At 34.9% G+C, this 144,179-nt stretch overlaps 1 protein-coding gene across 11 annotated transcripts; it reads left to right on the forward strand.

Moving 5' to 3' along the window:
- The first annotated feature begins 21,941 nt into the window (after positions 1-21,941).
- LOC110657490 (translation factor GUF1 homolog, chloroplastic) lies at positions 21,942-82,706 on the forward strand. 11 transcript variants are annotated; one of them, XR_009140788.1, is made up of 23 exons: positions 21,944-22,378; positions 22,497-22,680; positions 26,060-26,146; positions 27,877-27,933; positions 28,148-28,213; positions 28,725-28,787; positions 29,150-29,194; positions 29,292-29,392; positions 30,632-30,758; positions 30,955-31,026; positions 32,783-32,937; positions 33,026-33,083; positions 48,756-48,836; positions 48,919-49,005; positions 50,748-50,819; positions 50,919-51,053; positions 51,576-51,649; positions 57,543-57,630; positions 69,507-69,584; positions 69,795-69,870; positions 70,545-70,585; positions 80,540-80,680; positions 82,416-82,592. XR_009140788.1 is itself a non-coding variant. In XM_058129254.1 (23 exons), exons 1-21 carry the CDS (start codon positions 22,062-22,064, stop codon positions 70,396-70,398), a joined length of 2,055 nt encoding a protein of 684 aa, XP_057985237.1. In that variant the 5' UTR covers positions 21,944-22,061; the 3' UTR covers position 70,399; positions 70,545-70,585; positions 82,416-82,592. The 11 variants fall into 11 exon arrangements, 8 of the variants coding, with proteins under 8 accessions (XP_057985237.1, XP_057985238.1, XP_057985235.1 ...); XM_058129254.1 differs by lacking the exon at positions 80,540-80,680 and adding an exon at positions 70,367-70,399; XM_058129255.1 differs by lacking the exons at positions 80,540-80,680; positions 82,416-82,592 and adding exons at positions 70,367-70,399; positions 81,941-82,361.
- Positions 82,707-144,179: the final 61,473 nt, after the last annotated feature.

A 144,179-nucleotide genomic window follows, 5' to 3' on the forward strand; every position in this document is an offset into this window, starting at 1 on the left:
TGAGTTTGAGGGCAGTTGGGACACACACTTGCCTTTGATTGAGTTTGCTTATAACAACATCTACCAATCAAGCATTGGGATGCCTCCATATGAAGTTTTGTACGGTAGAAAATGTAGAACCCCATTGTATTGGGATGACGCAGGTGAAAGAAGGATGATTGGGCCAGAAATTATTCAGCAAACTGAAGAGAAAATCAGATTAATTAGAGATCGATTTAAGACTGCATTAGACCGTCAGAAGTCCTATATTGATCTGAAGAGAAGGGATATTGAATATGCAGTGAGTGACAAAGTATTCCTCAAGGTTTCTCCTTGGAAGAGAATTATGAGATTCGGCAGAAAGGAAAAACTGAGTCCTCGTTTCATTGGGCCATATGAGGTTCTGGAGAGAGTGGGTCCCTTGGCATATCATTTGGCACAACCTCTAGAGTTGGAGAAGATACATAACGTCTTCCATGTGTCTATGTTGAGGAGGTACAGAGACTCATCTTATGTACTACCAGTAGAAGAGATTGAGGTGAATCCAGACCTCACATATGAGGAAGAACCCATAGAGATTCTGGCTTATGAGGTGAAGCAGCTACGGAACAAGCAAATACCATTAGTGAAAGTGCTGTGGAACCATCATTCGGGCCAGGAGGCTACTTGGAAATGAGAGAAAGACATGAGGAGATAGCACCCACAGCTGTTCAGAGACTGATACCAGGTAAAATTTCGAGACGAAATTTATTTTAAGGGGGGAAGAATTGTAACACTCCTATTTACATAGCCTGGTACATTTTACTTGTGACACCCCTTACCCGTGTACAGTATACCCGAGTAAGTAATGCCACACGGTGTACCGGCACACTCTAATTTTCCTTAATTAATTTATATCATGCTTTTGAATATAACTTGTAAAATATAACTCATTTAAGTTATTTATTAAAATCATAATTTATTTGAGGTTCCGTAAATTTTAAAGAAAATCCGGCAGAGTACCGGCTAAAAAATGGAGAAAACAGTTCTTCGGAACCTGTTAAAAACACTTCCAATGAACAAATTCATTCATTCTCAACTCCAATATCATCACAAAGCTCAATATCAAGATCTCAACAATTTTTTTTTTTAATTTCAGGTCTCAACAACCTTTTCATTTCTCAAACATCCATTTCTCAGGGTTCTCATATATAAACAATAATTAAATACTCAAATTATTTCCATACATAACCATAAATCTTTATTATTTACATGAACCTCAAAATACATTACATAAATCCCAAATACATATGAGAAAACAAATATTTAATTACAAAATGACAAAATGACATCTAATGTCCTACCAATGCACTGCAGGTGATGAGATGACACGGACACTGTGCAGAACTGCAGGATGGACTCACCCAGTCTGCGGTCTACTGGGCTCATGATCTGTATCTCCAGTACCTACGCGTGGCAAAAGCAACGCGCTAAGCAATAATGCTTAGTGGTGCAATAATATAATAAAAGAAAATAGCAAGAAATTAAATGTGTAGTGAATGTATATGTTTCATTTACTTGGTATTTGTATATTATTTACTTTGTCCACTTTTATTCATTTGGTTGCCCCAAGTAACCTACACTAGACGACTGGGCTGGATAACGGGTAAACCGCACCTGGGTATCTAGTACCTCGGGCCGTCACACCATCGGTCACATATGCATCTCCTCAGGCAATGTGTAACGCCTACCAAGTCAGAATAATCTCGTGCACAAGGCCAAATCTCAATGCAAAGTCAGAATGGCTAAAAGCCATGAAATCACAGAATGGCATATTGCCATATGCAGTACTGCTAATTGAACCCTATTGGCATGCCAAACTATCCAAACCAATCATGTTAGGTATACTAGGGCATTTGAAACTTTTAAATTCTCCAATTTGTGCATTTCAAGTTTTGGTGTCACTATTCACCTCTTTGGTCAACAAAAATGTTGACTTTTGGATAGAAAATATGTACATTGACTTTGGCACTCCCAACATACCACATTTTACATTTAAAACCTGTTAGAATTGGTCACCATTACCATTTCTAACTTAAAACCAAGAGGGCAGAAATTTTCAGTTTTTGAGACCCAACTTCACTGTTCCATTGGACACTGTTGCAGTGAGAATTTGAAGAAATGGCAAACATGAAAGTTGTTCCTTATTTTGTCTAATTGAATTTCCTTTTTTGAATCACTCCATTTGGAGTTTTGTAGCTCTAGATATGGTTCAAAAACCACAGCTGGCCGGATTTGCATTCTGCAGAAATTACCATATCTACAGTAACATGAACAGTGACTGCCACTGCCATTTGGGTTAGGTTCTGGCCATATTTGGGGTAGGTTCCTTCATAAAAGTTGTTTGTCTATGTCTTAACTTGTTGCTGTAAAAATTTCAGGTCAATTGAGCAAATCTACAGTGAGTTATGGCCAAATGAACAGTTACTGTTCATTTGGTCAATTCTGCAGGGGCTGTTGCAGAGTGTCCGGATTGGGGACAAGTTTTGGTCCTCTTACTTTGGTCTTTTGGGCATGGTTTCTTCAGCAAAAATGTGCCATTATAAGCCTAGTTTCATGTCCAATTGGCCAAACACCAATTGGACCAACACAGCCAAAGTTATGGCAGTGCAAGTGGACTGAATTTTCAGTCCTTCATTGCCCTAGGGCAGCTGCAACTTCACTTTGCAATCCTATTTTTCAGTCCATTTGATGGTCAACTTACCTAAAATGGTCACTAATTGACCATTAAAATGTGCTCTAACAATTTCCTAAGCCAAGTCAATTTTTCACCCTCAAAACCCTAGTTTCCATTCCAATTTACCCATGCACCTTGGTTAAGCACACTAAATCATTATCTATGTAGATATATAGCTTAAACATAATCTCCAATTCATTCTAAGTCCATTAAAATCATCAAGACACTCCATTATTGTTCCCTCATTAGGGCTGCCGAAATTCAAGGCATGCATAAACATAAATTTCATTTATTTAAGTTACAAATTCTTGCTCACTTTAAGGCTTTAACATGGAATAAAGGAGATTTAAGTATATATATGCACTAACCTTGAATAGGGCAGATTTTTCCCCACTTAAAACTTCACTTTCCTTCACTTTCTAGGCTGCCAAACACTTCCCCAAGAGGTGTGATTAAGTTTTAATGAAGGGGTTTAGGGTTTAGTGGTGGAAACAAAGGAGAAAGGGAGCTTGGGAAGTGAGGTTTAATGGAGGTTGAGAGAGAGAGAGATTTCGGCTGAAATTGGAGAAGAAGAAGGCAGCTGCAATTTAATTATTTTAGTCTTCATTTTGTCTCTTTTAAGTATTTAAGAAAGTTTATTAGCTTGTGATTGGTTGGTGAGTTTTAAATGACATCACATGATGTCATAAATAAGCTTTTCTTTGATTTTTCTTTTCTTTTCATCACTACTAAATTTCAATTTAATTTCTAGTAATGTTTATTCATATTTTATGTCATATTAATTATTTACTCAACTGGAAAAGTCGGCCAAAAATCACCTCTGAAGGCGAAATGACTAAAATGCCCTCCGTTTGGCTTAACGGGTCAAAATTGTCTGTACCGATTGTAAAATTTTTCTAAATATTTTCTTGGCATTCTAATGGCATAGGAACCTCAATAACCCTTCTCTGGAGTCCCAAAAATAATTTTTTAATTTTTCCCCCGGGTCTAGGGCTCCTCGTTGCGAGAACCGCAACTTCCCTCTGAGTTACCCCTCGCTAGGGCACTGGCTCGTTTAACTTGGTTGTATTTTATTTCTAAAATTTTTACTAAATTTTTTCTTACTAATTTTTAAGTTAATTATGGTTCCTGACTTTAGTTTAAATATTTTTCCGGACGTTCTAGCTGTCCGGACTGACACCGGTCACCGGAACAGTAGAATGTACGGAGTTGTTACCGGGAGGGTGTTACAACTCTTCCCCTCTAATTTAAATTTCGTCCTCGAAATTTACCTGATGCAAACAGTTGAGGGAACTGTTGCCTCACCGTCTCTTCACTTTCCCAAGTTGCCTCCTCGGTGTTGTGGTGCCTCCAAAGCACTTTCACCAGTGGAATCTGCTTGTTCCTCAACTCTTTTACTTCCCGAGCCAGGATCCGTAGAGGTTCTTCTTCATATGTCAAATCCGGTTGTATTTCAATTTCTTCTCTGGAGATGACATGTGAAGGGTCTGAGCGGTATCTTCTAAGCATGGATACGTGAAACACATTGTGGATCTTGTCCAGCTCTGGTGGTAAAGCTAGCCTGTAGGCTACTGGTCCCACACGTTTAATGACTTCATATGGGCCAATAAACCTAGGGCTCAACTTACCTTTTCTTTCAAACCTCAATACCTTCTTCCACGGTGACACCTTGAGGAAAACTTTGTCGCCAACCACATATTCTATTTCTTTTCTCTTCAGGTCAGCATAAGATTTACATGCATGCGAGGCAACCTTCAAGTTGGCTTTGATTAGTTTCACTTTCTCCTCAGTCTGTTTCACCAGGTAAGGCCCTACCAGTTTGTCTTCGCCCAATTCAGTCCAGCACACTGGAGTTCTACATTTTCTCCCATATAATGCTTCATACGGGGCCATTTGGATGCTAGCTTGATAGCTGTTGTTGTATGCAAATTCTGCCAGTGGGAGGTATCTATCCCAACTTCCCTCAAACTCAATGACACAACTCCTCAGCATATCCTCAAGGACCTGACATATATTTCACGTTATTATTATCATTTTAATTCAATATTTGTATCAATTTCATTGGTTTCAATTGTTTACCTGGATTACTCTTTCTTATTGCCCTTCCGTCTGAGGATGGAAAGCTGTGCTAAAGTAGAGTTGTGTACCCAAGGATTCATGCAACTTCTTCCAGAATCTCGATGTAAACCTTGGGTCTCGATCAGATATGATGGAAAGTGGAATTCCATGCATTCTAACTATCTCACTGATATACAATTCTGCTAACTTCTCCAGTGAGTAGTCAGTCCTAACTGGCAGAAAGTGTGCTGACTTTGTCAATCTATCAACTATCACCCATGCTGCATCATGTTTCTTCCGGGTGAGAGGTAGACCACTTACAAAATCCATGGTGACCCGATCCCACTTCCATTCAGGTATGCGTATAGGCTGTAGCAAACCCGATGGAACTTGATGTTCTGCCTTGACTTGCTGACATGTCAAGCATTTAGTCACATAGTCAGCTATGTCCTTCTTCATACCAGGCCACCAATACTGGAGCTTCAGATCATGATACATCTTTGTACTTCCTGGGTGCATATCATATATACTGGTGTGTGCCTCTTTTAAAATACTGGCTTTCAATTCCCCATTATCTGGTACACACAGTCTTCCTTTGTAGTGCAGACACCCATCTGCTTTCACCTCATAGTCAGCTGCTTTTCCCTCTGGGAGTTTGCTCATAATAGCCAGTAACTTTTCATCTACTTTTTGCCCATCTAAAATCTGCTGTAGCAGGTTTGGCCTCACTTGCAACTCAGCTAAAATAGCTCCATCTCAAATCAAAGATAGACGGGCATTCAATGATCTCAAAGCTGTGATGGATTTTCTGCTCAAAGCATCAGCAACTACATTTGCCTTCCCAGGATGGTAGTCAATTACACAGTCATAATCCTTCAGGAACTCAATCCATCGCCTCTGTCTAAGGTTGAGCTCCTTCTGGGTTGGCAAATATTTCAGGCTTTTGTGGTCTGTGTAAATGTAGCACTTTTCACCATACAAGTAGTGCCTCCATATCTTCAGTGCGAAGATAATTGCTGCAAGTTCTAGATCATGGGTAGGGTAGTTCTGTTCATGTGGTCTTAGCTGTCTGGAAGCATAAGCGACCACCTTTCCCTCTTGCATCAATACACACCCTAACCCATTATGAGAGGCATCACTGTAGACCACGAAGTCCTTTCCTGACACTGGCTGTGTTAACACTGGTGCCTCTGTCAACATAGCCTTCAACTTCTCAAAACTGGTCTGACACTTGTCATTCCAGTCAAATCTGACATTCTTGTGTAACAACTTGGTCATTGGAGCAGCTATTAGGGAAAATCCCTTCACAAATCTTCTGTAATACCCAGCTAGCCCCAAGAAGCTTCTGACCTCAGTTGTATTCCTGGGAGGCTTCCATTCTATCACTGCTTCTATTTTCTTGGGATCCACCCTAATCCCATCAGCTGACACTATGTGTCCAAGGAATGCAATCTCATTCAACCAAAAGTCACACTTGGACAACTTAGCATACAGCTTCTTTTCTCTCAGGGTTTGCAGAACAATCCTCAAATGCTCATCATGTTCTTCCCTGGTCTTGGAATACACCAAAATATCATCAATAAAGACCACTACGAACCGATCTAGGTATGGATGGAAGATACAGTTCATAAGGTCCATGAATGCTGCTAGTGCATTTGCTAGGCCAAAGGGCATCACCATAAACTCATAATACCCATATCGGGTGCTGAATGCAGTTTTTGGCACATCTGCATCCTTCACCCTCAATCGATGATATCCCGATGCGAGATCAATCTTGGAAAACACTCCTGCTCCCTTCAACTGATCAAACAGATCATCAATTCTAGGCAACGAATATTTGTTCTTCACAGTCACTTTATTCAACTGCCGGTAATCGATGCATAGTCTCAAAGTCCCATCCTTCTTTTTCACAAACAAAGACCGAGCTCCCCATGGTGACACACTGGGGCGTATGAACCCCTTATCAAGCAACTCTTGCAACTGAGTTTTCAACTCCCCCAATTCAGTGGGTGCCATCCTATAAGGAGCAATGGAAATGGGTGTTGTACCCGACAGTGTCTCAATAGCAAATTCAACTTCCCTTTCTGGTGGCAAACCAGGCAACTCTTCAGGAAATACCTCTGGGAAGTCTTTCACTGTGGGTATGTCACTCAGGTTTGGCTTAGCCTGCCTAGTATCCACCACATGTGCTAGGTAGGCTTCACAGCCTTTTCTCATCATTCTTCTTGCAACTGTGGCTGAGATGACATTGGACAAGAAATCTGTCCTTACCCCCACAACTGTGATCTCATTACCCTCTGAAGTTTTTAGAGAAATTCTCTTCAATTTGCAATCAACTATTGCCTGTGACAACCAGTCAATTCCCAAAATCACGTCAAACTCATGCAAAGGCAACTCAATCAGGTCTGCCAAGAATTCATACCCCTGAATCCTCAACGGGCAACCCTTGTATACTTTGTTCACTACCACACTGTGGCCCAATGGATTAGTGACCAGAATGTCTTGGTCACTCTCCCCTACCAATATCCCCCTTTCTACGGGTAGGTTGATGCAAATGTAGGAATGAGTGGATCCTGGATCCACCAATGCATGCACAGGTGTAGTGTAGAGGGAGAACGCACTCGATGACGCGTGCGGGCATCTTGCTCCTCCCGAGCTCTCAAGGCATAATTTACGGCAGTGGTGCATTATCCGGCCTCTCTGGCGGCTCGATGCAGCCTCTCGAGATGGTCCCACGGCTGATTTATCGGACCTTCTACCCCTTAGTGGTGCAGAGCAGTGCATGCGCTTGTGTTGGAGCAAATTGTAGTAGTTCTCTGCGTGAGGCTTCTTCAATTGATGCTCTGTTGACCCACACCTCAAGCAAGCACCAGTTACTCTCCAACATTCCCCCTTGTGCCATTTCAGGCAATGCGGACATGCAGAAGATGTTGGGGCTGGTCCCCTGAACCCCATCCCTGGAGAGCTGCCCACTGATGGTGTGGTCTGACCTCTCCTAGGGGTGAACTGTGGCCTGGGCCCTTGAGACTGACCCTGACCATGTGGCTGACCTGAACTCTGTGCAGGTGGACCTCTGAACTTCTTCCCAGGTGCAGGAGATGAGCTAGACTGACCCGGGCCCCTCTTCTGCTGTCTTTCCCTTCTAGTCTGCTCACTGATTCTTACTTTTTCCACCTTTATTGCAGCTTCCACTAACTTGGTAAATTCTGTGATTCCCAAGGCAGTGAGCTGGATCTTGATGTTGTCATTTAGTCCCTCTTCAAATCTCTTGCACCTTTCAACTTCATTAGGGACTATCTCCCTTCCATAACGGCTTAATCGAACAAACTCCTTCTCATATTCGGCCACTGACAGCTGTCTCTACCTCAGGTTAATAAACTCTCTTCTTCTCTCTTCCAGATATACAGTACCCACATATTTCTTCTTAAATTCTGAAAGAAAGAAGTCCCAAGTTACAGCTTCTATCTACACTTCACTAGACACGGTGTCCCACCACTCATATGCATCATCTTGCAGTAAAGAGATGGCAGCTTCCAGGTTTTGCTCTGGAGTGCAGTGGAGTTGTTTTAGTACTCTGCCTGTTTTGTTCAACCAATTCTCGGCTGCAACAGAATCATCTTCTCTCTTGCCATAGAAATCCACCGCCCCAAACTTTCTTAGCCTTTCCTGGTGTGATTTCTGCTGTGGAGCTGGTGGTGGTGGTGGTGCTGGCATTACCCTAGCCATTTGTCTGAAGAAATCGACCATTTGTTGAAACATGGCCTGTGGAGGCGAAAGGTGCTCGCTTGAGTCTGGCGAGCAGTTCTCCCATACCCCGCCTCACCAAGCTACAGGTGGAGCATGACTCTCCACTTCCTCCTCAACGGCTCTCTGAGATGAAGGATCCATATCCTATTCAAAATAAGAAAGATAAACAGATCTGCGTTAGTGTCACCTCGACTCTTACAAATGCAATGCATGGTATGGACTCAATCTAGGCCCAGAAACGCCTAAACCGTGCTCTGATACCACTAAATGTGACACCCCTTACTCGGGTATACTGTACACGGGTAAGGGGTGTCACATTACTGTTCCTGTGACCAGTGTCAGTTCGGACAATTAAGAGAATTAGAACCACATCTAAAACACCTAGATAAGCCTTGAATACAAATAATTAGTAATTGTCAAATAGTTAAGTATAAATAAGAAAAACAGAACATAAAAATTTAAATGAGCCGGGAGTCACAACGATGGGTGACCTTCTCAGGAATGACTGCGAGGTCAGCCTAAACTCAAATTTCGAAAGGTAAAATGTGACATTGTGGTCCTTAGGACTATTGCAAACACAGTGGAAAAGAGAAAATCACGAAAAAGAATTGTTAAGCAGGTCAAATAATTAGGTCGGGGATCCGGAAGAAATATCAAATAACTTGCAAACCGAATTGAACCAGCGAGGGGCAATTTGGTCACTTCACCCCTAGAGCTGACACCAGACCTAACTGTCTAATAAAATTGGAGAAATGAAAATTTTGGAATCGAGAATTAAATTAAAGAACTATTGAAAAATTAATGAAAATGAAAAAAAAAGTTTTATTGCATCACTTTGATGACATCACAAATGATGTCAAAATAAAAATTTATTTTCCCCAATAATTGACCAAGTCAAAAAGCCATTTAAATACATAAAAACAAAAAGAAAAAAAGAAAAAAAATTTCATTTCTTCCTTCCCCATTTCAGCCGGCTCATCTCTCTCCTCTCTCTCTCTCTCATGTTTCCTCCATTGAAGCTAAAATTTAAAACTTCATAAGCCCTAGAAATCCCCCGAAAATTTCACTAAATTATGATTAAACTTGGGCAACTAGAAGAGGAGATTGAAGAAGCAAGAAAGAAGAAAAAAGGAAGAAAATTAGTGATTTGAAAATCAAACAAAGGTTAGTATGTAAATTTGGATTTTTTTGTTAAATTTCTATGTTCTTAGTTAAGTTAAATTAGATTTTAACTTAAATCCAAACAAAAATAATTATTGAGGAACCAAACATGAAATTCATCCAGCTAGGGTTAGGGTTTGATATGAATGAGTTTGATGGTTTTGAATAGTTATTTGAGATGAATAAGGTGTATAAAACATGAATACACACTTTAGATTGCAATAGATTGAATTTTATGTGTAGCTAGGGTTTTGAACTTGTGAAAAATTAAAGAAAAATTTGAGAATTAGCCAAATGATATTATTGATCTTATTTGAGTTGAGAAATGGTCAATTGTGACCATTTGTGATGTGTATGATTTGTTGCAAACAAGTCCCAATTTGGATTGGTGAGGGTCAATCTGCAGGTAGTTTGACCTAGGTCCCTTTCAGGGACCAAAACTGAAAATTTACCAACCTAATTGGTGTGAGACCAATTGAAAATGAAACTAGACACAAAATGGAACATTTTTCATTTAGGAATCATGCCGAGAAAGTGACTATAACTTAGTGAACAGTTAAGCCAAATCCGGAATTAGGCAAACTGACCTGTGCACAAATGACCAAATGAACAGTAATTACGTAAATGACCATAACTTTGTCTAGGAAGGTCCAAATGACCTGAATTTTTACCATTAGAAAGATGAGACATAACCCTACAACTTTTATGAAGAAAAAAAACCCAAATTTTGACCATAACTTGTTTGAAAATCCACCTGCAGTCAATCACAAAAATTGCTAAAATCCAGAATTTGCCCAGAATTCTGGATAACACCAAATCAGACCAGCCATGTTTAAATAGCTATAACTTAGGCTAAAAAACTCTAAATGGAGTGATTCAAAAAGGGAAATAAAGTTAAGACAATAAAGAACAACTTCTATGAAGGAAACTTAGCCAAATTATCACAGCAACATAACCAATGGAACAGTGCAAAACTGAACACTAAGATTGAAATTTTGAAATTTGTGCCTTGGGGACTTGATGTTTGAGAAAACAATCAAAACCAACAAATTAGATAATTAAAATGTGATATGTGGGTGAAATTAGAATTCCCATACCTATTAAGCATTAGAAAGTCAACAAATTGACTTGAATAGTATCGTGAATAGTAACCCTGAAATACAAATTTTAAAGAACATCAAGTTAAGCTAGATATAAATAGATTTGAATTTATTTTTGGACTTATGATAAATTATAATTCTGAAACATAGTGAAATTATGTGTTTCATTTGAAAAGAATACCGGAAAAGAACCCGAAGCATCGAGTCAAGGCCAAGAGGCGACTCATATAAGGTTTGTGCACAACAAAGAATTTCTGTTAAATTTCTTCTGCAAATTGTTTTGAATGAATTGAGATATTAAATTGTGACTCAATTGTATTGAAATGTTTATTATGCTTTTGACTTAAATTATTGAAAGTTTACTTGTATGTGTTTGAAATGGCAATAAATGTTTAGTAAATTACTAAGACAATTTTGAAACCATAATGTCATGATCATATATTTGAATGCCTCACTAGCATAACTAGTGGGGGAAATTAATTTTGAATTTTGATTCTTTCTCTGGCTGAAGTGTTGAGGTGTGTGCCAGTAGAAGAAGAAATTTGAATGGATATCCATATATTTGAGCTAGCTAGCCTTGTGATTACTCATAAGCCTTCGACTATTGAGATGAATATATTTCGAATGGCATGATATAACTAAGTGTTTTTATGAAATTATTTTGAAACTTCCTAAATGAAATTGTTTGGACTAAAAGTTTATAAATCATGTTTTGCATTTGTCTTTCATTTTTAGTACTGTATTTAAATAAATGTGATCTGAATTATGCATAAATGTTATTTTAGTATGTTGTGCACCACTGAGTCATAGTACTCAGCGATGGCTCTTATTACTGTCGCAGATATAAAGACTAGAAGAGCAGCAGAGTGAGCTGCTGAGGATCTTGGAGCTACCTCCCTGAAGTTTTGTCGGGTATAATTTTATACCCTGATTGTAATATTTATTTTGATGTATGTAAATGTATGTGCATGTATAAACTGGTCATGAGTAGTTGTATAAAGTTTGTAATAATATTATTTTGGATTTGGATTTGCTAATGTAAAATGGTTGATAAATGTATACTTTAATGAAAATGAATGGAAATATTGAGTACTATTTTGATGATAATTGAGTTGTGAATTATTGATTTGAATTTTGGAGTTTGAGAAATGATGTTGAGTTGTGTTGAAGTAGTAGTGAGTTTAATGAAAAAGAATTATTGAAAGTGTTTTTACAGGTTTTTGAAGAACTGTTTTTTTAAAATACAGACGACACTCTGTCGAAATTTTTTTAAAATTTGCGTAAAAATAAAATGGACAAAAATTTGAACTAGTTTTTAAACTTCTATTAAATATAAGAAAATGCTCACCACTTCTAAAAAGTAAGAAAATGGTTTAAAAATTCCTTGTAGGGTACTTAATGAGTTATCAGTATGTGAAGTTTGGTAGTTCATTAGGTATTCTAGAGGATCATATTATACCTTACAGAGGGGTAAAGTGTGATAGATTCTTTCCATAAACACAAGTAAACTTCTATATGAAAATCCTCATGCAGGTCAATTCAATGAACTTTTTGCTACAAGCACCTACACATTGATTCTATATATCTTATATATCTCAGTTTATTGAGAATTATTGCATTCTTTCATAAGAAAAGAACGCAACATGTACTGGTCTCAATAGTTAGATTAATGTCAATCCTGATATAACATTAACCAGGATCATTTTGGAATTATGATACTATAATCAGTCTGAATCTCACAATTATAAGCATATTATAATTTCCTTTGTGATGAATATAAGTCCCGTGAACTTTATTTTTACTTGAGGTTCGTTAATATTTATTAAAATTAACATGAACATCAAAAATTGAAAAAGAAAAGCCTTTATTAATAATAAAAATTTATTTACATGTAATTAAGTGATTACACTTACACTTAACACATTGGCTACAGTGCACATACATTAACAACACTCTCATGTAATAGATGTAATTACATTTCGATATTTGATTAGGTTAACAATTCATTAAAAACTTGAAATATGTCTAATGGATGTAATGACTACTTATTTATATGGCTCAATTGATAAAGATATTTATGTGAGAATTTTTGAATGATTCATGTTGCCTAAAATACATCCCTAAAAGATTTAGATTATCTAAAACACAAAATACAAATTCTTAAGAAATTTATTTAGTCAAATAGAGTTGGTAATTTGGAAGCATATACAAGTTTGGAGGGTTGGTCTTCATTGGCTAGAAATTGGGGTTAGAGTCTAGGCCTGCAAGGAATGGTTGATCAATAGTAGGGTCAGCCAAAGATTCTCCCCCTCTTCCTTCTTCACTTCTTCCCTTTCTCATTTCTTCATCCTTTTTTATTTGTCTCTCCTCTCGAACTAATCGATGCAATTCTCTCCTTTCCCATATAGTCCAAAATAAATTATTTCAATTTAAATTAAATCTCAAAAAAATTATGGGCCACAAGTAAGATATTTAAAATTCTCAAAATGATTAAAATGCAACTAGGACATAAATACTTAAATTAAACAAAAAAATAAGAATACCATAATTAAATCATAAAAATTACATAAAATTTAAATTATTACAAATTACAAGATTTGATAAAAAAAACTCATTTGAAATTTTATATAATTAATTTATGAAATTAGCTATATTCAAAACAAATTATATCAATTTGACAAATTTTGCAAATAAATTTAAAATTAATAAGTTCAAATTTGACTTTTAATTTTGACTTAATTAAAACTAATTATAATGACCCAACTAGGGGCCGTTACTGGCGTTAGGGAACGGGTTAGCTTAAGGTTATCAAAACCTGTAACAAGTCTAAAACCTGTTAAAAATAGCACTTTATTCCATATTGACATATAATTCAAGCAACTCAGTCACTACTATATGTTAGCATTCGTTCTCTATCATAAAGCATTTCATTTAAAAGTGGCTCTAAATTTGAGCCTTCTCATAACATTCATGAATGCTAGAGTGTAGTCCACATATATAATTCATAAAAGAGTGTATAGAGTTCAAGGGAAACATAAAGATTACTTAACATTACATTTTACATGGGTTATTTCAAAATAAAGCCAAGCACAACAAACTAAATCTTCAATTATATATGTCCACCAAGCTAAATTCAAAAACACATAACTTGGTTTGCTAAAGATCTATAGTTTGTGATAAGTTGTATTTTAATATATAAATTTTTGTGTTTTCACTAGTTTATTTTACTTATTTTTTGTTGATTTTATTTGGTTTTTAATTAGTTTTTGTTATTTGTTTTATTTTTACCTTTTAGTGTTTGTCTTTTAGTTATTTTAGGACTTTTACTTTTTAGGATGCATTTTTAGTAGAAAAGACTTCTATTTGGGCTAGAAAGAGATTGCAAATTTGTTGGATTTGGAAGCACATTTTTTAGGATCAAAACATGTCTAGGAGTTCGACCACAAGCAAGGTCGTGGCGTAGACACAGGCATGGTCATGTGCAATGAGCTGTATAAATTTTAATTGCTGATCTAATTGGCTTTTTATTTCCTCTTTGGAGGAGAGTATCCTAAGGCCAAAAGAAGTCTAGATAGGGCAGAGATTACATTATTTAAGGAGAAAAGAAAAGGAAAATGAGAAAGAACTTTGAAGAAGGGGAGTCTAAGGAGAGGTCCTTAGCCACACAATTGAGAGCAAGAGGGAGAAGATTTCTGCAGATTGAAGCTTGAAGATGCACTTACAACTAGAGTTTGATCTTTATTCTTTAAGCTTTCATGATGTGTTTTCTTCTTTTCTCAAGTTCTACCATTTCTAGGATGAAGTAGACCCTTTTGTTAGGGAATGATGGATCCTAAATCAGTGTTATGATTTCTTTTTAATTCAACGCATTAATTTTATTTTCATGAGATCATGCAATACTTTGTGTTTATTTAATTGATTGATTGTTTTAGTGAGGTTCGAACAAAGAAATTGGAATTAATTTCTCTTTTGAATGCATAATTGATTTCTATAAAGAATATTACATATCACACTAGGACTAGGCTGCCTGAAGAAGGATCTTAGAAATAGTGTGTGGTTTGTTTAATTCCTAACCAAAGAAGACGAATTGATTGTAAGGGATTTATGTTCTCCATGCATCTAGATTCTTGCTACCCGAATATGGACCCTTAATTTAGATGAATATTCTACCTGAAAAGGACAATTGGCCATATTGAATCTTACCATTTCATGATATAAAACTTGTATTGGATTGATTGTCATACATAGGTGAAGGAGAATTTTGACCCTAACACTTTTATCATAAAAAGTTTATTTAATTAATTTAATTATTTACTTTTACTTTTATTGTTAGTTTTCATTTTAGTTAATTCAAAATTATCAATTTCTCAAATATCATTTGGTTATTATTATCTTGATTGCAAATAACGATTTTGATCCTCGTGGGACAATACTCTTTCTCATCACTTTATTACTTGAACGACTACTGCACTTGCTTGTGTTAACTAGAACGCATCAGTTTGCTAACAACTTTACTGCTGTCTTTAGTATCATTGATCTTCACCTAGGGTTAGAGGAAAAGGGGTAATAAGCTTTGAAAAGCTTAGTGAGAAAATTAACAGTTGCAATATTTATATTTTGTTAAATTTATACACATGAAATGTAATAAGGCATATGAGTTTTCAATACACAAACAATTCACATAATATAGACTTATTACTATTGATTTCCCAAAACTAAGTATCTAGTTCATAAAGATACTCCTCAAGACATGCTCTTAACACATATCATATTCCAATATGCCTAGCTCATAAAGATGCTTCTCAGGACTTCCTCTTTCATAAACGGTATGCTAAGGGCTTATTAGGCCTCACATGGACTTACCAACCTCAATCATGCATGATCATATCTTATACATAAGCATCATGGGAAAATCTATGGGTCATTCAATGTCTATCAATGCATTAACGAGAATTTATGCCTCAATGGAACATCTTTGTGCTATATATACATACACCCTGATAAAATGTGAAATGATGCATGCAGATGCTCATAAATTGAACTTGGAGATAATTAAATTCATAGTTATTTATTAATGTCATCACCTCTTTTAACCTATCACACACCAAACATGTACTATAGCTTCCTTCCTAACTGCGGTTCTTCGAGTCCCTCAAGTCCAATTCTATAAAAGATGGAACCTAGTGAGCTATCTAGATCTCTATAACTCTAGACCTACATCTTACTATCAATTCTAGGTCAATTAGGAGTAAGGAAATAGGTTTTAGAGCCTTGAAAACAAAAGAGAAAAGTTGCTAGTAGAAGCAATTTTTACAGCACCTTCACCGTAGGTAGTCCGTACGTTCTACTATTTCGATGACTAACGTCTGTTTGGACAGTTAGAATGTCTGAAACTACACTTAAACTAAGGTGAGGAGACATAAATTGATGAAATAAAGACTAAGAAAAATTAAGAAAAAATAAAAGAAATAAAATGTAACTAGGTTAAAAGAGTCGGAACCATGGCAATGGGAGACCGTACCGGGAAGTCACTGTGTAGACAGTTGACGATCCCACTTGCGAGGAACCCTATGACATAATTTCTAGAATGTAATTAAAGGTTTACTGAGGTATAAATGATATTGAAAATGTCAAAAAAATTTTAGTTAATTGGTACAGGTAAAAATAAAAATAAAAAAAGATAATATAAAATTAAAGAAACCGTCGAATCAGGGATTTAGTCGGTATTATTGAAAAAGTTTGACTATAACCCAAAGAGGGACATTTTGGTTATTTGATACCTAGAGTTGACTTTTGACCTAAATTTCCATTAAAATGAGTGACATTAAAATTTTGAAAGTCCCATGAAAACATGAAACTATATGTAATGTAATTAAAGGAACACAAAGGGAATTATTAGAAATTTAAAACTTTAATTATTAAAATTAATAATTTAATTTTTAGTGGTGTATAAATAGGTATAAAATGACAAACCTAACACCACTCAATATCATTTTCCTCACTTCACCTCTCTTGGCCGAACCCTATTCCCATTTTCCTCCATGAATTTCCTTTTCCAAGCTTCAAATCTCTCCCATTCTCACCATAATCCTCACAAGTTTCTTCACTAAATTAGTCACCACACCTTGGGAAGTTTATAGACAGCCAAGAAAAGAAGAAATTTTGAAATTTTTACAAGGTTGAGAAGCTGCCATTAAAGGTTAGTGCAAGTTTTCTTATCCTTTCTTTGTTAAGTCTTGAATTGAGGTTGAAATGAGTGAGTATAACATGAAATTGAAAGTAAATGGTAAGAAATTTTAGAACCCTCATTTCGGCAGCTTCGAAAATATGGGAGTTTAATATTTTTCATGCATGTAAATAGTGTTTAGTGATGTTAATGGATGTGTAAATGAAGTGATATGTGTGAAAAATTGATTGCATGTGTATATTATAATTGACAAATTGGAGTTAGGGTTTTGACCTAAATATTGGAAACTTTGTGTAATTGTTGGAATTTGATTGTGTTGAGATGAATTGATGATGTTAGAAGTTCCATGAATGTCAATTTGTAGTTTGGGAGTTGGAGGAAATGAAAATTGGAAGTGTACTTTTCCATGCAGGTTGAGACTTTGAAAATCCATTGTATATTTTGAGCCATAACTGAAATTGTGTTACTTCAATTGGTATGAGGCTAATTGAAGATGAAACTAGACTTAAAATGCTTCATTTTTCATGAAGAGATCATGCTCAAATTCTGCCCAGAAATTGACCAAATTGTTGTCCCAATCCAGATGACCAAATGATGAACCCAGAAAAATGACCAAATGAACAGTACACATTCATTTGGCCATAACTTCCTCTAGACATGTCCAAATGACCTGAATTTTATACCATTGGAAAGCATAAATATAGGACTACAACTTTCATGAAGACCACATAACCCAAAAATGCCTTAATCCAAAATTAGGTTACAAAACTGTCTAGAACCATATTGTCCGAAAATTGCTAGAAATAGGCTTACCTGACCAGTTTTGGCAAAGAGGCCATAACTTGGTTTACAAAAATCAAAATGCAATGAAATCAATGGCAAAATTTCCATAAAAAATCAATTTACAATATTGGTGTTTTGATCAAACCCAAAAAGTAAGGGAACTAGGTTAATTGGTTAGGTCAAGTTAGTATGCAAATTCTGGAAATTACCTAAGTGACTACTTGACCCTAGAATGGTCTTTTAGTCATATCTCTCATTAGGAAACTTCAATTGGGATGAGCCATACTGTTCAGAAAACCTAAGAAATGGGGCTCCAACCTTGTTTTAGACACTTTCCTCAAATTGTGAATGTAAGAATCCTAAAAGTTGAGTCAAAGCCATTGACCTGAATTGGGATCCTGTTAGCACAGGATACTTGAGTCCAGGCCAATGATTAGGCTATAAGTAATTCTACAAGACTTGAAAAATTGCAATCCAAAATTTTGAGTGACCATAAGACATAGGACAACAAACTCTATGGAGAATACTAAGCCTAAAAGTGATTGCAACATGTCCAATTAAATTGGTAAAGTGTAACTCCAAAATCTGCCTAGTTAAAGAGCCAGAGTTAGGAAATGAACCAGTTATGGTTAATTAACCATAACTTGAGTTCTAGAAATCCAAATAACATGATTCAAAAAGGGAAAACAAGGTAAGACATAGAGGAATAACTTCCATAAAGGAAGTATGGCCGAACAGTGGCCACAAAGTGATCAAATTGATAGGTAAATTTAAGACATTAAAACTGAACCTAAAGAAAGGTTCACAAGACAAACTATTTTATGGTAGTGTTTTAATCCTAATATGTTGCTAAATACTGAATTACATGAAATAAGTATATGGGACCCACTTTTTCACTATAAAGTGACATGAAAATTTCTAATAAGAAATTAATAATGCTTAATTGCCCAAAGTAAACCTAGGCTTATGTATATAGTTTGGATCGATTGGTATATCAATTAGGGATTACATATAGCAGTACTACCTACATGAATAATCATTGATCGACAAAATATGTCTGATATGATTATTCTATAGGTTATATGCCTGCCCGTTGGCCAATGAGACTAATTTATTACTGGCTTTGAAAGCCTGCCCGCTGGCCTTGTGCCTGACATGACAGTTGTATACAGGATAGATATATGGTTGTCTAACCAGTATACTCCCGTGTATCCAGCCTTTATAGTCTGTTATAGGTTACTTGGGCACTTATAGTCTGTTATAGGTTACTTGGGCACTGATATGATTTTAAAGAGACTGAAAATGAAATAAATGCACAGATAAGATCATGATAAATAAATTGATCCTAAAGTCAAATAAATCTGTAAAAACTTAGAAATTTTGAAATAGACTAGAATTATTATTTTTAATTATTCAGTTATTTTTCTTTAAAGTTATGCACAACTAAGCAATTTGCTTAGCGCATTGGTTTTCCATCGCGTAAGTACTGGAGATCAGATATAGCTACAGCAGCAGCCACAGTAGTAGTGCCCTAATAGAGATTTGATCAGATCTGACAGTGTCTGCTAGTCACCTCAGCAGAGTAGTTTTGGTAGGGTCCATGTATATTTAGTTTTGCATTTTATTTATTGCATATAAGTAAATGATGTAAATCTTTTTGAGAATTGTAAATATATTTTGGATTATAAATAAAGTTGTGAACTTTTGTGTATAAACTTCCATATGAATGAATGAATGAAAAATATATTTTCCTGAAATTGTATAAGCAGAAATAATATGATATGACATGATGTATATATAAATATGAGATAGACATGAAATTATTTTTAACAGGTGAATAGTGAAACTCGCCAGATGCTAATAAAATTGAGGAGGCTCTGCCCGGTTTTCAACAGAAATAATTTGTGATAAAAAAAGTTTTAACACACATGTTTTCTATGAAGTTTGAAATTAACAATGGATAGGACAGGATAAGATAGGGTGCTTTGATACCGAATATGACACGCTTTACTCGGCTACACTGTAGATAGGTAAGGAGCGTCACAACTTTGGCTGCCAAAGTCCAAAGCTAGAAGTGCCCTTGAGAAATAGAAGCAACTTCGACAACTGAAATTGAAGGTCCCATTTTCAGTTACTGAACCTGAAAATTTCGAGATTCTCACTTCGAACTTGTAGCGCTGAACTAGCTCCAACCAACCAAACTTAACCCCGTATAGATGGAAAAACATAACCGAAACAAACAAGCACAATTATACATGAACTAATAACCTTAAGAAGATTGAAATTATGACATGCATCTATCAAACCCTAATTTTGCTCAAAAACATGAAAGTTAAATTCATTTCCTCCAAAATCTTGAATTTTTAAACCTTTATCATGCAACAAGAGTTGGTGCATTCTATTCCCTTTTCCAATGCACTAGGAACTTAAGAAACTAAAAGGAACCAACATGCACTTCCCAATTAACAAAATCTATTTAAAATTGAAATATTTTTCACTTTAATCGAAACCAATTCTACTCAATCTCTTTGAGAAGTTAGAACCTTGCATTTTTCTTTGCTCAATCATATTATATCCAACTATCAAGGGAAAATTCATTTCAAAACTATACATGGAAGAGAAAATGCTAACCTCTTCGACGCTTTGACTCTTACACCCTAATAGTATGAACTTCCCCTTAGTATAGCTTTAACTCTCACTTAAACTTTAACACAAAAGTCATTTAAACTTGTTAAGATTTAACTCAAAAAGAGAAAGCATGGAAGAGAGCTGAAATTTGGAGTGTCAATTATACCTAAATGGAGAAAAATCGAGACTTTCTCTCAATTTTGTCTATTTTGATACTTTATATATCCGTGGTGTAAGAGGGCTTTCGACGGCCAAAAGTTGTTATGTTCGCTTTTCCATTTTTAACTCCAAAAATTCAAGTCCCAACCTACTAAGCCCTCTATAATAACACTGATAACATGCTCAAAACTTTTACCATTATTTCTACCATCTTCGAAATCTTAAATTTCACCGAAATTTCAATGTTTCTAATAATTTGCGACATTGAAAATTTGTTGGATGTTACTCTAATTGAATTGTAGATAATTTTATATTTAATAATTAAAATAAAAAATATGAAAATTTATAAACAAGTGAAATAATTTAAAATTTATTTTATCAAAAAAAAAAAAAAATTCATGTTTAAAAAGATGCCTTAGGCCTCATTAATTTGTAGAAAGACTATAATAAATTTTTAAAATTTTTGTAAGAAAGCTAAAAAAGTAGTTTCATCAAAATTTAACTAAATTTAAAAAATAATTTTAATTTTTTTCCTTTTTAACAAAAATTCTGCATTATATATGAAAAATAATGATTTTTCTATAAGTAAGATTATAATATAACTTTCTCATAATTAAAATTAAATAATTGCTTAAAAAAATTAAACATATTATAACTTTTCACAGTAATAAAAAATTAATCATATTATTATAAAAATTAACAATACATTAAAATGTTTTAAAAATAAAATAAGTTTTAAAAATATTTTATAATAATTTAATTTTTAAGTATGAAAAATATAAATAATTATTAATTCCTAATTAGAAAACTGTTTTATGGACAATTTTTTTGTAGTTTCTTTTTTTTTAAAAAAAAAAATTAAAAAAAAGTAAAACAAAAATTCACACCCGAAACAAGGGAAGAGCAGTTTTCGGTTTTAACCGAAAAATTAAATTGAACCGAGTCGATTTGGTTTAATCGGTTCGATTTTAAAACTCAACAGGTTTAGTTTGATTTATAATTTTTGATAATTTCATTAATCGAATCGGTTCGGTTATTTTCATAAAAAATAAAAAAAAATCAAACCGAATTGAAATTATTAATATATATATAAAGGAAATCAAAGAAAACTGAACCGAACCCTATGATTTAGGTTTAATTAGTTTAAAACCGAACCAAACTCAATTGGAAATCAAATGCTCAATTTATACATTTAGGTTTGATCGATTTAAAATCAAACCGAATCGATATTTATTGGTTTGATTCGATTTAATTTTTTTTATTAATCGATTTGATTCGATTTTTGAATTTTTTAATTTTAATTTTTGATTTTATCAATTCGGTTCGATTCGAAATCGAACCGATCATTTTCACACTTCTGCCCGAAGCATGGCCCATTTGAATAAAAGGAGAAAAAGAGAAAAAAAAAAAACACACCCTGGGTTTGATTTTGTGGCCCAAAAATAGTTGCCTGAAGAACAAACCCACAACCGGAAATTTAAACGCAAGGCTGAGGGTCAGGCTGAACCCAAAACTACCATTAACGTTGCCAGTAGTCCACCAGATGGCTACGGACCTCTCTTCTCCTACGCTCCTCTTATCCAGAAACAACACTTCAGCTCCACGATTTCACCAAACAAGAAACTCTCTCTCTCTCTATAGAACAACTTATCCTCTCTCCAATTCCAGAACTGCCATCCCCAGGCTTCGCCTCCTCTGCCGGACTTCCGGAACTCATTCCACAAGTGTTTCCGACGTCGAATTCGCCGCGGAAGTTGGCCAGCATCGTCTTTCCAAGGAAATCTCTCCCTCTTCCTCTCCCTCTCTCTCTCTTAGTAGATTTCAATCGCTATTATGTTTGTTTCCTCTTCCACAGTTTCTGTATGAACCGACGTTCTTCTTCTTCTTCTTCTTCTTCTTCTTCTTCTTCTTCTTCTTTTTTATGATATTTGATATGGGTGAGTAATATTTGAGAGTGAGAGGTTTTGTCGTGTTGTAGTGTGCAGGTTCCTGTAGCCAATATCAGAAATTTCTGCATCATAGCACATATTGATCATGGGAAATCAACCTTGGCCGATAAATTGCTTCAAATGACTGGGACTGTGCAGCAGCGAGAAATGAAGGATCAGTTTCTTGATAGCATGGATTTGGAAAGAGAAAGAGGCATCACTATCAAATTACAGGTTTGGTAAATTTTCCCCATTTCTTGATTTCTGTTCTCGTCCTGACTGTTTTAGTTGATTGTTCTTGTTCTATCTGTGAAGATACTTCTATACTGACTTGTTTGTGAAGGTTTGTTTAATGGAGCCAATCTGAGTTAGACTAAGTTTGGCTTGTATGTTCAAGTTTTTGAAACGGGCTCAAGCCTTAATTGTTTATTACTCGAACACACACACATTTTTATCATAAAAATATGTACTTTTTAACTAATTTAATAATAAAAAAGCATATTAAAAAGAAAAAAATATATTATTTGCACTATATGCGATATAAGAAAAATAGAAAAAAAAATTATAGAAAGAAAATGAAATTTAAAAAAAATTAATTTAACTCCACTTTATCAGGGTTTAAGGGGAAATAGGAGGGAAGAGGAGAGGAGGAGAGAAAACAAGAGAAGAAGGAGAAGAGAACGATGAGAAAAACCCTAAAAAAATAAAAAATAAAAAATAAAATAATAAAAAAGTTACTTTTTAAGAGGTGTGCCTTTTGTCGCTTGGCGCCTCCGTGCCTTGGAGAGAAAGGCGCTCGCCTCTTGGAACTGGATCGCTCCTTGCCTTGTCCGGTGCCTTTTGGTGCCTTTAGTAACAGACTTGAACAGTGAAATGCCAAGCCTTAGCTTGGCTTGGCTTGTTTGCCGGTCCTAGTTATATTTATTTGTCTTGGTCAACTACTAATTGTTTTGTGCTGTCCTGTTTTTGGGTTTTGTTAAAACTTTTTGGAACCCATTTGTCATGTTTTAGTTTCTATTAGGAATGAAACCACTTAGTTTTATTTCTGTTAAGCTTCATTGTTTTCCTAAACTTTTATTGGAATTGAGAATATGACTCCCGCATCTATTTTGATTGAAATGTGGTATTAGCTTAAAACGATGCTAGGCAAGCACTCTTCATTTACTAGCTTGAGCTTTTGGGTTCATTGTTACAAGCTGTAAATTAAATGAAGAGTATAAGCTGCTCTTATTGTGTTAACCATTTATATTATTACTCATAACTAAAATCTATATATTTGTACTAGGGGTGTGCAATCGGTCAAAATTGAAGTATGAGGAAAACCGAAATGAATTGAATTTTGGTTCAGTTTGGTTTTTTGTTTTTACCATTTTCTCTCATGTTACACTACAACATTTGGGTTACATTTTCAATGGCAATATGCTATGCCAAAGAAAAATAGATTAACAACATACATTACAATAAACAATTTCAAAATGCTCCACAACACCCCCTCCCAAAAAAAAAAAAAAAACAAAGAAGGGGGGAGGGGTAGGAAATCCAATAGGCAAAGACGCAAAGTCAAGAGAGGAAAAATCTCAAAATCTCAACACCGTACAAATACAATCAATAACATACAATGCAATCCGCATGCAACTAAATCTAAAAATTTCAAGACCCATATGCAACCAAACTAAAGAAGAAGTAGCTCAAATAGAGGCTTGGACATCTCTTTGACATGCAACGAAACCAACAACTAAAACCCATCGTCTGAAATGCGGATCCATGCTCTTTGACATCAAAGTCTCTCCTTGACTCATGAGAAGCAAGAAGACCCATGATTGAGAGGCGAGAAAACCCATGACTCATGAGGTTTTGATATGTACTTGAGTTATGAATGCAATCTTGGGCTTTGAGAGTTCGATCTGTGAGCATAGTTATTGCAGGTGTGCCTTAGGCTCAAGACTCACTAGGCTCCAACCTTAGTGCCTTTATAGGAGATAGGCGGGTGACATTTACTAGGTGATGTGTCCCACATCGGTGGAGTTAGGTAAGTTTATATCACTTGATATCAGAGCCTCTCTTTGTATGGGTAGGTGGGCCATGTACAAAGGTTCCTGACGTTCTTCGGGAGAGGTTGGGGTGAACAAGTCATGACCCTGGTTGCTTAACGAGGATGTTCAATCTAAAGGGGTTGGTAATGATGCATCCCATATTGATTCTGCAGGGAGGTCCTGAGTGTTATATATATGGGTTTGCAAACCTTTCCTTGTGAGCTAGCTTTTGAGATGGAGTTAGGCAAGTTCATATCACTAGGCCTTTGCCTTATGTGCCTAGCTTGTGTTTTGTTCTAGGCGTAAGGCTCTAGAAAGATATTGACATAGCAGGAAGTTTTGGAAATCAGTATCACTTGTAATGACTAGTCACTAGAATCCCATCAGAAATCCCATCAGAACACTGCACCTAAGATTGTGAACCTCCCATATTTCCATTTTCAACACTACCACTTTCTTATTATCTTTTGGAAAAAAAAAAAATTGCATGAATACCTATTTCATGATCTATGCCAAAAGAAAAAGGAAAAACATCATTCACTAACTTGAGAACTAAATAATATTCTTTTAGTTCTTAAATATGAGGAAAATGATGAAGATATTGATTTTAAAGATGAGTATCAAGAGGATGGAGGTATAGAAGAAGATGAAGAAAATTATGATGCTACTCTTGATGAAGACTGTAGAGTAGTTTATTTTATAATTGCTAGACTTTAGTTTTGAGATATTAAAATACTATTCAAGTTTTAATATATTAGTACTTAAATGCTTGTTAGTTATTATTATTTTTAGTTTTATGTTATTTGAAGTTTGATAGAATATTCAAATTTATTTGACTTTTATGAATTTTTTTGCACTTCACCAAACTCAGGCACGTGCTTTTGCCCTGTGCCTTGTGCATAGGCTCTAAGACCCCTTGGCGCCTTAGTGCGCTTTGCGCATTTAATAACTATGTCTATGAGGCTTGAGAAATGATTGAAAATGAAAAAGCAGAAACGAGGAATAGGTGAAGAAGATGAATGGATGGGAAGATGACTAAATGAGGGGAAATCATATTATGTGGGTATGAGGAAGAAGTGAAGAAACTAATAAGATGTTAGATGAGAGAGCAAAAACGAAGAAAGCATTTTTAATCAATAATGAAAGAGTTGAGGAGAGAAAAAGAGTTTTTTTATAGGAGAAAATAAAAACGATGAAGCATTGGATAACAACTAGTATGGTTCAGTTAGTTTGTTTTTTTCACTGAATTAACTGAACAAATCTGAACCCCCCCCCCCTCCCCCGGCCCTTCCCCTTTTTAAATTAACCAAAACCAAACTGATCAACTGAAAAACTGAATTAAATCATTGTGGTTTTTCAGTTAAAACCGAATTCTGCTTACCCTTAGTTTGTACTTGTCTCTAAAGACCAGTGCCAAATTTTTGTTCATGACACAAACTTGAGAGAGGCAGGTCACATGAATATCTGTGCTATATGGTCAAAGAATCTTATCAACTATTGAATATGATGGCTTTTGGTGGTTCTTCTATTTGCTTTATTTTTGGTAATGTGACTAATTGTTTGTTGGATAAATGTGACAGGCAGCTAGGATGCGTTATGTTTATGAAAATGAACCATATTGCCTGAATTTGATTGATACTCCTGGGCATGTAGACTTCTCATATGAGGTATGTGAATATGATAGGAGTTGTGCTTTTCCTTCAGTATTGCGAATCATATGCTTTATATTTATGTATGCATAAATTTTTTTTTTTTTTTTGGTTGGTAATATACTAAACCAGGATCTGGCTGAACACAACCCTATCTTTTACCCTCTAAATCATAGCTTAAGGGTACTACTATAATTCTGAGTGAAATAACTCATTTTAAAGTTAGGAATTAGGGCCAATGGCCTTTAATAGTTAACTAGACTTATTAACCTGCATTAGTAAAAGTCATTAGTGTTGATGAGAAAAACATTATGGGTTGCAATTTGATTTACATTATCTTTTGTTCAAATCACTATTTTACTCCTTTGTGTGTGTGTGTGTGTGTGTGTGTGAAATAGGAACACAGTCTTTTAAAAATTAACTTCTCTGGTTGGCAAATGCATTGAATATTAACCAAACCTGTTGAATCCTCGAGCAGATTCTATATTACCCCAAAGACCTTGTGATGTAGAACCACAAAGAAAATGTCAAAGTGAACGAAACAAAATTCTCAAATTCTATTAATTCTTCAATTGTCAATAATATTAAGCTCTACCAAAAATTCTTAAGTTAAATTGGTATTTATAGACTAATTTTAATCCCACTACTACAAGGATTAGAAATTTCAAAATAGGAAAACACTAAACCTGCCCTAACTAGGAAAATACTAAACCTAATAGAACTCTTTAATTATTCCTAATAATGATAGGATTCCTAAACTTCCTATTAATGCTCAAAAATCTGAATTAAAGATTTTAATTTCACAATTGAAAATTTAAATCAAAATAATTCCTAAATCTGAATTTCCTTGACTGCATCACCTTGGTTTCTAATTATAAAATAAAGATAAGACTTTTGAGCTTGAGAAACTTCTAGCCCAATGGGCTTATTGAACTCACTAGGACTTTGTGGTGTTATTAACTAGACAAAGGAAGGATTATTAATAGAATAAAAGATGGATAAAGTTTCAGAGTATTAAGACAGGTAGGCTCCTTCGAAGTATACAAGTGCACAACAGGATAAAATACAAGGGCATTTTGAGGATAAAATAATTTTCTCTTTCCTTGGACTGGGGCATCTAGCTATTGACTTTGACTCACGAAAATCACAGAAAATTAGACGGAAGGACTAATTGCCTTTTAAACGTTTAGGGACCAACTAATAAATTTTGACATAATTAGGAGCGTTATAGTAATTTACCCCTTTAGAAATAGTTGTCTAGTATTATGCTAGTGGAAGTGAGGATGGAGGGAAATCATAATGATGAGAAATAACAAAATAATGAACACAACACGTATATGCAAAATTTAACCAAGTATGTGGTATATGTTACAAGAGAAATGATCAAATTGTGATGGCAAAAAGTAGGCAGAGGCATGCTAAGCTCAAAAATACTACCTTCAAGGTCGTAAATAGTTGATTAGATGTATTGCTAACAAGATAGTCATCTAACATGCATTTGCATATGTACATGTAGCATACTGTAATGTAGAAAGAAATGTGAGGAACTAGGAAAATTAGATAGCATTTGAAGTTTGAGAGAAATTTTTCATTAAAAATGGAAAAAAGTTAGGTAGTAACAAGGAAATCATAGGGACAGATGGTAGATATTAGGTTAGGCTATATATGTCAATTATCCAAAGGTTAAACATTACAAGTTTTTATGTTATGACTTCGGGTTAACTGTTTGGCTTGCCAATTATCTACAGGTTTCTCGTTCTCTTGCAGCTTGTGAGGGTGCTCTCCTAGTTGTTGATGCTTCCCAGGTGAAATCTAATTTCAATGTTTAATGTGTCAAATTATTTTACATATGATAAATTGTACAGTTTGTGTACTTGTCATTTTACTATTATTATTTTTGACTAAATTTCTGTATATATAAATTCAAAACTTGAATACAACCTTATTTTCTTTGATGATTTATTTATTAAGACATTTATGTATTGCTGTTATCACTGGGAGATTTTTATTTTGTTATAGGGAGTGGAAGCACAAACGCTGGCTAATGTTTATTTGGCCTTGGAAAATAACCTTGAAATCATCCCTGTAAGTGATTTATATTCTTGTCTTGTGTGAGTGTGTATGTATGAGGAGAAAAGTTATAATCATTTGTTCACTACCCATTTGGAGTTGTTTTTTTTTTTTTTTTTTTTTTTTTTTTTTTTTAGCACTTGTTATCTGGCCTAATGGTGTTAAGTTAGGCTGGGGTGTAAAAAAATGGCGCCATTTGGCAAACCAGTGAAATATTATACGTGTGATGCTCACATGGCATCCATGTGGCAGATGCATGGCAACAATATGACCAAGGGAATGGGATGGGTGCTGTTCTTGCCTACTTGAGAAAACTCAAGAGAGGTAAATTCAAATGGTTACATAAATGAAAAGTTTAGGTATGGCTGACCGTATTGAAGTAGATGTCAAATTTAGGGTTTATTTGTGAAGTTGATTATTGTAACGCAATCACAAACTGAAAGTAATCTGAAGATGTATGAGCTTTTCAATCATAGTGCTATATGAATACAAATCCACTGAGACCGAACTTTCTCATCCGTTTCAGGTTTTAAACAAAATAGATCTTCCAGGTGCTGAGCCAGATCGTGTTATCCATGAGATTGAAGAGGTTGGTGCACAAAATGGACGAACTTCATTTGTTTAATTGGTGTGTAATCCATATTGGTTCCTGTACTTTGGAAGCTATTCTGAATTATTTAGGTCTTGATATCTTTTGCCACTGTATTTATTATGTTTGTTAAGAAACATACACACATGTACACGTACTGGCTGATAAAACAAAGCAGCCAGGTTTATTGAAAAATCTGAATTTTTGTTTGATATTTGATTTTATGTTACTTCATGATAAAGCTTACTATGCTTGTCTCAACCTATGTTTGACCGAGTAATTGTCCCTTTTAGGCTCCAAATAGGATGATACTAATAATAATGTTTAATAACTCACAGAAAGTGATGCATCTTTCTATGCAGGTTATTGGTTTAGACTGTAGCAATGCAATACGCTGCTCTGCAAAGGTTGGTTCTATGATATTCCAATTTACATTTTACTTCTGTACACAATGTGAACTGTTAATTGTTACTAATCTTATCTGGTATTGCCATTTTTCTACAGGAGGGAATAGGTATAACTGACATTCTGAATGCAATTGTCAAACGGATACCGTCACCCTGTGATACTGCTAAACTGCCATTGAGGGCTTTAATATTTGATAGGTATACGTCTTCCTTGGTTATTTTTTATACTTATCATTGTTGATGATGTCAACATGTGATGATACCATCAATCATCTGGGTCTGAATAGTATGAATTCGTGATCCCTTTGGCATCTACATTTCCTCTTAGGCTCAAATGTTAGTATTTACTTACGTATCATGTTTGTTGGTTTAATTATCATTTATCATCTATTTAATGCATAATAGGAAGATGATATTCCTGATACATTTTAGGAATTATATTTACTGTAAAATTAGGAAATTTAAGAGTTTTATTCTTTAGGAATTTTATTCTTACTAGATCTTTTACTTAGGAATTTTATTATTTCCTAGTTTCTTTTGGTTTAATTTAATATTCCTAATTAGGATTGAATTAGGGTTCTAAAATTCTAATGTGATTGGGATTACTAATTCTATAAATAAGAAGTAGGGTTTCTATTGTTATTAGATAAGCTTTATTATGACAATTTTTATGAGATCAATGATATCTTGAGAATTAGTTCTCTCCTCAAGGATTGGTCTTTGATTTCTACTAATTTTTATTCTTCTTTGTTTGTTCTACATCACTATTGCTTCTGAATATGGATATTCCAAGAACTAGATTACTACCCTAGTCGAAGCAAATCAACTCAAAAAACAAAGGAACTAGTTTACTGTTTATAAGTCAGCCTCAACCTTAATTTGGTAGTACAAATTTCTCAATTTGTAACTAATTAATTTTATGGAGCAAGATTATGGAATGTTTTATAACTAATAATACTTATAGGTTAGCCTTATATTATAAATTTTGATAGTCATATCTCTTGAAATGTTTTGGTTGCCCTGGGAAAGTTGGCTTCTTTGATGATTTCTGGGCATTTGTGATATGGATTATTGCTCTATATGATAGTTCTTTCCTAAGCTTCAGATTATATAATTTTTTTTTTTAATGAAAATAGAGATGAACTTTTTAGGTGTTTAAATATTATTTGATTGTCGTAAACTGTTTGATCTGCAATACTTACTAGAATGACAGACAATGTTGATTGTAGTTGTGGTAAATGAAAAAGCAAAAGATCATTAGCCTTGTTGTCATGGATCCCTTAAGTTCAATTGTATAGCTTCAGAGTAAAACTTTTATTGACTTCACTTTTCTTATTAACCAAATGCACACTTTTTAAAGTGCAGTTCTCTTTTGGCCAATTCTTTTCATTTCACTTTTGTGACTGCAATTTTTTGAGATGTGAACTTTTCCCTCAGGCTTTATTGCATTTTTGAATATTCTTGCAGTTACTATGATCCATATCGTGGTGTTATTGTATATTTCCGGGTCATAGATGGGAGTATAAAGAGAGGTGACAGAATCTATTTCATGGCCAGCAAGAAGGTAAAGCCCCATAATCATTTACCAATCAATTCTTTTAACCCATATGTGTAGTTTATTCCCCTTTACTGCTTGATTCAACTGAAAACCCTCTACTGCTTGATTCAACTGAAAATGCATTCAAATACCAACTTATATGTACATCAAATCCTCTTTTTCTCCCTTTTATTTTAATGGTAATTTCATTGTCATATCACAGGATTACTTTGCTGATGAAATTGGAGTTTTATCTCCCAATCAGTTGCAAGTGGAAGAATTGTATTCGGGTGAAGTAAGGCACCACCTCCTTAATTTTTTCCTATGGCATCTTTTTCTGTCCTTTTTTCCCCTGTTCTTTCTTTTTTCTTTTATTTGGGTTGTGTGGAGAAATGTTTCTTCCTCTCTCTCATACATGCTCAAGATTGTACCCACCCACATGCTTGGGTGTCTTTGCACTATGCAGTAATAAATTATTATGGCAACAAAAGGCTAGATTAGAGAATTTATTTCATCAACGAGATCAGGTGTGAAAGCAACAAAAGGCTGTGAAAGTAACAAAAAAAACTCATGGCAGAAGCCTTTTTTCAATAGTTAATGGCCTAAAAAACTTAGAGACTTTATTTTAACCCAGATCAGGTCACCAACCACGTAATCAGCAACTGCATCTTTTTTTGTCTTCCATGATGCTAAAGAAAATGGTAAAAACAATCTGCTAAACTACATTTCCGCATGCATCTTTTCTATGAAGCTATTATCACTCACTTTATGAAATTATGATAACCCAATTGTCGAAAAGTCAAATCCTTAAAAACCTGTCAAGGCAGATAAAAGCCTGAAATCCTACTAAAGAAGTTATAACCTTTATATTTTAGGGGAAAAAGGTTAACTGTACTCGTTAATTTGATTTAAAGTGAGATAAAAAAGCAGAGTAGAAATTAACAAGTGCACTTGAAGAATCCTGCCTATAATGGCGTTGCCTGTAGGCTGTAGCATGTCTATTTTATTCATGCTTCTTTAGGTGCTTCCATTTCTATGTACAATGGGAGTGGTTCATTTCCAACTGCTGGGTTGGAGCATATCATAATGGAAGAACTGCATTGAACAAATTTGGGTATTTGTATTTAGTAAGTTTTGGTCATGTTGTTTTTGAAATATTTGCTGTGTCAATTCTTATATTATTTTCTCAATGATGTGTGCAGATTTGAACTCTAAACCCCCGAGTTTCCAACTCCTCTGCCTTTCCTTTTTCTTTTTTGGACAATGATCACCTGCTAATTGTTGCTTGTCATGAATTGCTTATATTTGTTGTGGCCTTATTTTAATTAGTTCTTTTCCTGATAGCTATTCTTTTTCTCCCCCTTTTTATCTCCTGCCCCTTTGTTTTATGGCTGAACTAAGAGCACAAAAGCTGAAATAACTGAAAGCAAAATTTTTGTTAGGTCAATTGTAATTATATATATATAGTTCAGCTATTAAGTATGGTTATAATGGTTATACATAGCTTTTTATTTATTTAAGCCAAATTTTATGTAATTGTGGTCATACTCCTGTAACTGGAGAATTTCAAGAAGTAACTTGGCATGGTGCTTCAGACGCCTCAAACAAAAGAAATTTAGTGGTTATTTCAAGAAGTATGTTACTTTTACTGAAAGACGCTATCTAAAGTGAATCCCTTTAGTAGCTTGCTTGATGTTAGGAGCTTGATGAAATAAAAATCTCTTTCAAACCAGCTTTTTTTTCTCTCTTCAATCATTGTCTCCCATTATTAGGAAAATTCAACAAATTCCAGAGTATTGTGAGCTCTCATTTTCTGACTGGGATATAGTGTTGGAGCTCATTCTCTATGACCAGTCTTTATTATGCTTTTGCAGGACCACCCCTTCCAATAGGTAACTGCAAGATGAATCAATTACGGGCCCCTCCCCACTTGCATTTTTTTTTTCTCTGTGTAACTTAAAGTTCATGTGACTTAATACTTAATAATGTAACCTTTTGCATTAAACTCTAATCTTAATTTTCCCCCTTTCTTACCTTGTATTTCTGTCCAGGTTGGCTACCTTTCTGCTTCCATAAGGTCAGTAGCAGATGCCAGGGTGGGTGGTACTGTCACTCACTACAATAGAAGGGCAGAAAATTCACTACCTGGATACAAGGAAGCTACTCCAATGGTGTTCTGTGGCTTGTTTCCTGTTGATGCTGACCAGTACTGAGATATTTCTTGTTCTTTTGGTGTTTTAAACTATAGCTGGTAATTTTGTGCATGCTGACATTGTCCTCTATCTTACTGATAGGTTTCCTGAGTTACGTGATGCATTGGAAAAGCTACAACTCAATGATGCTGCATTAAAGGTATATTGGGTTGTAGTTGTATATAATGCAGTTCCAGCTTCTTCTATAAGCCATTTTTATTAGTACTCCATTTGGGATTTAATTCTTGGTCAATGTCTTATTGGGATATGTAGCGGCCAAAAATTTTGAGAATTTCAGAAGGTTGGCAGAGAGTTTTTGTCTCTCTTGGTTGACGCATCACTCTGATCTAGGCTTCTCGTCCAGTGTTCCTCTTTGTGATTTATTTATTTAAGCTTCTTGTGTGAATTGCTGCTAAGATCGAAAAGCTTGCAGTAGGCAAATGAAAAATCCTATGATTGAATTCCAGGTTGGTGCTTGGGTTAAAATCATGGAACTTACATAAAAGCCATGATTAGTAATCCATATACAATCAGATTGTGGTCATGATTTAGCTAGGAATTTTTTTTCTCACCACCTCTAGTAGAAACCACTTGATAATCAACAATTTCTTCTCTTTGTTCCTTTAGGCATCTTGTTGACGGAAGTCAACTAATAATGTCATCATAGAAAAGTCTTCATCACAAACAAAATACAAGATAAGATCTTCTACATTGAAGACCTTACTTATTTGCTCTCATGGGGTAGATCAAGGAAATAAAGATTGGAGTTGCGGCTCCTTGAATGGAAAGTGCTTCTAAGTCATTTATTAGTTGGTGTTAAAGCTTACTACATGCCCATAGCTACATACTTTGAAAAAGCTATTTATAAGCTAGATAATTTTTACTGGTAGACTCGCAATTACAAAGGATCATGTAGTTTGGCTAGCATCAATATAGTTGAAGCCACTAAAGATGTTGGCTGTAAAAGCATCGTGGATTGTTACAATCATTGGCCACATTGGTTATGTAGGGATGTTGATGCGATAAATAAAATCTTGAGCTCTCATTTTTGCAAAACAAGTTCCTGTAAGGCCCTTATTAGTTGACATTTGTACTATAACATAAAGTTCTTGTAAGCACCCTTAAGTTAATCTTTCAGGTTTATGCGTGCTGCAAATGTGTACCTTAAGATCAACATATGTGCTTAGACTATTATTGCTACTGTTCTGGTGGTATTTTGTTGTAAAACGTTAGGTTATCATACTAATATACTTTAATCCAACCAAAAACTAAATATACTTTTAGAGAATAAAGCCTTCTGTAGCGAAATAAAATAAAGTTTTCTAATGTACAATCACTTACTAATTTCATACTATTAAAAGAAGAATAATACTCATTGTGAAGAGGCCCTTTTTCTCCAAGATGAGCTTAGATCATGGCTACAATTCATGCTATGCCTATGGAAGGAGTATAAACTGTCTTACTTACCCTTTCCTATGAAGATTTCAATGTCAAATGAGCAGTAGGCTTAAAGAAAGCAACAATACAACAGAAATTACACGTTCTAGCCCCATATCTTCTTTTATCCCTTAGTAATTCCTCATTGTCACTAGCCATTTCTTTCTGTTCATTGGCAATTTTCTGTTGGACTACAACAACATTTTGTCGCTTAGGATTGTAAACATGTCAACAATTCTTATTAGTATGTCCTATCTCCTCACAATTATATAACTTAGAGCTTTTAAACATCATAGGTTGGGATGGTTAGGTTGGTGTAACAGTTGGTTGAAACTTGAAAGGCCATTTCTCATTGAGTCCATATATTTGTTCGTTTTCTTAGCTTCCCTTGCATATGTTATGGCTTGATCTACAGAAGAAAACTCCTTATCCTTTAAATCTATTCAGTTTCCATGCTTAATCCCACCAAGATACTTTGTGATGTATTGTTGAAGTACCTCCTCAAAAGTCAAATTATACCAAGCAATTGTATATCAACGTCCTTGCCATGCTGAATAAGGCACACAACTTGGAGTACAATTCCCTTTCATAACGAACGAGAATAAACTTTTCCTCCAAGTGTCCTAGCATGCCTAATCAATAATAGGCAATTGTCATTGAACATAGCATTGCTGTGCAAGACTATGCCATCATGTGTAGGCATATCCCTTCAAACAAGTAATTACCATTGCCGTGTTCACTTTATGTCTTTCTCTTAGTTCCTTATGCTATAAGGTTCAAAGATACTCTCCATTTGATTAGCATAATGTGTAAATAAATGTGTAAATATTCCTATATTGGTTAGCATAATTTTTGGGATTTTATTCTTTACCTATTTAGGTTTTGGAGTTGTATAAGTAAATGTGTATTATTAATGAATAAAATTCAGGATTTTTAGTTCAAAATTAACATGATATCAAAGACTCGATTCATTTGGGTTTTGGTAGTGTTCACTGGTTTTGTTCATTGATATTGTTCTTGGGTATTGTTCACGTGTACATAAAGCTTCAGTTCCTATAGTTGGGTCTTTTTGTGTTGGCAACATTCTGTCATACAAATTCCTAGTGTTTAGCGTAACATCCCTCACCCGACTACAGTGTAGCCCAGTTAGGCATGTCACACTCGGTGCCGGAGCACCCTATCTTATCTTACTTTATTCCTTTAATCATTTTCAAGTTATTATCTTTTAATATCAATTATTTTTTGACGGAGAAACTAACGGAGTTTCCCCTATTTTATTATCGTTTGACTTGTTATACTATTCACCTGTTTGAAAATTGCAATAATATTTTAAAATAAAAATCTCATCCATACTAATCATAATCATCTGATCAGTTCAAATATTCTCTATATAATTCAATTTCACATTCATTTCCATACTTTATCATTCATGCTCAATTCACAATCAAAATTCTCATATTTCCATTAATTTACATAATTTACAAAATAATTACATAATCTCATAATTTACATGATGTATAAATTGATTACATATGAAATAGCCAAACTAATGTGAGCCCTATCTATATGCATTGCTGAAGAGGTGACAAACTTATACACTTTTGACACTTCTACAGATCAGAACTTCAAAATCTCTGTTTAATATTCGCTAGGCTTTACCTTCAAATCCATCGCGCTAGGAAACAAGTCCATTGCGCTAAGCATTGCTGTTTAGAGGTGCAATAATATAACAAGAAAATAATATATACAAAATACAGATAGAAATAAAACCTAATTTGCGTAATCAAGAATTATTTTCATTTTATATGGAATTTCTAATAATTAATTATCTTTTGTTATATTATATTGTTCTTTGGAATCGCTTGTTTCCTAAATTTACTGTAGTGATATACAAAATATGAAATATATTAGTATATTACATTTCTATTCATGTTATTTTAGAAGATGCAGTTGTAATTATTTATTTAAATGATATCTATTTTGCTAATCTTTTTATCCTTTCACTTGACATTTCCTAGGTGTTTGGATCATTTCATAGTAAATAAAATTTTTAAAACTAATTCTAGTTTCTTTCTTATTCATTCATTTAATTCACATTATTTTTAACAAATTTGACTGCCCAAATAACCTATGACAGGCTGACTAAACTGGATAACGGGTCATTGGCATTGGACAGCGCGGTGTCTCGGGCAGTTGTACCATGGGACGCAAAACGTCAACCACGTATGCAGTCAGAATGGCTAAAAAGCCATGATAACACATAATCGGGCACAAAAGCCATGAGTACAGGCGTAAAGCCATTAGTACTGCTAAAACAATACGCTATTGGCATGCCAATCTATTCAATCTGACATACGTGTCTAGGCAATACATGGGCACATAAGTACCATTAAATATTAATATATCTTCTTATTTCATTATTTCATTATAAATTTCAATTATAATTTATAATGTTTTAATTTTGTTCTTAGCAAAAGTATAAATTTCTAAATCACAATTCTGTATAGTTTATACATTCATCATAATTCATACATTCCTTACATTATTCATTTTGGATCTCAATTCACAATAATGGTGTTCATGGATCATTTAACCTTCATCATAATTCATATATTTATTCATTATATCCTTACATCATTCATTTTGGATCTCAATTCACAACAATGGTGTTCATGTACCATTGTACTCAAAATACTTTTTCTTGTCCTTTCTCATTTATACATTCAAAAATCTACTTATATAATTACAAATTTTATATTTCAAGCTGAATTACTAATATAAGCCCTAACTACCTATTCACATCAATTAGGTGACTTACTTTTAATGTTTCAAGTAATTTATGAATATTTTATGGATTTCAAATTTATGGCCTTAATTTTCCTTTATCAATTTTAACTAAGATGCATAGTCCTCATTTGTCATACAATTCTAAACATTTAAGCTTAGAATTGTTTCTGGATCTTCATCTTAATTTGCTAACCATTTTGATTATTATTCACCTTACTAGTCAACAAAATTGTTGACTTTTTCATGCGTAATGGATATGTTAATTCTAATTACACCAAGATCCCACATTTTGAGTTTTACATTTGTTAGTATTAATTTTCAATTGCAATTTAAAGTCCCCTAGATGCATTTCTAAATTTTCAGTTTTGATTACCTAAGTTTACTGTTTCATTGGACAATTCTACAGTGGAAACGGGGCTAACTTTTCTTTATCAAAGTTGTTCCTTATTGTGTCTTCTTTAATTTCCTTTTTGAATCACTCCAATTGGAGTTTTGTAGCTCAAGTTATGGCTTAAATACCATAATTGGCCGGATAGGGTAGTACCCAGAATTTTTGGGCAGAATCCATTCTGGCAATTTTGGTATCCTGAGTTTGGTGGGCAATTTCATTAAGTTCTAATTAAAATTTGGAGTTGTGTCCTTCATGAAAGTTGTCCTAAATTGTCTAAGCTTTCTATTGATATAAATTTCAGGTTAATTAGACATTTCTATAGTGAGTTATAACCAAATGAATGAACACTGTTCATTTGGTCATTTTGCCCAGGCAGAATGTGTTTTACTCGGATTTGGTCAATTTTTATGGCATCCTATGTTTGGTTTCTGGACAGGGTTCTTTCATCAAAGTTGTGCCATTATGTGTCTAGTTTCATGTTCAATTGGCCTTGCACCAATTGAACTTACACAACTCAAAGTTATACCTGTCCAAACATGCTGGACTTACATCCAGACCTGTAGGGTACTCAAGGCAGCACACCAAACCTCACATCCAAAGCTACAATTCACTTCAATTCCTCATTATATTTAGCCAAATGGTCACTAATTGACCATTAAAACTCCACTTAACATTAAAATACAATAACCCTCAATTCATCACAAACCCTAATTAATCAAAGTCTCAGTCTTATGCAACTCCTAAAATCCCCAACTCCAATTCTTATATACACATCAATTGACGTCAATACACAAATTTAATTGTAAGTAAATCATCAAAATCCTCACACTCTATTGGCTGCCAAAATTTGAAGGGGTCCTATCATGCATATTTTTCTTCTTTTTTCACAATTTGTAGTTAATTTTTTTGTATCCTAACATAAAAACAAGAAAAGAGAGAGAGAGATAGCACTAACCTTGAGTGAGCAGAATTTTCTCTTGGTTAATCTTCAATTTTCCTTCACTTTCTTCCCACTTTCCTTGAGTTTAATAGCTGGCTATGGAGGTTTATCAAGGCTGCCAACAATTTTGGTAAAGGAAGATAGGTGCTTGGAAGCTTGGTGATGGTGCTTTAATAGTGAAAAGAAGGAAAAATAAAGGAAATGGAGAGGAGGTGTTAGGACGGTAGATTTTTGCTGGAGAAGAAGATGGTTTATTCTTCTTTTGTTTTAGCCCCTTTTATTTGTTTTATGTGTATTTGTTGAATGGTGATTGGTGGATAAATTGTAAATGACATCATGTGATGTAAAAATTCAAATTTTCATCCATTTTCTTTTCTTTTCTTTTCTACTCATTTTCAATTCAATTTTTAGCAATATTTATTCATATTTTATGTCATAATAATTATTTAATTAATTGGACAAGTCGGCCAAAAATCATCTCTGAAGGCGAAATGACTAAAATGCCATCCGTTTGGCTTATCGAGCCAAAATCGTCTGTAACGATCGAAAAATTTTTCTAAGCCTTTTCTTGGCATTCTAATGTCATCGAAACCTTAATGACTCTTTCCTGGAATCCCAAAATTATTTTATGAATATTTCATTGGGTATAGGGCTTTTAGCTGCGAGGACCGCAACTTCCCACTGGGTTACCTATCGCTGGGGCACCGGCTCATTTAACTTGGTTGGATTTTATTTCTAAAATTTTTCCTAAATTTTTCTTATTATTATTTGAGTTATTTATGACTCCTCACTCTAGTCTAAATATTTTTTTAAGGACATTCTAGCGGTCCGGACCGACACCGGTCATCGGAACAGTATAATGTACGAAATTGCTACAGTGAGGGTGTTACATTTAGATCACCTGAATTTGGAAAGTTTATTGTTATGATTGTTGAGACTAAAATTAGGGTATTCTATGGCTATTCTGGTAATTGTTTTGTTAAGTATATTTTCGTAGGTTATTATGCTTCTATGTTAGGGCCATGTGATCCTCGCCTATTTGTTTTTGGTTTCTACTTTTGGACTTGACTCATTCAATACTCCTTGAAGTTTTTATATTTGGGTCCTATGAGCTATTAGATAAAAGATTAACCTATTGTTTCATCTTTTACTTACCGGTGTCGCCTTTGAAGAGGGAAGTGCAGCCTTATGAGTTACGTTGTGTTGGTGTTTCCTTGCCGGCGTCACCTTTGGAGAGGAAGTGCAACCCTGTGAGTTGTTTTGTGTTGGTGCCTTTATGCAGGTGTTTCTAAATCTGCCTAGTGAGTTGCTGGTTTTGCTTTTTGTGCAATTTGTGAGTTGTTATGAGAGAGATGTCGGCTTCAATAAGAATCTCATTAAGGAATATTGGAATTGATGAAATTCAATATTGAACTTAAGGGGAAGTGTTATAGAGTAGGAAGTAAATATGTGTTTATATTCTCATACTATGAAGCATGGAAACGGGGTGGACTGAAATTTGCCCTTTTTGGAGACGTTTTCGACATGGATACGGCGGGACACGTGTTGGGGCCATGTCCTCCGGAAATAGAGAAAGATGGACACGCGTTTTCTCTTATGAAACACGTTTCTTGAAAAAAAAAAAAAAAACTTAGGACAAGAAGAGGCATTGTTCGGAAATAGAGAAAGATGGACATGTGCTTCCTCTTATGAAACATGTTTCTTGGAAAAAAGAAAAAACACAGGACCAAAGTTGCAGATGGAGGAGGAGGAGGAGGTGCATATGTGAAGCTTTGAGGGAATTGTGATTTTTTTTTTCTTCTTTATATTTAAGTGGAGTTAGGTGGTAGTAAAGTCATGATTGCTTTGGGGGAATTGTGACTGGTTTTTTTTCCTTCTTTATATTTAAGTGGGGTTAGAACTTCCCCTAAGTAGTTTGTGTTTAGTCGGTCTCAAGCCCGGATAAAAGAGGAGGGTTGCGGTAGGTGATAACCAGCGTAAAAATTTCGTCACACCTCATGAGATGGATTCAAATGATATAAATGTTGAGGCATCCTCTACTTACGATGCGCTACATCGGAGGCCGGGTGTAGTGAGAAATATGCAAGGGTTTATGGCGTTCACCGAAAGCAATGAGCCATGCCGGCGCTCGGGTGTGGTGTTAAATGAGCAAGGGTTTCCACATCATGGACGGATGTGGGTAAAGAAGTTAGTCCATATGATAGATAATAGAATAGATAGTGGAACAGAACACAAGATAGACATAGAGAACAATAGAAGATATCATAGAAGGAGATCAATTAGGAAGGAACAGGATAGGAGGAGAATTAGGGTTGATACTTGGAAATGTGGATTACTTACAGGAAAATTAATGGAGCTTATGAATACTTTGGAAAGGAGAAGAGTGCATTTTGCCTGCATTTAGGAGACTAAATGGGTAGGAGAGAAAAGTAAGGAAGTAGGTAACTCAGGGTACAAACTGTGGTTTATCAGGAAGGAGAGGAACAAGAACGGAGTGGGCATAATCATAGACGATGCTGTAATAGCTGTGAAAAGAGTAGGAGATAAAATAATACTAGTAAAGCTAGTACTAAAAGGAGAAACAATAAATATAGTCAGTGCTTATGCCCTACAAATAGGACTAGATAGTGAGAGTAAACAAAGGTTTTGGGAAGATATGGATGACCTAATGCAAAGCATACCGAATGATTTTCATCGGTGGAGATTTGAATGGACATGTAGGAAGTGAAAGGCAAGGTTATGAGAATGTTCATAGAGGTTTTGGTTTTGGCAGTCGAAATGAAGAGGGAAAAAGTATTCTGGATTTTCTATGGCATACGACTTAATGTTAGCAAATACATACTTTGTAAAAAGAGAGTCACATTTAGTGACTTTTAAAAGTGGGCAACATAGAAGCTAAATTGACTTCCTTTTAACGAGGAAGATAAATAGAGCTCTATGGAAGGATTGCAAGGTCATTCCAGGAAAGACTTTAATAAGTCAATATTGGTTATTGGTCTTGGATGTCAAGTTTAGGAATAATCCAAGTAAGATTAGAAGAAATAGTGGAGCTCAAACAAAGTGGTAGGAGTTCAAAGGAGTAAAGCAAGTGAAGTTTAAAAATGAGCTTCTCGAGTTTGAAGCATAGAAGCTGGATGTGGAGGCAAATGAGAAGTGGATACAGATGACATCAAAGATTAGAGAAGTATCTAGAAAAGTACTTGGAGAGTTTAGAGGACATGGATCACACTCAAAAGAGAGATGGTGGTGGAATGAGGATGTACAAAAGACAGTGAAGAGAAAGAGGGAATGGTATAAGAAATTACCTAAGTATGATAATAATGAGGCATATGAACGGTACAAGATAACAAAGAAAGAGGCAAAAAATGCAGTTAGTCAAGCAAGAGCGTAGACCTTTGAAAAGTTATATGAGAAACTTGGAACTAAAGAAGGGGAGAAAATTATTTATAGATTAGCAAGAAGGAGAGAAAAGAAATGTTAAGATCTCAATTAAGTTAGGTGCATTAAGGATAAAGAAGGAAAAGTATTGGTGAAAGATGAGGACATTAAAGAAAGATGGAGAAATTATTTTGATGATCTCTTTAACAATAATTAAAGTTGTAATAGCGTGAATATAAACTACAGAGTAATAGAAAAAAATGTGAATTATACTAGAAGGATTAGATCTTTAGAAGTAAAGGAAGTACTTAAGAGAATGAAAGTGGGTAAAGCCTGTGGACCCGATGGAATACCAATTGAAGTGTGGAAGTGTTTGGGAGATATGGGAGTGGTATGGTTAACTAAATTGTTTAATAAGATTCTAAACTAGAAGAAAATGCCTGATGAATGGAGGAGTATTTTAGTACCTATTTTTAAAAATAAGGGAGACATACAGAGTTGCTCAAATTATAGAGGAATTAAACTTATGAGTCATACTATGAAGTTGTGGGAGAGAGTTGTGGAGCATCGACTACGTCATGACACTTTTATATCTCCCAATCAATTTGGTTTTATGCCTGGTCGTTCAACTATGAAAGCGATCTTTCTCTTTAGAAGCTTGATGGAGAAATATAGAGATGTGAAGAAAGATCTACACATAGTTTTTATCAATTTGGAGTTAGAACAAAAGAGGGTATCGATTAGGTACATACAAGTGTTAGAAGATATATATGAAGGAGCAACTACTATTGTGTGCACAGCGGGAGAGGACGCAAGAGATTTTCCTATCTCAATTGGATTACACCAAAGTTCAACTGTAAGCCCTTACCTTTTTACATTAGTTTTAGATGAATTGACGAAGCATATACAAGAGAGTATCCCTTGGTGCATGATGTTTGTAGATGATATAGTTCTAATAGATGAGACGCGAGAATGAGTCAATAGAAAGCTAGAGCTTTGGAGAAGTACTCTAGAATCAAAGGGTTTTAAGTTAAGTAAAACGAAAACAGAATACATGCATTGCAAGTTTAGTGAAGGCCGAACTGGTGATAGGGAAAGAGTTAGTTTGGATGGAGTGGTATTACCCCAAAGTAATCACTTTAAATATCTCGGCTCAATCCTTCAAGTAGATGGGGGATGTAAGAAGGATGTTAGTGATAAGATTAAAGCCGAATGGTTGAAGTGGAGAAGTGCCACGGGAGTTTTATGTGATCGCAAGATTCTCAATAAGTTGAAATGAAAATTTTACCGTACAGCCATATGATCGGCCATGTTATATCGTAGTGAGTGTTGGTCAGTGAATGAGTCGTATGTGTCTAAGATAAGAGTTGCGGAGATGAGAATGTTAAGGTGGATGAGTGGTCATACTAGACTAGATAAAATCCGTAATGAAAGTATTAGAGAAAAGGTAGTAGTGGTGCCAATTGATGATAAGTTGAGAGAAGGGAGATTGAGGTGGTTTGGTCATGTGAAGCGTAGACATACGGAGGCTCCAGTTAGACAAGTAGAGCACATTAGGTTAGAGGATAGAAAGAAAAGAAGTGGTAGACGTAAACTGATTTGGAGGAGAGTAGTATAACATGACCTAGAAACATTACTCATTTGTGAGAATTTAACCCAAAATCATTTAGAATGGAGAAAGAAAATTCATATAGCTGACCTCAAATTATTGGGATAAAGGCTTAGTTGAGTTGAGTTGAGTTTATTTAAGTGGGGTTAGGTGGCAGTAAAGTTATGTTTTTTTATTAATTTTTTTTGTTTCTTTTGTTATAATGGTACATGTGGCTATGAAATGTTTTAAAAAATAAATAAATATTTTTAATTAATTTATTAATAGAAAGATGAGAGCTTTTTAAAAGATAAATATTATTAATTTTAATTATATTTTTAATTATGTAAAATTGTATTATTTTATTAAATATTAAATAATATTTATATAAATATATTTTATATTTATAAATATACTCCTATATTTTTTTATATTTATGCGTTTTCCCACGTTTTCGTTTCCTATATTTTTGAAAATGCCGTTTCCCTGTGTTTACGTTTCTGTTTCCATGCTACATAGTTCCTATATTGGTTAGCATAATTTTTGGAATTTTATTCTTTTCCTATTTAGGGATTTGAGTTGTATTTATATGTGTGTGTAGTATGAATGAATAAAATTATGAATTTCTAGTTCAAAATTAATAGTTATCTAGCCCTAGTTGAGGTAATATTAACTCTAAAGATTCCTTAAAACTGCTAATTTCATAATGAAACTGTTTTCGAAACTATCAAGCTATTGATCAACTTTCTTTTGCCAGTTAGATAATTTAACAACTTCTTCTTGATGTTCAAAAATTGTTCTTCACCTAGTTGCCAACAATTCTATTCAAAACTAGTGTAGTCCTTCTTTTTTCCTCTTAATGCTAACAATAACAACATGCATCTATTGCTTCCCTATTTTTTATGGCCTTTCTTTTTTTATTCCCAAAAATATCATGTTTTTTAGTGGCAACAAATATCTTCTGAGATGCCAATTTATTTGAGAAATTAAGCTCAAGAATTTCAAACTTTGAGCTTATGAGTATTACCAAGTACTAACAGCAAATGAAAGCTTTCTGGCAAGATTCAAGGCACATGCAGGGTTTTAACCATTGGACAATATTAGTGGAACAGCATGACATAGTTGAAACAGCTGTTATCCATAATTTGGAAATGGATGTTTCACTTTCAAAAAGAAGAATTTGCAGGCAGGCCCTATATCTCTCTCATTTTGGCCCACCAACAGCGCTGATTCCTCAAAGGAGGGGAAGGCAAAGTACAAAAGAGGAGGATGGGGAGTGTGCCAAGAATATTGGATAGGGGGGAGTGCAGTGTGTTATGTAGTAGAATCCCTAACAGCAGGGTCTTATTTAACAGAAACAATAGAAATAAAGCGGAGAAAGAAATAGAGTTTTAAGGAGGAGAGAATAGAGAGAATGAGAGAATCTTCTTCAATTATAATAGCTGTTATTTATATAGCTACTAGCCCTTCCTATAATTGTTCCTACCAAATACAACTTACTTAACAACTGGCAGAAAAAGAAATAAAATTTCTAGAAAGAAAATTTCTTTCTAGAAAAGAAAAGAAAATTTCTAGAAAGTGAGAAGGAGAAGAAGAAGAAGAATAGGAAGATGAGCAGAAAAAGAAATCTTAATTTCAAGAAGAAAGAAAGAATAAGAAGAACAGGGTTTTGCCTAAAGAAGAAAAAAAAAAAAAACAGAGCTTTGATACAGAGACGAAAAGAAGAAGTAGAGGGAAGATATCTTGGGAAAGAAGAGAGAAAAAAGAAAGATTAGAGAGATTGAGAGAAGAGAAAAGAATCTGTTAGAGGCAGTTATCAGAAGTGTAGCTGGGATTTTGGTGGGAAACAGGGTATGAAGAGCTGAAGAGCTCTCTGTATAGGCATTCTAGAACTTTATCAATAAGAAATCTATTCCTTTCTCTAAATCTCTTCTTCCTCTATTCTTTGTCCTTCTCTATCTACTTCCTTGGCTTCTTCCTTGTTCTTTCTTCTCTTTTTTCTTGTGATAATTGAATAGTTAGGGTTCCTAACCTAATATCAGAAAGTTGTTATGGAAGTTGTATTTGGGGAGAACAGTTATAGGAAGGGTTGGTAGCTGTATAAATAAGAGCTATTGTAATTGAAGAAAATCATTGTGAAAAATATTTTGAATCTATTAAATTGCTCTCTCATTCTGTACAACCCCTTGTTCTCATCATTAGTCATAACTCGGTGCTATCTAGCTTTCTGAAGTAGAGAAGGAAAAAAAAAATTACTGAATATAAAATATATTTTTTTTCTCTACTTTTCTTTTTAATTTTAATTTCTTTAATGGGCCCTAATGTCTAAACTTGTTATTTATTTATTTATTTATTTTTATCAGAGCCTAATGCGCTGTGGATTTTTGTTAACTTGTTTTCTAGTAGTTGCGTATACTCTTATGTATTTAAAGGTTATAATTTTTAAACTATTCAAAATTTTTTCTTTTTTTTTTTTAATTTTCTTTTTCATTTGGACCATCTGTTACATTCTTAAATGCTTTTATGTAAGAACTCAGTATTATATCCCTTTAATATAATAATAAAAAATATAAAAATTTTGGAAACTGACTTTTGTATTAAGTTATTTCTATGACCATTTTTTACTTTAAATTATTCCATATGCAATATTATAATGATATTTTTGTTTAATTTTTCATTTGATGAAGATGCAAGTCATTTTGCTAATTTTGGAAAACAATTCATGATATCGATTCTGTCCTATTCAATCTGTTCTAGTCTGATGCTGAAACTGTTTGAGATTATATTATCTAAAACCATAGTTGCATGGCTAACTGCTAATGGAGATGTGAAGATTAGTTGTGGGTCTCTAGTTATGGTGGTGGTTTGGTGATGTTTTGATGACTTTCTAATGGGGTGGTGAAATTTCTAGCGTATCACTGATGTATATGATGGTTGATGTTTTCTCAGACATTTCTCTCCCATATATCCAGCTTCTCCACATTTAGCAAATTACATCCTAGCCTTAGCAAAGTCTATCATAAGAGAAAGTTTAAAAACCATCAAAATTGTTATAGGACAGTGTTGTCACCAGGCGCTCGGGCACTTGCCTAGGTGCCCGGGCGAGGAGAAATCTAGGCACCTCCCTTGGGAAGCCTCCAGGCAAGGCGACTTCAACTAGGCGTTGCTTAGGTGCCTAGGCAAGGCCTAGGCGAGGTGAGGAAAGACGAGAAAAGGCGATAAATTTAAAAAAAGAAAAGTTGAGAGAGAACATGGCCACCTTCTCCTCTTTCTTTTTTTTTTTGTTAAACATTTCCATTATTATTCTTCATTCTTCTCTTCTATCCCTCAAATTCTGAAATTCTCTTTTTGCTGTCTTTTTCTTAAACTAGTTTATTATTTGAAATTCTGCATGTATTTTATATTTTTTTTTTGTCAAAAATTCTATTACGTTTTTGTTATTCCATCCAAGTATGTTTATTGTTTCTTTTCTTATTTTTATTACTCCTTATTGGAAGTATCGTGGAGTTCTTTGGATTTTATTGTTCTTATACTCAGTCAGTGGAAATAAAAGAATCTTTTCATTCTTCTCCTTCATTGATCTATAATTTAAATTCCTAACTCCATCAAATACACTGCCAATCCCAAATTTTTTTACCCGTCTTGAATATTATTTTTTAAGGAAACATTCAATACATTCAATGAATATTATTTTTTTAAAATTCTGTTACATTACACGTTACAATCTGTTTTGAGTACTCTATTACAATAATCTAGTCTATGCTAGTATTTACAAGTTACCATTTTAATCTATTTTAGTGTTCTTAATTCTTATGATGGAATTTATTTTTTATTTTTTATTTTTTTTATTTGGTTAGGATAAGAACAAATGGCTAAAAAATCTATAGCATCATCACACACAAACAATAAAAAGGATCCAGCATGACAACATAGATGAATGCTTTTGATCTTGAATCTTAAAACATATAACATATTATGAAATATGAATATGAAATTTGGCAATTTATTGATTGTGTAATATATTAGAGTTTTTTACAGTGTATATTTAATTATTTATTATTTTAGAATGAATTAGTGCCTCACTTCACTTGGGCAAGTGCCTAGTGCCTGGAGCGATGGAGGACCTTTTTGCCTTAAAGGCGTCTAGCGCTTTTGACAACACTGTTATAGGAGTCGACCTTGCAAGGGAGTATACTGTATAGAACAGTTTTCCTAGTTCTATGAGGATTCCTAATTAGTATAGGTTTCCTAGTGAAGTATACTCCTGTATATAAATACCTATGTACTCTTAATTGAAATCAATGAGAAAAACACCTTTCTCTTCAAAATCAATCAAATGGTTCTAAGAGGCATGATTTGATGATGTGATTTTCGCTACTGATCTTTTCAAATACTAGTTAGGTCAAATTTGAAATCACTTCTAAGGCTTTGGGAAGGAGGTGGAATTTGTGTCAAATTGGATTATCTTCTTTTGTCATTTAATAATGTGAGCTGGGACGTGTTGGTTTTGCAACTTGGTATTTATTTGGTTATGTCTAAGACAGTATTTGATTTGCTTCTGTTTCAAAAAGCATTCATGGAAAGTAGTGCACTTTTTTTGCATGGAGGATATTGCCACTAGCAAATGATCTCCAGTTTGTAGGTGAGAGTTCATGAATAGGTTTTGTGTCATTAGCTTTCTCCCTCATGCAAAAGTCCACTAGCCTTGAATGTGGACAAAAATAGGCCTAATTCTACCTTTCATCGAACTTTAGTTGATAATATGGGGTGCTCATGATTGAAGCTTTGGACAATTTGTTGAAGGGTCTTTGTTATCGTATCAAAGAATCACTCGATTTAAAAGTTCTAGCTTATAGCTAAAGGTCCAAGAATAATTTTTGTATTTCTATCAGCCTCCATGCATGATTTGGATTAAATGAGGTGAGAGGAATTTACAACTTATGAAGGAGAGAACCTTGAGAGGTCAACATGGGTTTGAAGTAGCTTATTGTTATATATTCTTTCAAGTTTGGCTCTAAGCATAACATTGTGGAAGGAAAGGATCCATGTAATGGAACCACCAATCACTATTTGAGAATTAAGTTTGATTGAAGGATGCCTAAGAGGATTTTTTTTTTTTTCCTTCTTATCCTTTTCCCATTCATTACTGATCTCTTGTTTGCTTCCACTCATTAGAGTCATACCAACATTTTTGGATTTTTTATGAACAAAATAATTATTAGTTAATCAAAAGATAAAATAAGTGTAGTTGATTTTGGTAAATTACTGAATAGAGGAATTGCTTGTGTTTTTTTATGTGTCAACTTTGCAGTTTGAGCCTGAAACTTCAAGTGCCATGGGTTTTGGATTTAGATGCGGTTTCCTTGGTCTACTTCACATGGAAATTGTTCAGGTTTCTTTTATTTCTGATTTCTTGGCATCTGGTGAATTTATGGAAAACTAAAATTGGCCCTGAAAGATTTTTACTCTTGCAGGAAAGGCTTGAGAGAGAATACAATCTGAGCTTAATAACGACTGCTCCAAGTGTTGTGTACAGAGTGAACTGTGTAAATGGCGATACTGTAATTTCCTTTTTATCCTTGACTCTATGCATTACTTGATTGTTTCAAGAATAAATTATGGATTTGCTGCTCAATACTTGATTCTTTGGTGTCTATACATGGTGTAAACATATACTGATAAAGAAAAAAATCTTCTCCATTCTTTCTCATATTTTCATTTCTAATTGAGTTTATGCAGCATCAGTATGAATGGCAAATAACACTTATAACAGTAAAATGTGCTGTCATTTTTATATTACAAGTAATGGTAACGATTATAATGATGGCAATAATAATTGTAGTGATAGTACTAGTAATAAATTGTTATTTTACTGCTGCATTCTCATTGTTCTTGATTATGATTTCTCATGGTCATAATTATTAGTATTTTTGTTATGGCCCATTAGAGTTATTTCTGCCTTCCAATCTAATTTTGTGCTTGTCTGCCACTAAGGAAGGCAATCTGTGAAATTTTTTAATTTGCTTTATTCTTTTTATTGGTCAATCTGACTGACGCTGTTTCCTTAAGCATCAAAAGTAAACAGCACAAGTTTTTGGCATTCCTTTATAAATTAGTTACAAGCTTGTGGTTGTGACTAAGAGGTACTTGTCAGAAGATATGCTGAATTGTTTGACTGTCTGCATGTAAGGACATAGATTCTATCCTTTTTTGGTAACTTGTTTAATAAAAGGCTCCATTAATCACTTGGGTCTACGATTCTGATTGATTAGCTTTACCTTGATCTTCGACTTTTTTTATTTTTTATTTTTTTAGCAAGTTAACAAAACAGTCTGTACATATTAGTGAGTCAATATATTTAATTATATATATGTATAGATAAAAGTTTTTTTAAACCCGTGTATTGGTCAGTAATTTGACATCAGGACTATCCTCTTCTGTAATTAGCTGAAAATATATTCTGTCAACAGCATTCTGTGAAATATTCAATATGTCTATTCATGATGTGGTTTCTATCATGGAAGGTCATTATAGATTTTATCTACGTCTAATTAGTAGATTTATATACTCCTAATTAGTGTAGGATTTATATTCCTATTTAATGTAAGATTTATATTCCTATTTAATGTGGGATTTATATTCCTAATTAAATAGAATAATTATAGGAGATGTGTGTGTGTGTATAACCTGAGAAAAAGATGTAGCCCTTTAAGTTATTTCCTTCTCTTCCCTTTCCTCCCTTTCTTTCATTTTCTTCTTATTCTGAAATCTTAACATAGTACCAGAGCCTAATTTTGAGATTTTTGGAAAAATTTTCCCCATTCCATGTGAATCAGGCTTCCTTTTTCAGTTTCTTTTTTTTTTTTTCGTGTGTTTTCTGGAAACTACTGCCATCTTTAAGTCACTATTAGGGGTGACTTCCTATGCTCACCGCCCATCCCAAAGGCTCCCGAGTCGCCGGCCAGCCTTACTCTATGTGCCGGTCACTGGAGCTTCAGCGCGAGGCTCATGTGCCTGTTTTAAGTTTTTGCCTCCGATCCATGCGCTCGCATGTGGAGGCGTGTCCAGCGTTGCCTGCTGTTCCATTCTTAAACAATAAAAACTCTAATTTCCTAATTTTACAATGAACATAACTCCTAAATTCTATCTTCCCATACTGCACTATTTTGCTTTTAATTCTTTGATCCTGTTTCTGCAATTTTCAGTGGTTGCTATAAAATATAAATATTGTTGTTTTGGCCTCCCAGTTATCCATGTTATCTCTTATGTTAATTTTTGGCTTGCAACATGAATTTTCTTGAAGGTTGAGTGCTCAAATCCATCTTTACTTCCTGAACCTGGAAAAAGGTTGTCAATTGAGGAGCCGTTTGTGAAGGTAGTTTTAATATCTTACCTGAATGAGATATTCTCTGGCATGTGAATCCCTTCTCTAGAATGTGAAATTCACATTGTTTTTATTTTGTACTGGTAACAGATTGAAATGCTTACACCAAAAGATTATATTGGTCCACTTATGGAGCTGGCTCAAGATAGAAGAGGCGATTTTAAAGAGATGAAATTTATAACTGAGAATAGGGCATCGATCACATATGAATTACCCCTTGCTGAGGTAAATCTTTGCCTTGCTGCAGTTGACTTTCTGTCAAACCCCTTAAAATTGTCTAAGTTTGGTAATGGCTCTTGTACCTTTGTTGGCATTTTTGGAGAGTTAACAGAATTTGGGCTCTAATCTTACTATTGAAGTCTCTAAAATTGAAAAGGGACACGACAAATGAAGTTTTTAAAGAAAACTTTTCTTTTGTTTTTCACTAGTTCTTCTCTTGTCAAATTACAATGAAATAGGTCTCCTTATACAGGAAAAAAGATAGATCTGGATACAATGTTGCTAAACACAAATATTTTACACATTACAAGAAAGCTCTTTGATTTTTTAAACAATCAATACTTCTAGGATAGTGTGTTTTAGAAAACAAAGTCATTTTTAAGACTATAAGTCTTACCTTTTCCAAAGCAAACTCTCAATATTCCAACAAAAATGCCTGTCACTAGATTCGGCTTTCTTTTAGCTTTCTTTTAGCACCTCTTTACAATTTTTTCTTTTCACTTGGTTTTCTTCTTATTGATTTCTCAGATGGTGGGTGATTTCTTTGACCAGTTGAAGTCCAGGAGTAAAGGATATGCTAGCATGGAGTACACTTTTGTTGGGTACGTACACATATGATTGCTAAAGAAATTATACATGATCTAATCTTTTGCTTCATTGGAATTCTTTTCTTGTTTTGGCAATTATAGTTATCGCAGATAAAGCATAGGACTTATTGTGAAAATATTTTCTCATATTTCTCAAAGAAGGATTACAACATATTTATACAATTGTGATCTTAACTAAGAAGAAAAGTAATCCTATAATTAAGAAAATACTTATCTGCAATGCTATAAGTTAGGGATACAAATAAAAATACAAAGTTGACATTCCATAACACTCCCCCTCAAGTTGGAGAATAGATGTTAATCATACTCAACTTGCTACAAATGTAATCAACTTGAGCTCCATTTAGAGCTTTTGTAAAAATATCTCCTAATTGCTCTCCTGTTTTGACATGCCATGTTGAGACGACCTTCTGTTGAATCTTCTCTTGAATAAAGTGATAGTCAATCTCGATATGTTTAGTTCGCTCATGATACATAGGATTAGAAGCAATATGGAGAGCTGCTTGATTATCACACCATAATTTTGCAGGTAATGGAACCTTAAGACCAACCTCATCCAATAACTGAAGCATCCACATAACTTCACATACTGATTGTGCTATAGCCCGATATTCTGATTCTGCACTTGAACGAGAAACTACACTCTACTTCTTACTCCACGACACCAAGTTTCCTTCAACAAAAACACAATACCCTGTTGTTGATCTCCTGTCAATCTTTGATCCTTCCCAATCTGCATCTGAAAAGCACTCAACATTTAAATGCCCATTAGTGCTATACAAAAGACCAAGACCCGGAGCACCTTTCAAATAGCACAATATCTGTTCCAAAGCTTCCCAATGAGTAATAGTAGGGGAAGACATAAACTGACTCACAACACGAGCAGAGTAAGCAATATCTGGACGAGTCACTGTTAGATAATTCAGCTTTTCAACCAATCTGCTATACCTTTCAAGATCATCAAATAGCTCACCATCTCCTGCTGTAAGTTACTAAGATGAACGTTAGGAGTCATTGGTGCATCACATGGTTTAGCTCCTAAATTTCCAGTCTCTGCCAATAAATCAATGACATACTTCCTTTGAGATAAGAAAATGCATTTCTTACATCTTGAAACTTCAATGCCCAAAAAATATCTTAACAAACCCAAGTTTTTTGTTTGAAATTGAGTTTGAAGAAATGACTTAAGTGATGAAATGCCAGCAGAGTCATTTCCAGTAATGACAATGTCATTAACATATACCACAAGTAAGATTAGACCACTTTCAGAACGCTTAAAAAATACAAAATGATCAGAATTGCCCTTTTGTATACCAAACTGCTGTACAACCTCACTAAATCTTTCAAACTAAGCTCGGGGACTTTGTTTCAAACCATAAAGAGATATGCGAAGCTTGCAAACTTTGCCCGACTCCCTCTGAGCAACAAACCCAGGTGGTTGCTCCATATATACCTCTTCTTGAAGATTACTATGAGGAAAAGCATTCTTGATATCCAACTAGTGCTAGAGCCAATCATATATAGCTGCTAAAGAAATGAACAAGCGAGTAGAAGCAAGTTTAGCTACAGGTGAAAAAGTATCAGAGTAATCAACTCTATAGGTCTGAGCATATCCTTTTGCTATAAGATGAGCTTTTAACTGAGCCACAGATCCATCGGGATTCATTTTTATTGTGAACACCCATTTACAACTTGCATCCTTCTTACCAGTGGGCAGAGATACCGAGTCCCATGTGCCATTAGTCTCTAGAACCTCTATTTTCTCTCTCATAGCATCACACTAGTCAGGGTGGGATAATGCGTCACTAACAGTTTTAGGAATATGGATAGAGTCTAAAGAAGTAACAAAACACCAAGAACAAGAAGACAACTAATTATAAGAAACAAAGGATAAAATAGGATAAGTACATGTGTGTTTACCTTTACGAAGAGTAATTGGTAAATCAAGGTCAGAATCAAGACTAGAAGCAGGAATTGGATCTCCCAACAGCCGATAGAGAGTTTGAGTCTGAGTCTTGGATCTCTTCCATTCTCCTAGGAAAGGTCCTGGAATGAACATGATGAATTGGTGGTTTAGGCTGAACTAGTACTGAGGCTGAAGGATCAGATGATGGGAGAGGACTAGACATGGTATATATTAAGAGATCATCCTCCTCCCCCTGGCTGTCATACACAGATGATTAAGGAAAAAATGGGGTAAACTTAAGAAAAGTAACATCAGTAGATACAAGATATTTATTGAGAGTAGGAGAAAAACACTGATACCCCTTTTAAAGACGAGAGTACTCAAGAAAGACACACTTGAGAGACTTGAGATCCAATTTGGTAACATGCGGACGAATATTACGAACAAAATAAGTGCACCCAAAGATACAAGGTTCAATGGAAAACAGAGACTTAGAGGGAAACAACACATTATAAGGAATGTCACCGTGTTAATAAGAAAACAAGCCGTGGAGACTGCATCAGTCTAAAAATGTTTAGGTACCTTCATTTGGAAAAAAAAGTGCTCTAGCTACCTCTAGAAGGTGACGATTCTTTCTTTCGACAACTCTATTTTGAGGAGTATCAACACAAGAGGAATATTTGTCTACACCCTTTACTCATTTCTTATCTTCTCAGGGTGGTACTCACCAAACTTCATATGCTTATACCCCTCAACAAAATGGAGTTGCCGAACGAAAGAATCGTCATCTAGTTGAGACTGCCTACACTTTACTTATTCACCATAATGTTCCTCTTTGTTTTTTGGGAGATGCTCTTATTACTGCTTGTTACTTAATAAATTGAATGCCTTCTTCTTTTTTGCAAAATCAGAGTCCGCATTCCATTTTGTTTCCCAACCAAGATGCCCATCAGTTGTCCCTGCGTGTATTTGGTTGTATTTGTTTTGTTCATGATTACACTCCTGCAAAGACAAATTTCAGCCTAAATCAATAAAGTGTGTCTTCTTGAGATATTCTAGACTTCAAAAGGTAACAAATGCTACAATCCACTTACAAATAAATACTTTGTGTCAGCTGATGTAACCTTCTTTGAAACATCTTCCTATTTTTCCTCCAACACTGCATCCAAGGTTTTTATTCCCACCGCCTTACTAGTTCCTACTATTCCTCCACCACCAATCAGTCCACCACCTCTACACGTCTACTAACGTCGTCCTCATCCTCCCACTAACACCATTGATGCTCCTTTGCTTGATACAGGTACAACACTAGCTCCTGGTGACTCTCGCCTTCCTTCCATGTTCACCTCTTTCGGTCTCGCCTTCAACAGACGATGCTACTCCTCCCTTTGCCATCCGAAAATGTATTCGTTCGTTTCGAAATCTTCATTCTATTTATAATTTTGTGAGTTATCATCGTTTGTCTCCTTCCTACTATGCTTTTGTCACCACTTTGTCTAATTTATCTGTACCTAAGACTGTTAGAGAAGTTTTGGAATATCCAGGATGGTGTAATGTAATGGTTGAAGGGATGACTGCTCTCCATAACAATGGCACTTGGGATTTGGTGCCACTACCAAAGGGCAAATCTATTTTTGGCTGTCGATGGTTGGTGGGGCCTGATGGCCAGATTGATAGACTTAAAGCTCGTCTTGTTGCAAAGGGCTATACTCAAATCTTTGGCCTCGATTACAGTGATACCTTCTCTCCTGTGGCTAAGATTGCCTCGGTTTGCCTTCTTATTTCCTTAGCTGTCATCCATTACTGGCCACTTCATCAACTGGATATCAAAAATGCCTTTTTACATGGCAAGCTAGCTGAGAAAGTTTATATGGAGCAACCACCAAGGTTTGTTGCTCAGGGGGAGTCTGGTTTGGTGTGTCGCCTACAACGTTCTTTATATGGCTTGAAACAATCTCCGAGAGCATGGTTTGGACGGTTCAGTACTGTAGTCCAACAATTTGGAATGTCTCAGAGTGAAGTTGACCATTCAGTATTTTTCCACCGTAATGGCCATGATAAGTGCATTTATCTCGTTGTTTATGTTGATGACATTGTTATTACAGGAAATGATCATGTTGGGATCTCAAAACTCAAACAACACTTGTCCAGTCATTTTCAGACTAGGGATCTTGGGAAGTTAAAGTATTTCGTGGGGATTGAAGTGGCACAATCCAAAACAGGTATCGCCATTTCTCAAAGGAAGTATGCTTTGGATATACTGACAGAGAAGGGCATGTTAGACTGTAGACACGTAGATACTCCTATGGATCCAAATGTCAAACTTGTTTCTGGACAGGGGGAGCCATTGGAGGATCCTGGTAGATACCGGAGATTGGTTGGAAAACTCATTTATCTTACAATCACACGCCCAGACATCTCATTTGTTATAAGCGTGGTTAGTCAGTTCCTTTAAGTACCATGTAGTAGTCATTGGGATGCAGTTATTCAGATACTCAGATATATTAAAGGAGCTCCATGACAAGGCCTATTATATGAAGACAGGGGTCATTTACTGATTATTGGTTACTCAGATGTAGATTGGGCAGGTTCTCCTTCAGACAGACGGTCTACTTCTGGATATTGCATTATGATTACAGGTAATTTGATTTCTTGGAAAAGTAAGAAGCAAGATGTGGTTGCTAGGACAAGTGCAGAAGTAGAATATCGAGCTATGGCTTTGCTAACTTGTGAACTTATATGGTTGAAACAACTTCTCTAAAAGTTGAAGTATGGGGAACTTAAACAAATGCAGCTAATCTGTGACAATCAAATTGCACTTCACATTGTCTCTAATCCAGTGTTTCATGAGAGAACGAAACATATAGAGGTGAATTGTCATTTCATCAAACAAAAGATTGAATCTGGGTGTATTGCTACTAGCTTTGCTAGCTCAAATGACCAACTAGCAGATATCCTGACCAAATCTCTCAGAGTCTCTCGCATTGAATATATTTGTAACAAGCTTGGAGCATATAATTTGTATGTTCCAGCTTGAGGGGGAGTGTTAAGATATGTACTATAAATAGCTAGGATATGTGTATCTATAGTGATTGTGTGAATATATTTAGGTGCTAGAATCGTGGCTATAATTACGTATTTAATTAGGATTGTATTTTCTATTTAGTTGTTCTGTACAGATTATAAATTGATACCATTGGCTTGAGGGAATAATCAAGCTCTTCAATAATTCTTAATATTCTTTTTCTGTTCTATTTTCTCACAAAGGTAAGAAAAGAGAAGTCATAGTTTGTTTGATCGAATTTTCTGAAATTAGTAAATGAAATCACACTATCTTCTCGATGTAGCTCATACATCTTCATAATGTAGTCATATTCTCTAAATAAATAATAGACTTGCTAATAGATTGCTTAACTAAAGATATTGATTTCTAACAAATGTATCATACTACTTTTAGGTATATTGACTTTGATTGAACATGTCACAACTCAACAACTTCTTTTAAGTATTGCTAATCATACTAATTAGTTCCAAATAATAGGGTGTCTTTTAACTCCTTTACTACACATAAGTATAGTTCGTATAACTAATTTGATAAATACGGCCATGTTTATAGCTTTAAGGTGGTCCACTCAAGGCTTACAAAATAAATTCAATGGGCAGCAGCTCCAGTTTTAAAACTCTTCTCATTTTTAAGAGAAGGGGATATGGTTTGCAAGTCAAGGTTTGAGTCCATCACAATAATGGTTTTATTTTTTTTGGGTACATTGGAAGAGAAATTATGCTACTGTTTTTGTTGTTGTTGTGGTCATGGCTATTGTTAATGTTGGTTGTGCAACAAATGAATTTCATAGCTTAAACATTCTTGAATATTCGAGTTTTATTTATTTTTTACATGAAGAAACAATTTAATCTTTGTATCGTGTTTCCGCCACATAAAAAAGTACCATAGTAAAGATATATTTCCATGTTGACTGGCAGGTACAAGGAAAGTGATTTAATAAAACTTGACATTCAAATAAATGGTGATCCAGTTGAACCGCTAGCAACTATTGTGCACAAGGATAAGGTAAACCAAGTCATCTAACTTGATTGTGTACAAATGTGTATGTTGGGTATGTGGATACATGTTTATCAAAAATTCATTAGTGCATTATGGGAGTTTTCAGACAAGATGAGTCTGACATGAGTTCTCTCTTTCTCTCTCTCTATTTTAAAAAAAGGTTTGTAGAACCTTTAACAAGCCAAAGTCTTTGTCTGCAATTAGGTTTGGAGAAAATGGATGAAATACCATTATAATTGCTTCTAGAAATAACAATATCATCCACATAGACTAAGAGATCATCTTTCTTCTCTTGGCTCTCAAACGGACATCTCGTGTAAAACAAGTACTACCAAATATGTGTTTCAACAGGGGACAAGGATTTATATGGAAACAAAATAGTATAAAGAGTATCATCATGAAGAATAGAAGAAGACATGCAATTAATTAAAAAACAGGTCGTAGAGATTACATCGGCCCAAAACTCTTTGGCTACCTTCATTGAAAAAGAAGTGCCCGAGCAACTTCAATAAGATGTTTTTTTTCTTTTTGTTTTTTTCTTTTCTTTTAGCAACACCATTTTAAGATAGTGCATCAACACATGAGGACTGATAAAGGATACCTTTTGTCATATAATAATGAAAACTCTTTCAAATATACTATTTGGCATCATCACTTTGCAATGTAGGTATGGAGACATTGAACCGAGTTTTGATTTTAGTACCAAAGGCACTATTGAAATAGGTATTTGGGAGAGAAAATTCTCTATATTTTAGTAAATTAATCTTTGTACACTCCTCCTATTTATATACAAGAGATCTAAATACAAAAAGGAGTCCTAGAAATACTAGGAAACTAGTAGAGAAGAAAATAAATACAAGAAGGAAGGGAATAAATAAATCCTATAATACAGGGATTTCATATAATAGGCGGGATTCTAACACTCCTCCTCAAGTTGGCTTATGTATATTACACATGCCCAACTAGCAAACTAGGGTATGGAACACCTTGCTACTTAAAACTTTTAGTAAACACGTCGGCCACTTGTTCCTTTGAAGTCACATGAGTGACACTTAAAGTCCCATCCACGATTTTTTTCCTTTATAAAGTGTTGATCAATCTCTATATGTTTGGTCCGATCATGTTGAACTGGATTATAAACTATACTAATAGCAACTTTGTTGTTACAAAACAAGGACAAACTGTTCATTTCTAAGTCATATACATTGTCCATCAATTTTCGTAACCACAATAACTCATAAATACCCTGTACTATAGCTCTGTATTCTGCCTCTGCATTGGATCTTGCTATTACATTCTGCTTCTTACTTCTCCAAGTGACTAAATTGCCACCAACAACGGTATAATAACTTGATGTTGATCTCCTAATATCAAGAGATCCACCCCAATCTGCATCTGTAAAGGCTTTTGTCTGGAGATGACCATGCTCTAAAAAAAAGAAGTCATTTTCTAAGTGTAGATTTTAAATACCTCAAGATACGGAATACAGCTTCTAAGTGAGGTTCTTGAGAATCATGCATATACTGGCTCACCAAGCTTACAACATAAGTTATGTCTGGTCTAGTATGAGAGAGAAAAATCAATCTCTCAACTAACCTCTGATATCTTCCTATGTCAACCGACTCCCTAACTCTTGCCTGTAGTTTGTGATTGGCTTCAATAGGAAATCTGCTAGTTTACAGCCCAACATGCCTGTCTTATCTAAGAGATCTAATATGTATTTTCTTTAAGAAATGAAAATTCTTGTGTCTGATCTAGCAACTTCTATCCCGAGGAAGTATCTTTATTTACCTAAGTCTTTGATATCAAATTCTTGGGCCTAGCGTTCCTTTAGATGAGCAATTTCTTCCTTATGATCTCTTGTGACAACTATATCATCAATATTGGCAATAAGCAGTATGATATTACCTCTATGATGTTTCATAAATAGGGTATGATTAGTATTGCTTTGATAGAACCCAAAGGAAATCATGACCTTATTAAATCTGTCAAACCATGCTCTTGGTGAATGCTTCAGACCATATAATGCTTTCTTCAATCTGTAGTCTTTTCCTTTGGTCTTTTTATTCTTAATCTTAGAGGATTTTCCATGTATACTTCTAAATCTCCATGCAAAAAAATATTTTTGACATCAAACTGCTGTAGGTTCTATTCAAGATTTGTTGCAAATGACGACAATAATTTGGTAATATTCATTTTTGCAATAGGAGCAAAAGTCTCCTGATAGTTCACCCTATATGTCTAAGTAAAGCCTTTTGCTACTAATTTGACCTTGTATCTTTCAATGGAACTATCTGCTTTATGCTTTACAGTGAATACCCACTTGCATAACTGGTTTCTTCCCAACTGAAGGAGTAACAAGATCCCATGTTTCATTATTTTTTTTAGCCAAAGCCTTCATTTCCTCTACCATAACTGCTCTTCATTTTGGATCAAAATATGCTTTCTTCCAATCCTATGTGATAGAAATGAACAACATAAAGGCTTTCTAGTCTTAGGAAACAAAATGAGATATAGGCTGTTTGGTACAAGTCTTGACTCCTTTTCTAAGAACAATAGAAAGATCAAGATTATTAACAGAAGAATCAGAATTAGACTGAGCATTAGAAGGAGACTCGTCACATACCTCTTTGGGGTTAGGATGTTCAAGAGCCAAATCCAAGGGATTCTGATTGATCAGGTGTATCATGCTCAATGATTTTATGTCTTTTCACGACAAGTGTTAGTTCTTAAATCCACCCTATTCAGTTTCTCTATGGGTTGAGGAGCAATTGGTTGGACCTTATCCGCACTACTCAAATTGGGTTCAAGTCTAAGTATCCCCTCCTGAAAAGGTGTAGGGAAGGTAAGCTCTTCCATCTTATTCTCCCCCCCCTAAAGTGGTGACTAGAAATGGGGTTCAAATTTCCTAAAGGTGACATTTGTGCTTACAAAATATTTCCTTGGAAGAAGATGATAATACATACCCCTTTTGAGTTTCAAAATATCCCACAAATACACACTTCAGTGCCCTAGGTTCTAATTTCCTAACATGTGACTTATGAATTGTTATGGAAAGTCAATCATTATATTATTTCTGTGTATATTCTGTATTCTGTATTCCTATTTATGATTTCTTATTTAGGATTTCTTCCTAATTAGTATAACACAATTATAGGAATCAATTGTATATAAATACCCATGTACAGATTAATTGAAATAAATGAGAATCATCTCTTTCTACATGGTATCAGAGCAAGTCATCTAGGGTGACTATTTGTTCTCACCACCCAGCTCAGGAGAGACCTTGGCCGCCGACCGGCCGTTTCGACTCCGATCAACATTTCCAACGTCGCCTCAATCCCCTCATTCCACCACTGTGTGCTGTTGTCTGATCCAGTACACCATTAAAGGACTTCTGAGGTTTGGCTCTCAGATCCTATTTCGGTATTTGCTTGATTTGTGATTTTGGATTATTTTGTTGTCACAAGACTTTGGATTAGCGTTTGGTTAGTTTTCTTTGTCTCAACAAATGGCGGACAATAAGAATGTTATTTCGATGTGATTCCGATGATGACTAAGATCACGGAACACAAACTTAATGGTTCGAATTACTCAGAGTGGAGTAAGATCATAGGGTCTATTTGCGTAGCATTGATAAGGATGATCACCTTACTAAAGATCCACCTACCGATGATACACAACAAACTTGGCTAAGGGAGGATGCTCGGTTGTTTTTGCAGCTGAACTCGATTCACAAAGTGAGGTAATTAGTTTAATTAATCACCGTGAATTTGTTAAGGAATTGATGGATTACTTAGATTTTCTCAGATTCGTAAAGGAATATCTCCGATTTATGATGTTTGTAAGGCATTCTACCGGTCGAGAAAGAGAATAAGTCTCTCACGGCTTATTTTATAGATTTTAAACGGGTATATGAGGGACTAAATGTATTGTTGCCTTTTAGTTATAATGTGAAAGTTCAGAAGGCCCAATGGGAGCAATCGTCATATGAGTTTTCTTGTGCCTTCCTTGAGTATGAGATCGCTAAATCTCGATTCTTTCCAGATTCCGAGATTTCCTCTTGCATGAAACATTCACACGGGTCCTTCGTGCAGAGTACCCAATCTTCACAAAGATGCCAAGAGTGCTCTTATTAGCCGTAATCCAAATGGACAACAGGTAATGGAAGAGGAAGTAGAGGAGGAATTACAGCAAATGTAAGTAATCAGCGTAATGGAGAGGCTAGTTCTAATCAGACTCAAGAGGAGTCATTTGTTATTATTGTCATGAGCCCGCCATACAAAATATAATTGTCCGCAACTTCAGAGGAAAAATCAGCGATCACAGATGGCAAATATGGCAGCAGAGGATTCTACAGTATCTTCCTCTGAGAAAACTGTTTTGGTATCTGCAGAGGATTTTGCATAGTTTTCCCAGTATCAGGCATCTCTAAAGCCTACCAGTTCCCCTATCACTGCGATCGCTGAGTCAGGTAAATCCACTACATGACTTGTGTCTTCCTCATCCAAATGGGTTATTGATTCTTGAGAAACAGATCACATGACAGTTAATTCTAGTCTACTATCTGCTTTCACCTAATCCCACTTCCTCATCGTTATTTTAGCCGATGGTTCTACTTCTTGTGTCATGGGTTCTGAATCGCGAATCCGACTTCGTCAATTTCTTTGTCATCTGCTTTGTGTCTACCAAATTTCTCTTTAATCTACTTTACGTTAGTAAACTTACTCGCATCTTAAATTGTTCTATTTCCTTTTTCCGATCGGTGTTTGTTTCGTGATATTACGACGGGCATTATTGGTAGAGGACGTGAGTCAGGTGGTCTCTACATTCTGGAAAATCATTTACCGCGGTCGCTTTTTTGCACCAGTACCGTAAAACCACTTGAACCTCATTGTAGATTGGGTAATCCATAATTGTCTACCATGAAGAAGTTGTGTCCTCGCCATCTTTATCAAGACTAGAATGTGAGTCGTGTCAGTTTGCAAAACATCATCGTTTGCCTTCTGTGTCTAGAGTCAATAAACGGGCTTCATCCCCTTTTGAGTTAGTTCATTCTGATGTTTGGGGTCCTTGTTCTGTTACTTCTAAAACTGAATTTCGTTATTTTGTTACTTTTGTTGATGATTACTCTCGTGTTACCTGGTTATATTTAATGAAGAATCGTTCTGAGTTGTTTTCTATCTTTTGTGCCTTTTGTAATAAAATCAAAACTCAATTTAATATTTCTGTGCGCATATTAAGAAGTGACAATGCTAAAGAATATTTTTCAGCACAATTTCAATCTTATATGACACAAAATGGCATTCTTCATCAGTCTTCCTGTGTGGATACCCCATCCCAAAATGGCGTGGCCGAAAGAAAAAATCGACATCTTCTTAAGGTAACTCGTGCTCTTCTTTTTCAGATGAAAGTTCCTAAACACTTTTGGGCTGATGCGCTTTCTGAGATGTTTTTGATCAATCGTATGCCGTCTTCTGTCCTTAATGGGGATATTCCTTATACTACTTTGTTCCCTACAAAATCTTTGTTTCCTGTTGAACCCCGTATTTTTTGTTGTACTTGTTTTGTACGTGATGTTCGTCCGCAGGTTACTAAATTGGATCCAAAGTCTCTCAAATGTGTCTTCCTTGGGTACTCCCGGATCCAAAAAGGGTACCGCTGTTTCTCTCCTACTCTTAATCGTTATCTTGTTTCTGCAGATGTCATATTTTTTGAGTCCACTCCATTTTTTTCTCAATCATCTGTGTATGAGAGTCAAGGGGAGGAGGATGATATCTTAATATATACTATCCAACCAATGTCTAGTCCTCTCTCACAGCCTGTTTCTTCTATCTCTAGACCTACTCGGCCTCCCGTTGTTCATGTTTATTCCAGGAGATTGGAGATTACTGACTCAGATCCTCCACCAGCTACTTCGTTGGGAGATCCTGTACCTCATACTGATCATGATTCTGATCTAGACTTACCCATTGCTCTTCGTAAAGGTAAACGTTCATGTACTTACCCTATCTCTTCTTTTGTTTCTTATAATCAATTGTCTTCTTGTTCTTGGTGTTTTGTTACTTCTTTAGACTCTGTTCCTATCCCTAATACTGTTGGTGAGGCACTGTCTCATCTTGGCTGGTGTGCTGCTATGAAAGAGGAAATGGTGGCTTTAGATGCTAATTGTACATGGGAACTGTTGCCTTTGCCCACTGGTAAGAAAGCTATTGGTTGCAAATGGGTATTTACAGTAAAGGTAAATCCTGATGGTTCTGTGGCTAGGTTAAAAGCACGCCTTGTAGCAAAAGGATATGCTCAGACATATGGGGTTGATTACTCTGACACTTTTTCTCCTGTAGCTAAACTTACTTCTGTTCGCTTGTTTATCTCTTTAGCAGCTACATATGATTGGCCCCTGTACCAATTGGATATCAAGAATGCTTTCCTTCATGGTGATCTTCAGGAGGAGGTGTATATGGAGCAACCACCTGGGTTTGTTGCTTAGGGGGAGTTGGGTAAAGTTTGTAGACTTCGGAAGTCTCTTTATGGCTTGAAACAAAGTCCTAGGGCCTGGTTTGGGAGATTCAAGAAGCAAGACAGAATTTGGTATGCAAAAGAGTAAGTGTGATCACTCAAGATTTTATAAGCAACTGAGGTCGGTCTAATTCTCCCGGTAGTCTATGTGGATGACATTATCATCACCGGGAGTGACTCTGCAGTATTTCATCTCTTAAAACCTTCCTCCAAACCCAGCTGCACCAAAGACTTGGGATTATTAAAGTATTTTTGGGTATTGAAGTTATGAGAAGTAAGAAGGGTATTTTCTTGTCTCAAAGAAAATATGTCCTCGATCTATTGACAGAGACAGAAAATTAGGTGCTAAGCCTTGTAGTGCACCAATGACTCCAAATTTACAATCAAGTAGGAGGATAGTGAGTTGTTTGAAGATCCAGAGAGATACAGAGATTGGTAGGAAAATTGAACTACCTTCATCACACTCGTCCCGACATTGCTTATGCCATTAGTGTGGTAAGTCGGTTTATGTCTTCCCAACCGTTGCTCATTGGGAAGCCTTGGGACAAATCTTGTGCTATCTCAAGGGAGCTCCAGAAGAGGTTTGTTATATGGTAATCATGGGCATTTGAATGTTGAATGTTTTTCGATGCCGACGGGTTGGATCTAAGGTTGATAGGAGGTCAACTCTGGATATTGCGTTTTGTTGGAGGAAATTTGGTGTCTTGGAAAAGCAAGAAGCGAGTGTAGTTAATCGATCTAGTGCTGAATCCGAATACAGAGCCATGGCACAATCAGTATGTGAGGTAATGTGGATATTTCAATTACTAGATGAGACAGGTTTTAAGACCCCCCTGCCTGCGAAATTGTGGTGTGATAATCAAGCTGCTTTCCATATTGCTTCTAATCCGGTATTTCATGAGCGGACCAAACATATTGAGATTGATTGTCACTTTGTTCGTGAAAAGATTCAACAACAGATCATCTCAACAGGACATATCAAAACTGGAGAGCAGTTAGGAGATATTTTCACAAAAGCTCTGAATGGAGTTAGGATTGACTACATTTGTAACAAGTTGGGCATGATTAACATCTATGCTCCAACTTGAGGGGGAGTGTTATGGAAAGTCAATCATTATATTATTTCTGTGTATATTCTGTATTCTGTATTCCTATTTATGATTTTTTATTTAGGATTTCTTCCTAATTAGTATAACACAATTATAGGAATCAATTGTATATAAATACCCATGTACAGATTAATTGAAATAAATAAGAATCATCTCTTTCTACATGAATAAAGCAAACACAACTAAAGACCTTTGAAGGAATAGTATAAGAATTCTTACCCTTAACTTTCAAAGGATTCTTAAAGTTTAGTGTGTGAAGGGGCATCCAATTGATAAGATATGCTGTAGAAAGAACAGCATCGCCCTAGTAGGATGTGGGAAGATCGTTGTGAACAAAGGATTGGGCCACTTAAAGTAAATGCTTATTTTCCTTTCAAACACTCCATTTTGTTCCAACTAGTTTGATGTAGGATCCCATGTAACTCAAAATAAGACTGAAAGACTTTGTTCATATACTTTGTACCATTATCAGTTCTTAGAATTTTGACCTGTGCATTAAAATGGGTACAAATCATTTTATGAAACTATTTAAAACAAGAAAATACTTCATGTTTAGTCCTCATCAAATAAATTCAAGTTAACCTAGTGCAACAATCAATGAAGGTGACAAACCTTCTATAACTAGATAAAGAGACTGTTTAAGTAGGACTACATACTTCTGAATGTCTCGTGTGTTTAGTTAGTTCACAAGCATCACAAACTAATAATTCTGGTTTGCATTGTCTAAATGGAATGAGATATAACTTTGCTAAGATTGAAAAAGAATGATTTCCTAATCTCCTATGCCATTGAAGGATTTCTTGATCAGCTCTTATTGAATTTCCTAACAAGGCTTTAGGATTTAAGAAACCATCACTGTCATCCAACAAATGCAAGTCATTTTGCAATCTACTATTGCCAATTGTTCTCTCTGTTTTCAGTTTCTGAAAAATGCAATAGGTAGGGAAAAAAAAATTCAATTTTGCAATTAAGGGTTTTAGTAATAGAGCTAATAGACAAAAGGTTAATAAAAAAACTGGGCACATGCAAAACTGAGTTGAGATTTATAGTGGGAGTACATAATAGAACTTGTTCTAGAGATATTGGCTAAGGATCTATTCACCATGCAGGCTTTTTCTTTTCTTGAACGTGGGGGATGAGTTGTGAATTTATTTGAAGAGCTTATTATGTACTTGTTTGCTCTCGAATCTATAACCCAAAGAGATTTTTCAAGATTGGCAAGAGAAGATTACCTGATTTAACAAAATGAGAAGAGGCAACTGTGGCAGTTTGAGATTCCAACTATGAAAGCAAATGCCTTAAGAATTATACTTCTTCATTGGAGAGGATCCTAGTAGTGGTAGTAGGAACATGTCTTCATGAAAATCCATTCTCTCGAATACATTTTATTATGGTCTTGTTGAGCCTGTCCGTTTCTCGCCATGCCCTTTGGATGGGCGACCATGTTGCTTCTAGCAATGCTCCTTTGTATGTTGGGATTTACCACAATAATTACAATGTAAATGATCCTTGTTTGATGGTCCATTATGAGGAGCATGTGTCTGTTCCTGAAAGGAGTTAGCTATCAACCCTGCCGTGTCAGTAGATTATAGAGTGGATCATAACACTTCTTCGGCTATCTTCCTACTGCACATATAAATAAGTTTGCCATAGGGAAGGCATGGGGTCCTTGCCAAGCACTTGGACCCGAATTTGATCATACTCTATATTTAACCTAGTACGGAAGTCATAGAGTCTTTCTTGTTCAATCAATTTTTGGAACTTAACAGCACCAGTGCAGGTGGCCTGAAAATCTTGATAATAATCCAGTTCCTACCACAAATTACTCAATTCAGCAAAAATACTGAGCAATGATCATCTCATCTTGTTCCGTATTATGAACCTTGTTTTGTATTTCATAAATCTGTGCATCAATGCCCATTTGAGAATAAGTCTGTGTTGAAACTAATGTATTTGAAAAAAATCTCTGTTTTTTTCATATGTAAAATTCTTTTTACATGTTTTTATTTATATACAAGTGATTTATCCTAACAAGGAAACTAAGATAAATAGGAAAGAATAATCAAATAAGATCTTAATAATCTGCTACTACAACAAATCAGGGATTCCAACAGTTTGGGACATAACATTCCAAATTGCAATAGCACTATTCATAAGCAAATATCCGCTGCCTATTTGTGGTTGCATTGAATTAATTATCTAGGACATTATAAGGGAATTCTCTAATTCCCACTAGCTATGAGTAGAGTTACCAACTTCTAGTTTTGTTTTGTCCCCGTAACATGTTTTTGTAGCCCTCTAGCCTGAATAAATAATAAATGGGATCTTGACCACGCAAGATTGTACTGTCAAGCTTTACGGGGCTAATTTGTGGAGAAGGATTGTCACTTGTAGGTTCATTCTTATTTCAGTTAAATCCTTTTTTCCCTTAGCCATTTAAATAGTAAACCAAAGAAAAAAATAGCTACAAAACGAAAAAACAATAGCAGCAACAATTAAAGAAAAGGAGGTTCAAGAACCCAATGTGCAAACCAAGGAGAAGAAATGGCCTCGACAGAGGCGCAATAGCTTGGGAAGATTGCTGGAGGAGTTGGCCGAAAAAAGAGCCTAGAAATAGGTACATGCGCTAGCTTGTGGGAATGACGATGAGGATTGAAAAGACGCATTTAACCATGCGCGACACTGGACAGTGATGGTTCTCCAGAGACAGACCGATCGGCAACTGCCATTTCTCCTTGGAGGGGTAGTGACACTAAACTCCATTTGTGATTGTTGCCTAGAAGCTTATAGGGGTGTGCAAACGGTCGGTTCAGTTCCGAACCGAACCGAACCGAACCGAAAAAATCGAAAATCGAAAATAGAAAATTTTAAAAATCAAACCAAACCGATTAATAAAAGAAAATCGAATCGAACCGAAACAAATCGATAAATATCGGTTCGGTTTTAAACCGATCAAATCAAATTTTATAAAATTTCATATTTTCAACATTAAATCTAAATAACAAAAACATAAAAATAAAAAGAATTAAAAATCAAAACTCAAAAATCTTAGGGTTCGGTTCGGTTTTCTTTGATTTTCCTTGATATATATATATATATAATTTCGGTTCGGTTTGATTTTTTTTTTATTTTTTGTGAAAATAATCAAACCGATTAACCGAAATTATAAAAAATTATAAACCAAACTGAACCGAACCGATTGAATTTTAAAATCGAACCGATTGAACTGAATTGACTCGGTTCAGTTCGATTTTTCGGTTTAAACTGAATTCTACTCTCCCCTAGAAGCTTACCTTAGCAAACTAACTCTATTTTGCAGTAACTTACACCAATAATGAATGGCAGTGCTTTGATACGTTGTTGAAACAGGTATTTGGAAGAGAAAATTCTCTATTTTTTAGTATATTAGTGTTTGTACACTCTTCCTATTTGTATGCTAGAGATCTAGATATGAAAAGGAAGCCTAGAAATACTAGGAAACCAATAGAGAAGGAAATAAGTACAAGAACGAATGGAATTAATAAATCCTATAATAAAAGGATTTCATATAACAGGTTAGATTCCAATAGGCACAAAAGATAGATGATAACTTTGAACAAATTTTAATTAAATAGAGCTAAGTAACACGAGAATACTCATCAACAAAAGTAGCAAAATATTTAAATCTAGATTTTGAAACAATAGAACATGGACTCAAAATATTAGAATGTATTAACTCAAAAAGGGATGAAGTCTGTTTATTGAACTGAGGTACTGAAGGTAAATGATGATGTTTGGCAAATTGACATGACTAAATCTCTTGATGGAGTAGGTGGCGAGGCTATATGGTTCTCATAGACCCGTCAACTAGAAACAACAATGTCATTTCTTACAAAAACAAAGAAGAGAAAGGAGCTAGTATTCAAAATTGACCCTAAAGAAGTAGTATACACGAGAATGGGAGGATAGACAATCCTAGGCATATTTATGGGCACTATTATAGCATACACAAATGCACACACAAAATTTAAGGCACAATTACAACTAGCATTCTAATAATAGGTGACAGAAAAATTCTTGAGCTATCACTTGTGAAGCATGCTTTTGTATGAAGGATAAAGGCATTATTAGAATTAGGGTATGATATGCATGGTTTTAGTAATAGACATTTGTTTTTTCTTTTAGAAGTTTTTCTATGATTGTTTTGGGCAATGACAAAACATTCTATTAATTTTTGTTGAATGCTTTTATTAAAATATTGAATGAATTCCATAGGCATATGCTGTGGGAAGGGCTTTGACGCAAAAGTTGAAAGAGCTTATACCACGACAGATGTTTAAAGTGCCCATTCAAGTAAGTTTGTAATAATTCTATAATTTGTAATCGTATATGTTGATATCTAAATCGAAACACATAATTTTGGTGCATTTGTTTCTACCAAAATTCAATTTTGATTCAATAGTTTTTTACTTTACTTTTTGTTTACAGTATTCTAAACATCTACCATATTGTGGTCTAGAGATAACAAAGTGCATACTTAATTATATCTCTAATATGGTACAGGCATGCATTGGTTCAAAAGTTATTGCCAGTGAATCATTGCCAGCAATTAGGAAGGATGTCTTGGCCAAGTGCTATGGTAAGAAGTACAAAACTTTGGTAACGTTTAGGTTCTGTTTGGTGCAAGGGGTTGGACATGATGCAATAAGACAATATTGTATTGTGTGGGATAAGACATAGTACAAGACAAATAATTGATGCATCAAACAAATGAAGAGGCTAAGGGCTGGGCAGGACAAGAATCCAAGTTCATTCTGTTAATTTGATACATCAAATGCAGGACAAGCAGCGATTGTCTGGTTGTATCATGTCTAAGCCATGGAACCAAGCACAGTATTCGGAAGCTAATTAATATTCATCAATAGAAAAATATAATAAATTCTTAGGATAAATTAGTAAAACCTTTGAAATTTGTCAAAATGTATATTTTACTATTTGCTAGTTTTAAAATTTGTAATTTTAGTCCTTATGCTGCCATCAATAAAATGTGTAAGATTTTGAGGGTTTTTCATAATTTCCTAATTCTTACTCATTCCGTTTCTGCCAAACTAAGCTTTGTAATTTATTTTTCATAGGACTCACTATCTTGCTTCCCACTTTTGTCTAAGGTGGATTTTTCTTCCCGTTCTATTTGCTCTTATAGGATCTTGTTATTCTATTGAAGCGAGGATATTAAGGCGTAGGCTAAAGGATAACAAGAAAGTGAATAGTACTTATTAGTTTATAACAGAAAAATATTTTTCCCTCTTGTAGGTGGGGACATTACAAGGAAAAAGAAGTTGCTCAAGAAACAGGTACATTAGTTTTTAAATTAATATAGGATCTTTTGCTAGAACATATTTTGCATAAATAATCATTAATCTGTTATACAACATAGGCTTTGCAAATATCAACTGCACTACAGATTTGTATGACGGGTTTTATTCATTTAACAAGTGTCAGTGTTTCTTGGCCCCCTCTATATTTTAACTTCACAATTAATTGAATCTGAGGGCCAAAGTGATTGTAGGAGAAAAGAAATGAAATTAAATAGATTACAAATAAAGTTGATTATTACTTTATACTATCACATCTGCTTTAAATATTACGGTGTTTACCCAAAAGCATTGAACTATATCAATATACTGTTGAATGGTTGTATTAATGGAACATTTAGCACATGTCGTTTATCCTATACTGTTTTGCCATTTTCTTTGAGTTTCACTAGAATCTACTAACGTTAAATTTTTTTTATTACTATCATGTCATTTTGTGTTTACCTCGTGTTTATTCTTAGATATGCACAACCTTCCATTTCATTATATATGTTGGTGTACAGTGGGCATATGCAAACCATCTTAGGGTTTGTTTCGTTTAGCAGTTGGATACAATTGATAATTGATGGTGGATAATTAATAGTTGATAATTGTTATTGATAACTAATAGTTGATTGTAGTTGATATATGCTAAGTGTTTGATAAAACTATGTCTAGCTGTCACTATTATATGTAAAATGATTAATAATGATATATACTATATTATTTATTTTATTATTGAAATAGACGTATAATTATTAATTTATTATACAACATATCAAAAGTATTGAAGAGAATATTTTTCTGTGTATTTTATTAAATGAAATACAAGGTATTTATGTACAAAGAATCCTATAATTAAGTATTCTAATTGGAAAGATATTCCAATAATTATGCTAACTAATTAGCTAACTAATTAAGAAAGAATATTATTTACATAATTATAAGATTGACTTCCTATAACACTCTCTCTTAAGTTGGAGCATAGATGTTAATCATGCCCAACTTGTTACAAATGTAGTCAACTCAAGAGCCTTTGTGAAGATATCTCATAACTGCTCCCTGGTTTTGACATACCCTGTTGAGATGATCTTCTGTTGAATCTTTTCTCGAAGGAAGTGACAATCAATTTCAATAAGCTTAGCACGCTCATGAAACACTGGATTTGAGGCGATATGGAGAGCGGCTTGATTGTTACACCATAGTTTGACAAGAGATGAGGTCTCAAGACCCACTTCTTCTAATAACTGACGTGTCCATATTACTTCACACACAGCTTGAGCCATAGCTCGATATTCTGATTCAGCACTCGAACGAGAAACTAAAGTTTGTTTCTTACTTCTCCAAGATACTAAGTTTCCTCCAACAAAGATACAATATCCTGTAATGGATCTCCTATCAACCTTTGAACTTGCCCAATCTGCATATGAAAAACACTGAATATTTAATTGCCCATGATTGCTATATAAAAGACCACGACTTGGAGCACCCTTCAAGTAACATAAAATTTGCCTCAAAGCTTCCTAATGGTTAACAGTAGGAGAGGACATAAATTGACTTGCAACACTAACTAAATATGCAATATTTGAACGAGTCACTGTGAGATAATTAAGTTTGCCAACCAATCTCATATACATCTCAAGGTTCTCAAATAGTTCACAATCTCCTGCTGTGAGCTGAAGATTGGGAGTCATTGGTGCATTGCATGGTTTGGTGCCTAATTTTTCTGTTTCTGCCAATAAATCAAGGGCATGCTTCCTCTGAGATAAGAAGATGCCTTTCTTACACCTTTAATCTTCAATGTCTAAAAAATATTTCAACAAACCCAAATCTTTTATTTGAAACTGAGTCTGAAGGAATGACTTAAGTGATGAAATGTCTACAGTCATTTTCAGCAATGACAATATCATCAACATATACTATAAGTAAGATTAGTGCAGCTTTAGAATGCCTATAAAACACCGAATGATCAGACTTGCTCTTCTGCATACCAAACTGCTGAACTACCTCACTTGAATCTGTCAAACCAAGCTCGAGGACTCTGTTTAAAGCTATAAAAGCATTTTCGAAGCTTGCAAATTTTGCCCAACTCCCCCTGAGCAACAAAACTTGGTGGTTACTTCATATAAACTTCCTTCCGAAGATCATCATAAAGGAAAGTATTTTTGATAACTAACTGATGTGAAGGCCAATTATATCTATCTACCAAGGAAACAAACAAGCGAACAGAAGCTAGTTTTGCAACAGGAGAGAAAGTGTCAAAGAGTAATTAATCCCATAAGTCTGAGCATATCCTTTACCAACAAGGAGACGAGCCACAGTACCATTATGATTCACTTTGACTGTAAAAACACATCCAATAGCTTTCTTATCCAGAGGCAAATGCATCAATTCCCAAGTACCATTAGTATCTAAAGCCACCATTTCCTCTTCCATTGCAGTACACCAACTAGGATGAGACAATGCCTTAGCAATAGTTTGAGGAATAAAAATATTGTCTAGAGAATTGACAAAACAACGAGATGAAGGAGACAGGTGATCATAACATATAAAGGAAGAGATAGGATAAGTACATTGACGCTTATCTTTGCGAAGAGCAATGGGAAGATCTAAGTTAAACTGAGGAGTAGTGGATGGAGCTAGATCTTCTGACGAAGAAGCTGGTGGAGGATCTGAGTCAATAGTCTCCAATCTCCTGGGATAAACATGAACAACAGATGGGCGAGGGGGTTGAGCAGGTGCTGGTGCAGGAGAATTCTGAGGACTTGGCTTAGGACTTGACACTGAATGGACAGAACTAAGAGATCATCTTCCTTCCCTGACTCTCATAAATAGTTGAAGGAGGAAAGAATGGAGTAGATTCAAAAAAGGTAACATCAGCAGACACAATATAACGATTAAGGGTTAGAGAAAAACATTTGTATCCTTTTTGAAGTCGAGAATATCCAAGAAAGAGACACCTAAGAGACTTTGGGATCCAGTTTAATAACCTATGGACGAACATCTCACATAAAACAAGTACTACCAAAGATACGAGGTTCGATAAGAAATAAAAATTTAGAAGGAAATAAAATGGTATAAGGAATGTCACCGTTAAGGACAGATGATGGCATATGATTAATTAGGAAACAAGCTATAGAAACTGCATCAGCACAAAACTATTTAGGGACTTTCATTTGAAAAAGGAGTGCCCGTGTTACCTTAAGAAAATGTCTATTTTTCCTTTCAGCAATCCCATTTTGGGATGGAGTATCAATACAAGATATCTGATGAAGAATGCCATTTTGTGACACATAAGTTTGGAAATTACCAAAAAGATATTCCTTAGCATTATTACTTCTCAATATACACGCAAAGGTATTAAATTGAGAAAAGGCATAAAAAATAGAAAATAATTCTGAACGATTCTTCATTAAAAATAACCAAGTAATACGAGAATAATCATCAATAAATGTAATAAAATACTTGAATCTAGAGTTTGAAATAACAGGACATGGACCCTATACATCAGAATGAACTAACTCAAAAGGGAACGAAGCTCGTTTATCGACTTCGAGACACTTTAGGCAAACGATGATGTTTGTCAAAATGACATGACTCACAATCTAAAACTGATAAAGAATGAAATTGTTGACATAACTTCTTCAAAACAAATAAAGACGGATGTCCCAAAAGAGAGAAAATTAAATGCGAATTTGTGTAGACACAAAATAGATGACACAGAATTGAATGGTGTGAGATTTGCAATGCCAGAACTAATAACATAAGACTTGGACCCATCGGCCAAAACTACAGAGGATGATGAGGTTGAAAGTTAGACAAAAGGCTAGAATTGCTTGTCATGTGGTCTTTAGCGCTAGAATCAATGAGCCATTTGGAGGAGACAAGGCATGTAGTAGATTTACCTGACTCAGCTATTGCAGTGGCTAGAGAACTAGAAGACTTTAGAGATGCTTGATACTAGGAGAACTGTGCATATTCTTCAGTTGACACCAAAATTGCTTTCTTAGAAGGAGTTACTGAAGAGTCATCAACTATCATATTGGCCATCCGAGATCGTGGGTTCTTATTCTGAAGTTTCAGATAATATCTTTTTGTATGATCTAGCTCATGACAATAATAACATCCACTTCCTCGAGTCACGATTAGGGGCAACCTCCCCACCACGCTGGTGATTAAGGGCAACCTCTCTACTACGCTGGTTACCCCTATTGCCACTATACCCTCCTTTATGACTTTGCCTTCCACTGTCAGTACGACTAACAAGAGCACTATTAACAGATTGGGAAAATTGGTGAGCTTCAATGTGAAGTACTCTTGAGAAAGTATCATGCAGAGATGAAATTTCAGAACCAGAAAAAATTTGAGATTTAGCAGTTTCAAACTCTGGGGGAAGACTTGCCAAAAAAACTCACGACAGTCATTTACTCTTGTTGAGCTTGCTGAACTTTTATATCAGGACTAAACGGCATTAAGACATTATGTTCCTCATAGATTCTTTTAAAATCCATAAAATAGAATGTGAGGGACCTATCTTGTTTCTCTGCATGATAAAATGCATTATAACTCATAAATACGAGAGATATTTTCTTTATCTGAATATAAGAATTCTAAATAATTCATCGATTCTTTAACAAACTCACAGTGATTAATTAAGCTAATTACCTCACTGTTAATGGAATTTCTAATTTGCAAGAATAATCGAGCATCTTCCTTCATTCAAGTTTGCTTTGTATTATCAGTAGGTGGATCTTGGTGAGATGATCATCCTTATCAATACTCCACAAATAAACTCTAACAATCTTACTCCAATTCAGATAATTAGAACCATTAAGTTTGTGTTTCGTGATTTTAGTAATCACAGGAATCAAATCAGCTACTACACTTTTACTTTCCGCCATTAAAAAAAAAATTCACATAAGCAAGTCACAAAAATCTCCTTTCCCAAACCAATAAATACAGAGCAAGCACACCTCAAGGAACAATGTTAAAACAAAAGCCACCCTACAGTAGGTGGACCAAGACAAATCACCTCCACAAGAGCACTCTATGACAAAACAACTAATAGGGATGCAATATACACCCAAGGCAATGTCGGTGAAAGCAATCAGAGCGGCAGAGGATGGTAGACACACCTTCACGCGCCGGCGAGTGGGAGGGCGGCGTGAACTTGTATCGGCACGTGAGACTCACTCGCCGGCCTTCTGGTGATCAGATTTTCTGGATGAGTTCGCTGGCCTAACTCCACAGTAATGATTCTGATGGTTTTCTCAAAAAAAAAAAAAAAATCTTCTCCAATGTGGCTCTGATACCATGATGAGAATATTTCTCTGTGTATTTTATTGAATGAGATAGAAGGTATTTATATACGAAGAATCCTATAATTATTCTTGTAGAAAGAGATGATTCTCCTTAATTTCAATTAATCTATACATGGGTATATATATACAATTGATTTATATAATTGTGTTCTACTAATTAGGAAGAAATCCTAAATAGGAATACAGACTACAGAATATACAAAGAAATAATATAGTGATTGACTTTTCATAACACTCCCCCTCAAGTTGGAGTATGGATGTTAATCATACCCAACTTGTTACAAATGTAGTCAATCCTAGCTCCATTCAGAGCTTTTGTGAAAATATCTCCTAACTGCTCTCCAGTTTTGATGTGTCCTGTTGAGATGATCTGTTGTTGAATCTTTTCACGAACAAAGTGACAATCAATCTCAATATGTTTGGTCCGCTCATGAAACATCGGATTAGAAGCAATATGGAGAGCAGCTTGATTATCACACCACAATTTTGCAGGCAGGGAGGTCTTAAAACCTGTCTCATCTAGTAATTGAAGTATCCACATTACCTCACATATTGATTGTGCCATGGCTCTGTATTCGAATTCAACACTAGATCAAGAAACTACACTCTGCTTCTTGCTTCTCAAAGACACCAAATTTCCTCTAATAAAAATGCAATATCCAGTAGTTGACCTCCTGTCAACTTTAGATCCAGCCTAGTCAGTATCTGAAAAACATTCAACATTCAAATGCCCATGATTACCATATAACAAACCTCTTCTGAGCATATCCTTTTGTTACAAGACGTGCTTTTAACCTAGCCACAGAACCATCAGGATTTACCTTTACTGTAAATACCCATTTGCAACCAATAGCTTTCTTACCAGTGGGCAAAGGTAACAGTTCCCATATACTATTAGCATCTAAAGCCTCCATTTCCTCTTTTATAGCAGCACACCAGCTAGGATAAGACAGTGCCTCACCAACAGTATTAGGGATAGGAACAGAGTCTAAAGAAGTAACAAAACACCGGGAACAAGAAGACAAATGATTATAAGAAATAAAAGAAGAGATAGGGTAAGTACATTAACGTTTACCTTTATGAAGAGCAATGGGTAAGTCTAGATCAAAATCATGATCAATATGAGGTACAGGATCTCTCAACGAAGTAGCTGGTGGAGAATCTGAGTTAGGAATCTCCAATCTCCTGGAATAAACATGAACAACGGGAGGTCAAGTAAGTATAGAGACAGAAGGAACAGGTTGTGGGAGAGGACTAGACATTGGTTGGACAGTATATATTAAGAGATCATCCTCCTCCCCCTAACTCTCATTTACAAATGATTGAGGAAAAAATGGAGTGGACTCAAAAAATGTGACATCTGTAGAAACAAGATAACGATTAAGAGTAGGATAGAAACAGTGGTACCCTTTTTGCAGCCAGGAGTACCCAAGTAAGATACATTTGAGAGACTTTAGATCCAATTTAGTAACCTGTGGACGAACATCACGCATAAAAAAGGTACAATAAAAAATACGGGGTTCAACAGGGAATAAAGATTTTTTAGGAAACAAAGCAGTATAAGGAATATCTCCATTAAGGACAGAAGACGGCATACGATTGATCAAAAAACATGCTGTAGAAACTGTATCCGCCCAAAAGTGTTTAGGAACTTTTATCTGATAAAGAAGAGCACAAGTTACTTCAAGAAGATGCTGATTTTTTCTTTCGGCCACGTCATTTTGGGATGGGGTATCCACACAGGAAGACTGATGAAGAATGCCATTTTGTGTCATATAAGACTGAAATTGTGCTGAAAAGTATTCTTTGGCATTGTCAATTTCTTAATATGCGCACAGAAATATTAAATTGAGTTTTGATTTCATTACAAAAGGCATAAAAGATAGAAAACAACTCAGAATGATTCTTCATTAAATATAACCAGGTAACACGAGAGTAATCATCAACAAAAGTAACAAAATCTAGTTTTAGAAGTAACAGAACATGGCTCTCAAACATCAGAATGAACTAACTTAAAAGGGGATGAAGCTCGTTTATTGACTCTAGACATAGAAGGCAAACGATGATGTTTTGCAAACTGACACGACTCACATTCTAGTACTCATAAAGACTGAAACTGAGGACATAGCTTTTTCATGGTAGACAAAGAAGGATTGCCCAATCTACAATGAGCTTCAAGAGGTGTTAAGGTACTGGAGCAAACAAGCGACCGCGGTACATGATTTTCCAGAATGTAGAGACCACCTGACTCACGTCTTTTACCCATAATCTACTTCGTCGTAAGATCCTGAAACAAACACTGGTCAGGAAAAAAGGAAACAGAACAATTTAAGGTACGAGTAAGTTTACTAACAGAAAGTAGATTAAAAAAGAATTTTGGTAGACACAAAACAAATGACAAAGAAATTGACGAAGTCGGGTTCGTAGTTCCAGAATCCATGACACAAGAAGTAGAACCATCAGTTAAAGTAACAGTAGAGAAAGTGAAATTAGACTGAAAAGCAAATAGAAGACTAGAATTACCTGTCATGTGATCTGTCGCACCAGAATCAATAACCCATTTGGATGAGGAAGACACAAGGCATGTAATGGATTTACCTGACTCAGCGATTGTAGTGATAGGGGAACTGGTAGGCTTTAGAGATGCCTGATATTGGGAGAACTGTGCAAAATCCTCTGCAGATAACAAAATAGTTTTCTCAAAAAAAGATACTGTAGAATCCTCTGCTACCATATTTGCCATCTGTGATCGCTGATTTTTCCTCTGAAGTTGCAGACAATTATATTTTGTATGGCCAGACTCATGGCACTAATAACAAATGACTCTTCTTGAGTCCTGATTAGAACTAGCCTCTCCATTACGCTGATTACTTCTGTTGCCTGTAATTCCTCCTCTACTTCATCTTCTATTACCCTGTTGTCCATTTGGATTACGGCTAATAAGAACACTATTGGCAGGTTGTGAAGATTCGGTACTCTTTGTATAAAGGACCCGTGTGAACGTTTCATGCAAAGATGAAATCTCAGAACTGGAAAGAATCTGAGATTTAGAAGTCTCATATTCTGAAGGAAGGCCTGCAATAAAACTTATAACTGCCAGTTGCTCCCGTTGGGCCTGCTGAACTTTCACATCAGGATTAAAAGGCAACAATACATTAAGTTTCTCATATACCTGTTTAAAATCTATAAAATAAGCCGTGAGAGATTTATCCTCTTTCTCAACACGGTAGAATGCCTTACAAACATCATAAATACGGGAGATATTCCCTTTACCAGAATACAGAAAATCTAAGTAATCCATCAATTCCTTAACAAATTCACAGTGATTAATTAAACTAATTACCTCACTGTGAATTGAGTTCCGAAGCTGCAAAAATAACCGAGCATTCTCCTTTAGCCAAGTTTGTCGTGTATCATCCGTAGGTGGATCTTTGGTAAGGTGATCATCCTTATCAATGCTACGCAAATAGATCCTAACAGTCTTACTCCACTCTAGGTAATTCGAATCCTTAAGTTTGTGTTCTGTGATCTTAGTCATCACCGGAATTACATCAAAAATAACATTCTTATTGTTTGCCATTTGTTGAGACAAAGAAAATTAACCGAAACGCTAATCCAAAGTGCTTACAGCAGCAAAATAACCCAAAATCACAAATCAAGCAAATACCGAAATAAGATCTGAAAGCCAAACCTCAGAAGTCCTTTAATGGTATACTGGATTAGGCAACAGCACACAGTGGTGGAATGAGGGGGTTGAGGTGACGCCGGCGATGTTGATCGGAGTCGAAACGGCCGGTCGGCGGCCAAGGTCTCTCCTGAGCTGGGTGGTGAGAACAAATAGTCACCCTAGATAAATGACCTGCTCTGATACCATGTAGAAAGAGATGATTCTCCTTAATTTCAATTAATCTGTACATGGGTATATATATACAATTGATTCCTATAATTGTGTTCTACTAATTAGGAAGAAATCCTAAATAGGAATACAAAATACAGAATATACAAAGAAATAATATAGTGATTGACTTTCCATAACAATTCTAATTGGGAAGATATCCAAATAATTATGCTAACTAATTTGCTAACTAATTAAGAAAGAATATTATTTACAAAATTATAGGATTGACTTCCTATAACAAGTATAATTATTGTTTTTAAGTATATATATAAAGTGAACATTATAATTATTTTATTATAATTTTAAATAATCTATTCAATAAATATTTTAAAAGGATAATATAATCTAAATAAAAAATAAATCAAATCGGCTATCAACTAATGAGAAACAACTTTAAAAATAGAGCTGATACAAACTGTAGCCGAAGGTTATCCTATCAGTTGTTTATCAGTTATCAGCTCTGTTACCAAACACCTTGTTTCACCTATTTGGGTCTCTATCAACTATCAGTCTCTCTCCAAAGGTGAACCAAACACCCACTTATTTTTTCCCTTATAACTTGCCTTAATTGATGCCACTTTCGCCTTTCCTATATAAGAATTCATTTTGAGCTTGGTGGTTATATTTTCATATGTCCTTCTCAGCATTCTTATATCTATACCTTTAATTTTGTAGGCCTGTTTCTTCAGTGCCCAAAATTTTTGACTTCATCTTAATAAACCAAGAGTTATGCAGGTCCAAGTTAAGTTGTTGCATTGCATGTGTTTGCCCATGACCTTGCGTTGGACTTGGAGTCAGTGTTGTCAAAAGCGCTAGGCACCCTTAAGGCGAGAAGGTCCTCCATCGCCTGAGGCACTAGGCGCTCGCCCGAGCGAAGTGAGGCTCTAATTCATTCTAAAATAATAAATAATTAAATATTAAATGTAAAAAGCTCTAATATATTTCATATTCATATTTATAGTATATTATATATTTTAAGTTTCAAGATCAAAAGCATTCATCTATATTTTCATGTTGGATCTTTTTTGTTGTTTGTGTGATGTTGCTATTGATTTTTCAGTCATTTATTTTGATCCTAACCGAATTAAAAAAAAGAAAAAAAAAATCTATCATAAGAATTAAGAACACTAGAATAGATTAGAATAGTAACTTGTCAATACTAGAATAGACAAGATTATTATAGTAGAGTACTCAAATAGATTGTCATGTGAAATGTAACAAAATTTTAGAAAAATAATATTCATTGAATATATTGAATGTTTCCTTAAAAAATAATATTCAAGAAGGGTAAAAAAATTTGGGATGGGCAATGTATTAGATGGAGTTAGGAATTTAAATCATAGATCAATGAAGGAGAAGAATAAAAAGATTCTTTTATTTCCATTGACTGAGCATAAGAACAATGAAATCCAAAGAACTCCACGACACTTCTAATAAAGAGTAATGAAAACAAGAAAAGAAACAGTAAACATACTCGGCTGGAATAACAAAAGTTTAGACAAAAAAAATGTAGAATACATGCAGAAATTCAAATAATATATTGGTGTAAGAAAAAAAGTGACAGTGAAAAAAGAATTTTAGAATTTGAGAGATAGAAGACAAGAATGAAGAAAAACAATGGAAATGTTTAACAAAAAAAAGAAAGAAGAAATGAAGAAAGAGGAGAAAGTGGTCATGTTCTGTCTCAACTTTTTTATTTTTTAAATTTTTTGCATTTTCTTGCCTTTCCTCGCCTTGCCTGGGCGCCTAGGCAGCGCTTGGTTGAAGTCGCCTCGCTTGGAGGCTTCCCAGGAGAGGTGCCTTGATTTCGCCTCGCCGGAGTGCCTAGGCATGAAGTTTGTGAATTGTGGGCCATTTGGTTCAAGTCAAGTTTTGTCTATTGTCAGCCAGCCATTTTTAGTTAGTTGCTAGCAGTTATGTGGAGTCCATTGTTTAGTCATGTCTAGTTCACTCCTTTAGAAGAGGTTCCACTATGCTTTAACATGGTGGTTTACTGTTTAGTTGTAGGGAAGTTGGGTAAAATTGTCTATACAAATTAGTGTAAAATGTATGAAAAAATAAAATTGGAAGCCCCCTTCCAAAAAACCTTGTTATGGTTTCCATAACTGAAACTTGGGATTTATCTTTGGATATTAGAGGCTATGTTAACCAATGAGGAAAATCTGGAGAATCCCAAGCTTATTCTGAAGCCTTTGGCAGTTGACACCATTGCATGAGCTGAAGCCCAACCTTACTCTGAGCAACTCCAAAGTGTGTTAAGGCCAGAACTACAGAAGATACTCTGAAAGCATTGATGGAGGAGATCTCCTATGCCTTAGATCAGCCTTATCCATCCGTCCAACTTGAGAGCTTCAGGGGGCTTCCAATAATTACATTCCTGCAAGATTTAGAGATGGATTTCCATAGGTACCATGGTTTTAAAAATGAACGTTACATAATGTAACAGCTATTAAATATTGGATAAAACTAAAGTAGAATCTGTAATTTATAAACAACTTGTATGTAATGTCCACAAATCGATTTTTTTTTCTTGCATTAATTGAGCAAATTGAAGAAATATGCTTGATAATTTAGGTTATACATAATTTTTGTCATGTTTCTTTCTCACCAGGCTGAAGGGAAGAAAAGAATGAAGGCAATAGGTAAGGTAGATGTACCCCAAGAAGCTTTCATGGCTGTATTGAAACTTGAAAAGGAGGTTCTATAATCATTATTACTTCTTAAGTAATATTAATTCCTGTTAATACAATTTAAAACTTTGGATGGAAAATAAAGAAGTTTGTACCAATTTTCTTTTTTACCTATTTATTTATTTCCCCTTTGAGGTGGTTCAGGTTCAGGCTGAAATACTCCATCATGTAAAGTTCATCAAAATGAAAATATAATTCATGGCATTCTCAAATTTGTTAGTTTTTCTTAGACCTTAAATCATTGCAGGCAAACTTGGTAGCAGCTGGTTTGTAGTGGGTGCTGCACAATTTATACATATTTTTAATGTCCAGACAAGGTCTATGTTCTCACATATGAATCAAAACAATGGCATTTCAGGTTTTTGAATTTTATTCTAAAATTTCTCTTTCTTTTTTTTTCTTTTTCATACAGTAAGATTTTTAATTAAATTCAAAAAACTGAAATGTCATTGATTTTATAAATATTTTGAATATTCTTAAGCTCATATGAACATAAGGTCATTCATTTTCCATAAATTATTAAATAATAATTTAATTGCATTCATGTGCTTAGTCTGGTGATAGTTACATCTCAATTTTTTTTAAGAGGAAAAAAAAACACTGAAAGTTTGAGTGTTCTCTTCGTTTGTAAGCCATGAATATATATATATATATATATATATATATATGTTCATTTAAGGTATTCCTTGTTACTGATTGGGTGGCCATGGAATACTATGCTAAGTGTCAACCATGGTCATGACATACCATAAATGATTTAGAGAAATCATTTATGGTAAGAAAAAGTTCTGATGATATTAAGAGTTGATATCATATCTCATTGCCAATTAGTGATGAGTCTAGTGAGTCACACACATACACAAAGTTAATCACCAAGTTAAATGTGATTTAATTGATTAATTAAAGAGTTTACTTGATTAATTAAATAGGTTTGGTTTGCAATGAGATTGCAAAGTCCCTAGCATGGCTTGAAATCAAATCTAGGTTATTGGATATATAGTATAAGTTAAATTTATATTTAAAGTGTTTAAATATAGATTTAATTGTGAGAAATTAATTAATAGAGATTAATTAATTAATTTATATTTGATATAAATTGATTAGAAGAGGAGAAATAATGATTTTGAGTTGAGAACTCAAAATCAAAACATAAGAGTAATTTATTCATTTCACATGGTGACATGTGGCACTATAAGATGGTGACACATGGCATTATATAAGTTTGCTATTTGTCTTTCTATCATGCAAGGTGATCAAAGTCAAGATTAAGTCTAGCTTTGACACTTGGCTTAATGTGATTAAGTCAATTAAAAGAATAAGATGCAATGTGGTGGTGATATGTGGCAAAGGGTTTAAGTGATTACTTGACCTAATTATAAAAGGGAAAAGAAAAGAAGAAACAAATAACATTCTCTCTTGTCTCAAGTGTGGCGACACCTTTTCTCTCCCTCTCCTCTTCATCTTTTTCTCATCAATTCAAAAAGAATCACTCCATTCCCTTTGAATTAAAAGTGCTAGAAATTATTTCTAGTGTTCTATACACACATATAACCTTTCTAAAGGCAAAATCCTAAATTATAATTGGTTGGCAAGGCTTGATAAGCAAAATTGGGGCCTGTCCATTGATGAACTTGGTGTGGACAAGCTAGAGGGACAACACTTGAGGTCCTAGGAGCTTCTTAAAGGTGTCAATTGCATCCATAGTGCATCAAAGAGGTTAGTGCCCAAACTACTCTTTTAAACTAGGGTTTAATTGAATTAATTTATTAATTCACAATCTTAAATGGCAAATGAAGATCCTAATACATATTAAAAGTGTTTTAATATGCAATTGAGCATTGAAATTAATTAGGCACATAAGAGGTGTGGCATGATGCATGAAACCCTAGAAGAAAATTTTTAAAATTCAATGCTCTAATCAACTAATCACCATGCTTCCGTTTTTACAATTGGTATCAGAGCTAATATATTTTCCATTAGGATTGAATACGAGATTTAATTGTGTGATTGGATCAAATTTAAATTGATTCAAAGCTGGTTGTGATGATCAAAGGTGGCGGCATAGAGGTAATAGTCCTCATGTGTGGCGGCTTGCATGGTTGTGTACACCAAGGGTGCGCATGGCTTTGGGTTTGGACTTTTGGGTTTCCATATACAATTGTTGTATATCTTAAGGCCCATTATTAGGCCCATATCTAATTAAATTGTTTAATTGGAAATATTAATCACAATTAATTTTTGAAAATTGTTTTCCAGGTATTAAATTTGGAAAGGGTTTCTAAATTTAAATTGATTTGAATGAGATTCAAATCTGAATTTTTTGGTTGAATATATGATATTCAATTTAATTTTTTAGTATGTATATTTTATTTAATTGTTAAATTTTAATATGCATGATGGATGATAATGGACAATAAAAAATCAATGTGATTGAATTTATTTCTTTTATTTTTTTTTGGGTTGTAAAATAATTAATTTTATTTTAGTGGCATATATTATAAGTGTTGTAATAATTTGGGTTGTAATTTCATTTATTTGAGGACTTTAAAGTCCATTTTCTTGTAAATTCGTTTTGGTATGCCAAGGATTACAATGTAATTGGATTGCAAGAAGATTAAGGAGGTCAAGAGTATTAGTGGGATCAGTGAAAGGAAATCAAGATCAAGTGTTGGTTATACTCCTTCAGCAACTCTTGTAAAATAAATAAATGAAATACACTTAAGAATGCCCTAATTCAATTCTTGGTGGCTCAGAATTGAATCCCTTAGAAAGTCCATGATCATACCATATTATTTGCTTGTCCATGTATGCATGAGATGTACGGAATGTGCAAAGTGGATACATGCATGCCAAATGAATAATGTGCAAAGTGAGACCATAATAGTAATTAAGCCGACCACTAAATCTTCCAAACAAATGATTAAGTTGGAAATTGTATAATTAAAGTAATTATATCATGGGCACTCCATTGAGGCAATTATTTTAAGAAATTTTAAATACTTGCATGTGATGCATTTAATTTAAGAGATTTTCTTAAGAATAATTGTTAAGCATGAAATGTTATAAATATGTAAATAAGTTGATGGCCAATAATGGATGTGCCTGAGGACATTAAAATTATTTGCATGTTTAGTGGCTTAATGGGATCAACTTAACTAATGCAAGATAAATCAATAATGGATGTGCCTGAGATTTTGAGCATTAGGGGCTAGATAAATGATTGAAATTCACATGAGATGTGATGGGCAAAGAGTTGCTCACTTATAGTTTATTATAATTCTAATAATGGATGTGTCTGAGGATGATCAATAAGACTATAGGAATTCAATCACGCACTAGAAATCCATCCAATTAGGATTTTCGTTTCCTACTTTGGAAGTGTAGGATTCGCCAAGTTAGTGAAAGGACCAATTTCATTAAAAGACCATAATCATTTTAGTTAATTACTTGATACATTTACTAAATAATCTAGTTATTTTTTGTTGTTAATTTTCTGATAATAATGAGCACACAACAACCACCACCATCCAATATCCTTGCGAGCATACTTGATCACAATAGGTTGACGGAACCTAAACTTTCTGATTGGCTAAGAAATTTAAAACTTGTCCTGAACCTAGAACGTATTGGATATGTTCTAGACTCAAAGGTTCCTGGTCCTTTACTTCCAGAGGCCACTCAAGAGGAATATGACACTTTGGACAAGTGGAAGGAGCATGATATGAAAGCAAAATGTTACATGCTTGCTTCTACGAGTAATGAGTTACAGAAGCAGCATGAAAATATGCAAAATGCAAGTGAGATCCTCCTACACCTGCAAGAGTTATATGGTGAGCATAGCAGGAATGCTAGGTATGAGATATTTAGACAGCTATTCCGCATGAGGAAGTCTAAGGGACAGAAAGTAGGGGATCATGTTCACAAGATGATTCGGCTTATTGAGCAGCTGGAACATCTTGACTTTCACATGGATTTCTAACTGCAGACGGATTTAATCCTTCAGTCCCTACTTGAGTCATTTGGGAATTTTATGATAAATTTCCATATGACAAAGCAAGAGTATACTTTGGTTGGGTTGCATAACATGCTGGTTATTGCCCAAAAGAATATGCCGGGCAATAAAAGAAAAGAGGTAGTTTTGATTGTATCTTCTTCTTCTGCTGGAAAGCCCAAAGAGAAGAAGGGCAATAAGAATAAGAAACCTAAAATTCCTGGACCTTCCAAGAAGATAGCCAAATAGAAGGGCAAGATCAAAGCTGACAAAGGCAAGGGAAAGTGTTTCCACTGTCAGAAGGATGGGCATTGGAAGAACAACTGCCTAGAGTATGGCAATCTAAATGAATGTAATGCCATGATGAAAATCAACTCAAGTTTAAAATATCTTTGGCACTTAAAATTAGGTCATATTGCAGAAAATAAGATTACAAAACTAGAGAAAATGGGGATTTTATCCTCATTGGGTTTTGAATCTAATCCAACTTGTGAATCCTACCTTCAGGGCAAAATTACTAGATCACCCTTTGTTGGACAAGGACTAAGAGTTGAAAATATTTTCGAGCTAATACATAGTGATGTATGTGGTCCATTTAAAGAAATGGCTAGAGGCAGTTTTTATTACTTTATTACCTTTACTGATGATAAATCAAGGTTTGGGTATTTGTATTTGATGAAATACAAATATGAATCATTTGAAAAGTTCAAAGAATTTAAATCTGAAGTAGAAAATCAAACAGGAAAAAGTATTAGAACTTTTCGATCAGATCGTGGAGGTAAATACTTAAGTACTGAATTTGATGAATATTTGAAAGAGCATGGCATTGTTTCTCAGCTGACTCCTCCAGGAATGTCACCGTTGAATGATGTATCTGAAAGAAGAAATTGTACCCTATTAGATATGGTACACAGTATGATGAGCTATACTGATATGCCAATCTCCTTTTGGGGATTTGCATTAGAATTAACTTTGCATATTCTGAATAGGATTCCACCAAAATCAGTTTCTTTCACACCTTATGAGATATGGCATGGAAGAAAACCGAGTCTTAAGCATGTCACACCTTACCCCTCTGTAAGGCATAACATGATCCCGTAGAATACCTAATGAAATACCGAACTTCACCTACCGATAACTCATTAAGTGCCCTACAAGGGATTTTAAAACAATTTTCTTACTTTTGACAAGTGGTGAGCATTTTCTAATAGGTATTTAAAACATATGATTAAAAGTAAATCTAGTTAATATTTTTGGTCTATTTTATTTTTCCGTAAATTTTATAAAAATTTTGACAGAGTTCTGTCTGTATTTTGAGAAACCAGTTCTTTAAATACCTGTAAAAAGCACTTCTAAAAATTTTTCTCAACAACTACTTCAACTTCACAATCAAACTCAATCCATTTCAACAACTCCACAATCATTTCATTAGAGACAAAACAATTTATATACATCCTTACAAAATTTACATCAAAAGAAATACAAACTAAACTTTATTACAAACTTTATACAAATTTTGTACAAGCTGCTCAAGACCTATTTACATGTCCATACTTTTATATGCAATACATACATCAAAAGAAATATTCACAATTAGGGTATAAATTATACCCAATAACTTCAAGCTGAATGATCTTTAATCCTTAGCAGCTCAGTCTGCTGCTCCTCTAGTCTCTCTATCTGCGACAGCAATAGAAGTTATCGCTGAGTACTAGGACTCAGTGGTGCACAACATACTAAAATAATCTTTATGCAAAATATAAATCACAATTATTCAAAAATTTGACTAAACATGAGCATTAAACACAAAATATGAATTATGAGATTTTAATGCAAACCAAGTTCATTTCAAAGTATCAAAACACATTTCATAAAACCCACAGTTAGATCAAGCCATTCGAAACAAATAGAATCTCAATAGCCAGAGGCTAAAGAGAAATCACATCACAAGGCTAGCTAGCTCAAATATATGGATATCCATTCACATCCTCTTCTACTGGCACACCTCAACACTTCTCCAGAGAAAGAATCAAAATTCGAAACTAATTACCCCCACTAGTCGTGCTAGTGAGGTGTTCAAATATATGGTCATGACACTGTGATTTCAAAACTTATCTTAACAATTTGCTAAACATTGTTATTTCAAATATACATAATAACTTTCAACAATTTAGATCAAACATCATAAGAATGCCATAATCCAATATTTCACATTATTCAAAACAGTATGCAAAAGATGATTGATTATAAAAAGTATACGTTGTGCAAAAACCTCAAACGAGTCGCCTGTTGGCCTTGACTCGACTCCTCGGGTTCTGTCCCGGTATTCTTTTTCACTGAAACACACAATTTCACAGTGTTTCAGTACCATAACTTGGCATAAATCCAAAAATAAATTTAACTTCACTTTTACCTAGTTCTAACGTGTTAAACTCGACGTTCTTAAAATTTTGTGTTTTGGGTTACTATTCACTACATTATTCAAGTCAAATTATTGACTTTCTAAGGCTTAATAGGTATGGGAATTCCAACTTACCCGCATACCACATTTTGGTCACCAAACTTGTTGGTTTTGGTCATTTTCTCAACACTTAAGTCTTTTAGGTAAAATTGTCAATTTTCAGTTTTTGGTATCTAAGATTGCACTATTCCATTGCTCACTTTTCTGTTGGAATTTGACAAAATTTTCTGCATAGAAAATGTTCCTTATTGTCTTTAGTTTACTCTCCTTTTTGAATCACTCCAATTGGAGTTTTTTAGCTCAAGTTATACTCAAATTACGGTTATTGTTCATGCTGCAGAATTTGATTTTGCAGATTTATTGATCCAATTTCGTTCAGCAATTTGATCAAGTTAAGTCCATAATTTGGTCTAATTTTCTTCATATGAAATGTTCTACTATGTCTTAGGTTTCCATCGGTTCAAGAATCACCTAAATCGGAGTTTTCTAGAGAGAGTTATAGCCATTGAAACTTTACTGTTCATATGGCAAATCTGCAGTTCTGCAGATTCAGTCGTTCAAATTTGTTCAGTAATTTGATTGAGTTAATGGCATAATTTGGGTTTTTGTTCTTCATGAAAGTTTTAGGTCTACATCTCATCTAACCATTGGTAAAATTTTACGTCATTTTGACCTGTATAGCTCGAGTTATGACCAAATGAACAAATATTGTTCATTTGGTCAGTTTGTACAGAGGCAGCCTGTAATTTTCCAACTTTGGTCAATTTGTTCATTAGGTTTTGGTCACTTTTTGGGCATGCTTCCTAAATGAAAATTGTGTCATTTAGTGTCTATTTTCATCCCCAATTGGTCTCATACCAACTGGACTTGTAAAATTCCATTTTTGGTCCCTCAAAATTGACTTTTGGTCATGGTGCATACCCAATCTGAATTTGGCTTTGATTCAAACACTTCTAACACACTTAATTAGGTCACAAATGACCATTTCTCTCCTTAAACTATGTAAAAGACATCATTTAGCACTTCTTCACATTTTTTGTCCCTAAACCCTAATGTCCAAACCCTAATTCACACTAATTTTTGCATTTACTTGATTCCATGCCTTTAACCATAATCATTCAACTAACTAAGGTTTATATACCCCTTTCAAACCATTCAATTCATGCAAATCATCCTCATAACCAAGCTGCCCGAAAATCAGTTTAGTCCCTTAACCAATTTTTCTTTTCATTTTAAGTTTGTTTCTATGTTCTTGATGCTATACATACACTAATTAAATTAAAAACTTGAAGTTTGCATTACTAACCTTGTTAGGTGTCTTTGAACTTTCATTTCCTCTCAATTTTCTTCAATTCTTTGATGACCAATCTTCTTCTCAAGTGATTAAATCAAGTTTTTGTGAAGCAAGTATGGGAGGATTTGGGGTTTAATGATGGTTTCAAAGCTTGAAGCAAGCTTTAAATGAGATTTGCAATGGTGAGGGAGAGAGAAGGATGGGAGCGACACTTTGAGGAAGATGAGGCTTTTAAATTTTTTTTTTTCTTTTCTTTTCTTTTGTCTTTTATCTTTTTAGGAAGACCAAAAATCTAAATAAGTAAATAAATTAATTTTATTCTTTATGGCATCATGCATGAGGTCATGCATGATGTCATCTCCTTTTGACTTTTCTATTTTCTCTTTTTTTTTTCTATTTATTTTTCTATTAGTTCTTTAATTTAATTCTCGATCCCGAAGTTTTCTTTTCTCTGATTTTATTTGACAGTTAGGTCAGGAGTCAGCTCTCGGGGTCAATTGACCAAATTGCCCCTCGCCGGTTCATCCTGGTTTGCAATTAATTCCATATTTCTTCCGGCTCCCTGACCTAATTATTTGGCTGGCTTAACAGTTCTTTTTCGTGATTTTCTCCTTTCCACTGTGTTTATTTGGGTCCTAAGGACCACGGCGTCACATTTTATGGTTCGAAATTTGAGTTTAAAACTTCACAGTCGTTCCCGAGAAGGTCACCCATCACTGTGACTCTCGGCTCGTTTAACTTCTTATGTTATGTTTTTCTTATTTATACTTAACTAATTGAACATTACTAATTATTTTTGTTTATGGCTTCTCTAGTTGTCTTAGATGTGGTTCTAATCCCCTTAATTGTCCGGACCGACACCGGTCACTGGAACAATGAAATATACTAGGCTTTACAAATGGGGGTGTTACAATTCTCTCTCCCTTAAAATAAATTGTCTCGAAATTTTACCTGGTATTAATCTATGAACAGCTGTGGGTGCTGTCTCCTCATGTCCTCTTCTCGTTCCCAAGTAGCCTCCTAGCCCGAATGATGGTTCCACAGCACTTTTACTAACGGTATTTGCTTGTTTCGTAGCTGCTTCACCTCATAAGCCAGAATCTCTATGGGTTTTTCTTCATAGGTGAGGTCTGGATTCACTTCAATTTCTTCTACTGGTAGTACATGAGATGGGTCTGATCGATACCTCCTCAACATAGACACATGAAAGACATTATGTATCTTCTCCAACTCTGGAGGTAGTGCCAAACGATATGCTAAAGGACCCACTCTTTCCAGAACCTCATATGACCCAATGAAACGAGGACTTAGTTTCCCCTTTCTGTCGAATCTCATGATTCTCTTCCAAGGAGAAACTTTGAGGAAAACTTTCTCACCCACTGCATACTCAATATCCCTTCTTTTCAGATCAATGTAGGACTTCTGACGGTCTGATGCAGTCTTAAGTCGATCTCTGATCACCCTAATCTTCTCCTCAGTCTGCTGAACAATTTCGGGTCCAATTATCTTTCTTTCACCCATGTCATCCCAACACAATGGGTTTCTACATTTTCTGCCATACAAAGCTTCATATGGAGGCATCCCAATGCTTGATTGGTAGCTGTTGTTGTAAGCAAACTCAATCAAAGGCAAGTGTGTATCCCAACTACCCTCAAACTTAATCACACAAGCCCGTAGCATGTCCTCCAAGATCTGAATTACCCTCTCAGACTGGCCATCTGTTTGTGGGTGGAATGCAGTACTAAAGTTCAATCTAGTTCCTAGGGCTCTCTGAAGACTACCCCAGAATCTAGAAGTGAACCTAGGATCTCTGTCTGATACGATGGATACTGGCACTCCTTGCAGTTTCACAATCTCATCGATGTATAACTTGGCCAATCTTTCTAAACTGTAGTCCATCCGGACTGGCAGAAAATGTGCAGACTTAGTCAGTCTGTCGACAATGACCCATACTGCATCATGACTCTTCTGTGTCCTCGAAAGTCCCATCACAAAATCCATTGTTATTCTTTCCCATTTCCATTCTGGTACTGGTAGTGGATGTAACAACCCAGTGGGTACTTGATGCTCTACCTTCACTTGCTGACAAGTTAGGCATTTGGATACAAACTCTGCCACATTTCTCTTCATACCCATCCACCAGTAATGCTCCTTTAGCCCTCTATACATTTTTGTGCCCTCGAAAATTCAGCTGATCCATTCACTAAGCCTATGTCACAAGCTTAGTTAGACCGACATCTTGAGAAGAAGGGTCTAAGATATTGTAATGAATGGCTCTAGTGCTAGTGAGAGATTGTTAGTAGTATGCCCTAGAGTATATCATTTAGTATGTATCTTGTACATGTTTTATTAATAAAAGGCAATTTCACTTTCCGTTTACATAATGTATTTATGTGTAATAGAAAAGGTCTATTAATATTTTGTTAGAAATTCTATTCTTAAGTTTTTAAGAATATGAGTGACAGTATTTCTAGCACAAAGTATCATAAATTGATTCACAATTGAGGATACTTCACAGGACATGACTTATCCAGAAAAATTGTATTCATGTTTGTTCCTAAGGTATTTATATGAGATATAAATAAGATAGAATGGTGAGTCTCATGCCATATAATAAACATGATAGGCACTTATACATGATAAGTAGGCCGAACCAGTGACGCATATGACAAGCACATGGAGTTTACTCTTGTCAATGCATTGTCATATATCATATCAGTGCATATAATCTTTAGATATGAGATAACACAGTTACCTTGTATATAGGTGGTTTGAGTTTGATACTGCTTTCATACTTATACTATGTATGGGTATATGGATATGTGTTGGCTCCTACTAGTTATATATGGAGATAGGTGTTGATCAAGATGGAATCTGTTACCCTAAGTAAATAGGGATAAAATCCTATATTCATTTAGTTGTTTTTGATGTTTCAAGTTCCTGGCCAGGACAGACAGATTTAGTTAGAAAAGAGTTTCTAACAAGAAAATCTAATTAATCAAGAACTGGAATTAAAAGAGAAAATAATGTTCATAGCAAATGGGGTTTGACATTAGCCATGACTCTAGCTCAAATTGGGATTTTGTAACAGAGAGATTCTAGTACATGGTAACATATGATTATAGGTTCATTTAAGGTATTCCTTATTATTGATTGGGTAGTCATAGCACGCTATACTAGGTGTCAACCATGGTCTATGAGATGTCTAAAATGATTTAGAGAAATCATTTATGGTAAGAAAGAGTTCTGATGATATTAAGAGTTGATATCATATCTCATTGCTAATTAGTAATGAGCCTAGTGAGTCACACACATACACAAGTTAATCACCAAGTTAAATGTGATTTAATTGATTAATTAAAGAGTTTAATTGGTTAATTAAATAGGTTTGGTTTGCAATGAGATTGCAAAGTCCCTAGCATGGCTTAAAACCAAATCTAGGTTATTGGACATATAGTACAAGTTAAATTTATATTTAAAGTGTTGAAATATGGATTTAATTGTGAGAAATTAGTTAATGGAGATTAATGTAACACCCTCACTGTAGCAATTCCATACCTTCTACTGTTCCGATGACCGGTGTTGGTCCGGACAGCTAGAACATCTGAAAAAATATTTAGACTAGAGTGAGGAGTCAGAAATAACTTGTAACGCTCTCACTTTACATAGTCTGTACATTTAACTACTCCGGTGACCTAATGTCAGTCCGAACAAGTTAGGATGTCTAGAATCACACTTCAGTGATAATAAACAGGCATAAAATGATGAAATAAATAAAAAGAAAATACAAAAAAAATTAAAGAAAAATAAAGAGAGAAAGTGAAACTAAGTTAAACGAGCCGACACCGAAGCGATGGGTGACCGCACCGAGAAGTTACGGTGCAGGCAATAGCTGACCCCGGGATCGCGGGGAAACCTTGGAATTAAGTTTTGAGACATAATTAAAGACTTATTGAAGTATAATTGACATTAGAAATGTCAAAGAAAATTAAATAATTAGTACAAAGAAAAATGAAAAATTCAAGAAACCAACAAAAATCGATGTTACCGAAAAATGGAAAATACAACCCGAAGAGGGGCATTTTGGTCATTTGACACCTAGAGTGGACTTTTGACCTAAATGTCTATAAGAAATAAGTGGTATTAAATTTTGAAAATGCCATGAAAATAAGAAATTGGATATATAATGTAAATAGTAAAAGATTCAGGGCATAATTGCAATTTTAGGAATCTTGGATTAATTAATCTTTTAGTTATCATTAGTGCTCCACTAAGTATTATTTAATAGACCTATATAAACCCCAAAGTGGACAGATTTCTCCACTTTCACCTTCTTCTTCCTCACATTTTCATTTGGCCGAATTCCATTTCCCATTCAAATTCATCCATGGCCGTCCATGGCCAAGCTTTCTCTCTCCATGATCCAAGCCAATTTTCTTCCATTATCCTTCACTAAAGTTGGTCCATACAGCTTGGGAAAGAGATAGGGAGCAAGAAAGAAAGATTTTGGTGAAGTTTTGGACAAGCTTTAAAAGAGGTAAGTGCTTATTTTCCTTACTTGCTTCATTAAACTTGTAATTAAGGTTATGGTGAGTAGGAATATGAAAGAATTTGAAGAAATTATTGAGTGTTGACAAGTCTCCAATTTGGCAACCCTCATGTCCATGGGAGTATGAATTATTTCTTCATGTAAATGGTAATTTGAGGTGTTGATTAAAGTGCTTAAATGTATAAGAGTTTAATTAGCATGTGTATGATTGAATTGTGTATTTGAAGTAAGGTTATGAAGTCAATATGGAAGTTGAAGCATATGTGCCAATTTGGGTAGCCTTAATGTGCTTAGGAAGGCCTTATTTTCATGAATATTTAATGTTGATTAATGAGCAATGGTATGTATATTATTAATTTTGATTAGTTGAATTAGGTTTGGAGAGTTAAAATTGTGGTTGGATATTGATTTAATTGGTGTGATAGATATTTACTTGAATTGAATTGTTAATGGACATTGATTTGATCAATTGAGTGTTGCTGGATACAGAACAATTAAGTTATTGCTGGATATTGATCAATTTTGTTGTGATTGGACAATTGACCAAATTGCAAAGTACATGATGTCTATTAGAAGTGCAAAGTTACAATGTAGGTTATGCTTATTGAAAACAGTATGCATTTTAGGTTCTAAATGGAAATGTGTGATCCCAATTGGTATGAGGCCAATTAGAGGTGAAATAGGACCTATAATAGACCAATTTTCATGTAGAGGTCATGCCAAAATTCTACCTAGAAAATGAAATAAAAAGTGACCAAATCTGGATTGCCTAAAATGTGAACCCAGAATTTAACTATATGAATAGTAATTAGTCTTTTGGCCATAACTCACTCAAAACTAGTCCAAATGACCTAAAATTTATACCGTTGGAAAGCTTAGACATAGGGCTACAACTTTGGTGAAGACCACCAAGCCCAGAAATTCCAATTACCAAGTCAAAATGATCGCCAAAGTTGGGTTACAAAAACTGGCCTAATTGAATTTAACCTAAAAATGACCTAAACTTTACAATATAAGTGCAACTTGACTAGCAATAGTAAAATAACCATAACTTGGTCCATAGAACTCCAAATGACATGAAATCAGTCCCAAAATTTCAATAAGACATAGATCTACAATATTGGTAATTTGACCAAAACCCAAAAATCAAGGGAACTAGGTTAATTAACTTGATTAATTTGGCACACTAAATCTGGAATTGGCACATTTGACCGTAAAATCCAAAAAATTCAAATAAGCATATCTCCCACAAGAAGTGTCCAATTTTAATGAGCCATACCAATCTGAAAAGCTAAGAAAGAAACCTAAAACTTTGTTTTAAACAACTTCCTCAAATTATAAATGTATAAGGTCATAATTTATGGTCAAAGCCATTGACCTAATTGAGGACCATGCCAATATAGGACCTTTGAGTTCAAGTTAACAATTTGTCTATAAAGAATTTTATAAGACTTTGACCATGCCAACCATGCTTCCATTCCTACAGAAACTACTCTCTAAATATTGAAAAAAATATAAGCAATTAAAGAAATAAACAAAATGTACAAGAAAGACAGGAAATCTTCAGAAATGAAATTTAAATATGAAATATATATAAATGAAATTTAAATATGAAATATATATATATATATATATATATATATATATATATATATATATATATATATATATATATATACTAAATAGGCGGCAGAGCGTGTCTGTTATGAATATATATATACATATATTTATGCAGATTAGGCAGTTAAACCAGCCATATGCATGCAAAAGAGATTTTTAATTTTGTAAGAAGAATTGAAGAACTTACTTCAAAACTTTGTAAATTTTGTAAGTTTTGTACAGAAGTTTTGGAGATGTAATTCCAGGTAGGACGTACAAAGGTTGTTCAGCACATGAGCTTCCTAAAATCTACTACAAGGAAGTTATAAGGTTTTGTAAGTGAGGTTGAGGTAGGGTAAGACGGGAAGTGAATCAACCTTCTTGCTCTTTGCTTGCCTTTGGGTGATCTTCCCTCCAAGACCTTCTTTGGATTCTCTTGGTTTCTTATATGCCAGAGAGAGAAATGGAATTGGAAGATTGGAAGATAGAATTTGCCTTAAATGGGTATCTCCTTATATAGAAGTGACTAGGGGCAGGTTTGTAATTTTTTAAATATTTGAACAGTGTCTGCCACTTGACATCTTCAAGTGTGAACAGTGTTTTGAATAGTTCTTCCTGTCAAGTGAACAGTACTTGAACAGTTCTTTCTATTATTTTCACATGTGAACAGTAAAAGTAAACAATGTCCTGTTAGGTTTTGAAAGAAAGAAAAGTAAAAGTGCAAAAATAATTACAAGAGCAGAATATAAAAGTTAAATGGATAATTTTGCCGCCATAAATTTCTTTTCCCGGTCTTAAATTTTTTTTTTAAATGATTGGAGTGGAGCTGGGACTACTCCTGTCATCCTTCCATCATGTTTTATAATTATGCCATGTTTCTTCATCCTCACTCATTTCGTCTTCTGACGAGACAGACGGTAAGTCATAATAGCTTTCATATTGAATCATGTATTTTTCATGCTGTATTTCAATATGAAAGGGTTCTGGACTTGGAAAATGTTTATAGTGAATAAATATCCGAGAATATGTACCCATATGGACTAGTATATACACTAGATATAAGTATTTTTGCCAATTATCGATGACTGTCTTTGCTCGCCATTTGTTGATTTGGACAAAATGATCTTCATGATTGCATGGCCAATCTAGAAGATGATAGAGAGGAGGAAGTTTTGTATCCAGGTAGAAGCAATGAATCGCTTATTGTAACTCTCCATTTGCTAATACTTCTAGAGGTGTTGAAATGATTTATAGATGACAGGTTTTTGGGAAAACAATAGCCTTCTGACTTCTTGGAGGACTCGGTTTCCCAAAAATCTTATCCCTTCACAATCAGATTTTATAACTCGGACTCCAACTAACATTCCCCACTTGAATAGTTGTCTTGGGTCTAGATATCGGGTTCTAGATATCTATGCTGCTTTGAAGTGAGAGATGTTGAAATCTAAGCTGTGTTCACAATCTGGATAGGCGAGAGGAATTCTGTTATAATGTTTCTGAGTGCAATGAAAATAAGGTTTCAAATAGAACTCCCATTCCCATGACCATCCGTTGTGATTCTGCTGATTTTTTTTGTAAAATTAAGACATTTTTGGAAAAAATCCAGCTGTTCGCTGGTTCTGGATTGGATGATATTTTGTAAGATCTTCTCACGAATCTCTTGAGGAAGACCATTGAGAACTTGTTGCCTAAATTTCTTTGAAATACAACGGGTTTGAAAATATTCTAAGGACCTATTGGCACCAAGTGAAGTAAAAAGAACCTCACTATGGTGATAATTTTTCACATTGACCAGTGGGGCTAATGGTAATTTTACACTAGAATCCAGTGGGGATCCTAGGCCTTCAATCCTTTGCTTTTGAAATTTTACACTAGAATCTAGTGGGGATCCTAGGCCTTCAGTTACCTATTTTTATAATTCAAGGCAATGATTTTAGTTAGAAGTGCATGGTTCTGATGAACTAATTCTGGATGTATGAGTTTTGTATAAAATTTGGTTTTGTAAAAACTCAATGAATGATTGAACTACCATGATATAATTCTCATGATATTTAATTCTGCTAAGAAGGTCAGCCACATATTCATTAGCTTCTTCGAACTTAATACAAAGTGCATTGAAAGCTGTTACTCCCAACCTTTTGTTTTGTATTAAAGCCCAAAGATTATCTAATAAACATTGGTGCCTTTCTATGGGAATATATACAGTTTTGGCTACATTAATTCTGAACTTTTGAGTAGGAGTTTTGAAAAGGACTATTAGTCCAAAGTGGACTAAATCACCGTTGTTTGATGATTCTGCCATCTACAAAAACTCACAAGGGTTAGTTTATGATAAGAAGTAATAAAAAATTTGATTTTCGAAAATAAGCTTGTTTTGTAAAGAAATATCTTTTTGTAAATACTGTCTTGTTTCCTGTTTCAAAATATTTATTTCATTATCAAAAACAGAATAAGCCTTTATGATATTCAAATTCTTTTTTTTTGGGTTTTTCAATAAAAGGAAAAACAAGATTTTGATTTCTTATTCTAAAAGAAATGCTATCATAGTTTACTCTGTAGGGATTTATCAAATTGATGAATGGTGTCCCTAGGATAACACTATGACTTATATCTTTTATTAGAACAAATGAAGTTTTCATAAGAAAATTTGAATTAGCTATTGAGGCCTCTATTTTGTAATTAATTTTGATTTTAGAATTATTTGCAGCTGAAAGTTTTTCAATAATTTTTCTTGGAATTTCTTTGGAACAATACCTCTTTTAATACGGTTCAAATCTGAACCTGTCTCAAATAAGGTAATTGTATCGATTATGAAGTCTTTTGAAAAATCTATCGAAATCCTAATCAAATATTTTCTCGAAGAAATTTCATTGAGAATGAAGAGAAAATCTTTTGTAGGTTTTTCAAGATTTTGAATTTCCAAGTTATCTTCTTCATCTTCTTCGAGTTCTTTATTTGTTTGTTTTGAAAGTAAGTTTTGAATTGTTTCTGAGTCCTGTGCCTGTCTTTCTTTTAAGGTGTTCAAGCTTAATTTTGATGGCTTTTACCTCTTCTTGAAGGCTTTGGACTAAAATAATTGATTGTTTTAAAGTTTTCTTTCTATCTAAAATGGTTGTGAGATCATATGGATTTTTTCCCACAAAAGGTACAATAGAAGGGTTTTGTACTGGTTTTTCATCAAAAGATTTTAAAAGTTTTCCCAAAAATTCTTTTTGTAATTGAGGATCTTCAACTTGGGTAAGAATTTCTAAGAGTAACTTTTGATCTTTTGAAAGGACATTGATTTTTAATTTGGGTTTTATAAACAGTTCTTTTTCTGTTTCAGAATCTGAACTGGATGATGAACTTGTAATTAATTCATCAATTTGTAATCCTTCTTCATTCTCTAAGAATTTAAAAGAATTGGACTCACTTTCAGTTTCAACTAGAAGAGCAGTTACCTTATTAATAAATTCTTCCTCTAATTGCAACTCATGAAGTTTTGTATTTAACTTGCAATAATTTGCAGTATGACATTTTTTACCACATTTATAGTAAGTCAAATTTTTTAATTTTGTTTTGGAATTGGGACTAGGTTTACTAGTCTTTTTTGAATATTTTTTTATAGTAAGGGTCTTTTCTGGTTTTGAAGAGGTTTTGCATTTTTGAGAATATTTTTTGTAAGAATTTCTGCTACAACTTCCTCCACAATTTGGAGTATGATTTTTTGTTCCTATTTCAAATTGTTTGCAGAAAGATCTTAACTCTTGGCGAGTTTTCTTCATTTCCCATTTCAAATGTTTTTGTAATTTCAAATCCTAACAAATCTTTAATCCTTTTTTTTTTTGGTGAGACTAACTAGTTCACCATAGGTTAATTAATTATATGGGATTTGGTTCCCAAAGGCTTTTTTTGATTTTATTTCTAACCTTTTCTCCAAAAAGAGTTAGAAGTCTTGCAAGGAATTTTTCTTTCCTAAAAGGTTGATTAAAGTCTTCTCTAAGCATTACCCTAGTAAGGAAAGTATTTTTGTAGTATTAAAAATCACTCAGTTTTTTGCATCTAAGGTTTGAAGAGAGTTCGACATTCTTATCCTTAAGATGAGATGGATCATGTAACACCCTCCTTGTAGCAACTCCGTACATTCTACTGTTTCGGTGACCAGTGTCGGTCTGGACAGCTAGAACATCTAGAAAAATATTTAAACTAAAGTGAGGAACCATAATTAACTCAAATATTAAAAAGAAAAATTTAGGAAAAATTTTAGAAATAAAATACAACTAAGTTAAAAGAGCCGGTGCGCTAGCGATGAGTAACCTAGTGAGAAGTTGCGGTTCTCGCAAATAGGAGCCCTAGACTAAGGGGAAAAATTATGAAATAATTTTTGGGACTCCAGAGAAGGGTCATTGAGGTTCTTATGGCCTTAGAATGCCAAGGAAATGCTTAGAAAATTTTTTCAATCGGTACAAACAATTTTGGCCCGTTAAGCCAAACGAAGGGCATTTTGGTCATTTCGTCTTCAGAGATGATTTTTGGCCAACTTGTCCAGTTAAATAAATAATTTATATAACATAAAATATGAACAAATGTTGTTAAAAATTTAATTGCAATTAAATAGACAAGAAATGAAGAGAAAATGAAGGAAAATGGACTTATGACATCATAATGATGTCATTAAAGTTCTCCCACCTAATCCAAAGTTGACACACGACATAAATTTGTTTAAAAAAGACCAAATGGGCTAGAAAACAAAAGAAAATCAGAACTCTTCTTCCTCATCTCTTCCATGCTGTGAACCTCCACCATAGTTACCCATTTGCAAGCTTTTCAAAGCTTGATTTTCCCCAGCTTCCACACCACAAAACCCTAACCTAGAAACACAAAAAAGTGTTCTTACAACTTGGAGATTCTTTTGGGAGCAAAAAGAAAAGGAAAGAAAGAAATCTAGCAAGTGGAGAAACTTCACTCCCTAAAGGCTAACCTTGAATACATGTTTAAGGACCTAACCTTAATTTTTACTTTGAATACATGTTTAAGGACTTGAATGAGTGTAAATTACAAAGGAAATTTGTTAAATACCACTTGTATGCCATCCCTTATTTTCGGCAGCCATGGTTAGGGTTTGATTGTGATGAGCTTAATGAAGTTAAAAGGTTATGATGGTTGCCCTTAATATGCATCTTGTAAGTGGATTGAAGAAATGAATTGATAATGCATGAATTGTAATGTGTGAGTTAGGGTTTGGGGTGGAAAATGAGACCTTGACCATGTGATGATGAAAGTAGGTTTTAATGGTCAATTAGTGACCATTTGGTTCTGTTTGAATAAAAAATGGAGTGAATTGTGTAGTGGGATTTGGGGTTGGTGTGGCTGCCCTTGGTGACCTGCAGGACTGGACATGAGTCGAGTAGGTTTGGGCAGCAATAACTTGAATTGTAGATATTCAATTGGTGCAAGGCCAATTGGACATGAAACTAGACACATAATGGCACAACTTTGGTGAAGAAATCATGCCCATCAAACCAAACCAAGTTAACCAAAAGTTTGCCCTAATTCGGGTGACCTGCAGTCTGCCTAGGTAAAATGATCAAATGAATAGTATAGAAAGTTCCAATTGACATGAAATTTTACCAAAAATAAGCTGAGATATAGACCAACAACTTTCATGAAGAAACCTAACCCAAATTATGACCAAAACATATTCAAAAAGTGAGTTGCAGTCATTGTTTCATGTACTGTAGATTTGGTCAGTCCAGAAATTCTGGACAAAATTTCAATCTGGCCAGTTGTGGTTTTTGGGCCATAACTTGAGATAAAAATCTCCAAATGGAGTGATTCAAAAAAGGAAATTCAACTAGACAAAATAAGGAACAACTTTTATGTTGATCATTTTGCCAAATTCCCACTGCAAAAATGACCAATGGAACAGTAAAGACAAAGCATGAAAACTGAAAATTCTGCCCAATTAACATTAAGCTTAGAAATGGTATTGGCAACCAATACTAACAAGTTTAAAATGAAAAATGTGGTATGTTGGGTGTATTTAAACCAATGTACCTATTGCCTAAGCAAAAGTCAACATTTTTGTTGACTAATGAATGGAATAGTAACACTAAAACTTGAATTGCAAAAATTTTGAAATTTAAAAGTGTAATAGGGTTCTATTAGCAGTACTGCATATGGCTTCATGTCATTCTGTGTTTCATGGCTTCCCATGCCATTCTATGACATAATAGCCTTTGGCTATATTATTTGAGTTGATATACTTTGGTTTTAACCCTGACAATTATTACATCTTATTAGCTGTTCTGTTGCACACCGGGAGACACAATGTGACCGATAGTGTGATGGTCCGAGGTACTTAGTACCCAATGCCAATTTACCCATTTATCCAATCCAGTCGACTAATGTAGGTTACTCGAGCAATGATAATAAACCTTACCAAATTTTAATTGAATAACACTGCAAATAATACTAGAAATTAAGTCTACCCAAAAATGAAATCATACATTCTGCATAATTATTTTATTCTATTTTATTTTATTTTATATTGTCACTACTAAGCAGAATTGCTTAGCGCATTGCTTTTGCCACGCGCAAATACTAGAGACCTAGCTGGGGAGCCCAGCAGACATCAGACAGGGTGAGCCTGCAGAGCTGCATCCGGAGTCCAGAGTCACCTCACATCTGCACTGCATATGGTAGGACATTAGGATTTTGGATAGCATTTTGTATTTTGCATTTTGTATTAGCTTTGGGTTGTAACTATAAATTCTCGTAATTATGTAATGATGTAAATATATGAAATTTCATATTATTGGAATTTTCTGTATATTATGTTGAGAAATATTTATGAATGTGCTTCCAGCAATGAAGTGAAAAGAAAATTTTCTAAAAATAGTGTTGTGATTTGAGATTGAGATTGACTTGAATGTGTATAATAGAGTTTGGATTTGGAAATTATATTGGAAGTGTTTTTAAACAGGTTCAGAATAACTGTTTTTCCAATCTACAACCGGTACTCTGCTGGATTTTCTATAAAATTTGTGAAAAAATTCAGATTTATCAAAAATTGAGAATAAATGAATTAAAAGGGATAAATTGTAATAGAAACATGAATTAGTGCTCCGGCACACTGAGTGGCATAACTTGCTCGGCTACACTGTAGACGGGTAAGGGGTGTCACATTTAGTGGTATCAGAGTATCGGTTTAGGCGTTTCTGGGCCTAGATAGAGTGTATACCATTGCATTGCATTTGTAAGTGTTGAGGTGACACTGACGCAGATCTGTTTGTTTTCTTATCTTGAATAGGATATGGATCCTGCTTCGCAAAGAGCAGTTGATGAAGAGGTGGAGAGTCGTGCTCCACCAAGAGTGAATCAAAGGGGGGAGAATCTGCTCCACCAAAGAATGAGGCACCTGCCCAACCTCAGTTTGCTCTATTCCAGCAAATGACCGAATTCTACCGGCAAATGATGGGGGCAATTCCACCACCACAACCACAGCCACACCCTCCACCAGTACCACAGAAATCTCATTTGGAGAAACTGCGAAAGCATGGGGCCGTGGACTTCTTTGGGAAGAGGGAGGATGATCCCATGGCCGTAGAAAACTAGTTGGATAGAACCATCTGAGTGCTAAAATAGCTAAACTGCACCCCCGAGCAGAACTTGGTGGGTGTTGTGTCCCTACTTCAGGATGATGCATATCAGTGGTGGGACATAGTAACCAGTGAGGTGCAACCTGAATGGATCATCTAGGAATTCTTCCTCACAGAGTTTAGGAAGAAATATGTTAGCAAAGTGTATTTAGAAGAGCAAAGAAGGGAAATTATCAGTCTAAGATAGAGACAATTGTCAGTGGTTGAGTATGAGCATGAGTTTGTTAGACTGAGCCGATATGGGAGGGAGATAGTCCCTACAGAGGTAGAGAGGTGCAGACGGTTTGAAAAAGGGCTCAATAACAACATCAAAGTCATGATCACAGCATTGGAGATCACGAATTTTACTAAACTGGTAGATGCAGTAACAAAAGTGGAAAGGGTTAGAATCAATGAACAAAATAGAAGGGAAAGACAGCAGAAGAGGGGTCTGGGTCAGTCCAGTACATTTTTGCTCTCAGTAAGAAGAGTAAGGGTCCTCCTGCTCAGAGTTCAGGACCACCACAGGGTCAGGGTCAGTCTTAGGGGCCCAGACCACAGTCCACACCATCAATGGGCAGCTCCCTAGGGACGGTGTTTAGGGGACCAGCCCCTGCATCTTTTGCTTGTCAGTACTATCAGAAGTGGCATAAGGGGGAATGTTGGTGAGTGACTGGTGCATGCTTACAGTGTGGATCGACAAAACATCAGATCAAGAATTGTCCAAAGAGGACTACTACAGTCGCTCCAACACAAACTGACAGACGTGCTCCTGCACCACATAGGGGCAGGAAGCCCCGTAAACCTGAGGTAGCTGGTCCATCACTGAGGCCTGCATCCGAGTCAGCTGAGAGGCCAGACACTAGAATACCTGCCAGGGCCTATGCCATCAGAGCTCAGGAGGAGTAAGATGCCCCAGATGTCATCAGGGGTACGTTTTCCCTCTACAACACTTCTGTGCATGCATTGGTGGATTCAGGATCCACTCATTCCTACATTTGCATCAAACTACCCATAGAGAGAGGAGTTCTAGTAGAGGAGAGTGATCAAGACATTTTAGTCACAAATCCACTAGGCCACAGCATGGTAGTGAATAAAGTATATAAAGGTTACCCGTTGAGGATTCAGGGGTATAAATTCTCGGCAGACCTAATTGAGTTGCCTTTCCACGAGTTTGACGTGATTTTGGGAATGGACTGGTTGTCACGTCATCAGGCTATAGTTGATTGCAATTTGAAGAGGATTTCTCTGAAAACTTCTGAGGGTAATGAGATTACTGTTGTGGGTGAAAGGACAGATTTCCTGTCCAATGTTATCTCAGCCACAATTGCAAGAAGATTGATGAGAAAAGGCTGTGAAGCTTACCTAGCACACGTGGTTGATACTAGGCAGGCTAAGCCAAACCTGGGTGATATACCCACAGTAAGAGACTTCCCAGATGTATTTCCTGAAGAGTTGCCTGGTTTACCACCAGAAAGGGAAGTCGAGTTTGCTATTGAGGTAATGCGGGTACAGTACCCATTTCCATTGCTCCTTATAGAATGGCACCCATTGAATTAAGGGAGTTGAAAATTCAGTTGCAGGAGTTACTCGATAAAGGGTTCATACCCCCCAGTGTGTCACCATGGGGAGCTCCGGTGCTGTTTGTGAAGAAGAAGGATGGAACCTTGAGATTGTGTATTGATTACCGGCAGTTGAACAAAGTAACTGTGAAGAATAAATATCCATTGCCCAGAATTGGCGATATGTTTCATCAGTTGAAGGAAGCCGGTGTATTTTCAAAAATTGGTCTCAGATCAGGGTATCATCAGTTGAGGGTAAAGGATGCAGATGTGTCAAAAACTGATTTAAGAACCCGGTATAGGCACTATGAAATTCTAGTGATGTCATTTGGGTTAACAAATGCACCAGCAACATTTATGGACCTTATGAACCGTATCTTCATCCATACTTAGATCAGTTTGTAGTGGTCTTTATTGATGATATTCTGGTGTATTCCAAGACCAGGGAAGAATATGATGAACATTTGAGGATTGTTCTGCAAACCCTGTGAGAAAAGAAGCTGTATGCTAAGCTGTCCAAGTGTGACTTCTGGATGAGTGAAATCTCTTTCCTTGGACACATAGTATCAGCTGAAGGGATTAGAGTGGATCCCAAAAAGATAGAAGCAAGGATGGAATGGAAGCCTCCTAGAAATACAACTGAACTCAGAAGTTTCTTAGGGCTAGCTAGGTATTACAGAAGATTTGTGAAGGGGTTCTCTCTTATAGCTGCTCCAATGACCAAGTTGTTGCACAAGAATGTGAAATTTGGCTGGAACGACAAGTGCCAAGCCAGTTTTGAGAGGCTGAAGGCTATGTTGACAGAAGCACAAGTGTTAACACAGCCAGTGTCGAGAAAAGACTTTGTGGTCTACAGTGATGCCTCGCATAAGGGGCTAGGGTGTGTATTGATGCAAGAGGGGAAAGTGGTCGCCTATGCTTCCAGGCAGTTAAGGCCACATGAACAGAACTACCCTACTCATGATCTGGAGTTAGCAGCAATTATCTTCACACTAAAGATGTGGAGGCATTATTTATATGGTGACAAATGTTACATCTATACAGACCACAAGAGTCTAAAATATTTGCCAACCCAGAAGGAGCTCAATCTTAGACAGAGGCGATGGATTGAGTTCCTCAAGGACTATGATTGTGTGATAGATTATCATCCTGGGAAGGCAAATGTTATTGCTGATGCTTTAAGCAGGAAGTCCATCACAGCTTTAAGATCACTAAATGCCTGTCTATCCTTAGCTTAAGATGGAGCTATTTTGGCTGAGTTACAAGTGAGGCCAACCCTGCTGCAGCAGATACAAGATGGGTAGAGGGCAGTTGAAAAATTAATAGCCATTGTGGGCAAAATTCCAGAGGGAAAGGAAACTGAATATGAGGTGAAAGCAGATAGGTGTCTGTATTACAAAGGAAGAGTGTGTGTACCAGATGATGGGGAACTGAAGACTAGTATTCTGAAAGAAGCACACACTAGTATTTATGCTATGCACCTGGGAAGCACAAAAATGTATAATGATTTGAAGCCTCATTATTGGTGGCCTGGTATGAAGAGGGATATAGCTGACTATGTGACTAAGTGTTTGACATGTCTGGAAGTTAAAGCAGAACATCAAGTTCCATCAGGATTGCTACAGCCTATAAGCATACCTGAATGGAAATGGGACCGGGTCACTATGAATTTTGTTAGTGGTCTACCTCTCACCCAAAGGAAGCATGATGCAGTGTGGGTGATAGTGGATAGATTGACAAAGTCAGCACATTTTCTGCCAGTTAGGACTGACTACTCACTGGAGAAAGTAGTAGAATTATATATTAGTGAGATAGTTAGACTGCATGAAATCCCACTTTCCACCATATCTGACCGAGACCCAAGATTTACATCGAGATTCTGGAAAAAGTTGCAAGAAGCCTTGGGCACACAACTCCGCTTTAGCACAGCTTTTCATCCCCATACGGATGGACAGTCAGAACGAGTAATCCAGGTAAACCTAAGAACTAATTGAATTTTTGCAATTAATAAATTGAAATGATAGTAACAATGTGAATTATGTGATAGATCCTAGAGGACATGCTAAAGAGTTGTGTCATTGAGTTTGAGGGGAGTTGGGATAGATACCTCCCACTGGCAGAATTCGCATATAACAATAGCTACCAAACTAGCAATCAAATGGCTCCGTATGAAGCACTGTATGGGAGGAAATGTAGAAACCCAGTGTGTTGGACTGAATTGGGCGAAGATAGATAATTTGGTAGGACCGGACACAGTGAAACAGACTGAGGAAAAAGTGAAGATAATCAAAGCTAACCTGAAGGTTGCCTCAGATAGACAGAAATCTTATGCCGACTTGAAGAGAAAAGAGATAGAGTATGCAGTTGGTGATAAAGTGTTTCCCAAAGTCTCACCATGGAAGAAAGTACTGAGATTTGGGAGAAAGGGTAAGTTAAGCCCTAGGTTCATTGGCCCATATGAAGTCATTGAACGTGTGGGACCAGTGGCTTATCGGCTAGCTTTACCACCAGAACTGGATAAAATTCACAATGTATTCCATGTTTCTATGCTGAGAAGATATCGCTCAGACCCTTCACATGTCATTTCCATGGAAGAGATTGAAATCCAACCATACTTGACATATACAGAAGAACCTATACAGATCCTAGCTCGGGAAGTGAAGGAACTGAGAAATAAACAAATTCCACTGGTGAAAGTGCTTTGGAAGCACCACAACACTGAAGAGGCAACTTGGGAAAGTGAAGAGATGATGAGGCAACAGTTCCCTCAACTGTTTGCATCAGGTAAATTTCGAGGATGAAATTCTTCTTAGAAGGGAAGAGTTGTAACACCCTCCTAGTAGCAACTCCGTACATTTTACTGTTCCGGTGACCAGTGTCAGTCCGGACATCTAGAACGTCTCGAAAAATATTTAAACTAAAGTGAGGAACCATAATTAACTCAAATATTAATAAGAAAAATTTAGGAAAAATTTTAGAAATAAAATACAACCAAGTTAAAAGAGCCGGTGCCCTAGCGATGGGTAACCTAGTGAAAAGTTGCGGCTCTCGCAACTAGGAGCCCTAGACCAGGGGAAAAAATTATGAAATAATTTTTGGGACTCCAGAGAAGGGTTATTGAGGTTCTTATGGCATTAGAATGCCAAGGAAATGCTTAGAAAAATTTTTTAATTGGTACAGACAATTTTGGCCCGTTAAGCCAAATGAAGGGCATTTTGGTCATTTCGTCTTCATAGATGATTTTTGGCCAACTTGTCCAGTTAAATAAATAATTTATATAACATAAAATATGAACAAATGTTGTTAAAAATTTAATTGCAATTAAATAGAAAAGAAATAAAGAGAAAATGAAGGAAAATGGACTTATGACATCATAATTATGTCATTAAAGTTCTCCCACCCAATCCAAAGTTGACACATGGCATAAATTTGTTTAAAAAAGACCAAATGAGCTGGAAAACAAAAGAAAATCATAACTCTTCTTCCTCAACTCTTCCTTGCCGTGAACCTCCACCATAGTTATCCATTTGCAAGCTTTTCAAAGCTTGATTTTTCCTAGCTTCCACACCACAAAACCCTAACCTAGCAACACAAAAAAGTGTTCTTACACCTTGGAGATTCTTTTGGGAGCAAAAAGAAAAGGAAAGAAAGAAATCTAGCAAGTGGAGAAACTTCACTCCCTAAAGGTTAGTGACCTAACCTTAATTTTTGCTTTGAATACATGTTTAAGGACTTGAATGAGTGTAAATTACAAATGAAATTTGTTAAATACCACTTGTATGCCATCCCTTATTTTCAGCAGCCATGGTTAGGGTTTGATTGTGATGAGTTTAATGAAGTTAAAAGGTTATTATGGCTGCCCTTAATATGCATCTTGTAAGTGGATTGAAGAAATGCAATGATAATGCATGAATTGTAATGTGTGAGTTAGGGTTTGGGGTCAAAAATGAGACCTTGACCATGTGATGATGAAAGTAGGTTTTAATGGTCAATTAGTGACCATTTGTTCTGTTTGAATAAAAAATGGAGTGAATTGTGTAGTGGGATTTGGGGTTGGTGTGGCTGCCCTTGGTGACCTGCAGGACTGGACGTGAGTCCAGCAGGTTTGGACAGCAATAACTTGAATTGTAGAGGTTTAATTGGTGCAAGGCTAATTAGACATGAAACTAGACACATAATGGCACAACTTTAGTGAAGAAACCATGCCCAGGAAACCAAACCAAGTTGACCAAAAGTTTGCCCTAATCCGAGTGACCTGCAGTCTGCCTGGGCAAAATAACCAAATGAACAGTATTTGGTCATTTGGCCATAACTCAGTGTAGAAAGGTCCAATTGACCAGAAATTTTACCAGCAATAACTGAGATATAGACCAACAACTTTCATGAAGAAAGCTAACCCAAATTATGACCAGAACATATTCAAAAAGTGAGTTGCAGTCACTGTTCCATGTACTATAGATTTGGTCAGTCCAGAAATTCTTGACAAAATTTCAATCCAGCCAGTTGTGGTTTTTGGGCCATAACTTGAGTTACAAAACTACAAATGGAGTGATTCGAAAAAGGAAATTCAACTAGACAAAATAAGGAACAACTTTCATGTTGATCATTTTGCCAAATTCCCACTGTAAAAATGACCAATGGAACAGTAAAGACAAAGCATGAATACTAAAAATTCTGCCCAATTAACATTAAGCTTAAAAATGGTATTGGCAACCAATACCAACAAGTTTAAAATGCAAAATGTGGTATGTTGGGAGTATTTAAACCAATGTACCTATTGCCTAAGCAAAAGTCAACATTTTTGTTGATTAATGAATGGAATAGTAACACTAAAACTTGAATTGCAAAAATTGTGAAATTTAAAAGTGTACTATGCCCTAGTATACCAAACAAGATTGGTTTAGATAGCTTGGCATGCCAATAGGGTTCTGTTAGCAGTACTGCATATGGCTTCATGCCATTCTGTGTTTCATGGCTTCCCATGCCATTCTGTGACATAATAGCCTTTAGCTATGTTATTTAAGTTGATATACTTGGGTTTTAACCCTGATAATTATTATAGCTTATTAGCTTTTCTGTTGCATACCGGGAGACAAAATGTGACCGATGGTGTGATGGTCCGAGGTACTTAGTACCTAGTGCCAGTTTACCCATTTATCCAGTTCAGTCGACTAATATAGGTTACTCGGGCAATGATAATAAACCTTACCAAATTTTAATTGAATAACACTGCAAATAATACCAGAAATTAAGTCTACCCAAAAATGAAATCATACATTCTGTATAATTATTTTATTTTATTTTATTTTATTTTATATTGTCACCACTAAGCAGAATTGCTTAGCGTGTTGCTTTTGGCACGTGCAGGTACTAGAGACCTAGTTGGGGAGCCCAACAGACATCAGACAGGGTGAGCCTGTAGAGCTGCATCCGGAGTCCAGAGTCACCTCACATTTGCATTGCATATGGTAGGACATTAGGATTTTGGGTAGCATTTTATATTTTGCATTTTGTATTAGCTTTGGGTTTTAACTATAAACTCTTGTAATTATGTAATGATGTAAATATATGAAATTTCATATTATTGAAATTTTCTATATATTATGTTGAGAAATATTTATGAATGTGCTTCCAGCAATGAAGTGAAAAGAAAAATTTCTAAAAATAGTATTGTGATTTGAGATTGAGATTTTGAGATTGACTTGAATGTGTATAATGGAGTTTGGATTTGGAAATTATATTGGAAGTGTTTTTAAACAGGTTCAGAATAACTATTTTTCTAATTTACAGCCGGCACTCTACCGGATTTTCTATAAAATTTATGAAAAAATTCAGATTTATCAAAATTTGAGAATAAATGAATTAAAAGGGATAAATTGTAATAGAAACATGAATTGGTGCTCCGCCACATTGAGTGGCATAACTTGCTTGGCTACACTGTAGACGGGTAAGGGGTGTCTCATTTAGATGGGACAAAACCGTGAGGCTTATGGCCAAAGCGGACAATTCCTCTAGTGGTTGGAGCCCGATCGTTACAGATCAGCTACGAAATGTAAAGAAATTTTTACAATCAAGGTGGCTACTGCATCTAGGATTGGCTGGCCTAACTTATCAAGAATTGGCATAGCATCTTCTTGAGTTTGTATGTATTCTAGAATCTCAGATTTTTTTAGGTTTGTGAGATAATAATCCCACCATCCTTTGAGCTATCCTGAAAATCCTGCAATGAGGAGTTTAGCAATAGCTCTGTCTGGGGTTTCGATTTGAGTTTTGTAAGCATTTGCTACCATAGTCATTTGCTGGAGCAAATCTAAAATGTTATACTCAGATATACTATCTATTTTCCATTCATAGACAGTAGAGGCTTTGAATTTAGATTGGACAGTAGAGGCATTGAATTTATACTGGATCAGAGTTTCAGATCTATTTTCTATGCCTAAGTCTAGAGCTATTATTGGAAGGGGCGTTGCTACCATCGGCCAATAAAGTATATTGATTTGTAAGGTTTTTGAAGACTAAATTTCTTCACTTTGCACCGACTGAGCATTTGAATCTTCCTCAACTATATTGACACTTATTTGGGACGTTTGAGGTGTTTCAGGTGCTATTGGAGTAGAAGTCGAAGCTTCTAGTTTAGCTTTCATGTCTCTTAAAGCTTGAATGAATTCAGAATTGTTGTTATTTTGTAAATCTTTCTAGCTATTTCTGGAAACTTGAAATAGTTTGAAGATTGGGTTTTTTAGTTTTGTATCAGGCTTAGTTTCAACCTGAGAAATTGTAGCCGGTTGGGTTTGTTCCATTTTTTGTAATTGCTTGCCGATGGTATGAAAATGAGCATTTGTAAAGTTATTTTGTAGAACAATGTTTTTTTATATTTACATAATTATTTTTGTTTGGAATTTTATAAGGGGCTGCTTCTATTATTTGGTCTAAATGGGAATTTTTACCTTCCTAAGAGGAGGATGTTCAAATTGTATTTTTCTACCATCTGAAATTTTCCATTCATGAGTTTTATTTCTAACAGTGACAGGGTTTACAAACAATTTTTCTTCTATTTTCTTCAAAAGAGTTTTTAGAGTCGTAATGAACACTGATTGGTTTTCTTCTAACTCCTGTTGTTTAGGTTTTGAAATATGAGAAGGCTTTGAAACTGGATCTGATTTTTTGAAAGTTTTTTGAGTTTTAAAAAATGGATATGAAATGTTATGTTATTTAGCATACATCTAAAACCAATAAAAAAAAAAGAATATGAACTTTATGCTGGTATATAAAGTCATAATATTCCTTTTAAATTTCTTTCCTTTTATCATTGAAATTTTTGAAAAACCATATTTGCTTTTTATTATTTTTAGCGGAGTAAAAATCATCATGCAAATATTGTTTGTCTACTTCAAATTCTTTTTCAAGCACGTTAAGTTCATGGTTTGCATTTTCTTAATGGCTAAAAAAGTAGGTGAAATAGGTTTTGACTCTGTTTGGGTTCAACCTGAATAGATTCGTTTTGTAAATTTGTATAAACTGGATGATGAACATTTATAGAGCTAGGTAAACCCAGGTATTTCTGAGGTAGAAAACCTAGAAGAGCTAGGTAAATCTGAGGTAGAGTACCTAGGCTGGATATTTTGTATTTCAATTGGCTTTGTAATAGGCAAACTAATGACAGGGGGTATACGAGATATTTTTCCTATGTCAACCGTACTAGATGAAGAATTATCTGAGAACTTAAGACTTCTGTTAAAGCTAAGGTTGACTATTCCATCTTTGTACAGGGTTATTTGCCTTAATTGAACATTTGGTTCAACTATTTTTAAAGATTCAGGTTCCACTGCACCTTCTAAGATCCATTCTATTAGCAAGTTTATGTCTTTCCATTGGATAGATATAGGAATTACAGTATTGGATTTTGTAAAATCAGTTTGTAAAAGAAAGGTTTCTCCTCTTTCACTCTGAAACTTATGTTTTGTAGCAAAAGCAGAAACCATAGCTTTGTAATGAATTTTGTAAATCCGTGCAAGAGGAATAGATCCATCAAGCATTTTGTAATTGTGGGTTTTGAATTGTAAAACAAGAGATTTTGTAATGTTACTGTCATTTAACAAAACAGTAAAGTTTGGATAGCAATCGAAAGAGATTGGTCCACTACTCAAACTAGACTCTACTGAACTGAGTAATGAGTCCTGAAAGTTTATGAACCTAGTATCTCTAAGAACTGCTAGGATTGAGGTGTTCAATCCTTCTTTTGTAAGAGGTTTGATTCCAATCTGAACTAAACCTATGTAAATATATTTGTATTTTTTTTTCATTGTGTTTTTGTAAAGATTTTTGAGACAGAAGATATGTAACACCCCTCACCTGACTACAGTGTAGCCGAGCAAGGTGTGTTACAATCGGTGCCGGAGCACCCTAACTTATCTTACTTTACTTTTTTAATAATTTTGAATTCGTTTAATTTAACATCAATTATTTTTTGACGGAGAAACCAGCGGAGTTTCTCCTATTTTGTTATCGTTTGGCATATTTCAATATTCACCTGTTTGAAATTCAATAATATTTTCAAAATAAAATCTTATCCATGCTAATCATAATTATCTCATCAATCATTCTCATAATTTTCTCATATTTCAAATCTCATCCTTGCATTTCCATTCATACTCAATTCATATGTAAACATTCTCAAATTACAGAAGCAAAATTTTCAAATTTCCTTAATTTACATAATTTACAAAATAATTACAAAATTTCATAATTTACATGATATATAAATTAATTACATATGAAAAAGCTAATTAATTAATTTACATCGCATTCCTAATAATTACCTGTTCATAATATACATTACAATACAATATCTAAGCATTTTATACAAAATATAAAATATAATCTATATGGGCCCTATCTACATGCATTGCTGAGGAGGTGACAACCTTGAATACTTCAGACACTTCTGTAGATCAGAACTCCAAAATCTCTGTTTAATATTTTTATCTAGGCTTTACCTTAAGTACCTGCGCGAGGAAACAATTCCATCACGCTAAGCATTGCCGCTTAGTGGTGCAATAATATAACAAGGAAATAATATACAAATAAAGATAGAAATAAAACATAATTTAAATAATTAAGATTTATTTATACTTCATATCGGTTTCTAAAATTTAATATGTTTTATCCTAATTTAGTCTTCTTTGGAAGTGTTTATTTCGCCAATGTGCAATAATAATGTACAAAGAAAAATGATCTAAAAATAATAAATTTATGCTTATATTATTATATAAGTCACATTTGTAATATTTATTTATGTTATAATTTTCTTTGCCAATCTTTTAGCATTTTCTCAATACTTGCTAGGTTGTCTCAAATTATCTCATAATAAGTAAATTTTAATATCGGTCCAGTTCATTTCGATTCTTTCTAATAAATAACTATTCTAATTTATTTTAGGCCATCATACTCATTTATTTTATTTAATTTCTAATATTTTTAATTGCTAGTATTCTTAACTTATTTCAATAAATTTCACTGCCCAAGTAACCTATGACAGGCTGACTAAACTGGATAACGGGTCGTTGGCACTGGACACCGCGGTGCGTCGGGCTGTCATACCATGGGACGCAGAACGTCAACCACGTATGCAATCAGTATGGCTAAAAAGCCATGATAATACATAATCGGGGATAAAAGCCATGAATGTTGGCATAAAGCCATGAATACGGGCATAAAGCCATGAATACGGGCATAAAGCCATGAATACAGGCATAAAGCCTTTCGCAGTACTACTAAAACAATACCCTATTGGCATGCCAAACTATCCAATCTGACACACATGTCTAGGCAATACAAGGGCACATAATATCATTAAATATTAATATATTGTATTTTATGACTTTATTATTTCATGATAAATTTCATAATTTATACATTCATCATAATATTCATACATTCCTTACATCATTCATATTGATCACAATTCACAACAATGGTGTTCATATACCATTGTACTCAAAACATTTTTCCTTTCTCTTATAAAGAAAACTAATGTTTCATTCATATTTTCATGTGATTCATTTATTCATTACAATATTTATATGAATTCATAACTTATACAAGGTGTTATTATCTTATTTGTAATGGAAACATAAATCCTAATGTAAACCTCATCCCATTTATACTCAACAATCCATCTAGGTTAATGTCATTTCATATTCAAGTGGTATTACTTATATTTTATTAGACCTACAAGTAATGGAAATAAATCTTAACTATATACTCACATAACTTAAATGTTCATTAAGCCATTTAGGTGAATTACTATTTCTATTCCAAATAATCCATGAATGTTTCATGGATTCCAAATTTCATACCTTAATTTCCTCTAACAATTTAGTTATTATACTTTGTGTCTTTGTATTACTATTCACATTACTATTCACTCAAATTGTTGACTTTTTAATGCATAATAAATTTATTGAACCTAAGTTCTCCAAGATACCACATTTTGCATTCAAAATTTGTTGGTATTGGTTGCTAATACCATTTCCAAGCTTAATGTTAATTGGACAGAATTTTCAGTTTTCATGCTTTGTCTTTACTGTTCCATTGGTCATTTTTGCAGTGGGAATTTGGAAAAATGATCAACATTAAAGTTGTTCCTTATTTTGTCTAGTTGAATTTCTTTTTTTGAATAACTCCATTTGGAGTTTTGTAGCTCAAGTTATGGTCATTTTACCATAACTGGCCGGAGTGACCTGTACCCAGAATTTCTGGGCAATTTGGTTCTGCCAGATTTGGTGACCTAAGTTTGGTTGGCAATTTGACTAGGTTATGGTCAGAATTTGGATTTGTGTTCTTCATGAAAGTTGTTGGTCTATATCTCAGCTTGTTGCTGGTAAAATTTCAGGTCAATTGGACCTTTCTGCACTGAGTTATGGCCAAATGACCAAATACTGTTCATTTGGTCATTTTGCCCGGGCAGACTGCAGGTCACACGGATTAGGGCAAACTTTTGGTCCACTTGGTTTGGTTTTCTGGGCATGGTTTCTTCACCAACGTTGTGCCATTATGTGTCCAGTTTCATGTCCAATTGGCCTTGAACCAATTGGAGTAACATAGCTCAAGTTATGACCCTAGGAATACACTGGACTCAAGTCTAGTATTCTGGCACAATGGGGGCAGCATACCACTTTCAATTTCAAGGCCACAATTACTTCCAATTTAGGGTAAAACTTTATCAAATAGTCACTAATTGACCATTAGAAATCCAATTAACCATTCAAACACAATATCTCCAATTTTCATACTAACCCTAATTGATCAAATCTCATTCTCATACAAACTCAAAAAGATTCAACTCCATTAAACTCCAATTCATATGTATACATTAATTGACATTAATATACAAACTTAATTGCAATTAAACCATCAAAACCCTAACCCTCTCTTGGCTGCCACAATTCATACATACTCCTACATAAAGTGTTTTATTCAATTTCTTAACAATTTCTCATTCACTTGAACTTCCTAACATGGAATAAAAAGAAAAATGTAAGAGTAAGCACTAACCTTAGGAGGGCAGAATTTTCCCTTCAATTTCCTTCACTTTCTTTGGTTTTCTTGGCAGCCAAACACCTTCCCAAGTAGTGTAGACAAGTTTTAATGAAGGAGGTCTACGGTTTTGTGGAGGGAAATCAATGAAAATTAAGAGAGATGAAGAAATTTTTTTTTCATGGAAGAGAGAGATGAGAGATTTCCGGCAATGAGAAGAAAAAATGAGGAAGATGGCTGTTTGGGCTTGTTTTTACCTCATTTTTATCTCTTTATTTAATTTGTCAAATTGTGATTGGGTGGGGGCATGTTAATGACATCATGTGATGTCATAATTCCCAATTTCTTTCATTTTTCTTTTCTTTTCTTTTCTACTCATTTTCAATTCAATTTTTAACAATATTTATTCATATTTTAGATCATAATAATTATTTACTTAACTGGACAAGTCGGTCAAAAATCACCTCTGAAGGCGAAATGACCAAAATGCCCTCAGTTTGGCTTAACAGACTAAAATTGTCTGTACCGATTGAACAAATTTTCTAAGCATTTTCTTGGCATTCTAATGCCATAGAAACTTCAATGACCCTTCTCTGGAGTCCCAAAAATTATTTTATGAATTTTTCCCTGGGTTTAGGGCTCTTAGTTGCGAGAACCGCAACTTCTCACTAGGTTACCCATCGCTAGGGCACCGGCTCATTTAACTTAGTTGTATTTTATTTCTAAATTTTTTTCTAAATTTTTCTTATTAATATTTGAGTTATTTATGACTCCTTACTCTAGTCTAATTATTTTTCTAGATGTTCTAGCTGTCTGGACCGACACCGGTCATCAGAACAGTAGAATGTATGGAATTGCTACAGTGAGGGTGTTACAAGATAAACAGTCTCAAAAGATTTTGAAATATGAAGATCTCACTTTTCAGTTTTAATTGTGAAATCAGTTTTGAAAAAAAATTAAGTTTTGTAGTCTGATAGATTTGATCTTTTTGTATTTTTGGAATTTCTCAATTATCTATACTTTTTCAAAATTTTTTATTAATAATTTCTTTACTATTAACTATCTTTCTCGACTCAAAGGACGAGATAGAAGAGTTTTAAAAAGAAACAGTCCTACAGAAAATAGGATTCACACTTAAAAAATTTTTCTAGGTTGATCTTTTGAGTTAAGTGAGGTAATTGCCAAAGGAATCACTGCCCTAAACACACGCCTTCACTTAGCTTTCAAAGATGGGACTTACAACCCAGGCCTGTTTCCACCTCCAAAGAAGCTATCTTATCACCTTAAGACATTTTACCAACCTCTCAAAAATATTTAAATGTGAATTTAAATCTTAAATAGAACCTTTCCCCCCTAGGCTCTGATACCAAGGACGCACTAGGATTGAAAGGGAGATAAGCTAACAGGGAAGAAACTACTCTCTAAATCTTGAAAAATATATAAACAACTAAAGAAATAAACAAAATATACAAGAAAAGGAAATCTTCAGAAATGAAATTTAAATATGAAATATATATACATACATATATATATATACATACATATATATATATACATACATATATATATATATATATATATATATATATATATATATATATATATATATATATATATATATTTCATTAAAGGAAATCTTCAGAAATGAAATTTAAATATGAAATATATATACATACATATATATATATATACATACATATATATACATATATATATATATATATATACTCAATAGGTGGCAAAGCTAGTATGTTATGAATATATATATACATATATTTATGGTAGATAGGCGGTTAAACCAGCCATATGCATGCAAAAGAGATTTGTAATTTTGTAAAAGGAATTAAAGAACTTACTTCAAAACTTTATAAATTTTGCAAGTTTTGTACAGAGGTTTTGGAGATGTAATTCCGGGTAGGACGTACAAAGGTTGCTCAACACATGAGCTTCCTAGGATCTACTACAAGTAAGTTACAAGGTTTTGTAAGTGAGGTAGAGGTAGGGCAGAGCAGGAAGTGAATTGACCTTCTTGCTCCTTGCTTGCCTTGGGGTGATCTTCCCTCCAAGACCTTCTTTGGTTGCTTTCAGTTTCTTGGATGCCAGAGAGAGAAATGGAATTGGAAGATTGGAAGATTCATAAGATTGGGAAGATTGGAAGATCTCTTTTGAAAGATCTGGAAGATGGAAGATGGATTTTACCTTGAATGGGCGCCTCCTTATATAGAAGTGACCAGGGGCAGGTTTGTAATTTTTCAAGTTTTGAACAGTGTCTGCCACTTGACATCTTCATGTGTAAATAGTACTTGAATAGTGTCTTGAACAGTTCTTCCTATCGGGTGGACAGTGCTTGAACAGTTCTTCCTATTGTTTTCACATGTGAATAGTAAAAAAGTGAACAGTGACAGGTGAACAGTGTCCTGTCGGGTTTTGAAAGAAAGAAAAGTAAAAGTGAAAAATAATTACAAGACTAGAATATAAAAGTGAAGAGTAAAATGGATAATTTTGCCATCATAAATTTCTTTTGCTGGTCTTTTTTTGTTTTATAAAAGATTTTGTATCTGCGAAGAGATACCACAACCTTCTTCATCATCGTCTCCCAGATCAATTATGGGTTCTGAATCAGAATTGGCTGCAGAAGAATTTGTTCTATTTTGCAATAATTGTTCCATTATTGCAAAATATTCTTCATCATTTTTAGCTCCCACTAATCTAGCCATGGCATGTGATCATTGGGCCAAAAATAACAGGCTTTATTCTGGATTTTGTGATAAGAGATTTTTTCCCTTAAGCCACTCTTTTATTCCTTAGTTTGTAATTGCTTCGGGGACATTGAATGAGTCCCACCATTTTACCTTGAATCTTCTTGTAATGGAATTCAGTCCATTTTGGGGTCGAAATTAGAAAAACCAGATGAGAACACAAGGTAAAAAGAATTTTGAAGAAAACAAGAGAAGAGGTTGAAACCTTTTCTCTTTGGATGAGGGTTTGTAATGGGTTTTGAAGACATTTAAACTCTCTGAGACTTCTAGTGTAGGAATTTCATGTATTGCACCAAAATACTTCCACCATTGAGCAAACTATGTAGGAGTTTTGGAAGGATCAAATGTTTTTTGAAAATAGAACAGCCATGAATGACTATTCTTGTGGTTTTGTATAAGAAAGGTATTATACCATGCTTGCTGGTAATCCCAACAATTGAAATGTTAGCAATGGTCAATCCGGTTTTGAAATGATAAAGGGAAAATTTTTTTGCTTTGTAAGTTCTTGCCCCCAATCAGAAGGATTAAAGAGTTTTGGATGTGATAAGTTGAATAAGTCGGATCAGCATGGTTTCTTTTAAGTAAAAGTGTTTGAATTTTGCTGAGCTAGTGAATTCAAGGATTGCCTGGTAGTAGGATTAGGTCTTGGTAAGATCCCATGGTTTGTAATGCCATCCTTTTGGAAAAGCTTTTGAAATTGCTATAGAGGAGTCTTGGTGTAAAAACTCATCCTCTATAATCAGTATATTTTGAAAATGTGTTTTTATAATCCATTGTGAAGACTTTTTTTTTTTAATTTTGTTTGGGACAAAATTATTTGAGAAGAATTCAATTAGGAAAAACTATTTTGGAAATCAATTCGTAAAATCTCATTTGTTTGAGAAATGTTTTGAGAAAGATTTTTTTGAGAGAAAGATTCTCCTTTCTCTGGGGTTTTGGAAATGGGTTTCGTAGATTTACCTTTCTGGGTAGTGTTTTGTAAGGCCTGAAGAACTTCAGGAGACTTGGATAGTGATTCTATCCATTTTTAAATTTGGCTATCAGTCTCTGGAGCCTAAGACTCAATATATTTTGTATGATCTTCTTCTTTTTCTGCCTCGGCTATGTCTGCCCAAGTTTGTATAGGCTTCGCAGAAGAGATGACTGGTTTTGTAGGATTTGGTTTTGTAGAGGCTGAGGCTTCAGCCTTGGTATTTTTTTTCTGGGCATTGGCCTGTTTTGAAGAAACACTCTGGTTAGAAAGTCTAGGATGGAATTCGTATCTCTTTTTATAAATTCAATTTCGAAATAAAAAATACTTAAAATTGCTTGCTATCGTGCAAAAATCTGTTTTGATGTAAGATTTTGAACAGCTTTTTGCAAAACTTCTTTGGTTGATTTGCAATCAATTCTAAGCAAAAATTTTTGATTCAATAAATCACTTTAAAATTTTTGTATGCACATGACAATTGCAAGAATCTCTTTTTTGATTGTAGAGTACTTCTTTTGACAATCATTCCAATGTGCAGAATGAAATTGAACTATTTGTTCTTTTCCATTTTGAAATTGTTTCAAAATTCCTCCATAACCTAAATTTGAGGCGCCCGTTTTGACTACCTGAGGGGCTAATGGATCTGCTAAATGCAAACAATGAATGGTTTGGACCTATTATTTGATGTGACAGATCACTTCAGTGTGATGATCTATCCATGGAATAGGGTTTTTCTTTAACCTATCATGCAAGGGTTTTGTTAGATGGTTAATGTTTGGACAAAAATCTAAGACATAGTTCAAGCTACCTAATAATCTTTGTAGTTGGGTTTTATCCAAGATTTTATTAGGAAATTTGTTTGTAAATTCTAGACTTCTCTCTATTAGAGTAATGTTTCCTTGGGATATGTGATGGCCTAGAAACCTAACCCTGGTTTGGAAGAGAGAAATCTTTGATTTTGAAATGGCAAGGCCATTTCATTTTGTAACAGAGAAGAATGTTCTTAACTGTTTGAAGTGTTGTTCAATTGACTCCAAGAACACAGGAGCATCATCTATATAGACTATGTAAAATTTTGAATATGGAATAAAGATTTCATTCATAATTCTCTAAAACTCTGATGGGGCATTTTTCAAGCCAAAAGGCATGACTTTCCACTCACACTGTCCAAAGGGAACTGTGAATGCAATTTTGTATCTATCTTTTGAATCAATTTGTATTTGCCAAAATACTAATTTCATAACAAATTTGGAAAATACGAATGCAAAATGGAGTTTTTGTAAAAGATCTTTTTTGTTCGGAATTGGATACCTAATCCATTTTAAAACTTTATTCAAGGGTTTGTAATTAATTACTAATCTAGGAGTGCCTCTTTCTATTTCTGAATTTTTTTTTACATAAAAAGCTGCACAACTCCAAGGGGACTTAGATTCTGTAATTAATCCATTTTTCTTTAAATCCAAAATTTCTGAATGACAATGTTGTTCTAGTCCAGCATTCATTTGGATAGGTCTGGCTTTTGTAGGTATCTATTTTTCATCGAAACCATTTTCATATGGCAAATCTACCATATGTTGTTTTCGATTCCAGAAAGCATTTGGTAAATCAGAACAAATTTCTTTTTCAATTTCAGTTTTGAACTCAGAACTTTTCCTTTTTACCAAGTCATTTTGAAATTTATTTTCAATTCGTTTCAAAGAAACATCTTGCTGTAAATGCTACAAGTGTTGCTTTTTCCCTTCTATTAAAACATTAATCTCATTATTAGAAATGGATCAAGCTTTTATAATATTGAGATTCCTTGTTTTTGGTTTTGTAACAAAGGGGAAACAAGAGTTTGTTTTGTAGCTTTGAAAGAGATATTATCATTGTTAACCTTATAACGAGTTATCAAATTAATGAAAGGAGTCCCTAAGATTACACTATGATGAATATCTTGGACAAGTACGAATGAGGTTTTGAAAAGAAAATCACCATTAGCTATAGAGGCTTCTGTCTTATAGCTACTAGTTATTTTCAAATTATTTGTTGCTGAAAGTTTTTCAGTGTTTTTTTCGTAAAATTTCTTTGGAACAATTCGTTCTTTAATACAGTTCAAATATGCTCCTATATCAAATAAGACAATTGTATTAATTTTGAAATCTTTTGGAAAAATAATGGTAATTTGTATTAAATATTTTCTAGAAGTAATATTGTTGAGGATAAAAAGAAAATCTTCTGGAGGTTTTTGAGTTTTCAAACTATTTTCTTTATTTTCCTCAGACTCCTCATGGGGTTTTCAAAATAAAAGCTGAATTGCTTTTGAGTCCTGTGCTTGTTTTTCTTTAAGCTGTTTAAGCTCATTCTTAATGATTTTTATTTCTTTTTGGAGGCATGGGACTGGAGCTGTGGATTGTTTTGGAGGTTTCTTTCTACCTGTTATGGTTATAAGGTCATATGTAAGTTTTTCAACATAAGGTAGAATAAAAGGGTTTTGTAATTCTTTTTGAACTTCATAATTTTCTTCATGCTTTAAAACATCTAAGATTAATTCTTGATTTTTTAAAAGCATGTTGAAATTTTTTGTATTTTCTTCATATTCATTTTTAGAGTCTGAATTGGATGAATTAGTGACTAATCCATCGTTTTGTAAAGATATATTGTCCTTGAACTCTTGGTTGGAATTTTAAGAATTAGAAGGATTAGTACTCAAATTTTGAAATGATTAGTTCTTCTTTTTGTAATGGTTAATCATTGTTAGTGGATTCAAGAATTTTGAATTCACTTTCTGTTTGTAATTATGGGATTATTTTTGGAAGAGATTCTTTTTGTAATTCTAAGATTTCTTGAGGATTCTAATGTTTTGGGGTTTTGTTTTTATAAGGAGTTTCAAGCTCTGTATTTGGAACTGGAGTAGAAGTTGAAGCTTCTAGTCTAGCTTTCAAATTTTGTAGGGCTTGTATGAACTCAGCTTGGTTATCTAATGGCTCCTGTTGATTTGATTTTGGAGGTTTTAACACTGGGGTTGTTGATTTTGTAAATTTTTTGGAAGTTTTAAAAAATGGATATAAAATGTCATGATATTCAGCATGCATTTCAAACCAGTCAAAGAAAAGAATATGAACTTTATGTTCATATAGAAAGTCATAATATTCCTTTTGAATTTCTTTCCTTTGATCATTAAAATTTTTGAAAAACTACATTTGCTTTTTATGATTTTTAGTGGAGTAAAAATCATCATGCAAATATTGTTTGTCTACTTCAAATTCTTTTTCAAGCACATTAAGTTCATGGTTTATATTTTCTATAATGGCTAAAAAGGTAGGTGAAGTAGGTTCTGACTCTGTTTGGGTTTCAACCTGAACAGACTCATTTTGTAAATTTGTATAAAATGGATGGGGGACATTTGTAGAGTAATCTACGTTTTGTAAAGTGGATCTAGGTATTTCTGAGATAGAAAACCTAAAAGAGCTAAGTAAATCTGAGGTAGAATACTTAGGCTGAATATTTTGTATTTCAATTATTTTTGTAACAAGCAAACTAATGACAGAGGGTATATGAGATACTCTTTCTATGTCTACCTTACTAGATGAAGTATCAACTGGGAACCTAAGGCTTCTGTTAAAGCTAAGGTTAACTCTTCCATTTTCATATTGGCTTAATTGCCTTAATTGAACGTTTGGTTCAACTATTTTTGAAGATTCAGGTTCCACTGCACCTTTTAAGATCCATTCTTCTGGCAAGTTTATGTCTTTCCATTGAATAGATCAAGGAATTACAGTGTTGGATTTTGTAAGATCAGTTTGTAAAAGCCATGTTTCTTCTTTTTTACTCTGAAACTTATGTTTTGTAGCAAAAGCATAAACCATAACTTTGTAATGAATTTTGTAAATCAAAGCAACAAGAATAAATCCATGAAGCATTTTGTAATTGTGGGTTATGATTTGTAAAATAAGGGATTTTGTGTAACATCCTTATTTTAGCTAGTCCGTACAGTCTATTGTTCCGGTGACCAGTGTCGGTCCGGATAGCTAGAACGTTCGGAAAAATATTTAAACTAAAGTAAGGAAAAAAAATAACTCAAATATTAATAAGAAAAAAATTTAGGAAAAATTATAAATTAATTTTTGAGACTCCAGAGAATGGTCATTGAGGTTTTTATAGCATCATAATACCAAGAAAATACTTCGAAAAATTTTTCAATCTGTACAGACAATTTTGGCCCGTTAAGCCAAATAGAGGGCATTTTGGTCATTTCGTCTTCAGAGATGATTTTTGGGCCAACTTATCCAGTTAAATAAAAAATTTATATAACATAAAATATAAATAAATATTGTCAAAAATTTAATTGCAATTAAATAGAGAAGAAATGGAGAGAAAAATGAAAGAAAATGGATTTATGACATCATCATGATGTCATTAAAACTCTCCTACCCAATCTAACATTGACACATGGAATAACTCTATTTAAAGGAGATAGAATGGGCTGGAAAAGGAAAAAAAAATCAGAACCTCCTCTCTCCTTCTTTTTCATGCCGCCACCCTCCCACCATGATCACCCATTAGCAAGCTTTTGAAAGCTTGATTTCCCCTACTTTTACCCAACTAAACCCTAACCTAGCAACACAAAAACTTGCTCTTACACCTTGGTAATTCTTTTAGGAGCAAAAAGGAGAGGAAAAAAAGAGCTTTAACAATTGGGAAAATCTAACTCGTTTGAGGTTAGTGACCTAACCATGAATTTTACTTTAAATTCATGATAAGGACTTTGAATGAGTGTAAATTACAAAGAAAAAAAATTGTTGAATACCATTTGTATGTAAACCTTAGATTTTTGGTAGCCATGGTTAGGGTTTGATTGTGTTGAGTTTAATGAAATTAAAATACTATCATGGCTGCCCATAATATGTATTTACTAAGTGGATTGATGAAATGAAGTGAAAATGCATGTGTGGTAATGTTTGAGTTAGGGTTTGGAGTGGAAAAATGGGACTTTGACCATGTGAGGATGGAAGTAGGTTTTAATGGTCAATTAGCGACCATTTGGTTTGGTTTGAATAAAAAATGAAGTGTGTTTAGTGATGGGATTTGGGTTTAGTGTGGCTGCCCTAGGTGACCTGTAGAATTGGATATGAGTCCAGCAGGTTTGGGTAGCCATAACTTGAATTGTAGAGGTTCAATTGATGCAAGTCCAATTGGACATGAAACTAGACACATAATGGCACAACTTTGGTGAAGAAACCATGCCCATAAAACCAAACAAAGTGGACCAAAAGCTTGCCCTAATCCGGGTGATCTGCAGTCTTCCTTGGCAAAATGACCATTGGCCATAACTCAAAGTAGAAAGTCCAATTGACCTGAAATTTTAGCAGCAACAAGCTGAGATATAGAACAACAACTTTCATGAAGGAACCTAACCCAAATTATGACCAGAACCTATCCAACAAGTGAGTTGCAGTCACTGTTCATTGCACTGTAGATATGGTCAGTCCAGAAAAATTTCAATCCGGCCAGTTGTGGTTTTTGGACCATAACTTGAGCTACAAAACTCCAAATGGAGTGATTAAAAAAAGGAAATTCAACTAGAAAAGATAAGGAACAACTTTCATGTTAATCATTTTGCCAAATTCCCACTACAAAAATGACCAATGGAACAGTAAAAATGAAGCATGAAAACTAAAAATTCTGCTTAATTAACAGTAAGCTTAGAAATGGTATTGGCAACCAATACCAACAAATTTTGAATGTAAAATGTGGTATGTTGGGAGTATTAAAACCAATGTACCTATTGTCTATGCAAAAGTCAATATTTTGGTTGACTAATGAAGTGAATAGTAACACCAAAACTTGAAATTCAAAAATTGTAAAACTCAAAAGTGTAAAATTCCTTAATATACCTAACAAGATTGGTTTGGATAGCTTGGCATGCCAATAGGGTTCTGTTAGCAATACTGCATATGGCTTCATGCTATTCTTTGTTTCATGGCTCCCATGCCATTCTGTGACATAATAGCCTTTGGCTACGTTATTTGAGTTGATATACTTGGGTTTTAACCGTAATAATTGTTACAGCTTATTAGCTTTTCTGTTGCACACCGGGAGACACAATGTGACTGATGGTGTGATAGTCTGAGGTACTAGTACCCAGTGCTAGTTTAACCGTTTATCCAGTCCAGTCAACTAGTATGGGTTACTCGGCAATGATAATAAACCTTACCAAATTTTAAGTGAATAATACTGCAAATAATACCAGAAATTAAGTCTACCCAAAAAAAATGAAATCATACATTCTGCATAATTATTTTATTCTATTTTATTTTATTTTATATTGTCACCACTAAGCAGAATTGCTTAGCACGTCATTTTTGCCACACGCAGGTACTGGAGACCTAGCTGGGAAGCCCAGCAGACATCAGACGGGGTAAGCCTTCAGAGCGGCATCCGGGGTCTAGAGTCACCTCACATCTGCACTGCATATGGTAGGACATTAGGACTATAGGTGGCCCTTTTGTATTTTTGCATTTTGTATTAGTTTGGATTGTAACCATAAACTCCTGTAATTATGCATTAATGTAAATTTATGAAATTTCATATTATTGAGATTTTCTGCATAATGTATGCTGATAAATGAAATGTTGAGAATTATTTGTGAATATGCTTCAAGTGATGAAGTGAACAGAAAAGTTTTGAAAATAGTATTGTGATTTGAGATTGAGATTTTGAGATTGACTTGAATGTGTATAATGGAGTTTGGATTTGGAAATCATTTTGGAAGTGTTTTTAAACAGGTTCAGAAGAACTGTTTTTCCAATTTACAGCCAGCACTCTGTCGGATTTTCTATAAAATTTGCAGATAAATTCAGATTTATCAAAATTGAAAGTAAATGAATTAAAAGGGATAAATTGTAATAGAAATATAAATTGGTGCTCTGGCACACTGAGTGGCATAACTTGCTCGACTACACTGCAGACGGGTAAGGGGTGTCACATTTAGTGGTATCAGAGCATCGGTTTAAGCGTTTCTGGGCCTAGATAGAGTGTATACCATTGCATTGCATTTATAAGTGTTGAGGTGACACTGATGCAGATCTGTTTGTTTTCTTATTTTGAATAGGATATGGATCCTACTTCGCAAAGAGCAATTGATGAAGAGGTGGAGAGTCATGCTCCACCAAGGGCTAAGTCTGGAGGCAAGGGAGAACCTGTTCCACCAGCAACTGAGGCGCCTGCCCAACCTCAGTTTGCACTATTTCAGCAAATGACCGAGTTTTATCGGTAAATGATGGGGGCAATTCCACCACCACAACCACAGCCACAACCTTCACCAGCACCACATAAATCTCATCTGGAGAAATTGAGAAAGCATGGGGCTGTGGACTTCTTTGGGAAGAGGGAGGATGATCCCATGGCCGCAAAAAACTGGTTGGATAGAACCATTATGGTGCTGAAACAGCTAAATTGCAACCCCGAGCAGAACCTGGTGGGTGCTGTGTCCCTACTTCAGGATGATGCATATCAGTGTTGGAACACAGTAACCAGTGAGTTGCAACCTGAACGGATCACCTGGGAATTCTTCCTCATAGAGTTCAGGAAGAAATATATTAGCAAAGTGAATTTAAAAGAGCGAAGAAGGGAATTTATCAGTTTGAGACAGAGACAGTTGTTAATGGCTAAGTATGAGCGTGAGTTTATCAAACTGAGCCGGTATGGGAGGGAGATAGTCCTTACAGAGGCAAAGAGGTGCAGACGGTTTGAAGAAGGGCTCAATGACAACATCAAAGTCATGATCACAGCACTGGAGATCACAGATTTTTCTAAACTGGTAGATGCAGCATCAAAAGTGGAAAGGGTTAGAATCAATGAACAAAATAGAAGGGAAAGACAACAGAAGAGGGGTCCGGGTCAGTCCAGTACATTTTCTGCTCCCAGTAAGAAGAGTAAGGTCCTCCTGCTTAGAGTTCAGGATCACCACAGGTCGTGGCCGCCTGTGGGCCTGCACCACGCTCACACCTAGGAGAGGCTAGTCCACACCATCAATGGGTAGCTCTCCAGCGACGGTGTTTAGGGGACCAGCCCCTGCATCTTCTGCTTGTCAGTATTGTCAGAAGTGGCATAAGAGGGAATGTTGGCGAGTGATCGGTGCATGCTTACAGTGTGGATCGACAGAACATCAGATTAAGAATTGTCCGAAGAGGACTACTACTGTTGCTCTAACACAAACTGACAGACCTGCTCCTGCACCACAAAGGGGTAGGAAGCCCGGTAAACCTGAGGCAGCTGGTCCATCACTGAGGCCTGCATCCAAGTCAGCTGAGAGGCCAGACTCTAGAATACCTGCCAGGGCCTATGCCATCAGAGCTCAGGAGGAGCAAGATGCCCCGGATATCATCAGGGGTATGTTTTCCCTCTACAACACTTCTGTACATGCATTGGTGGATCCAGGATCCACTCATTCCTACATTTGCATTAAACTACCCATAGAGAGGGGAGTTCCAGTAGAGGAGAGTGATCAAGACATTCTGGTCACAAATCCACTAGGCCACAATGTGGTAGTGAATAAAGTGCATAAAGGTTGCCCGTTGAGGATTCAGGGGTATGAATTCTTGGCAGACCTAATTGAGTTGCCCTTCCACGAGTTTAACGTGATTTTGGGTATGGACTGGTTGTCACGTCATTAGGCAATAGTTGATTGCAAATTGAAGAGGATTTCTCTGAAAAATTCTGAGGGTAATGAGATCATTGTTGTGGGTGAAAGGACAGATTTACTGTCCAATGTTATCTCAGCTACAGTTGCAAAAAGATTGATGAAAAAAGGCTGTAAGCTTACCTAGCACACGTGGTTGATACTAGGTAGGCTAAGCCAAACATGGGTGACATACCCACAGTAAAAGACTTCCCAGATGTATTTCCTGAAGAGTTGCCTAGTTTACCCCCAGAAAGGGAAGTCGAGTTTGCTATTAAGGTAATGCGGGGTACAACACTCATTTCTATTGCTCCTTACAGGATGGCACCCACTGAATTGAGGGAGTTGAAAACTTAGTTGCAAGAGTTGCTTGATAAGGGGTTCATACGCCCCAGTGTATCACCATGGGGAGCTCCAGTGCTATTTGCGAAGAAAAAGGATGGAACCTTGAGATTGTGTATTGATTACCAGCAGTTGAACAAAGTAACTGTGAAGAATAAATATCTATTGCCCAGAATTGACGATCTGTTTGATCAGTTGAAGGGAGCCGGCGTATTTTCAAAAATTGATCTCAGATTAGGGTATCATCAGTTAAGGGTAAAGGATGCAGATGTGTCAAAAACTGCATTCAGAACCCGGTATAGGCACTATAAGTTTCTACTAATGCCGTTTGGGTTAACAAATGCACTAGTAGCATTTATGGACCTTATGAACCGTATCTTCCATCCATACTTAGATCGGTTTGTAGTGGTCTTTATTGATGATATTCTGGTGTATTCCAAGACTAGGGAAGAACATGATGAACATTTGAGGATTGTTCTGCAAACCCTGTGAGAAAAGGAGCTGTATGCTAAGTTGTCCAAGTGTGACTTCTGGATGAGTGAAATATCTTTCCTTGGACACATAGTATCAGCAGAGGGGATTGGAGTAGATCCCAAAAAGATAGAAGCAGTGATGGAATGGAAGCCTCCCAGAAATACAACTGAGGTCAGAAGTTTCTTGGCGTTAGCTGGGTATTACAGAAGATTTGTGAAGGGGTTCTCTCTTATAGCTGCTCCAATGACCAAGTTGTTGCACAAGAATGTGAAATTTGGCTGGAACGACAAGTGCCAAGCCAGTTTTGAGAGGCTAAAGGCTATGTTAACAGAAGCACCAGTGTTAACACAGCCAGTGTCGGGAAAATACTTTGTGGTCTACAGTGATGCCTCGCATAATAGGCTAGGGTGTGTGTTGATACAAGAGGGGAAAGTGATAGCCTATGCTTCCAGGTATTTAAGGCCACATGAACAGAACTACCCTACTCATGACCTGGAGTTAGCAGCAATTATCTTCGCACTGAAGATATGAGGCATTATTTATATGGTGAAAAAAGCTACATCTATATAGACCACAAGAGTCTAAAATATTTGCCAACCCAGAAGGAGCTCAATCTTATATATAGGCGATGGATTGAGTTCCTAAAGGACTATGATTGTGTGATAGATTATCATCCTGGGAAGACAAATGTAGTTGCTGATGCTTTGAGCAGGAAGTCCATCACAGCTTTAAGATCACTAAATGCCTATCTGTCCTTAGCTCAAGATGGAGCCATTTTGGCTGAGTTGCAAGTGAGGCCAACCCTACTGCAGCAAATACAAGATGGGCAGAGGGTAGATGAAAAATTAATGGCCATTGTGGGCAAAATTCCAGAGGGAAATGAAAATGATTATAAGTTAAAAGCAGATGGGTGTTTGTACTACAGAGGAAGAGTGTGTGTACCAGATGATGGGAACTGAAGATTAATATTCTGAAAGAAGCACACACTAGTGTTTATGCTATGCACCCGAGAAGCACGAAAATATATAATGATTTGAAGCCTCATTATTGGTGGCTTGGTATGAAGAGGGATATAGCTGACTAAGTGACTAAGTGTTTGACATGTCAGCAAGTTAAAGCAGAACATCAAGTTCCATCAGGATTGCTACAGCCTATAAGCATACCTGAATGGAAATGGGACCGGGTCACTATGGATTTTGTTAGTGGTCTACCTCTCACCCAAAGGAAGCATGATGCAGTGTGGGTGATAGTGGATAGATTGACGAAGTCAGCACATTTTCTGCCAGTTAGGACTGACTACTCACTGGAGAAGCTAGCGAAATTGTATATCAGTGAGATAGTTAGACTGCATGGAATCCTACTTTCCATCATATCTAACCAAGACCCAAGGTTATCGAGATTCTGGAAAAAGTTGTAAGAAGCCTTGGGCACACAACTCTGCTTTAGCACAGCTTTTCATCCCTAGACGGATGGACAGTCAGAACCAGTAATCCAGGTAAACCTAAGAACTAATTTAATTTTTGCAATTAATAAATTGAAATGATAGTAACAATGTGAATTATGTGATAGATCCTGAAGGATATGCTAAGGAGTTGTGTCATTGAGTTTGAGGGGAGTTGGGATAGATACCTCCCACTAGCAGAATTCGCATACAACAATAGCTACCAAGCTAGCATTCAAATGGCTCCGTATGAAGCACTGTATGGTAGGAAATGTAGAACCCTAGTGTGTTGGACTGAATTGGGCAAAGATAAGCTGGTAGGACCAGACCTAGTGAAACAGACTGAGGAGAAAGTGAAGATAATCAAAGCTAACTTGAAGGTTGCCTCAGATAGATAGAAATCTTATGCCGACTTGAAGAGAAAAGAGATATAGTATGCAGTTGGCGATAAAGTGTTTCTCAAAGTCTCACCGTGGAAGAAACTACTGAGGTTTGGGAGAAAGGGTAAGTTAAGCCCTAGGTTCATTGGCCCATATGAAGTCATTGAACGTGTAGGACCAGTGGCCTATCGGCTAGCTTTACCACCAGAACTGGATAAAATTCATAATTTATTCCATGTTTCCATGCTGAGAAGATATCGCTCAGACCCTTCACATGTCATTTCCATGGAAGAGATTGAAATCCGACCAGACTTGACATATAGAAGAACCTATACAAATCCTAGCTCAGGAAGTGAAGGAACTGAGAAATAAACAAATTCCACTGGTGAAAAAGCTTTGGAGGTACCACAACACTGAAGAGGCAACTTGGAAAAGTGAAGAGATAATGAGGCAACAGTTCCCTCAACTGTTTGCATCAGGTAAATTTTGAGGATGAAATTTTTATTAGAGAGGAAGAGTTGTAGCATCCTCATTTTAGCTAGTCCATACAGTCTACTGTTCCAGTGACCAGTGTCGGTCCAGACAGCTAGAACGTTCGGAAAAATATTTAAACTAAAGTAGGGAACAAAAAAAAATTAACTCAAATATTAATAAGAAAAAAATTTAGGAAAAATTATAAAATAATTTTTGAGACTCCAGAGAAGGGTCAATGAGGTTCTTATGGCATTATAATGCCAAGAAAATACTTAGAAAAATTTTTCAATCAGTACAGACAATTTTGGCCCGTTAAGCCAAACGGAGGGCATTTTGGTCATTTCGTCTTTAGAGATGATTTTTGGGCCAACTTGTCCAGTTAAATAAATAATTTATATAATATAAAATATAAATAAATATTGTCAAAAATTTAATTGCAATTAAATAGAGAAGAAATGGAGAGAAAAATGAAAGAAAATGGATTTATGACATCATCATGATGTCATTAAAACTCTCTTACCCAATCTAACATTGACACATGGCATAACTCTATTTAAAGGAGATAGAATGGGCTGGAAAAGGAAACAAAAATCAGAACCTCCTCTCTCCTTCTTCTTTATGCCGCCACCCTCCCACCATGGTCACCCATTAGCAAGCTTTTGAAAGCTTGATTTCCCCCACTTTTATCCAACTAAACCCTAACCTAGCAACACAAAAACTTCCTCTTACACCTTGGTGACTCTTTTGGCAGCAAAAAGAAGAGGAAAACAAGAGCTTTAGCTAGTGAGAAAATCTCACTCCTTTGAGGTTAGTGACCTAACCATGAATTTTACTTTAAATTCATGATAAGGACTTTGAATGAGTGTAAATTACAAAGAAAAAAAAATTGCTGAATACCATTTGTATGTAAACCCTAGATTTTTGGTAGCCATGGTTAGGGTTTGATTTTGTTGAGTTTAATGAAATTAAAAGACTATCATGGCTGCCCATAATATGTATTTACTAAGTGGATTGATGAAATGAAGTGAAAATGCATGTGTGGTAATGTTTGAGTTAGGGTTTGGAGTGGAAAAATGGGACTTTGACCATGTGAGGATGGAAGTAGGTTTTAATGGTCAATTAGCGACCATTTGGTTTGGTTTGAATAAAAATGAAGTGTGTTTAGTGATGGGATTTGGGTTTAGTGTGGCTGCCCTAGGTGACCTGCAGAATTGGACATGAGTCTAGCAGGTTTGGGCAGCCATAACTTGAATTGTAGACTTTCAATTGGTGCAAGGCCAATTGGACATGAAACTAGACACATAATGGCACAACTTCGGTGAAGAAACCATGCCCATAAAACCAAACCAAGTGGACCAAAAGCTTGCCCTAATCCGGGTGATCTGCAGTCTGCCTGGGCAAAATGACCAAATGAACAGTGATTATTCATTTGGCCATAACTCAAAGTAGAAAGGTCCAATTGACCTGAAATTTTACCAGCAACAAGCTGAGACATAGACCAACAACTTTCATGAAGGAACCTAACCCAAATTATAACCAGAACCTATCCAACAAATGAGTTGCAGTCATTGTTCACTGCAATATAGATATGGTCAGTCCAGAAAAATTTTAATCCGGCTAGTTGTGGTTTTTGGACCATAACTTGAGCTAAAAAACTCCAAATGGAGTGATTCGAAAAAGGAAATTTAACTAGAAAAAATAAGGAACAACTTTCATGTTGATCATTTTGCCAAATTCCCATTGCAAAAATAACCAATGGAATAGTAAAGATGGAGCATGAAAACTAAAAATTCTGCTTAATTAACATTAAGCTTAGAAATGGTGTTGGCAACCAATACCAACAAATTTTGAATGCAAAATGTGGTATGTTGGCAGTTTTAAAACCAATGTACCTATTGTCTATGCAAAAGTCAACATTTTGGTTGACTAATGAAGTGAATAGTAACACCAAAACTTGAAATTCAAAAATTGTAAAACTCAAAAGTGTAAAATGCCCAAATATACCTAACAAGATTGGTTTGGATAGCTTGGCATGCCAATAGGGTTCTATTAGCAGTATTGCATATGGCTTCATGTCATTCTGTGTTTCATGGTTCCCATGCCATTCTGTGACGTAATAGCCTTTGGCTATGTTATTTGAGTTGATATACTTGGGTTTTAACCCTGATAATTGTTACAGCTTATTAGCTGTTCTGTTGCATACCGGGAGACACAATGTGATCGATGGTGTAATGGTCCAAGGTACTTAGTACCCAGTGCTAGTTTACCTGTTTATCCAGTCCAGTCAACTAGTATGGGTTACTCGGGCAATGATAATAAACCTTACCAAATTTTAAGTGAATAATACTACAAATAATACCAGAAATTAAGTCTACCCAAAAAAAATAAAATCATACATTCTGCATTATTATTTTATTTTATTTTATATTATCACCACTAAGCAGAATTGCTTAGCGCGTCGCTTTTGCCACGCGCAGGTACTGGAGACCTAGCTGGGGAGCCCAGCAGACATCAGACGGAGTGAGCCTTCAGAGCTGCATCCGGGGTCCAGAGTCACCTCACATCTGCACTGCATATGGTAGGACATTAGGACTATAGGTGGCCCTTTTGTATTTTTGCATTTTTTATTAGTTTGGATTGTAACTATAAACTCCTGTAATTATGTATTAATATAAATATATGAAATTTCATATTATTGAGATTTTCTGCATAATGTATGCTGATAAATGAAATGTTGAGAATTATTTGTGAATATGCTTCAAGTGATGAAGTGAACAGAAAAGTTTTGAAAATAGTATTGTGATTTGAGATTGACTTGAATGTGTATATTGGAGTTTGGATTTGAAAATCATTTTGGAAGTATTTTTAAACAGGTTCAGAAGAACTGTTTTTCCAATTTACAACCGGCATTCTGTCGGATTTTCTATAAAATTTGCGGATAAATTTAGATTTATCAAAATTGAAAATAAATGAATTAAAAGGGATAAATTGTAATAGAAATATAAATTGGTGCTTCGGCACACGGAGTGGTATAACTTGCTTGGCTACACTATAAACGGGTAAGGGGTGTCACATTTTGTAATATTACTATCGTTTAACGAAACAATAAAATTTGGATAGCAATCGAAAAAGATTGGTCCACTACACAAACTAGACTCTACTGAACTGAGTAATGAGTCAGGAAAGTTTATGAACCTAGTATCTCTAAGAACTGCTAGAATTGAGGTGTTCAATCCTTCTTTTGTAAGAGGTTTAATTCCAACTTGAACTAAACCTATGTGGATATATTTGTATTGTTTTTCACGGTGTTTTTGTAAAGATTTTTGAGAGAAAAGAGAAATAGTCTCAAAAGGTTTTGAAATCTAAAGATCTGGCTCTTCAGTTTTGATTGTGAAATCAGTTTTGAAGAAATTATGTTTTGTAGTCTGATAGATTTGATGTTTTTGTACTTTTGGAATTTTCCAATTATCTATACTTTTTTCAAACTTTTCGATTATAATTTCTTCACTATTGACTATCTTTCTCGACTCAAAGGACGAGGTAGAAGAGTTTGAAAAAGAAACAGTCCTACAGAAAATAGGATTCATACTTCAAGAATTTTTTTAGGTTGATCTTTTGAGTTAAGTGAGGTAATCACCAAAAGAATCACCGCCCTCAACACACGCCTTCACTCTGCTTTCAAAGATGGGACTTACAACCCAGGCCTGTTTACACTTCTAAAGAAGTTGTCTTATCACCTTAAGATCATTTTACCAATCTCTCAAAAATGTTTAAATGTGAGTCCAAATCTTAAATAGAACCTTCCCAAGCTCGATACAAGGGCCTTTGGGATATATATATATATATATATATATACACCTCTAAAGAAGCTGTCTTATCACCTTAAGATCATTTTACCAATCTCTCAAAAATGTTTAAATGTGAGTCCCAATCTTAAATAGAACCTTCCCCCCCCAAGCTCTGATACCAAGGACGCACCGGGATATATATATATATATATATATATATATAATATAAGGGTATAATAATATAATATAAGGGTATAATAATATTTATTATTTAAGTATAATTTTAATATAAAACTTTGAAATTGTAAATCATATTCACAAACACAATTAGATTATGCTTAAAGCTACACCATATGTAATTGTATTGCCATTGCACGTAATCCATTTTTTCATTTATAATTCTTATATATATCATCTAAGGTATCTTATCTCTCTCCTCTTAGACTTTATGGTATAATTTTCAAATTAAATTCTATTTATTTAAAATTTAATATATAAAAATTTATAAATATTATTATAAAAAATATATTTTATATTTAATTAATTATTTATATAAACTGGTTTGAGCAACGGATATCCAACATATAAAATTCAAACTCGACTCGAACACTCAATATGCTTGGTGTTATCGATGGAGGAAGGGAAAAGGAAATATGATTCTATAAATAAAAAAATGAACGTTATAATCAAATTTGTTCAATGTGAGATAATATTAATATTTTCAAACCCAATTCAATCATTGAATCGATAAAAAAGAGAGTTAAGAGTTTAAAATTTAACTATAGTCAAATTGAGATTTAATCAGTGTACTATTAAATAACTATTAATATATGAATTAATAATATTTTAAAAACAATAATTATATGTTATTATAATTAATAGGTTGATATATTTTGTAACGATCGAGCTCCAACCATTAGAGGAATTATCCGCTTTGGCCATAAGCCTCATGGTTTTATCCCATAGGTGGAATGGAGAACTTCCCAGGAGGTCACCCATCCTAGGATTTCTCTCAAGCGAGCACGCTTAACCCTGGAGTTCTTCCAACTCTCCAAGCCATTCCACCAAAAGGCGCTTCTAGTGATTAGTTCCCCCATTTTATATATCATTACTTTTTGAACCCAAGACCATCTCCGTGCTTTGCCGATGTGGGATTTGCCTAAGGGACCTTTCTCCCCCCCTTTCAGGACTCAGCGTCCTCGCTGAGGTTTGCCCCACCATCGCCCAAGAGGACACGCGAGTGTTACACCCTACTCCTCGTAAAATGTAACATGCTTCCGTAGTACACCTAATGAATTACCGTACTTCGCCTACCGGTAACCCATTAAATATACTATAAGAGATTTTAAAACAATTTTTGTTCATTTTTAAATTGGTGGGTAAAATTTTTTTCAGATATTAAAAACCTTTATTTAAAGTCCAAACATAAATCAAATTTTTAGTTATTTAAAATCTCTGTAATTTTTACAAAAATTTCGGCAGAGTGCCGTCTGTATTTTGAGAAAACAATTCTTCAAAACCTGAAAATAAAGACACTCCCAATATATTTCTCAATCACAACTTCATTAATCAATTTCATTTCACAATTCAACACAAGCAACTCAATACACAGTTTAAATTAAATCAAACATTGAAACCTCTCATTAAGGTAACGAAATTAATATTTACATTCATGGGATCATAAAAAATTTAGTGGTGTAAAACTTTATAAATACATAAAATCTCAAGATAACCTTATAATAATTTGTATTTCATTACAATCCAAAAATATATTACAAAAGAGTTGGTACAACTGCTCAAAATAAATTTCATACATACAATTACAGAATTACATCAAAATCTAAAGTACAAGGGTATACCTATGATATACCCGAAGATAGTCTCACTATGCCTTTTAGTAATCTTGCTCAGCTGCTTTATATTTTCTTTCACCTGTGATAGCATACAAAGCTATCGCTTAGTGGTGAACTCAGTGGTGCACAAACTAATAATTTAAAACTTAACACAAGTTATGCTTGATAATTTATAACAAATAAAAATTTAAAATTTCTAAATTCTTCAAAATTCATAATATTCAGAAATCAATATTTTCATTTATGCAAATTATTCACTTAAATAACATTTTGATCAAATAGTAACTATTTATCTACATTTCTTTTAAATCCCGAAACAATAATTAAATCCAAAATTAGGATTTTCAAACTCAGTTCTAGTAATAAAACTCTATTCTAGTATATTTGTACCAGAGCGAAAATCATTTATAACTATTCTTATCCTTATGTACTATTGGGTAGTACGTAGCTCTACACAATAAACTCAAGTCAATATTGTAATCTGCAGCTTACAGCACAAACATCAAGAATATTGCGTAGTCACTACAATACATCCCAATAGATCAAACTTCCCTATGTTTTAGTGGTATTAGAGCAAAGGTTTTAAATTAAATTTTGAACTGTGAATTTGAAATATTTTTAGATAAGTACAACTGCTCGAATGTTTGATACATTTAGTACATTTACATCATAAATATGAACTAACGGGGAGAAATCTCCTTGTGTTAGTTGTACAGGAAATAGAAAAAAAAAATCCTGTGAATAGATATGGACAAGGGGGATAAAACGGTAGAGTAGTCTGATATAGCTAACGTACAAGGAGAGGCCCTAGTTTCGCAGAGCGTTGGAGGTCCAACTGCACCAGTCTCTCCTATACAAATTACTGAACAAACGGCCCAGCAGATGGCCTAATTCTTTCAAAGAAATGGTCGATAATCACACCTGTGCCCAAGTACAAACCCAACCCCCTCAAGAGCAGCATGAAAAAGAGAAAGGTGGAAAACCCATTGGTCAAAGTTCGAGTAGTAATTTGGGAAAGAGAAAAGATTTTGAGGGACCTCGAGCTCCTAAGTATGACAGAGGCGGATCTTCAGGGTGGAAGCAATCAAGAAACATTCGTCAAAGAACTAGAAGTTCCTACCCTATCCGTATCTATGACATTTGTGGAAAATTTCATGGGGGTATTTGCCATAGAGTCACTGGAGCCTGCTTCAATTGTGGTGGAATTGGACATTTCGCCCGAGATTGTACTAGCGCACGTCGATTTATGCCACGTACTACACCAGAGGAATCAGTCCAAGGTTCTGATTTTAGAGGCTCATTAATAGTCAGTAGGGGCAGAGGCAGAAGTAGAGACAACACTTCGGGTAATCCTCACACAATGGACCAACCCGAGCAGAGGAATACACTAGAAAGAGGGAACGCCATGCATCGAGGGGAAGAAGCAGAGACTTCAGATGTAGTTGCCGGTATGTTCTTAACTTGTGAAAGGAATAATTATGCACTGTTTGATTCTAGCTCTACTTATTTATATGCTAATGCAAAATTATATCTTCTACTGCTATTCCCTTGCATGGAGATAAATTTTAATGTGTTAGTAATTAGTCTTTTAGGATAAGAATTGCGATAATAAGCGTGATTGGAATTAATTTTGGAAAAGTTTCTAGTGAGAGACATCTCCTAGACTACGATAAATTATAAAGTTAATTAGTAAGCCTAATTAAGTAAGGCAAGAGGAACAAAAAGTAAGTTATAGTAATATATCTGCCCTAGATGGAAGTAAAGGTATTACTGTTGATAGATGTCAGTAAATACCATAATCAAAATAAGTTTAAGATATTAGTGGATTTGAAAGAAATAAGACATAGGGAAGTTTGATATATTGGGATGTATCGTAGTGACTATGCAATATTCTTGATGCTTGTGCTGTAAGCTGCAGATTACAGTATTGACTTGAGATTTATTGTGTAGAGCTACGTACTACCCAATAGTACATAAGGATAAGAATAGTTATAAATGATTTTCACTCTGGTACAAATATACCAGAATAGAGTTTTATTACTAGAACTGAGTTTGAAAATCCTAATTCAGGATTTAAAACTCTATAATTAGAATATCAAAAGATCATGATTGCAAGGTAGTGAGAGTTAAAGACTCCGTTACCCTAGCATGAATTACAGTACATCAAGAATTGTTATGGGACTAGAGATTTTAGTATGGTCAAAATTTAAAAATAACACCTATAGGGCTAAGTCATCCAATCTCCGATATGAGGTTTATAATTGTTCTGGTATTGCAATGGATCTTTTGCTCAAAGTTTAGTAAGGAACAGTATTCTATTTGTGTAGCAGTGAGACATAAAACATGATTTTGTTCCCCTGGAAGAGAGAGGATGCTATGGATGATAATTATAACTTATAAATAGTTAAGAAATGATGTTCTACTGATAACAGTAATTCGATAGGAACTAGTTGCTTAGGTATTCTTTAGGAAGAGCACAATTTTATTGTGCGGATCGTAAGGATTAGATTATGATTAGTGCGAAACTTTTGAATAGCATGGAAAAAAGGAGAGTCCAGTAGACTTTCTTCTTAAGGTTAAAAAATTGTTTATGGTTGAAAAAAAAAAGGTAATGATCGCAAACCAGCAGAAAATAAGTTATAAGATATCGGTAGATAAAAGAAAATATAGAAGTAAAAATTAGAATAGTTGGTGCAAATGTAATAAAGAAACGTTATGAATATTAGTTAAAGTATTGACTAGAATAGTCAAAGGACCAAATCAAAGTAATATTAAAGTGTAGTGGATTTATTAGGGATGATAAGAGGTGCTAAATCATGACTCGACAGTCAAGTTAAGGAAGAAGATAAGATTGAGGAATAAAATAATTAAAGTTAAGCTGCAGAAAAAAAAAAAAACAAATAGAATAGTAAAAAATGAGAAAAACACTAGATGAGGAATTGCTACTAGGGCAAACAACCTACTTAAGACGCGTAACGATATCCCAAACTATTTTATCAAGAAGGAAATAAGTTAAACAAAAGCAAACAAGATAGTGCAAAATGGCACATAGGCCTTGGTTATAAATGGAGATGGTAAGATAATGGTTATGGACCTATGGCCAAGAAAGAGATAAGCAGTTCATATATGACCAACAAGGTCATTAAAAAAAAAAAAAGACTACAAAGGAAAATAATTGCTAAAACAACAATATGAAAAGACTAAAATATTCTAAACTAAACTGAAGGTTGCATCAAATGATCAAGAGATTTGATAAGAAAAGAGTAAAACTAAGTTCTCACCCATAGGATCGTACGAGGTCCTAGAAAGAGTGGATCCACTAGCACACAGATTTGCTTACCTCTAAAATTGAAATGAATTTGAATCTAACTTATGACAGAGGCTCATAAGAAACTTGGCACACGAGGTGAGCAATCGATGAGTAAATAGTATTGGTTAAAGTGCTAAAGAACCATCATTTAGGCCAGGAAGCTTCTTAGGAGCGTGAATAAGACATGAGGAGACACCACCCACAACTGTTCAGAGACTGATACCAGGTAAAATTTCGAGGACGAAATTATTTTAAGGGGGGAGAATTGTAACACCCCTATTTGTATAGCCTGGTATATGTTACTATTCCGGTGACTGGTATCGGTCTGGACAATTAAGAGGATTAGAACTGTGTTTAAGACACCTAGTTAAGCCCTGAACACAAATAATTAGTAATTGTCAATTAGTTAAGTATAAATAAGAAAAACAGAACATAAGAAGTTAAATGAGCCGAGAGTTATAGCGATGGGTGACCTTCTCGGGAAGGATTGCGAAGTCAATTTTAACTCAAATTTTAAATTGTAAAATATGACGCCGCTGTCCTTACGACTATTGCGAACACAGTGGAAAAGAGAAAATCACGAAAAAGAATTGTTAAGCCAGTCAAATAATTAGGTAAGGGAGTTAGAAGAAATATTGAATTATTTGCAAACTGGGTTGAACCGGCAAGGGGCAATTTGGTCAATTGACCCCGAGAGCTGACTCCTGACCTAATGTCAAATAAAATCGGAGAAAAGAAAATTTCAGAATCAAGAATTAAATTAAAGAACTAATAGAAAAATAAATAAAAAAAAAAGAAAAAAAAGAAAAAGTAAAAAGTGATGATATCATGCATGACCTCATGCATGATGTAATAAATATTATAACTAAAATTTAATTAATTTAATTTATGGTCTTCCTAAAGGATAAATTCATATAAGAAAAAGAAAAGAAAAGAAAAAAAAAGGCTTCATCTTCTTCAAAAATGTGAACCATCTCTCTCTCACCTCTCCTTCACCAAAACTCCATGGAAGCTCATTTTGAGCTTGATCAAACCTTAAATCCCACCATAGAAAGTTAAGTTTCCATCATTAAATCTTGATTTCAAGCTTTGATGGAGAACTTAACAACAAAAAGAAGAAGAAAGGAAGAGGTTTTGAAGAGGTGAAAATGCAAAGTAAGGTTAGTAAGCAAACTTCCATTTCTTAGTTTAATTTCTATGTTTTTGGTTCAAGTAGCTTAGATTTTAACTTAAAATTAAAAGAAAATAATTGTTGGAGGACAAGAGGAAAATTTGGCCAGCTAGGGTTTTGATGTGTATGTGCATGAATTTGATTGAATTCAAAGTGTAGGTAAGTGGGTATGAGTATGGAAGTGATGTTGGGATGCATTGTAGTAGTTAAATGTAACATATTGGTGAATTAGGGTTTGGCACCTAGGGTTTAGAAGGCAAAAATGTGAGAATTGGTCAAATAGTGTGTTTGACCTTGTTTGAGATGAAAAATGGTCATTTGTGACTAACTGAGATGTGTTGGAAGTGTTAGAAGTGAGTTTAAATCAGATCGAAATGGCCATGTCGCAGCAAGAGGACCAAGGTCCCTTTAAGGGACCAAAACTGAAAATTTATAAGTCCAATTGGTGTGAGACCAATTGGGAATGAAAATAGACACAAAATGGAACATTTTTCATTTAGGAATCATGCCCAAAAAGTGACCAAAACCTAGTGAACAAATTGACCAAATCCGGATTTATGCAGTCTGACCTATACAAAAATGACCAAATGAACAGTATTTGTTCATTTGGCCATAACTTGGGCTAGGTAGGTCTAAATAACCTGAAATTTTACCAATGGACAGCTGAGATATAGACATAAAACTTTCATGAAGAATACAAACCCAAATTATTCCCTTAACTAAGTCATTTAGCCACTCAAAGTTGGTGACCTAAAACTGCCAGAACTAGTTTGGTGCCCAGAAATCTGGGTCAAGTCTAATCCGGCAGCCATGATTCAAATGGCTATAACTTAAGCTACAAAAGTCCAAATAGAGTGATTCAAAAAGGAGAATAAAGTTAAGACAATAGGTAACATTTTCTATGAAGAAAGTTTTGCCAAATTCTAACAAAAAAGTGACTAACAGAACAGTGCAACATAAGACACCAAAATTGAAAATTTGCAAATTTGCCTAAAAGACTTAGAATTTGAGTAAACAACCAAAACCAACAAATTTAGCAACCAAAATGTGGTATATGGGTGAAGTTGGAATTCCCATACCTATTAAGCATTAGAAAGTCAACAAATTGACTTGAATAGTATTATGAATAGTAACCCCGAAATACAAATTTTAAAGAATGTCAAGTTTAGCATATATAAGCTAGATAAAAGTGAATTTGAATTTATTTTGGATTTATGATAAATGGTGATACTGAAACACTGTGAAACTATGTGTTTCAGTGAAAAAGAATACCGGGAAAGAACCCGAGACATCGAGTCAAGGCCGAGAGGCGACTCGTATAAGGTTTGTCCACAACTAACTATTTTGTTACTTTTCACTTCTAAATTGATTTGAACAAGTTTATTTTATGATTTATAATTTTGTTGTGTTGAGGATTTTAATTTGTTGAATGAAATTGTATAAATTAA

This window comes from Hevea brasiliensis, chromosome 10 (genome assembly GCF_030052815.1).
Source record: "Hevea brasiliensis isolate MT/VB/25A 57/8 chromosome 10, ASM3005281v1, whole genome shotgun sequence".
NCBI classification, from domain to species: domain Eukaryota; kingdom Viridiplantae; phylum Streptophyta; class Magnoliopsida; order Malpighiales; family Euphorbiaceae; genus Hevea; species Hevea brasiliensis.

What these genes read in the sequence shown, in the direction of transcription:
- LOC110657490 (XM_058129249.1), top strand. Translation starts at nt 22,062, where the DNA reads ATGGCTACGGACCTCTCTTCTCCTACGCTCCTCTTATCCAGAAACAAC. An exon ending in AAGAATTGTATTCGGGTGAA is followed by an intron (nt 31,027 to 32,782) that starts GTAAGGCACCAC and finishes ATTTCTGTCCAG; the next exon opens with GTTGGCTACCTTTCTGCTTC. An exon ending in TTTCCTGTTGATGCTGACCA is followed by an intron (nt 32,938 to 33,025) that starts GTACTGAGATAT and finishes TCTTACTGATAG; the next exon opens with GTTTCCTGAGTTACGTGATG.